At 35.4% G+C, this 113,311-nt stretch overlaps 10 protein-coding genes, 1 non-coding gene and 1 pseudogene across 35 annotated transcripts; 2 read left to right on the forward strand and 10 right to left on the reverse strand.

Moving 5' to 3' along the window:
• Window positions 1–20,790: 20,790 nt before the first annotated feature.
• LOC112728531 (putative disease resistance RPP13-like protein 1) lies at window positions 20,791–26,044 on the reverse strand. Of its 7 annotated transcripts, none has more exons than XR_003166274.3 (4): window positions 22,182–26,044; window positions 22,007–22,053; window positions 21,305–21,368; window positions 20,791–21,211 (listed from the first exon to the last, which is right to left on the reverse strand). XR_003166274.3 is itself a non-coding variant. In XM_029290896.2 (3 exons), exon 1 carries the CDS (start codon window positions 25,547–25,549, stop codon window positions 22,187–22,189), a length of 3,363 nt encoding a protein of 1,120 aa, XP_029146729.1. In that variant the 5' UTR covers window positions 25,550–26,031; the 3' UTR covers window positions 20,791–21,211; window positions 22,007–22,043; window positions 22,182–22,186. The 7 variants fall into 7 exon arrangements, 2 of the variants coding, with proteins under 2 accessions (XP_029146729.1, XP_072066295.1); XR_003812786.2 differs by having other exon boundaries at window positions 22,007–22,043; window positions 22,182–26,031; XR_003812785.2 differs by having other exon boundaries at window positions 22,007–22,084; window positions 22,182–26,031.
• A 17,302-nt stretch (window positions 26,045–43,346) lies between these two features.
• LOC140177208 (putative disease resistance RPP13-like protein 1) lies at window positions 43,347–45,604 on the reverse strand. Its single transcript, XM_072210195.1, has one exon. The coding sequence runs from the start codon at window positions 45,265–45,267 to the stop codon at window positions 43,846–43,848; it is 1,422 nt and encodes a 473-aa protein (XP_072066296.1). The 5' UTR covers window positions 45,268–45,604; the 3' UTR covers window positions 43,347–43,845.
• A 1,692-nt stretch (window positions 45,605–47,296) lies between these two features.
• On the reverse strand, window positions 47,297–47,925 carry LOC112730652 (putative disease resistance RPP13-like protein 1). Its single transcript, XM_072208457.1, has 2 exons — window positions 47,356–47,925; window positions 47,297–47,314 (listed from the first exon to the last, which is right to left on the reverse strand). The coding sequence occupies exons 1-2, from the start codon at window positions 47,923–47,925 to the stop codon at window positions 47,297–47,299; spliced, it is 588 nt and encodes a 195-aa protein (XP_072064558.1).
• Window positions 47,926–49,656: 1,731 nt separating this feature from the next.
• On the reverse strand, window positions 49,657–54,570 carry LOC112728526 (putative disease resistance RPP13-like protein 1). Of its 2 annotated transcripts, XR_003166273.3 has the most exons (3): window positions 50,846–54,570; window positions 50,182–50,250; window positions 49,657–50,059 (listed from the first exon to the last, which is right to left on the reverse strand). XR_003166273.3 is itself a non-coding variant. In XM_025778692.3 (2 exons), the coding sequence occupies exon 1, from the start codon at window positions 54,208–54,210 to the stop codon at window positions 50,851–50,853; it is 3,360 nt and encodes a 1,119-aa protein (XP_025634477.1). In that variant the 5' UTR covers window positions 54,211–54,465; the 3' UTR covers window positions 49,657–50,059; window positions 50,846–50,850. The 2 variants fall into 2 exon arrangements, 1 of the variants encoding a protein (XP_025634477.1); XM_025778692.3 differs by lacking the exon at window positions 50,182–50,250 and having other exon boundaries at window positions 50,846–54,465.
• A 3,147-nt stretch (window positions 54,571–57,717) lies between these two features.
• LOC112730653 (uncharacterized) lies at window positions 57,718–59,004 on the forward strand (annotated as a pseudogene).
• A 197-nt stretch (window positions 59,005–59,201) lies between these two features.
• Window positions 59,202–59,286, forward strand: TRNAM-CAU (transfer RNA methionine (anticodon CAU)). Its single transcript is given in 2 exon segments — window positions 59,202–59,239; window positions 59,251–59,286. It is a non-coding gene; the product is annotated as a tRNA-Met (tRNA).
• A 365-nt stretch (window positions 59,287–59,651) lies between these two features.
• Window positions 59,652–63,946, reverse strand: LOC112728527 (putative disease resistance RPP13-like protein 1). Of its 2 annotated transcripts, XR_011869026.1 has the most exons (3): window positions 60,454–63,946; window positions 60,184–60,328; window positions 59,652–60,049 (listed from the first exon to the last, which is right to left on the reverse strand). XR_011869026.1 is itself a non-coding variant. In XM_025778694.3 (2 exons), the coding sequence occupies exon 1, from the start codon at window positions 63,813–63,815 to the stop codon at window positions 60,459–60,461; it is 3,357 nt and encodes a 1,118-aa protein (XP_025634479.1). In that variant the 5' UTR covers window positions 63,816–63,946; the 3' UTR covers window positions 59,652–60,049; window positions 60,454–60,458. The 2 variants fall into 2 exon arrangements, 1 of the variants encoding a protein (XP_025634479.1); XM_025778694.3 differs by lacking the exon at window positions 60,184–60,328.
• Window positions 63,947–67,584: 3,638 nt separating this feature from the next.
• Window positions 67,585–72,493, reverse strand: LOC112728525 (putative disease resistance RPP13-like protein 1). Of its 2 annotated transcripts, none has more exons than XR_003166272.3 (3): window positions 68,964–72,493; window positions 68,804–68,867; window positions 67,585–68,002 (listed from the first exon to the last, which is right to left on the reverse strand). XR_003166272.3 is itself a non-coding variant. In XM_025778691.3 (3 exons), exon 1 carries the CDS (start codon window positions 72,328–72,330, stop codon window positions 68,968–68,970), a length of 3,363 nt encoding a protein of 1,120 aa, XP_025634476.1. In that variant the 5' UTR covers window positions 72,331–72,461; the 3' UTR covers window positions 67,585–68,002; window positions 68,804–68,840; window positions 68,964–68,967. The 2 variants fall into 2 exon arrangements, 1 of the variants encoding a protein (XP_025634476.1); XM_025778691.3 differs by having other exon boundaries at window positions 68,804–68,840; window positions 68,964–72,461.
• A 579-nt stretch (window positions 72,494–73,072) lies between these two features.
• On the reverse strand, window positions 73,073–77,455 carry LOC112728532 (uncharacterized). 2 transcript variants are annotated; one of them, XM_072210206.1, is made up of 5 exons: window positions 76,261–77,455; window positions 76,004–76,078; window positions 75,760–75,847; window positions 75,429–75,519; window positions 73,073–75,084 (listed from the first exon to the last, which is right to left on the reverse strand). In XM_072210206.1, exon 5 carries the CDS (start codon window positions 74,401–74,403, stop codon window positions 73,378–73,380), a length of 1,026 nt encoding a protein of 341 aa, XP_072066307.1. In that variant the 5' UTR covers window positions 74,404–75,084; window positions 75,429–75,519; window positions 75,760–75,847; window positions 76,004–76,078; window positions 76,261–77,455; the 3' UTR covers window positions 73,073–73,377. The 2 variants fall into 2 exon arrangements, with proteins under 2 accessions (XP_072066307.1, XP_072066306.1); XM_072210205.1 differs by having other exon boundaries at window positions 76,004–76,059; window positions 76,261–76,396.
• A 13-nt stretch (window positions 77,456–77,468) lies between these two features.
• On the reverse strand, window positions 77,469–84,641 carry LOC112728529 (putative disease resistance protein At3g14460). 11 transcript variants are annotated; one of them, XM_072210203.1, is made up of 9 exons: window positions 84,203–84,641; window positions 81,283–82,827; window positions 80,909–80,973; window positions 80,605–80,698; window positions 80,187–80,257; window positions 79,320–80,047; window positions 78,981–79,090; window positions 78,707–78,830; window positions 77,469–78,542 (listed from the first exon to the last, which is right to left on the reverse strand). In XM_072210203.1, the coding sequence occupies exons 1-2, from the start codon at window positions 84,501–84,503 to the stop codon at window positions 81,842–81,844; spliced, it is 1,287 nt and encodes a 428-aa protein (XP_072066304.1). In that variant the 5' UTR covers window positions 84,504–84,641; the 3' UTR covers window positions 77,469–78,542; window positions 78,707–78,830; window positions 78,981–79,090; window positions 79,320–80,047; window positions 80,187–80,257; window positions 80,605–80,698; window positions 80,909–80,973; window positions 81,283–81,841. The 11 variants fall into 11 exon arrangements, with proteins under 11 accessions (XP_072066304.1, XP_072066300.1, XP_072066299.1 ...); XM_072210199.1 differs by having other exon boundaries at window positions 77,469–78,135; window positions 78,441–78,538; window positions 79,378–80,047; window positions 81,283–84,639; XM_072210198.1 differs by having other exon boundaries at window positions 77,469–78,129; window positions 78,441–78,538; window positions 81,283–84,639.
• Window positions 84,642–85,476: 835 nt separating this feature from the next.
• Window positions 85,477–91,067, reverse strand: LOC112728528 (putative disease resistance RPP13-like protein 1). Of its 2 annotated transcripts, none has more exons than XM_025778695.3 (3): window positions 87,317–91,067; window positions 86,566–86,632; window positions 85,477–85,892 (listed from the first exon to the last, which is right to left on the reverse strand). In XM_025778695.3, exon 1 carries the CDS (start codon window positions 90,673–90,675, stop codon window positions 87,322–87,324), a length of 3,354 nt encoding a protein of 1,117 aa, XP_025634480.1. In that variant the 5' UTR covers window positions 90,676–91,067; the 3' UTR covers window positions 85,477–85,892; window positions 86,566–86,632; window positions 87,317–87,321. The 2 variants fall into 2 exon arrangements, with proteins under 2 accessions (XP_025634480.1, XP_072066308.1); XM_072210207.1 differs by having other exon boundaries at window positions 85,477–86,391.
• A 3,072-nt stretch (window positions 91,068–94,139) lies between these two features.
• LOC112728533 (putative disease resistance RPP13-like protein 1) lies at window positions 94,140–99,150 on the reverse strand. Of its 4 annotated transcripts, none has more exons than XR_011869028.1 (3): window positions 95,478–99,144; window positions 94,929–95,030; window positions 94,140–94,789 (listed from the first exon to the last, which is right to left on the reverse strand). XR_011869028.1 is itself a non-coding variant. In XM_072210208.1 (3 exons), exon 2 carries the CDS (start codon window positions 98,738–98,740, stop codon window positions 95,483–95,485), a length of 3,258 nt encoding a protein of 1,085 aa, XP_072066309.1. In that variant the 5' UTR covers window positions 98,741–98,765; window positions 98,951–99,146; the 3' UTR covers window positions 94,140–94,789; window positions 95,478–95,482. The 4 variants fall into 4 exon arrangements, 2 of the variants coding, with proteins under 2 accessions (XP_072066309.1, XP_025634490.1); XM_072210208.1 differs by lacking the exon at window positions 94,929–95,030 and having other exon boundaries at window positions 95,478–98,765; window positions 98,951–99,146; XR_011869027.1 differs by having other exon boundaries at window positions 94,929–99,144.
• Between the last annotated feature and the right edge of the window lie 14,161 nt (window positions 99,151–113,311).

Here is a 113,311-nt window from a genome sequence, read left to right on the forward strand (position 1 = left end):
AATTTTTGAAATTATACATTCTTAGTTGTTGTTGAATAAAGCAATCTTGATCACTCTGAAACAATCGTGCTGTTCAATTTTTTAAATATTAATAGAATCTTGCTCTTATATAAAAGCTAGATTTGATTTTGAACTGGGGATCTTCTATAAGCTAATTTTGATTTTTAACTTCAAAAATATTATGCTAATTGCTATGCAGTTACTATTATAATCCATGGTAGCAGATATTTATAACAGAGACCAAACCCTTAGAGTTTTTTATCTATCATGCAATTTCACTAATATGTGATTTTATCTTGTTAATTGAGTTGATTTGATTAATTTAAACCGATGTCTATATATATATATATATATATATATATATATATATATATATATATATATATTTAAGGTTAACATTTTTAATTACTGTTATTTGTTGAATTACTTTTAATTAATCAATTTTATATATTGACATTAGTTAATTATATGCTGACTTTTTGAAGGTCACAACTCCTCTCTTGAATATGCTTGGTCGATGGAGTGAAGAATTATGGAGTGAAGACTTTGAAAACTAGACAAATATTTCTATTGCACTTTTGTATTGAGCTTCTAATGTTAAGATTTTATTGTGTTTTGGTTTTAGCTTTTTTCAAAGATTATTCACTAGGCTTTTGTATTTAACTTCTAATATTTCTATTGCACTTTTATATTTTCATTAGACAAGGTTATTCACTATTACTATGTTTGGATTTTGATGAGTTTAGTTTTTAATGTATTTGGTGTCTAATATGTTTGCATTATTTTTGTTGATGTGACATGTTTATTGTGTTTGTTGAATTTTTAACATAAAAATTTGCCAATTTATTTTTTTTATGAATTTCAAATTCATCGGGTACCCGCTACCCGAACTGAACCAACCCACTCTTAATCGGTTTGGTTTGGTTCGGGTACAAGCATAAAAAAATGCAAATTCGAACCAAACCAAACAAATTACTTTTTGATCGATTCGGTTCTAATTTTACCTTGAATCCGAACCAAACCGACTCGTGCTCACCCCTAGAATTTGGACCGCAGCAACTTCAATTCAAACAGCAGCAACGACTACATCGCGGATGTAATCTTGACAACACCAGTAGCATCGCTACCACTTCTAGCCCGTAATGAACAATAGCAAAAGCAAATTAATCAAGCAAAAGGGCGCAAAAATGGAGTGAGACAGTAAAGTAGATAAAAGCGGAACAGGAATTGAAAGATAAGTAAAGACAGTAAAGTAGATAAAAGCGGAACAAGAATTGAAAGAGATGTCATGTACAAGAAGAACGGGGTTTGTTTTACCAATGTAAAGGTATAGCAGTGGTGGCTCTTGGTGGCAACAATTCCGACGACTCCGGCGGCAACATTCATGGCCCTAGAGACTCTGACAATGAATGGAAGACTAAAAGCAGAAGTAGAGCAGGACAATCCCGTCTCTAGTATGACCTCTTCCACCTACAACGCAGGCAATCACAATGAAAGTGGAAGAACAGAAGGCCGGCTCTGTGTCGCGGTGGTAGAATGCAATAGCATTTCTGTGACGAGCTCCAGTAGAGCTGCCCTTTCTTTCTCCCGTTCGCGCCCTCCTTCTCTGCTCTGTTTGGTGACGACGATGACCTCAAGCGGGATGGCGACGGTCTCGATCAACGGCAGCGGCGGCGACAACACCTACCACCATCACCTCCCTTCCCACCGATGAGATCTGTTGCGTTCTCCTGCCCCTTTCTCGAAGTCTCTCTCTGGGCTCCTTGGTGACAGCGATGACGGCGACGACTCGATGGCGGCAGAGGCAACTCTTCCTCCCCCTTTTCTGTTGTGGTCTCCCTCTCTGTCTTAAGCTCTCTCTCTCTCTCTCTCTCTCTCTCTCACTCTCTCTCTCTCTCATGCGCATCACTCTCTTTCATCATGCCTCTCTGCGACTTCCAGTTGCGACTTCCAACTGCGACGGCAGCGTGGCCCTCACCGGCGTCATCCTCCATCCCCCTCTTCTTGCTTTCTTCTCCCTCTCCGTTTTCCCTCTCTTTTTCTTTCTTTCATCCTCAACCATGTGTGTGTGTTAGGAGAGGGCAGCTGTGTGTGTTTGTTATGAAAGGGTTTGTATGGATAAAATTACGGTTAGGTTTAGGAAAAGGGAATAAAGGGTAATGTAGGAATTTTGATATAGTTAGAGAGTAGGATAGTAATAAAATAAATCAAATGTAAAATGTTTCAAAGAGAAATTTGGGACGTTACATTCCACCCCTCTTACAAAAATTTTCGCCCTCGAAAATTTATATATATATATATATATATTGCGAAAAGGTTACATGGTTCTAGCCCTTTATTAAACATGAGAAAGAAGTATAATGGGGGGTGCAAAAGTTACAAGATAGGGTTGTATTAAAAAGATGTTAACATTGACGCACACTCTTGTTCTTTTGATAAGACAAACACATATAATGCTTTTCACTTCGTTCGTCAATCTCCTCAAAATACACTCTTACTTCGTAATCTCCTTGGTTCTGTTGTTCATATCTATGATAGCAACCGATCTCATGTCAAGCCTTATAATTACAATTTTCTAAACTTCAGCATCGATAAGTTATGTCCAAAAAAAAACTAACGGATCGCTTGCTATTTCTAAGAGTCGCACATAACATTGAAATAAGCTCGAGTTTACTCAAAAGGATATAAAACTTAGGAAGAGAAGAGCAAACATCACAGATGGTGTTCGCAAGAACATGAAAGGTTACTTAAGATCACAATTAACCAATGATGCACAGAAACAATCAAGTGTTCCAGAAAGGGTGTCAAATCACATTTTAAGAAAGGAAAACTAAATCAAGGAATCTTCAAAAGGAACAATCAAAGAAAAGATGGTGTATTAGGTCAAAACAAGTTTCAAACTGGATCAAAGAAGTACAAGGTGGCAACTAATGTCAATAGCAATGTTCACCAGGATTTAAGAGGAAGATTAGGAATATATTCAAATAGGACATCCATCAACAATGGATGAAAGTAAGAGAGAAACATTCCACCTTCTCAAAGAAAAGATATGAGACAAACATTTCAAAAGGAATGACAATTGCATAAATGCTATCTCGTCAAAGAAATTCAAGTAAAAAAAAAATGCAAGGTCATGAAGTTAAGATTAATAGGGATTAGGGGCAAAATTTTTTTTTTAAAGAACTAGGTGCACAATCAAGCAAGGATATGCATAAGTGAAAAGACGAGCAATAACAGAGAAAACAAAGCAGAACATATATTAAAAATTATGACAATACATACTGGAATAGACAACTTAACAGTCATAAAAATCGAGACCAGTAACTGCCACAAAAATCAATATGTTTCCATAAGTGCCTTTGGTCTTATTATCGTAACCTCGGACATTAAATAATTATGCAAATATAAAATTTGATATCCCCCGACTCTAATAGTAGATAAGTTATGTACTTATGTGAAATATGGCAAAAATGTAATTAATTTTCTTGTTGTCCTTTATGCCAAAATTTACATATACATATACATTTAGGTATTTAACTCATTATGGTCACTATTGAAAAATACAATCAAATGATTTCCTATCATCATGCAGCTAGACTTAGACTTAGTATGAAGTTATAAATAAATTCACATATAAAATAATGATAATAATAAAATTAAAATTTAAAGTTCTAGCAATTAACACATTAAGATCAGTTATAATAACTACTTTTTTTTTTTTTGCTTTTAATATAATCCAAGCACGTAGCAAAAAAATTTAAGAATTTCAAAAACTTGGTATGGGATCATATTGTTTGTAAAAATAAAATACCAAAAAAAGAATTCACCTTCATAAATAGTTAACTGAAAGGAGAATAGAATCATTAGCAAAAATGAAACACATATCATTTTATGATTGCCACAATATGTTGACCAATAAGATAATCATTTTAACTTTAAATCTATAAACATGAGAAGTAGCCGTATATTTGACTATTCTTTTTTTTTCCCCCAAAACAAGAACAAAACTTCGCAAACGTCAGATGAAAAAAAAGAAACACTAAAAGAGATATGAGCCTTTTAAAAACCATGTTGAAAATAGAGAAGACAATAGCTGCGGTAAACTTTCTTTATATGTGAGTCAGTAGTTACAATATACCAAAGATTATCTTATATGACAAGGAAGGAAAATTCTAATGCCAAAAACCAATATTATTACTATAGGCAAACATAAATTAACACAGTAAATTTTCTTATAGTGAGATTCTCTATACTTTTGGCAGAACAAATTGTTTGCAAAAAAAACAAGAATCAACAATCTTTACAAGACAAATAATAAGGTTCATCAAGCCAAATAATTTGCATCACAGAGTACATCTTTCTAGTTGTCATCAGCATTTTATTTTCCTTAACTCCGTGCTAGTATAAGAAGTTTTAAGATGTCAAATCCAATTATCTTACTTCTTATTCTAGAATCATCTAGCACAAATAAAAATTTTCTAGCTAAAGAAAATTGACTTCACAAGTTCAATTAGATGATTTCACATTACTTGCTTTGGAATACTTTTGTTATAATTTATTGTGTACGATGCTAAAAAAATTCCTTCACATGTCATGTAGTATTTGTTTAATGCATATTTTTCATAATGCTCCAACATAAATAACTACCAAATTTATTTATTTATTTATTTTTTGAATCTGACATTATCAATAATACACTTTCATATTTTATTCCATAATATTTGCAAGTTCAAATCAATCACTTTGTAAATTTTTCAACATCAATGCAAGTTCTAGATTCACATCAGATTTTACATATCATATTATTAAATCAAAAAGCACAACCAAATTTTTGGATTGGAAAAGACCTTCTATATATCCAGCTAACTGATCACCAAATAGTTCACTATACTTAAGTAGCAAAAATCACCAATCCAACAAACAATAATAACACTCCATTCATAGGTTTCATCACATAGTCTTTCTCCTTAAGCAACTAAATAACATTTTTTTAAGATTTTTAAATTAAAAGAAAGAATCAAAAGTAAATCAAAATTATGTTATAACTTCGAAGATTATCAACATAAGAAGAAAAACTCCAATATAACTTATCAAATTCAAAACAAAGCATTTCAATCAGTAACTCAGCAAATTCATGCAATTCATAAATTCAAATACCGTTCTATAAGGAAATTAGATAGCAATTTATCGCAAATATCGACGAATCTTCTAAATAATGCATGATATCTTGACATCAGAAATCATTGAAAACACGAAGACGAAAAGATTAAGGCTACATCCGCAAAATCGGGTAAAATTAGAACTAGCTACAACAGAAATCACGAACCAGAACCAAAGCTGAAACCATTGCAAAAACACGTTCGAAAAAGTTTATCAAAGGATAAGTCGAGATTGGATACAAAAGGACAGGAGTAGTAAGAAACGGCAGAAGACGCATGATCACAATAATCAGAAGACAATAATGACATAGAGGATAAAGAGAAAATTCCTATAGGCCTTTGATAGTGCCACAATTTGTACAAATAGGCGCGCTTCTATTTATAGAATTGTGATCCTACCATAGGACACTTGCTCCATATTACACAGATTAAACCTAAACTCTGATACCACTTTGTCACGGCCCAAAATGAGCCATAACTAGCGCTTAGGAAAATAATCCCCTAGCAAGCCTAACAAACTCAAATATAAGTTGATTAAGAAAATTACAAATATTTTATAAGTTCTAAAATAAATAGTTATAGATATTTAACAAAAATTAAAATAATTGAGAATGGTTGGATCTTGCCTGTGATATATGGAGCATATACATCTAGGAATTCACAAAAAAAAAAGGTACTCATTGCAGATCGTGACTCTTGATTAGAAAGTCTCACATAGTCAAGCATTTATTCCTGAAAAATATTTTTAGAAAAAGGAATGAGTTTTGCAACTTAGTGACTAAACAATACATCTATAATCCACATGAGACCATATAAACATTATTATCAAAGTAATTTTAATTAGAAAATGATAGTTGATAATAATAATAAATGAATCAATAAGGGAATTCTCATACAGAAATCAAATCAAAAGTCCACACTAGCGCGGCTCTACCTCTAAGGGTAGCCCTTTCCTCTCGTGTGTGCTAACAGAATAACAGATCTAGCGTGTGGCCTATACGTTAGGCTAGCAACACCCCTGCTAGCTGGGGTCTGAGTTAAGATGCATCTAAGTTAACGTCATAACCGCCGTGAACTACGGTTTTCTAATACGAGCCTCCCAAACCAATTTAAAACATATAATTGCAAATACAACAAATCCTTGATCTTTCAAATATATAAGGTATCGAATCAGATCAAATCATATTATACTTTCTCATCAGAAATCTTTCCCATCATACTTTTTTAATCATAAGAAATTTCAAACATATTTCACAATCTTTAAAGTAAGTGAGTACTAACAAATACTTCAATGCTTCAAAAACAGATTTTCAAGTAAAATCAAACATTTTAGAACAATACAAAACTTCCTCAAAAATATATATAGTCTCATATATAGTTCCAAAAGTATAAACTTCATAAGAACGAATTATTTAAATAAATCAATTATACTAATCAATTTAAAATCATTCAAGGTAAATATAGCGAGTATAATTCAAAGATCATACTAGTTATAGGTCAAAATAATTATTGATGCACAATAAAACAATTATAAATGTAAAGTCTACTCACAACTTGGTCCTAAGGACCCGAAGAGACCAAATCCGGAGTGCCGAATTAAAATGTGAGAAATGTTGGAACAAAATGGAACAAAAGGACGCAGAATTTGGACCGCAACAACTTCAATTCAAACAACAGTAACGACTACATCGCGGATGTAATCTCGACAACACCAGCAGCATCACTACCACTTCTAGCCCTTAACGAACAACAGCAAAAGCAAATTAATCAAGCAAAAGGGCACAAAAATGGAGCGAGACAATAAAGTAGATAAAAGTGGAACAGGAATAGAAAGAGATGTCAAGTACAAGAAGAATGGGGTTTGTTTTACCAATGTAAAGGTATAGCAGTGGTGGCTCTTGGCGGCAACAATTTCGACGACTCCGGCGGCAACATTCATGGCCCTAGAGACTCTGACAACCAATAGAAGACTAAAAGCAGAAGCAGAGCAGGACAATCCCGTCTCTGGTATGACCTCTTCCACCTAAAACGCAGGCAATTACAATGAAAGTGGAAGAACAGAAGGCCGGCTCTGTGTCGCGGTGGTGGAATGCAACAGCATTTCTGTGACGAGCTCCAGTAGAGCTGCCCTTTCTCTCTCCCATTCGTGCCCTCCTTCTTTGCCCTGTTTGGCGACGACGATGACCTCAAGCGGGATGGCAACGGTCTCGATCAATGGCAGCGGCGGCGACAACACCTACCACCATCACCTCCCTTCCCACCGATGAGATCTGTTGCGTTCTCCTGCCCCTTTCTCGAAGTCTCTCTCTGGGCTCCTTGGTGACAGTGACGACGGCGATGACTCGATGGCGACAGAGGCAACTCTTCCTCCCCCTTTTCTGTTGTGGTCTCCCTCTCTGTCTTAAGCCGTCGCTCTCTCTCTCTCTCTCTCTCTCTCTCTCTCTCGTGCGCATCACTCTCTTTCCTCGTGCCTCTCTGCGACTTCCAGCTGCGACGGCAGCGTAGCCCTCACAGGCGTCATCCTCCTTCCCCCTCTTCTTCCTTTCTTCTCCCTCTCTGTTTTTCCTCTCTTTTTCTTTCTTTCATCCTCAGCCATGTGTGTGTGTTAGGAGAGGGCAGCTGTATGTGTTTGTTATGAAAGGGTTTGTAAGGATAAAATTAGGGTTAGGTTTGGAAAAAAGGAATAAAGGGTAATGTAGGAATTTTGATATAGTTTTTTTTTTAACCAAAGATAGGAGACTCGAACCCGCAACCTCTTAATTGAGTATGGGGAGACTATGCCATTTGAGCTATTACTCATTGGCAAAATTTGGAAAGATAGGAGACTCGAACCCGCAACCTCTTAATTGAGTATGGGGAGTCTATGCCATTTGAGCTATTACTCATTGGCTAAGAGAAGGGAGGGGGGGTTGAATCTTAGCCCCCTTTTTTGCTTTGTAACACTTGCTGGCCTTTGAAATAACTTCTAGGAGACTTCTGAATTTTTGTCTCGTCCCAAGCCACGAGACTTTTATTTTTATCTCGTCAGTTGGCACGAGACTTTTCTTTTTGTCTCGTCACTTGGCATTAGATAATTTTCAGTTTTAGCCCCTGTGCAGTAGAAACAGAAATGGAGTAGAGAAGAGAGAAAATTACACCCAGATATATCCTGGTTCGGCTGCTAAGTGCAGTGCAGCCTACATTCAGTCTCCATCACAACCATGATGGAATTTCACTATAATCTTCCTGATTACAGACTGTAAAGTGCTAACCCAACTTACAAGGGGATTCCCACAGAATCATGAAACACAACATAGATGAACAAAGGAACTCTAAGGACATCTATGGCTTTTTCTTTTAATTTTGCACTCTCTGCCTTTTTCCACTCTATGGCTTTTTCATACAAACCTCACTGTTTGCCTTTTTCCATGAGACTCAAGACATGAAAAAATTAAGAAAAATACTAAACAGAATACATTGAAGGAGAAGAAAATCTGTAAGCTTAGGTAGCTCTGAGAATCCTGTGTCTTGCACTCTCACTGCTTACTTCTAACACCTTGCTCCAAACAGTGGCTGTTCTCCCATTTTATAGAAGAGAGAAGCCTCCACACTTGAAGCCAAAATCCAAGCCAACTTCTTCTTCTTCAAGAAACAGAACCAGTTCGGCCACATAGAGAGAGAAGAGATAACCATGCAAAACCCAACATGCAATTACCTCTAGTCCTTTCTTGGTCACCACTCTTCATCAATCCGAGCTCTCCATCCTTGGCTTGCTCTCCAAGATGGATTTCTGGCCCTTGATGCTTCATGATGATGATGACTTCATCTGCTTCAATCTCTGCCTCTACCATCACTTCGCCACTCTAACTACTTCCTATGGTGGTTGAGCAGAATCAAAGACAAGTCACACCTCCAATAGTCTCTTCCTTGCTGGCCGAATCTTCTTCTTCCTTTTTGAGCATGAAGAGCTCGAGACTACCTCACCAAATCTAACCATATTTGGTGAAAATCTCAGCCACAGCACACTTTTGTTTTGTTATGTTTTCTTGCCATCATTGTGATGGTCTTTAGACTTGCTCTTCCTTCACTTCGGTAGCTCCATGTAGCTTCCATGGCATCCATTGTTTCCTATGTAATAACCGAAGAAGAGAAGCAAATAGAGAGAGAAGAGAGAAGTTTAAAAAGTATTGAATTAGGAAAGAGAATGAGATTAAATGAAATGATTCTTTCCTTACTGAGTAGCGTGTAGCCATAAGTGCTACAATCAAATCAAGTGTCTTGTTTTCTCTCTCATAGTTCCCATGCAATAAATGACAATGTAATGAATTTTGGAATCCATCACATGGTGAAATGCTTGGATCCGTTGAAAGCAATTTTGCTTTCCTTTTTCCATTGGTTCCGGATCATGCATGAGGAACTTTTATCAAATGTAAAATTGGGCTTAGTTGCAACAACATTTAATTTCTGGCCCAGAAATAACATTTGCTTTCCTGATGAATTTTTGGATCATGCATTGAGCAAATAGGAAAGCATTCATTTGGGCTTGTAGTAATAATAATAACTCAATCTGGCCCAATTAGCACAATAAACAATTCAGCCATACTCATTATATATTCTAGCATCAAACCAAAGCTTAATTTTTTATTTAATTGGGCTTGTATCAGAATTTTATTTTCGGCCCAATTAGAAACCTGCATCACAAAATTATTAATTAACATATGTTAAATGAAAATCAAATTAATAATTTTGTAATTAATTATTTCAATAATGTTTGTTCATCATCAAAATTAAATTAGAGTTTTCCAAACTCATCAATCTCCCCCTTGATGACAAACATTATTAAAATTGAAATGGAAAGAAATTCTAAAGATTGGAGTATAGAGTACTCCCTTTGAATATTTGAATTTCTCCCCCTTTCTAATTGTCACATGGCTCCCCCTTAATATATGCTGTTTTTACCAAGGGAAGCACTAACCTGTAACAATTTTAATCAAGCTTCAAGTAACAATGTTATTCAACATATTAATTTTGAAAATGTTGAATGCTTGATTTATGAGCAGAATTGGATGATAATCAAAACTCATTTGTTATCAATAAATTGATTTTCTGCTCAAACAACACCATAATCAACCAAAATCTGTTTTTGGCAAAAGACTTGCTGTTCAAAAATATTTTTCAATAAATCAGAGCAGTCTTTGTAGAAAAAATATTTTTCAATCATGATTTAATCTTTTCAAACACAGCAATTTTCATCATTAAGAACTAAAGGAACTGCCAAAAATAAATCAAACATAAATCATTTTATCACAGTAAACACATTTTACCAAGATAAACATCAAACAATGGCAGTAATCAATATGAATCAAATGCATTATCATTTATCAAAAATAGTATACCAAATGCATTATCAACCAACATAAACCAAATGCATAAACCGAATGCATTATCAATCAATCATTAACATAGGTGATCATGAATTCTTTTCTCAAAGAATTTCATCCCCTGTTCCAGTTTCAATTTTTGGGATTATTTTCCTCCCCCTTTTGGCATCAAGGGGCACCTGCAAGAAATATTGAACATGGAAACATAATATGCAAAATATAACCCAGAACATAATCCAAAAGTGTTTAACAAAGTGTCACACGGTTATACGACTATCAGTTTGCAACCTAACAAAATAACAAATTGAGCCAAAGTGTGCCAATAGCAAATAGTAACCAGAAAGTTAATCATCAGAAAGATTAAAGTCAGATCCCTCAGCTCCTGCATCACTACCAACTTCATCATCAAGGCTTTCAAGCATTAGACCGACCCTTTCTTGGCATTTCTTCCAAGCCGACTCATTTTCATATGCAAGTTTGCGAGCAGACTTGTGAAATTGAACCATGAGTTTGGACATGTTGGAGAATTCTGTGAGGATTTCTCTGAGGGAACCGGTCGTCTTTGAGGATTTTGGGCGGCTCTCAAAGTCGTCATCAGAAGCCATTGATTTCTTTCCCTTTTTAACAGCCCGCCTCCTTTGATCATAGAGACCTTGTTCTCTACATCCTCATTGGTTAAATCTATCTTAAAGTACTCAAAAATGCACGTGAGAAACATTCTATAAGGTAGATTAGCCTTTTTTGTACTCTTCAGAGACTCCCACATGTGTCTAATCATAATATAACTAAATGAAATGGAAGATGAAGTAACAAGAGCAAATATTATGAGACAGTTAGATACGGTTATCCTGTTGTGAGAACCACTTTGAGGAGTGAGAATGTGAGTTATGATGCGGTGCAGCAGGGAGTTAGTTGGACTCAAAGCCTTGTGAGTAGGAACATTTCCATCCAGGCCAGACAAATTTTCACAAATTTGATGAAGAACCTGCTTGTATGTAACCCCTACATGTGAATCCCATTTATCACTCATGTAAACCTTTGGCCCTTCATCAATGTATCCAAGGGCAGAAGCAATGGTTTCAGAATTCAGGGTGATATGAACCCGTTTCACGTAAGAATGAAGGCTGCCATCAATAAACCTTAGATTCGCATAAAACTGTCTCACCAACCCTGGGTACACCATTTTATGAATAAGGAGCAATGGTGACCATTTGAGACTATCAAACAGGGGCTGGACCGCTGGAGATTGATTCCTTTGGAGGCCAGAGACTCGAGATTCACTAAGTAAGAGGGGCACAGATGCCGTTTTTCCAAAACTTCTTTGTGAAATTCATAGAAAGCGCACGTAGAGAACCTTGAAGGATCAAAATGTGAGTGAGGTTTGTGAAACTTGTTCTTGAAATCCATTGAACCAAGGTTCGTGGGTTCTCTGGTCTCATGAAGCACGAAACCCTTGGCCTTTTGAGAGCTCTTTCCGGATGCATGGGGAGTTGATCTTTTCGGTGGTGATGGTGGGGGGGAGGAATAGGTGATGTATGAGACTCTTCTTCTTCTTCCACGGGAGCCATTCCTTTCTTCCTTCTTGAGGAGGTTTTTGTGGCAATGACATTTCTTCTCATTGTGTCTGTTTGTTTTGAGGGAGGTGAGGGTGACGATGATGATGTAGAGTGAATGTGAATGTGAGTGTGTGATTGTGGAGTGGACTATTTTTGAGAGAATAAGAGCCTTTCACTTTTCCTGGGAGCAGTTTTCTTTTTCATGGTTAGGAGAGAAGAGAAGTTGAATATGAAAGGGTGAGGAAGGCCGAAACGGAGTGAGGGAGGAGGGAGGTTAGTGGTGCAATAAATGTGGAGTGGAGAGAGATAATGGAGGGAGGTATTAACCATTAATGGCGCGGTTATTAACCAAGGGGGGTTTCAAAAACTGAAAAGGAGTTTCCTTGAATCAAGGGATTAGTTGGAAGAAAAGATTTGATTTGACAACATGCTTCTTCCAACAAGATTTGATAAGACAACTAAGGAATTGTGATTTTATTTTTCAAAAAAATTAGAAACTAACTAAACTGTCATGGTGGGGTCAAAAGCTATTAGGTGGGGCCCATAAAAATTGAATTTTGCATTGCCTCCCCCTTAATTATAGCTCTTCCATCATGTCCTCATTTTTATCTCGTCCAAACCTACGAGACAAAACTGAACAGAATCAAATATTCACAAGTTATCAATAGAACTTAAATCAAACATTCCCAAACATTTTCTCAAGGTACAGAATCTGTCTTCACAGAGGGGTTTTGTAAAAATATCAGCAATTTGGTCTTCAGATTTTACAAATTGAATATCAATAGTACCCTTTTGCACATGCTCTCTAATAAAATGATATTTTATCTCAATGTGCTTGGTTCTTGAATGTAGAACAAGATTTTTTGAAATGTTTATAGCACTCATGTTATCACAAAATAAGGGAATACTATTGATTTTTAATTTGTAATCTTCCAATTGTGTTTTTAACCAAATTAATTGAGAGTAACATGCAGATGCAGAAATGTATTCAGCTTCAGCTGTGAATAAAGCCACTGTGGCTTGCTTCTTGCTTGACCACATGTTGAGTGAGCTTCCAAGGAAGCAACACATGCCCGATGTGCTCCGTCTATCCACTCTATCTCCCGCATAATCTGCATCACAAAACCCTACTGCACAAAATTCATCAGATTTAGGATACCACAAGCCATAATCACAAGTTCCCTTAATGTATCTAATGATGCGTTTAACAGCCGTAAGATGGGATTCTTTTGGGTGAGATTGAAACCTTGAGCATACACCCACACTTTGAACAATATCCGGTCTAGAGGAGGTAAGATACATGAGTGAACCTATCATTCCTCTATACCTTGTTTCATCCACATCTTGGCCATCATCATCCTTTTCAAGTTTTGTATTAGGATGCATTGGTGTACCCATTGGTTTGGAATTTTCTAGGCCAAACTTTTTGATAAGTTCTTTTGCATACTTTCCTTGGTGAATAAAAGTACCACTAGGAGTTTGTTTGATTTGGAGGCCAAGAAAGAAGGTTAGCTCTCCCATTAAACTCATTTCAAACTCACTAGTCATGAGTTTTCCAAACTCTTCACACAAGGATACATTGGCCGATCCAAATACAATGTCATCAACATAAACTTAAACAAGGAGTATATCATCATTAGATACCCCTTTGAAATTGATTTTCCAACAAGAAGGCACTAAGCCTTTCATACCAAGCCCTTGGAGCTTATCTAAGACCATAAAGAGCCTTAGTTAGTTTGAAAACATGATTTGGAAACTCTTTATCCTCAAAACCCGGGGGTTGAGCCACATACACTTCTCTATCAATAAAGCCATTAAGGAAAGCACATTTAACATCCATTTGAAACATTTTGAATCCCTTATGGGCAGCATAGGCAAGAAGCAGCCTAATTGCTTCCATTCTAGCTACCAGAGCAAAAGACTCATCAAAATCTATACCTTCTTCTTGATCGTAACCTTGGGCCACTAATCTAGCCTTGTTACGAACAACTTGTCCATCCTCACCAAGTTTATTTTTAAAAACCCACTTAGTACCCGTTACCTTCTTACCATCCGGATGAGGTACTAGTGTCCAAACCTCATTCTTGTCAAATTGAGCAAGCTCCTCTTGCATGGCCTTGACCCAAGATGGATCTTCAAGAGCTTGTTTGACATTGTTGGGCTCCATTTGTGACAAGAGAGCAAAGTTGCTAGGTTCGGTTTGCCTTTTGGTGGAGGATCTTGTTGTTACACCTTGAGAGGGGTCACCAATGATGAAGTCATGAGGATAACCCCTCATAGACTTTCATTCTCTAGGATTTCGGACAGGTGTTGAGCTTTGATGAACTTCTGGTTGTCTCACTGTTTCAGTTTCTCGTGCCTGCTCAGGAGACAAAACGGAAATGTCTCCTCCAATCTGATGAGACAAAACTGGGCTGACAGATTCCTCATGTTGAACAGATTTGGGATTTTCTTTACTTGTTCCAGCTTCTTCACCATCTGAATCATTATCTATCATAGTACTGGGAATTAAGTTAGAATCACAAAAAGTAACATGTATGGATTCCTCTATGGTTCTATGCTCTTTGAGATAAACTCTATAGGCCTTGCTTGTGGTGGAATATCCAACAAACATTCCTTCATAAGATTTTGGATCAAACTTTTCAAGGTTTTCTTTATTGTTAAGTACAAAGCATTTGCATCCAAAAACATGAAAGTACTTAAGATTTGGAGGGGTTCCTTTCCATAACTCATAAGGGGTTTTCTTTAACCCTTTTCTAATGATTGTCCTATTCAAAATATAACAAGCTGTATTCACAGCTTCAGCCCATAAAAATTTAGGAATCTCATTCTCACAAAGCATAGCCCTAGTCATTTCTTGAAGGCTTCTATTCCTTCTTTCAACCACCCCATTTTGTTGGGGGGTTCTAGGGCATGAAAAGTTATGAGAAATTCCTAAGTCATCGTAGAATTTTTCAAAATCTTGGTTTTCAAATTCTCTTCCATGATCACTTCTTAAATGAGAAATTTTTAAATTCTTTTCATTTTGAATTTTCTTGCAAAGAGTGGAAAAGGCATGGAAAGCATCATTTTTATGAGCAAGGAAAAGTACCCAGCCAAATCTAGAGTAATCATCTACCACTACAAGACCATAGTGTTTACCTCCTAAACTTTGAGTTCTTGTTGGTCCAAAAAGATCAATATGTAACATCTCTAATGGCCTTTTGGTTGAGATTCCATCTTTAGGTTTAAAAGAGGATTTTACTTGTTTGCCCAATTGGCAAGCATCACAAGTAAGATCCTTATCAAATTTGATGTTTGGAATTCCTCTAACCAGATTTTTCTTAACTAGCTTAGAAATTTGGTACATGCTTGCATGACCCAACTTTCTATGCCATAGCCACTTTTTAGATTCAAGAGATGTAAAGCATGTTACATTTTGTTCTTTTAGGTCCTCAAGAGTCAATCCATACATATTATTGCATCTTTTAGCTTCAAATAAAATATCCCCTGTTTTCTCACAAACAACTAAACAAACAAACTTCCTAAAAATAACCTCAAAACCTAAATCACACAGTTGACTAACACTAAGTAAATTATGTTTCAAGCCATTCACAAGAAGAACATCATTTATACAAGAAGAAAAGTTTTTACCAACTTTCCCAATAGCCACTATTTTTCCTTTCGCATCATTACCAAAGTGACAAGTCCTCCATCATATTCATCAAGCTTTATGAAGGTTCTCTTTCTGGTCATATGCCTAGAGTATCCGCTGTCCATATACCACATATTTCCTTTCCGTTTGGATGCTAGGCACACCTACAAAATAAGCTTAAGTGACCTTAGGTATCCAAATTTTCTTGGATCCTTTCACGTTAAACCATCTCTTATGTCCTAAGCCATGTAATCAAAAACAACTTTACAAACTTTATCACCAATCATTCTTTCACCAAAGAAGCATTGAATAGGAAAGTGTCCATTTCGATTGCATAGCCTACAAAATCTTGGAGTTGCTGTTTTGTTAAAGTAGGTGGGGTCTTGATACCTTATATCATTTGAAGATAAAGCAATGTTTTCAAAATGAGATTTTTCAGATTTATAAAACCCCAACCCAGCCTTGTCATAAAGAGGTTTTTGACTAGCCAAGATTTGATTCAGATTTTCAGAACTTTGGGTGAACTTGGCTAAGTCTTCCTTAAGCCTTTTAACCTCTTTAAACAACTCTTCATTTTGCTTAAAACAATCTACATATGCAAGAACGGAATGATTACTTTCACAGCTCTTAATTTGGGCTCTTAACTGCTTATTTTCCTCAACAAGATCACAAGCAGTTTCGGCCTCTCTCACTTTCTCTTTAAGAAAACTATTTTCAGCTTTAAGAATGGTGATTTGTTGTTCAAGTTCTTGATTTTCCAGCAGAAAACATCTTATTTTTTTAGAAAGGTGGTCTATCATAAGATGAAGATCTTCAGTGTTAGGGTTATGAAAGACTACCTGATCTATGTGATCTGCCATGAGACAAGGTTGTGACTTGGTCTTGGATTTCTCATCATCATCATCCGAGTCATTTTCCAAATCTTCCCATGAAGCCATCAGTCCCTTCTTCTTTCCTCTTTTTGGCTTCTCTTCCTTCTTTAACTTGGGACAATCAGATTTGAAATGCCCCCATTTCCTTGTAGTTGTAACAAGTTACTTTGCTAAGGTCTTTCTTCATTTTCCTTGAGCTGCTGCCTTTGCCTTTGAGCTTCATCATTTTCCTGAATTTTTTGCAAACAACACAAATTCATTTTCAGATGAGTTATCACTGGATTCATCATCCAGAGGGTTAGTGACAGAAGAAAAAGCTATTCCTTTCTTTTTTGAATCTTTTTTTAAGTAGGTGTTTTTAAAAGCAAGTAAATTTCCTCTCAAATCATCATAGGTCATAGAGTCAAGACCACTACTCTCAGAGATAATTAAAGCTTTTGTTTTCCACTCTTTTGTGAGACATCTCAACACTCTTCTCACTAGCACAGATTCAGGATACTTGATTCCCATAGCATCCAAGCCAACAATAATGGTGTTGAAGCGTTCAAACATCTCATCAAGGGATTCTCCTTCCTTCATTGCAAACATTTCGTATTCTCTGTTTAACATATCAATCCTGGTCTTTTTCACAATGGTTGTTCCTTCATGAGTGACTAGGAGTTTATCCCAGATTTCCTTTGCTGTTGTGCAACGTGATACCCGTCGGTACTCCTCAAAGCTGATAGCACAGTTGAGCAGATTGATGGCCTTGGCGTTGAGCTCCACCTTTTTTCTATCTTCATCCGTCCAACTTGCTTCAGGTTTAAGAGAAACAACTCCTTCGGCACTTGTAACAGTTGGATATTGAGGCTCTTCCAGGATGATCTTCCAAAGTCTGTAATCCACTGCTTGTACGAATATCTTCATCCTCTCCTTCCAATAGGTATAATTTTTCCCATTGAACAGAGGAGGTCTATTGCTTGATTGTCCTTCGGTCAAATTATAGGACACCACATTTGAGCCACTATTTTCTGCCATGAGGATCTTTGCTCCAAGCTGCAAAGCTTGATCTCTTTGAGACCAAGCTCTGATACCAATTGATGGTTTCAGTGGCTAAGAGAAGGGGGGTTGAATCTTAGCCCCCTTTTTTGCTTTGTAACACTTGCTGGCCTTTGAAATAACTTCTAGGAGACTTCTGGATTTTTGTCTCGTCCCAAGCCACGAGACTTTTATTTTTATCTCGTCAGTTGGCACGAGACTTTTCTTTTTGTCTCGTCACTTGGCATTAGATAATTTTCAGTTTTAGCCCCTGTGCAGTAGAAACAGAAATGGAGTAGAGAAGAGAGAAAATTACACCCAGATATATCCTGGTTCGGCTGCTAAGTGCAGTGCAGCCTACATTCAGTCTCCATCACAACCATGATGGAATTTCACTATAATCTTCCTGATTACAGACTGTAAAGTGCTAACCCAACTTACAAGGGGATTCCCACAGAATCATGAAACACAACATAGATGAACAAAGGAACTCTAAGGACATCTATGACTTTTTCTTTTAATTTTGCACTCTCTGACTTTTTCCGCTCTATGGCTTTTTCATACAAACCTCACTGTTTGCCTTTTTCCATGAGACTCAAGACATGATAAAATTAAACAGAAAAATACTAAACAGAATACATTGAAGGAGAAGAAAATCTGTAAGCTTAGGTAGCTCTGAGAATCCTATGCCTTGCACTCTCACTGCTTACTTCTAACTCCTTGCTCCAAACAGTGGCTATTCTCCCTTTTTATAGAAGAAAGAAGCCTCCACACTTGAAGCCAAAACCTAAGCCAACTTCTTATTCTTCAAGAAACAAAACCGGTTCGGCCACATAGAGAGAGAAGAGATAACCATGCAAAACCCAACATGCAATTACCTCTAGTCCTTTCTTGGTCACCACTCTTCATCAATCCGAGCTCTCCATCCTTGGCTTGCTCTCCAAGATGGATTTCTGGCCCTTGATGCTTCATGATGATGATGACTTCATCTGCTTCAATCTCTGCCTCTACCATCACTTCGCCACTCTAGCTACTTCCTGTGGTGGTTGAGCAGAATCAAAGACAAGTCACACGTCCAAGAGTTTCCTCCTTGCTGGCCGAATCTTCTTCTTCCTTTTTGAGCATGAAGAGCTCGAGACTACCTCACCAAATCTAACCATATTTGGTGAAAATCTCAGCCACAACACACTTTTGTTTTGTTATGTTTTCTTGCCATCATTGTGATGGTCTTTAGACTTGCTCTTCCTTCACTTCGGTAGCTTCATGTAGCTTCCATGGCATCCATTGTTTCCTGTGTAATAACCGAAGAAGAGAAGCAAATAGAGAGAGAAGAGAGAAGTTTGAAAAGTATTGAATTAGGAAAGAGAATGAGATTAAATGAAATGATTCTTTCCTTGCTGAGTAGCGTGTAGCCATAAGTGCTACAATCAAATCAAGTGTCTTGTTTTCTCTCTCATAGTTCCCATGCAATAAATGACAATGTAATGAATTTTGGAATCCATCACATGGTGAAATGCTTGGATCCGTTGAAAGCAATTTTGCTTTCCTTTTTCCATTGGTTCCGGATCATGCATGAGGAACTTTTATCAAATGTAAAATTGGGCTTAGTTGCAACAACATTTAATTTCTGGCCCAGAAATAACATTTGCTTTCCTGATGAATTTTTGGATCATGCATTGAGCAAATAGGAAAGTATTCATTTGGGCTTGTAGTAATAATAATAACTCAATCTGGCCCAATTAGCACAATAAATAATTCAGCCATACTCATCATATATTCTAGCATCAAACCAAAGCTTAATTTTTTATTTAATTGGGCTTGTATCAGAATTTTATTTTCGGCCCAATTAGAAACCTGCATCACAAAATTATTAATTAACATATGTTAAATGAAAATCAAATTAATAATTTTGTAATTAATTATTTCAATAATATTTGTTCATCATCAAAATTAAATTAGAGTTTTCCAAACTCATCAATTTTAGTTGATGGACTTAGTCTTCTTATGTAGCGCTCGTCTTCCTTTTTTTTTATTGGTTGTTGTTAGAGTTGTTACTTTCTTCTTTCTGTAGTAGATTCTTGTGAAGGCATGTTCTTTATGAATTGTTGAGTTGGATGCACTTTCTATTGTGTTGTTTGTTCCATCTTTGCATGTATGTTCTTCTTCTGAAGAAATGTCTTGAATTTGTATGGTTTTATTTCTTCTTAATCTCTTGATGGAGTGGTACTTCAATGCCATTACTTTTCCAGAGTGTCATTAGATTTGAAGCAATTGTGCCCAATAATTTTTTTTTTGCTTCGCCATCAAATAGTACAAAAATTATTGTAGCACTTTAATCTGAAACCTTTAATTGAATTCTGAATCTAAAATAAATATTGGATTAGTAACTAATAATTTGATAGATAGAATTATGAAAAGTATATAGAGTTACCTTATTGTTGGATATTGTGGTGTTTGATTACATGTGCCACAAATGTAGTTGTTTTTTATATAGAGTTACACTTTTCACATTCAACATAGTTTCATACAAATTTGTCATCAATTTTGTTAATAGTTGCTAAAATTGTGAAGATCTTTTCCTATTCTAATATTCAATTTATGTATTCATTAGATATACGGTATTTGAGTAAGTATGAATGTATGATGCATGTTGTGAGTTTTTTTTTGTCATACCTGATCATCAGATTCTCGTTGCATGGCTATTAGATCTTTGATAGTTATTCGATTTCTAATCATTTTGCCTTGAAAGAATGATGCTCCATTGAATAAGTTTGAGATGTCTAATTCAGAAATAATTTTTTTGTGTTAAATTTGATGTTATTTGAAAGAATAGTGGTAAGAGACTTATATAAGTAGTTCAAATAGTATAGAATTTGAATACTTGTAACGTAAAATTTATTATAATTAATAATATTATTATGACATTTGTTATTTATAAAAATTAATAAATTAATTGTTGGGATTATAATTGTTTATAACGGTAAAATATAATAAATATAGGAATATGGATTCAATGTATTTGTACGTTACAAATTTATTGTATTGTATTTTTTAGTTTTCTTTTTTTGTATATTTTATTTTTTGTTGATTTGGAAATAATAGTTGATTTGGCAAGATTTGAGTGGTTGATTCTAACATTTTGCCAAGTAAGCAATGTTGCTGACATGGCGTTAGTAGAAGAAGAGAAATAGCTTCAAAGTAATGTGGGTAAACTTATGTATCTACTTTTATATATTAAGAATAGATGAGTTAATAATGAAGTTTATAACATAAAATTTTCCTATTAACATCCAAAATAACAGACATAAAGCCTAGTGTTGTGGTTGAATCCCTTCGGCATTGCCATCAAGATTCGTCAAACCAACACTTTACATCACAAAAACTCAAAAAAAAACTATACATCCCAGCAACTACTCAAGCATGCAATTCCCCTGTTCCAAACTTCTGCAACAATATCCCCAATTATAGAAATGCTTCTTCTCTGCCTCTCAAGAACCAATTGTACCATTTTGCTGAGAGTTTGGGATATCTCTATAATTGGCCATAGCTTACATTTGAATCATCCAATAAGTCAAATAAATCTTAGAATGGCCCCTTTATGTTTGATCCGTTCCTGAAATAGAAAATTAGGAAACAGAAGAAGTATATATTTATGTGTCTCAAGTATCAACAGAAATTTCATAGCTGAAGGTATCAAGTGTGGCACCTATACATGCATGCAAGTATTTCACCCTTGACACATCTTGTAATGATGCATTGCTTGGTTTGACCTGACCACATGATAATGTGAATCAAATCTTTATCAGCAACTATATAGCACCATAAAATACATGCATTTCGAGATAAATTTATTACATCATGCACTAGAATTAAATTATCCTGGTTCAATGAAACTTAAGATTCTCACTTATTGGAAGGAAATATACTGCATAGCTACACAGTAATCAAATTGGAAAAAATGAAAAAAAGAAAAAATTAATTACCCCTTCATTTGAAAACGGACTCTCTGCATCAGCCAAAACATAGATGGTGGTAGTTATACATAAATGAGTAGTAGCCATAGTTGAGGACATTAATGAAAACTATGAAATGCTAAGAAACCTGAGTGTTGAACTGCTAGTTGGAAATTTCATGTTATTTTTGTAACTAACAATAAAAATTTAAAAACACAGAATGTGAATCATAATGAATAGATAGTGGTTAGTCCATTACTCCCTTGTTATTCTTTTGGCCTTTTGGGAGTAACATGTTTAAAGAGGTTTTAGCTTGATGCACTGTTTTGCTTTATTATAATATAGAACTGAATGAATGTGATGGGGGTTGTCAACTTGTCATTGTGAGAAAGCATGTTGAATGAGGATTTGTAAGGTTTAGAATGAAATATAGATGACAAAAAACAATGCTTTACCTGCTTTAAGATGTTGAGTCCTCATGGAAACTGTCTCCTGCCATCAACTTGAATGGTGAATAAGCTATTAGTTTAAAACTGGAAAATAAAAGTAAGATTATGTAGGAGAGAATGAATATGATGTTGGAGAAGATGAAGTGAAGAGGCTTCGGGATAGAGAGAGCAAAAGAGTTACCTGTTTTAAGATGTTGAGTCATTGCGAATCCATTTCCCATCAAGTTGAATGCGGGGGATGTGGGAAATGGATGGCCAAATGTGGGGGTCCTTCCTCTCTATGCCTTCACCCAACAACGGACATTCTCTGATTCTGAGTTCCCATAAAGAGGCAGGCAGCCTTATTATGTTCTCCAGCTTAGGGCATTCTTCAATCCATAATCCTCGGAGGGACTGTGACTGTGACACCTCCAGAGATGTCAAATTTTCACATCTTTCAATTGTCAGAGACCAGAGATTTGGGAACGCTGGCAATGCGAAGGATGTAAGTGAATCACAGCTGTTGTCTATTTTTAATTCCATTAGCGAGTGATGTTGTTGGTGTTGCATTGGGAATTCTACATTCTTGCAGTTATTGATCCGCAAATGTTTCAACAAAGGGGGCAAAGCATCCCCTGGCAATGACACCGCTGATGAGCAATTTGAGATCTCTAAATAACGGAGAGAGGTTGGTTGGGTGTGGGTCATGGCCTCAAACACATCCTCCACAAGCTGCTTTCCTCCGATTCCTAGTACTTGCAGTGAAAGTGGTAGGTCCCGCATTCTTGCTTTCTGTTTGCCTAATATAAATAATTCGCGTAAGATGGGAGCTCTTGGAAGATAACAACCAAGCTCCTCACATCCTCGAATGCGGAGTTGCTTCAAAGACGGAAGGAAAGTGGGCAAATCTCTTCTTAACTTAGGACAGTCCTCTATCCAAAGTTCTTCAAGTTTCGGAAATGGTGCATGATCATCATCATCACATTCATATGACTCCCATTCCTCCCAGCAAGGCATTCTTTGAATCATGAGAAATTTAAGGGATCGGAAGGGTGTCTCCTGATGCTGATGAGTTCCATCACCCTTATAGAATGACCCACCAATCTTCTTCACCTTCTCGAACTCTTCAATGATCAGCCTCTCCAGAGAGGGTAACTGTCCAAGTGAAGGAACCATCCAACAATTCCTGCATCCACTCAGCATCAACACAGTCATGTTGTGGTACGAAGACTGCCCTACCCAATCCGGAAACATGGTACCTCTGTAACGCCAGATGAATAGCATCTTCAAGTCTTTGTGAGGACATAATTTGTCAAGAATAGCTTTTTCAGTTTGGGAATCACAAACCTCACTTTCTTCAAATGATGTCCAACTCAAATCTAAAGCATTCAGGTGTATTTTTTCATACATTCTTGCACTCGATGCTTCACCACTATTCTTAACATTCTCTAATTTCTCAATACTCAATGATCCATGAAGATGTGCTAACTCTCCCAATTCTCCAATCCCATTCTCTTCATGTTTGCCCGCAACATAGGAACTTAAAAATTGCAAATCTTTTAATTCACTCATCTTTTTTGGCATCTCTTCCAAATCATCAGTGCCGGAAATATCAAGATGACGCAAATTCACAAGATTTTGCATCTTGCTAGGAAGCTTTTTAAGTTTATTACACTCTCTCAACTTCAAGGTTTGTAAATTGTACAAGCAACTTAAAGACTCGGGCAAAGTCACGATGGATGTGAATGAAAGATCCAAAAAACGCAAATGGATCAATTTGCCAATTGAACTATGCATCAAGTTTTCATCATCTGAAGAAAAATTAAACGACAAAACTCGTAAGCACTTCAATTGTTCTAGTAAGTCACAAGGAACGGTTACTCCATCTCCCTCTGGGATTACGCCGCCTTTATGCAAATTGATTTGCATCAATGTCCTCACATGTTTTAACCTATTGCATGCTTCCATGATCTTCATAAGCGAATCATCATCATTCTTGCGGCGAGCACATGACAAGTGGCGAGTTTTCATATCATGCTTTGCTGCAGTCTTGTGTTCAAGCATACTAGAAAAGAACTTTCCACCATAAAATGTTGTTAAATCATGCATGAGGTCGTGCATCACAAATGTATTATCATCAGAGTTGGAACGTTGAAAAAATGATCTTGAAACCAAATCATCAAAATATTCATAACCAACATTTTTTAAAATGTTTCCACCCTTTGGTTGTAGCAAAAGACCTTCTGCCATCCACAATAATGTCAATTCATCTCTATAAAATTCATAGTCCTTCGGATACAAACAACAATAAACAAAGCAGCGTTTTAAATACGAAGGAAGGTGGTAATAACTGATTCTCAATGCAGGAAGAATCCCACTATCCTCCTCAGAGAGTTCCCAGAATTCACTATTCAAAACATCAATCCAGTCTTTTTCATTATCTTTCCCTCTCAATAACCCTCCAAGGGCCTGAGCTGCCAAAGGTAACCCTTTACATTTTTTAACAATTTTTCTACCAATTTCTTCTAAAGTTGAACAATCTCGAGATTCAGAAGGATCCCATGCACGATTTGCAAACACTGACCAGCATTGTTCTTCATTCAACAAACTCAAATTGTGAGCTTCATTATGTTTAGTTTTCACCACAGAAGCCACTGTATCAAGACGTGTAGTTACAAGAATCTTGCCTCCCTCACTTCCACATTCAAAAGGTGTTAGAAAACTTTCCCAACGCTCACGATTACTGCTCCAGACATCATCCAGAATAACCAAGAAGTTCTTCCCCGTTAGCCCATTCTTCAAATGATTTTGAGCTGTATCTAAATCATTTGAGTAACAAGCACTGCAAGTTTTCTCTATCACCGCCTTTGTGACCTTCAGAACATCAAATTCCTCCTCACCAACACAAACCCATGCCTTCACATGAAACTTTTGTTGCACTGTGTCATCATTATAAACCAATTTAGCCAAAGTAGTTTTTCCTATCCCACCCATGCCCACGATGGGAATCACGGACAGTTCACCATTGTAAGCATCATCTAAAAGCAAATTCACTATGGCATCCCTTTCTTTGTCCCTTCCAACAAATATATCAGATTTTTTAACCAGCGAGGTTGATGGAATCCTCCCAGACATGTTCTTGGCTGCAATCTTTTCTAGCCGAAGGATATCTTTGTGTTTTGCAATATCTTCTAGTCTAGCAATGATTTCTTCAATCCTACTAACCATCTCCCTATCTTGCGAATTGAGAAAGCGAGACAGGAAGTTACCTGGTGGATCCTTCTGAGTGGCAGCTTTGGTGGCGACTTCATCCAACAAGTCATCAGCATCATACACAGCATCTTGGAGATCTTCGAGCCATCTCTTGACAGCAGGGTCAGTGATCTGTTTCTTCTCAGCATCATTCAGCACAGCTTCAACCACATTCAGAATGGTCTTCAACCTTTGAAGCAGCTTCTGGTCAACCTTCTTTCCTCTCATCATGTTGATGAAATCAGGATCAGACAGCCTGTCGAAAAGGACATTGAGAAAAGAAGAGAGGAAAGCTCCTCCAACAAGTTCAGCAGCCATGTTCACAAGATCAAGAAAGTATGAAAGGGTAAGGGAAGTGGTTTGTGGTATGCACTCAAAACTCAGAATTGACAAAAACAGAAGGGTAATAGTGAAGTTGTAGTTTGCAGTGTAAGATAGCCAAGTATATGGTGTGGTGGTGATATTTTCTTGAAATGCTTACTGTTATTGGTACTGGGGACAAGTTCACATATGCTTCTTTGTTTCTTCCTCCAAGGCAGTGACATGTTTCAGTGCTTTCAAAAAGTTTATGACCCACTACAGCATCCAATACCCAATATGGTGATCTTTGCTTCAATTATTGAGTTGAACTGTTGAAGCAGAAATTCTTTTTTGTTTTTGCATCACATTCTTTCACTCTTTTCTTACTTTTTTTTTTTCTCGATAAGATACTTTTATTTTCTAAATGGAATCCAAATGTATTGAAATGATAAGTTTGATGTTTAACGTCATGGGACCATCCTCCACCAACTGATGAGAAAACCAAATGTGAATGGTCCTTAATTGTATTATTAGCTATACATACAGTAAACTGCTTTATACTTGTTTAACCAAATATTTGTTGTTTTCCCTCAATTTACCAAAATCACGCAATTATACAATGATTTAGTATTAGATTACAGAATATGACTATTTTGATTATAAATTAAATTATTGCATGGGATAATGAAGATGCCCTTATATTTGAATTTGTTACCACACTCTCATAGTGTCCAAAATGTATCTTACAATGTCCAAATTTTTACAGGGAAAACAATAATCTAAATAAGAATATTGTTGGATGATTTTACCAAAGTAAGACCATTTCATTTTTTTATTATATTATTATTATTATTTTTACATCAAGCTACTTTTACACATTATAGTTCTAGAATTTTTACTTTTCTTAATGGAATTTCAAATGAAATTCTTATTTGTTAATTTTTTTTAGCATGTGATTTAAATTTATTGAACTGAAAGTGAAAGAGTACAACAATGTTAATTTTGCTGTTTGCAATCTACATCATTGCCATTGAGGTTTGTTATCTTATAGGTGCAAGGCTCTGCCTCGGGTGTCTATGTTGATAGCAGCATCACTTCTAATTGAAATCTGCAATAACAGCAGGTAGGATTTTCAATGTATTTGTCTAAGGCATATAAAATGCTATCTGCATTAACTCTATAAACTGCAGAAGAATCACATTAACAAAGACCTCAGCGAATAAGGGAAGCAGGAAATTTGACAAACACAAGCTGAAGAAACGAAGCTTTTTTTGTAAAAAACCATACTCGATTGTGCAGCTTGTTTGTACTTCTTTCTTATAATTTGGATTGATCAAGTGATAAATTTTATATCTTTTGTTTGCCATTGGCTTTCTTATGTAATCTTGTACATATTTGTTTACAAAAAATAACACCTATTAGTAACAACTAGAGTGAGACCCGCGTAATGCGCCGAAAGGTAGATTATTTATAGTTTTATACTATATAGTATATTTTAATAAATGTTATATTAAAAATATTTTAGAGAACATATTATAAATAGATTTTGAATTTATTTATTTTTAAAAAAGACATAGGTTATTTATATTAAAGTTATACAAAATTGCATTTTTTTTTCATTTTTCAATTTGCATTAATGGCTACACTTTGGCTTTTCTTGCGGTTTTTTTGTTTGTAAATAATGAAAAAAATAAATGAATGAGAATGAAAAACATATAAAAATGTTATATTAAATTTAAGGAATTTTTGACAATTAGTATAAGAGATTAAGAAATGAAGAGTAGTAAGAGTCTTAATATGTATAAGTTGTAGAATTTGAATATTTGTAACTGAAATTTTTTATAATTATTATTATTATGACACTTTTAATGTATGTTTATTGCATTTAATTAGTACTTGATGTTTCAATTGAATAATAATAGATAAGAGTTTTTTGTTTTAATTTTTTTAAAATATTTTACTAAATAGTGATTGGTTGATTTTCATCAAGCAATTTTGGGTATTAACTCTTCCGGTCTGTCATTACCACTGCAAATCATTGTACAACAAAGAGAATAAGACATAGTCAAAGAATGATAATCCATTCTAAGTAAATTGTGGAAGCAATAATAATAATTTATAATTTGATGATGAAATATTGCAATTGATAGTATATAGGGAGCAATAATTTTAAATGCACATTAATTTTGGTTGTGAGTGTTGGACAGAACCGTTTACAAAAGAGGAATACATAAACTTGTGCTACTTGTAATGAGTTCACAATTAAAATGTTATTATTTATAACAAATAAATAGGGCTATTGAAAATGATATTGAACAATGAGAAGAGTAAACGATAAAGTTGAAAATCTTTAGGAAGATACCTGAGACAAATTTCCTACGTTGGCGGCGCCGAATGGTGACGTTGGTCTGAGACCCAGAATCGAGCTCTGGCAAGAAATCCGCAAGAGGAGGAATGGAGTTTGCTATGGTTTCTGCAATTTATACAATGCGGCTCCGCCGGAGATGGACATCGCGATGTATAATTTGTTTTGAGGAAAAAACAATGGCTCATGGACCAGAAGAGGATGGAGGAAATAGAATGGGACCGGAAGAGGATGGAGGAAATAGGATCTCGGTACGGAGAGGTACTAAGAGGGTGAGGGTTTGTGAAAGGTAATAAGCTCTTTGGTTTTGAGAGCTTTTTGTTGGGGTAAATGTTAATTTGTGTTTTTGTTGTTTTAGAAATAAGGATTGATTTAGAAAAAGTTAATTTGTTGGTTTTTATTGTGTTTTTTAGTTGTTTTTTGTGTTTTTTTTTTATGTGAAAATAAAAGTTAATTTGGCAAGATTTGAGTGGTGGATTCTAAAATTTTGCCAAGTAAGCGTTGGTGCTGACATGGCGTTAGTAGAAGAAGAGAAATAACTTAGAAGCAATGTGGGTAAACCTATGTACCTACTTTTATATATTAAGAATAGATTTATTATATTGACATGTTCACAAGATGTGGCTGTAGTTGCACTCAACTAAAGTTTTCATCAATTGGTAAGGAAAAGGTGGTAGTTATCTGCTGGATTGCATGGCCAAATTTACATCCAGAGAAAGATACAATGCACTAGATCGAACGATTTAACTTTAAGTGTAAACTTATTTCTATTATTATTTAATTAAATTCATTCTTGTCACCTTTTGAATGTCTTTTCAAGTAATGGGTGCAAAACATAATCACTTTTGTTACTAAATATCTTCTGGTGTCTGATTAAATATCTGCGTCAACTGATTTACAAGTGCACATAAATTAAATCCAACTTTTTTGTGATATTCTGCTGATTTATATAAAAATTTATGTGAAAAGTTCCATTTTCTAATTTTTCATATTCTGATAAAAGTACATAAAATGATAAATTTAGTAATTTACTTGACCAATAATGACAACCATAAATATTATCTTTTGGAGCATTATGTGATGCATTGTAGAAAATGAAAAATTATTCTATACTCAATTTTCTTCTACTGCATTCTGTAATACATTCCCACTTTAATCTCTGATGCAAAACAGAGTTAAAAAAAACCTACTCATCAAATAGGAGTCCGACAGAAATATGAGATGTTCTTTACAAGTTCAATAGCTCCTCCAACTATAGAAGTGCGCTTTTTCTACCTCTGAAGAACCAATTAAGTTCTGGTGTAAATAAAATTAAAGAACCTACTCATCAAATATGTCCAAAGGAAAATATGAGATGGATCCTTTACAAGCTCAATAGCTCCAACTATGGAAGTGCTTCTTCTACTTCTCTAGAACCAAGTGTACAATTTTGCAGTGGCTTTTTGATAACTATTAACTGCAGGGACCATTTTGAAGTTCGAGTACAATTTCAGGGACCAATTTAAAGTTTAACTCGAGAATTAACCAATCATCTTTAAGAAAAAAATTTAAAAAAAAAATCTTATTCAACAGAAGCATAAATTACTAATTAAATACAATAAATATATACAAACAAAGTGTCATTAATAATCATAATTATAAGAAGTTCCGGTTATAAATATTCAAATTCCGCATTATTTGGCTTACTTATACATATTGTATAAGACTCTTACTACTACACTATTTGGTTTATTTACAAATCATGTTGCATACAACTCTTATTACTATTACTTCATTTCTTAATCTCTCATACAAAATTGTTAAAAACTGCTCCAAGTAAATTTAAATTTAGCACAACATCTCCTTACTAGGTACAATGGGGGAATGACACTAAAGTTAATTCATAATTTCATATTATATTTTTGGTGTTTCCATTCGAATTCATTTTTCCTAACTTTTTTGTTTTGTACAACTCTAATATAAAAAATTTATAGTTTTTTTAAATAAATGAATTCAAAATCCTAAAAATAATAATCTATAATCCAATTTGTATTATATTTTTGTTGAATAATTATATATAAATTATCAAAAAAATATTTTTAATATAAAATACTTCAAATTTAACAGTAGTATGCATATTATCTAATCAATCTCTAAACAATATTTGATGGTTTCAGTGGCTAAGAGAAGGGGGGTTGAATCTTAGCCCCCTTTTTCAATTGATAACCCTTGTTGAACTTACAGGAGACTTTTCTGGTTTTTGCTCATCACTTTACACGAGACTTTTTCTTTTGTCTCGTCCCTAGCCACGAGACTTTTCTTTTTGTCTCGTCACTTGGCACGAGATAATTTTGGTTTTTGCTCCTGTGCAGTAGAAACAGAAATGTAGAAGAGAAGAGTAGAAGATTACACCCAGATATATCCTGGTTCAGCTGCTAAGTGCAGTGCAGCCTACATCCAGTCTCCATCACAAACATGATGAAATTTCACTATAATCAATCTGATTACAAACTGTAAAGTGCTAACCCAACTTACAAGGAGATTCCCACAGAATCATGAAACACAACATAGATGAACAAAGGAACTCTAAGACATCTATGGCTTTTTCTTTTAATTTTGCACTCTCTGCCTTTTTCCGCTCTATGGCTTTTTCATACAAACTTCACTGTTTGCCTTTTTCCATGAGACTCAAGACATGACAAAATTAAACATAATACATTGAAGGAGAAGAGAAAACTGTTAGCTCAGGTAGCTCTGAGAACACTGTGCCTTGCACTCTCAAATTTTCTCCTTGCTCCAAACAGTGGCTGTTCTCTCTTTTTAAAGAAGAGGGAAGCCTCCACACTTGAAGTCAACACCCAAACCAACTTCTTCCTCCTTCAACAAAACAGAACCGGTTCGGCCACATAGAGAGAGAAGAGATAACCATGCAAAACCCAACATGCAATTACCTCTAGTCCTTTCTTGATCATCACCCTTCATCAATCCGAGCTCTCCATCATTGGCTTGCTCTCCAAGATGGATTTCTGGCCCTTGATGCTTCATGATGATAATGACTTCATCTGCTTCAATCTCTGCCTCAACCATCACTTCGCCACTCTAGCTACTTCCTGTGGTGGTTGAGCAGAATCAAAGACAAGCCATGCTTCAAGAATCTCCCTTGCCGGCCGAATCTTCATCTTCCCTTTTTGAGCTTGAAGAGCTCAAGATTACTTCACCAAATCTAACCATATTTGGTGAATATCTCAGCCACAGCTCATTTTTATTTTAGTATATTTTCTTGCCATCATTAGCTTGATGGTCTTGATGCATGCAACTTCATTTCGGTAGCTCCATGTAGCTTCCATGGCTTCCTTTATTTTCTGGATATTGACCGAAAAAGAAGAAAGAGATGAGAGAGAATAAACAACTTGAAAGAAAAGTAATTCAAATGTAATAAACCAATTAGTCGGTAAAAGTTGCTTTTACTTCCCTAGCTTAGAGTGGCGTGTAGCACTATGGCCATCAATCAATTCAGCTGCAACTTTCTCTCTCATAGTTCCCATGCATTAAATGACAACGTAATGAATTTTGGAATCCATCTCATGGTGAAGTGCTTGGATCCGTTGAAAGCATTTTTGCTTTCTCTTCTTCTTGGTTTCGGACCAAGTTTGGAAACATTTACCAACAATAAGATTGAGCTTTGTAACATTGAGTTTTATTCTGACCCAATTAGTAACATTTGCTTTCCTGATGTATATTTTTCGGATCAAGCATAGAAAACTTTCATCAAAATTAAATATGGGCTTGGTTGCAATAACATTGAGCTTGACCCATTAATATAACAAATCAGCCACATAAAAGAAAACATGTAGCAAGGCTGATTATTTTGCACAATTGGGCTTAGACCAGAATTTCATTTTCGGCCTAACACAGAATCTGCACAACAAAATTATTAATTAAGCAAATATGAATTAAGATCAAATTAATAATTTTGTAATTCAATATTTCAATAATGTTTGTTCATCATCAAAATTAAATAGGAGTTTTCCAAACTCATCAATCTCCCCCTTGATGACAAACATTATTAAAATTGAAATAGAAAGAAATTTAAGGATTGAGTAAAGAATACTCCCTTTGAATTTGAATTTCTCCCCCTTGCTAAATGTCACATAGCTCCCCCTTGATGTATGCTTATTTTACCAAGGGAAGCACTAACCTGTAACATTTTAATCAAGCTTCACAAATAATGTTATTTAGCATATTATGTGATGCTAAATGCTTGATTTATGAGCAGTTTTAAATTGATAATCAAAAACTTATTTGATATCATAAACTGATTTACTGCTCAAACTTTTACACACACCAATCAACAACACACCAATCAACAAGAAAGTTTATTCAAATATTTTTCTAAACAAGACATCAGGGCATTATTATGGTAAGAAAAATGTTTGAGGCACATATGGTCAAAATATGGCAGTTTTTATGTTTTCCATAGTTTAAAGGAACTGCCAAAAAAATTAAGCATATTAACCAAGATGAAACTGAGTTTTAATCATGCATATATATTCATCATGGTTAATTATCAACTAGTCTTCAAAAGCATTGTCAAATCATTATTAAACAATATCAGCAAACACAATGCAGTTTCAATATTATCATCAAGCTATCATCAAGTACCAAATATAACAAGGGTGATCATGAATTTTCAACAGAAAATTTCATCCCCTGTTTTCTATTTTCTCCTCCCCTGTTTTTCATATTTCAATTTTCAGCTTTTCTCCCCCTTTTGTCATCAAAGGGGCATTATGTACCTGCAGCAAGAAAGCATTGGCAATATAACAAAATACTCATAAGATGCCAAATAAGTCAAAGTGTCAAGAAGCAGTGAGTATCAAGTCATGCTACTACAAAAGAAAGATTGAGCCTAATCATGCCAATATCAAATAACATAAAACAACAGTCATCAATCATCTGATAGATGAAAAGCAGAGTCCTCAGCGCCTTCTTCACTATTATCGCCCAGATCCTCCTTAAGAGTTGCTAACATCAGGCCGACCCTTTCTTTGCAATTTCTCCAAGCTTTCTCGCTCTCAGAGGCTTCCTTGCGAGCCTCTTTGTGAGATTGAATCATCATGTCTGCCATGTTTGAGAATTCACCCAAAATTTTTTTGATGGATTTGACTGTTTTGGAAGACTCTGGCTGAGTCTCATGGTCACTGTCTGATGCCACAGATTTGCCCCCTTTGGTTCCCTTAGTCGCTCCTCCTCCTCGGATTGAGGAAACTTTGTTCTCTACTGCCTCATTCAACAGATCAACTTTAAAGTATTCAAAAATTCTTGTTAAAAATATACCATAAGGCAGGTTAGCCTTTTTGGTGCTTCTAACAGAATCCCACATATGCCTGATCATAATATAGCCAAAAGATATAGGAGTAGAGGTAACCAAAGCAAATAATATGAGACAGTCAGAAAATGTTACTCGGTTATGTGAGCCGCTTTGGGGAGTCAAAATATGGGTGATGATTCGGTGAAGCAGAGAGTTGACTGGTCCTAGAGCCTTGTGGGTTGGAATCGTTCCATGCAAGCCAGAAAGATTCTCGTAGATGTGCTGAAGAACTGCTTTGTATGAAACGCCGACTTGTGTATCCCATTTGTCTACCATATACGCTCGCGGTCCTTCATCCTTGAAGCCCAGGGCCGCTCCAATGGTCTCAGAATCAAGGGCTATTTGAACCCTTTTAACTTTTGAAATCTAAAACTGAAAAGTTGTTGCCTTAAATCAAGGGATTAGATGGAGAGAAGGATTTTGATTTGACAATAACCACTTCCAAGAAGATTTGATGACACAAGAAGAAGATTCTTATTTGTAGAGAGATAACTACCATAACTGTTAAGGTGGGGTCAAGGAATTTTGGTGGGGCCCATAAAATTTGAACTCAGCATTGCCTCCCCCTTGATCATAGCTCCTCTATCAAGCTTGCATTTTTATCTCGTCCAAACCTACGAGACAAAACTGGACAGAGTTAAAAAATTTACAAATTTTCAATGAAACTTAAATCAAACATTCCCAAACTTTTTCTTAAGGTACAGAATCTGTCTTCACAGAGGGGTTTTGTAAAAATATAAGCAATTTGGTCTTCAGATTTTACAAATTGAATATCAATAGTACCATTTTGCACATGTTCCCTAATAAAATGATATTTTATCTCTATGTGCTTGGTTCTTGAGTGCAGAATAGGATTTTTTGAAATGTTTATAGCACTCATATTATCACAAAATAAAGGTATACCATTGATTTTTAATTTGTAATCTTCCAATTGTGTTTTTAACCAAATTAATTGTGAGCAACATGCAGATGCGAAAATATATTCAGCTTCGGCTGTGGATAGAGCCACTGTGGCTTGTTTCTTGCTTGACCACATGTTAAGTGAGCTTCCAAGGAAGCAACACATGCCGGAGGTGCTTCTTCTATCCACTCTATCTCCTGCATAATCTGCATCACAAAACCCTACTGCACAAAAGTCATCAGATTTAGGATACCATAACCCATAATCACAAGTTCCCTTAATGTATCTAATGATGCGTTTAACAGCCGTGAGATGGGATTCTTTTGGGTGAGATTGGAACCTTGAACATACACCCACACTTTGGACTATATCCGGTCTAGAGGAGGTAAGATACATGAGTGATCCTATCATTCCTCTATACCTTGTTTCATCCACATCTTGGCCATCATTATCCTTTTCAAGTTTTGTATTAGGATGTATCGGAGTACCCATTGATTTGGAATTTCTAGGCCAAACTTTTTGATAAGTTCTTTTGCATACTTTCCTTGGTAAATAAAAGTACCACTAGGAGTTTGTTTAATTTGGAGGCCAAGAAAGAAAGTAAGCTCTCCCATTAAACTCATTTCAAACTCACTAGTCATGAGTTTTCCAAACTCTTCACACAAGGAAATGTTGGCCGATCCAAATACAATGTCATCAACATAAACTTGAACAAGGAGTATATCATTATTAGATGCTTTAATAAATAAAGTAGTGTCGGTGGTACCCCTTTGAAATTGATTTTCCAACAAGAAGGCACTAAACCTTTCATACCAAGCTCTTGGAGCTTGTCTAAGACCATAAAGAGCCTTAGTTAGTTTGAAAACATGATTTGGAAACTCTTTATGTTCAAAACCAGGGGGTTGTGCCACATACACTTCTCTATCAATAAAGCCATTAAGGAAAGCACATTTAACATCCATTTGGAACATTTTGAAACCTTTATGGGCGGCATAGGCAAGAAGCAACCGAATTGCTTCCATTCTAGCTACCGGAGCAAAAGACTCATCAAAATCTATACCCTCTTCTTGATCATAACCTTGGGCCACTAATCTAGCCTTGTTACGAACAACTTGTCCATCCTCACCAAGTTTGTTTTTAAATACCCACTTAGTACCCGTTACCTTTTTACCATCCGGATAAGGTACTAATGTCCAAACCTCATTCTTGTCAAATTGAGCTAGCTCCTCTTGCATGGCCTTGACCCATGATGGATCTTCAAGAGCTTGTTTGACATTGTTGGGCTCCATTTGTGACAAGAAAGCAAAGTTGCTAGGTTTGGTTTGCCTTTTGGTGGAGGATCTTGTTGTTACACCATGAGAGGGATCACCAACGATGAAGTCATGAGGATAACCCCTCATAGACTTCCATTTTCTAGGCTTTCGGATAAGTGTAGAGCTTTGATGGACTTCTGGTGGTCTCACTGTTTCAGTTGCTTGTGCCTGCTCAGGAGACAAAATGGAAATGTCTCCTCCAAACTGACGAGACAAAACCGGGTTGACAGATTCTTCATTTTCCACAGATTTGGGATTTTCTTTATTTGTTCCAACCTCTTCACAATCTGAATCATTATCCTTCACAATACTGGGAATTAAGTTAGAATCACAAAAAGTAACATGTATGGATTCCTCTATTGTCCTATGCTCCTTGAGATAAACTCTATAGGCCTTACTTGTGGTGGAATATCCAACGAACATTCCTTCATAAGATTTTGGATCAAATTTTCCAAGGTTTTTCTTATTGTTGAGCATAAAACATTTGCATCCAAAAATATGAAAATACTTAAGATTTGGAGGGGTTCCTTTCCATAGCTCATAAGGTGTTTTCTTTAACCCTTTTCTAATGATTGTTCTATTCAAAATATAACATGCTGTGTTCACAGCTTCAGCCCATAAGAATTTAGGAATTTCACTCTCACATAACATAGCCCTAGTCATTTCTTGAAGGATTCTATTCCTTCTTTCAACCACCCCATTTTGTTGGGGGGTTCTAGGGCATGAAAAGTTATGAGAAATCCCTAAGTCATCACAGAATTTTTCAAAATCTTGATTTTCAAATTCTCTTCCATGATCACTTCTCAAATGGGCAATTTTCAAATCCTTTTCATTTTGAATTTTCTTACAAAGGGTGGAAAAAGCATGAAAGGCATCATTCTTATGAGCAAGGAAAAGTACCCAACCAAATCTAGAGTAATCATCTACCACCACAAGACCATAATGTTTACCTCCTAAACTTTGAGTTCTAGTAGGACCAAAAAGATCAATATGTAACATTTCCAATGGCCTTTTGGTTGAGATTCCATCTTTTGTTTTAAAAGAGGATTTTACTTGTTTGCCCAATTGACAAGCGTCACAAGTAAGATCCTTGTCAAACTTGATGTTTGGAATTCCTCTAACTAAATTTCTTTTGACTAGCTTAGAAATTTGATACATGCTAGCATGTCCCAACTTTCTATGCCAAAGCCATTTTTCAGATTCAAAAGACGTAAAGCATGTTACATTTTGTTCCTTTAAATCCTCAAGAGTTAATCCTTACACATTGTTGCATCTTTTAGCTTCAAGAAGAACATTCCCAGTTTTCTCACAAACAACTAAACAAACAAACTTCTTAAAAATAACTTCAAAACCCAAATCACATAGTTGACTAACACTAAGTAAATTATGTTTCAAGCCGTGTACAAGGAGAACATCATTTATACAAGATGAGAAATTTTTACCCACTTTCCCAACAGCCACAATTTTTTCTTTTGTATCATCACCGAAAGTGACAAGCCCTCCATCATATTCATCAAGCTTTATGAAGAAGGTTGTCTTTCCGGTCATATGCCTAGAGCATCTGCTGTCCATATACTACATATTTTCCTTCCTTTTGGATGCTAGGCACACCTGATCTATGTGATCTGCCATGAGACATGTTTGTGACTTGGTCTCGGTTTCTTCATCATTATCATCGGAGTCATTTTCCAAGTCTTCCCATGAGGCCATCAGTCCTTTCTTCTTTCCTCTTTTCGGCTTTTCCTCCTTCTTTAACTTGGGACAATCAGATTTGAAATGTCCCATTTCCTTGCAGTTGTAACAAGTTACTTTGCTAAGGCCTTTCTTCACTCTCCTTGAGCTGCTGCCTTTGCCTTTAAGCTTCATCATTTTCCTAAATTTTTTTGCAAACAACACAAATTCATGTTCAGAGGAGTTATCACTGGATTCTTCATCCAGAGGGTTAGTCATAGAAGAAAAAGCAATTCCTTTCTTTTTTGAATCTTTTTTCAAATAGGTGTTTTCAAAAGCAAGAAGATTTCCTCTCAAATCATCAACTGTCATGGAATCTCTCAGAAATAATTAAAGCTTTAGTTTCCCACTCTTTTGTGAGACATCTCAACACTCTTCTCACCAGCACAGATTCAGAGTGTGTGATTCCCAGAGCATCTAAGCCAACAATGATGGCATTGAACCGTTCGAACAGTTCATCAATGGACTCTCCTTCCTTCATTGCAAATATTTCATACTCTCTATTCAACATGTCTGTCCGAGTCTTCTTTACAATGGTGGTTCCTTCATGGGTGATTTGCAATTTGTCCCAGATTTCCTTTGCCGTTGTGCATCTTGATACCCGTTGGTACTCCTCGAAGCTGATAGCACAATTGAGTAGGTTTACTGCCTTGGCATTTAACTCCACCTTCTTCCTATCTTCCTCGGTCCAGCTTGCTTCAGGTTTGAGAGAAACAACTCCTTCGGCACTTGTAACAGTTGGATATTGAGGTCCTTCCAAGATAATTTTCCACAGTCTGTAATCCACTGCTTGCACAAATATCTTCATCCTCTCCTTCCAATAGGTATAATTTTTCCCATTGAAAAGAGGGGGGTCTATTGCTTGATTGACCTTCAGTCAGATTATAGGACACCACATTTGCGCCACTGTTTTCCGCCATAAGGATCTTTACACCAAGCTGCAAAGCTTGATCTCTTTGAGACCAAGCTCTGATACCAATTGATGGTTTCAGTGGCTAAGAGAAGGGGGGGTTGAATCTTAGCCCCCTTTTTCAATTGATAACCCTTGCTGAACTTAGAGGAGACTTTTCTGGTTTTTGCTCATCACTTTACACGAGACTTTTTCTTTTGTCTCGTCCCTAGCCACGAGACTTTTCTTTTTGTCTCGTCACTTGGCACGAGATAATTTTGGTTTTTGCTCCTGTGCAGTAGAAACAGAAATGTAGAAGAGAAGAGTAGAAGATTACACCCAGATATATCCTAGTTCAGCTGCTAAGTGCAGTGCAACCTACATCCAGTCTCCATCACAAACATGATGGAATTTCACTATAATCAATCTGATTACAAACTATAAAGTGCTAACCCAACTTACAAGGGGATTCCCACAGAATCATGAAACACAACATAGATGAACAAAGGAACTCTAAGACATCTATGGCTTTTTCTTTTAATTTTGCACTCTCTGCCTTTTTCTGCTCTATGGCTTTTTCATACAAACCTCACTGTTTGCCTTTTTCCATGAGACTCAAGACATGACAAAATTAAACAGAATACGTTGAAGGAGAAGAGAAAACTGTTAGCTCAGGTAGCTCTGAGAATACTGTGCCTTGCACTCTCAAATTTTCTCCTTGCTCCAAACAGTGGCTGTTCTCTCTTTTTAAAGAAGAGGGAAGCCTCCACACTTGAAGCCAACACCCAAACCAACTTCTTCCTCCTTCAACAAAACAGAACCGGTTCGGCCACATAGAGAGAGAAGAGATAACCATGCAAAACCCAACATGCAATTACCTCTAGTCCTTTCTTGATCATCACCCTTCATCAATCCGAGCTCTCCATCCTTGGCTTGCTCTCCAAGATGGATTTCTGGCCCTTGATGCTTCATGATGATAATGACTTCATCTGCTTCAATCTCTGCCTCAACCATCACTTCGCCACTCTAGCTACTTCCTGTGGTGGTTGAGCAGAATCAAAGACAAGCCATGCTTCAAGAATCTCCCTTGCTGGCCGAATCTTCATCTTCCCTTTTTGAGCTTGAAGAGCTCAAGATTACTTCACCAAATCTAACCATATTTGGTGAATATCTCAGCCACAGCTCATTTTTATTTTAGTATGTTTTCTTGCCATCATTAGCTTGATGGTCTTGATGCATGCAGCTTCATTTCGGTAGCTCCATGTAGCTTCCATGGCTTCCTTTATTTTCTGGATATTGACCGAAAAAGAAGAAAGAGATGAGAGAGAATAAACAACTTGAAAGAAAAGCAATTCAAATGTAATAAACCAATTAGTTGGTAAAAGTTGCTTTTACTTCCCTAGCTTAGAGTGGCGTGTAGCACTATAGCCATCAATCAATTCAGCTGTAACTTTCTCTCTCATAGTTCCCATGCATTAAATGACAATGTAATGAATTTTGGAATCCATCTCATGGTGAAGTGCTTGGATCCGTTGAAAGCATTTTTGCTTTCTCTTCTTCTTGGTTTCGGACCAAGTTTGGAAACATTCACCAACAATAAGATTGGGCTTTGTAACATTGAGTTTTATTCTGGCCTAATTAGTAACATTTGCTTTCCTGATGTATATTTTTCGGATCAAGCATAGAAAACTTTCATCAAAATTAAATATGGGCTTGGTTGCAATAACATTGAGCTTGGCCCATTAATATAACAAATCAGCCACATAAAAGAAAACATGTAGCAAGGATGATTATTTTGCACAATTGGGCTTAGACCAGAATTTCATTTTCGGCCCAACACAGATCTGCACAACAAAATTATTAATTAAGCAAATATGAATTAAGATCAAATTAATAATTTTGTAATTCAATATTTCAATAATGTTTGTTCATCATTAAAATTAAATAGGAGTTTTCCAAACTCATCAATATTAGAATATATTATATAGTATAATTAATTTACTCTCTCTGCGCATAGCATGGGTCTCATTCTGATATGATTCTAAATCAAATGGCATAAAGTATCACCAATGGATTCATATAAGCTGTCAATACTTTTATCAACAAATGTGAATGCACAAGTTGTAGGTATTCATGAAGTTCTTTTTCAGTTGAGAATGAGAAAAAGGGCTTCTCACTGCTTACACACATATTTCCTTCCAAGTTCCATCCATCCATGTAAAATCTGGATAACATCTTCACTCAATCACCATTTTTCACATAGCCTCTCGGATCAAATCCAGATCTTTCCACCCATATATTCTAGCCCTGATGAAGAGGAAAAAAAACAGGGAAAATGATTATGAATATTAAGAATTGTCATGTAATGTGAATTTGTGATATCAAAATCTAAATGAGGGTCTTTACCCCCAAGACCAAAAAAAAAAAAAAAAAACACTAAATGAGAGTTTGAAGCTCTCACAATACCTTTATTTCCCATGAAATTTGAAGCCATAATCTATTGTTGGCGCTTTTCATTGTGAAAAAATCATGTCACCAATGTTTCATCACCAAGGACATAGTCTGCAATAACATTAGATGAATCTTCAATTGACATCAAATAACTTGCTCAACATAAATTCTAAAATGTTCTGTATTAATAAAATCTAAACCTTTAGGAGAATTCCCATTTGAAATCACATCTATTCTTAATATATAAAAGTAGATACATAAGCATGCACCACATTACTTTTGAGACATTTCTTTTCTCCTACTAATGCCATGTCAGCAATATTGCTTACTTGGCACAACTTTAGAATCAACCACTCAATTCTTGCCAAATCAACTATTATTTCCAAATCAGCAAAAAAATAAAATATACAAATAAAAAACTAAAAAATAGAATCCAATAACTTTGTAACCTCCAAATACATTGAATTCATATTCCTATATTTATTATATCTTACCGTTATAAACAATACAATAAATTTATAACCGCAACAATTAATTTATAAATTAAAAGTTTAAAAAATGAAAATTATATTTTATTATTATAATTATATTTATTATAATCATTTTAATTTTTGCCAATGAGTTATACCTCAAATAGCATAGTCTTCCATATTGGTCGCGAGTTCGAGTCTCTGTATCTTTGGTTAAAAAAAAATAATCATTTTAATTTTTAGAAGTAACACTAGGTACAAAGAACTATTATTGTAGTTTTTACTTATTATTAAAAATAAATTCTATTTTATTTTACCAATATAAATTTTGAAAAGAATATTTGAAACTAAAAAAAAAAAACAAATTTATTAAAAGAATATCAAAACGAAACCAAAAAATATGATATTAGACATACATTTTCATATTAGATACAAATAAAAAACTAAAAACTAGAATCCAATAAATTTGTAACTTCCAAATACATTAAATTCATATTCCTATATTTATTATATCTTACCGTTATAAATAATACAATAAATTTATAACCGCAACAATTAATTTATAAATTAAAAGTTTAAAAAATGAAAATTATATTTTATTATTATAATTATATTTATTATAATCATTTTAATTTTTGCCAATGAGTTATACCTCAAATAGCATAGTCTCCCATATTGGTCGCGAGTTCGAGTCTCTGTATCTTTGGTTAAAAAAAATAATTATTTTAATTTTTAGAAGTAACACTAGGTACAAAGAACTATTATTGTAGTTTTTACTTATTATTAAAAACAAATTCTATTTTATTTTACCAATATAAAATTTGAAAAGAATATTTGAAAACTAAAAAAAAAAAAACAAATTTATTAAAAGAGTATCAAAACGAAACCAAAAAATATGATATTAGACATACATTTTCATATTAGATACAAATAAAAAACTAAAAAATAGAATCCAATAAATTTGTAACTTCCAAATACATTAAATTCATATTCCTATATTTATTATATCTTACCGTTATAAACAATACAATAAATTTATAACTGCAACAATTAATTTATTAATTTTTATAAATAATTCACTAAAGGTAATAAACATCCATATTACAAATGTTATAATAATATTATTAATCATAATAATTTTACGTTATAAGTATTTAAATTTCATACCATTTAAACTACATATATAAGTCTCTTATCACTATTCCTTCACATAACATCAAATTTAGCACAAAAAAATTTATTTCCGAACTGCAATGAGAATCTGATGATCAGGTATGACAAAAAAAATCACAACATGCATCATACATTCATACTTACTCAAATACCATATACCTAATAATAACATAAATTGAATATTAGAATAGGAAAAGATCTTCACAATTTTAGCAACTATAAACGAAATTGATGACAAATTAGGATGGAACTATGTTAAATGTAAAAAGTATTAGAAGAAAGTATATAAAAAAAAAGAAACAACTACATTTGTGGCACATGTAATCAAACACTACAATATCCAACAATAAAGTAACTATATACTTTTCATAATCTCATCTATCAAATTATTAGTTGCTAGCCCAATACTTATTTTAGGTTCAAAATTCAATTAAAGGTTTTAGATCAAAGTGTTATAACAACTTTTGTACTATTTGATGGCGACGCAAAAAATTTATTGGGTACAACTGTTTTAACAGAAAAATAATCACATTGAAGCACCACCCCATCAAGAGATTAAGGAGAAAGAAAATCACACAAATTTAAGACACATCTTCGAAAGAAGAATATGCATACAAAGATGGAACCAAATAACACAATAGAAAGTGCATCAAACTCAACAATTCATAAAGAACATGTCTTCGCAAGAACCTACGACAAAAAGAAGAAAGCATCAACTCTAACAACTAACAAAATAAAAGAGGATGAGCGACACATAAGATGACTAAGTCCATCAACTAAAACAAATACAAAAATCAAACCACCAAATAAAAATGTCACTTTGTACAACTCCAACATCTAAATCTTTTGTACCACAAATTATTTAAAATAAAACACCTTTTAAATTTAGCTTCAATTTACACATATTTAATTTATTTCTACAAAATATAACAATTTTTAATATTTATTATATACTATCATTAATTTACCGTCCCGCGCATCGCGCGGGTCTCATTCTAGTTAGGAAATAAGGTAAGGCATGTAAATTGATGAAAGCAAGCTGAAGAAACAAAGTGTGAAAAAACAAAAACAAGGCATTGAATTTATGCAACTTGTGATTTTGCAAGGTTCTTATATTTCGGTTTGAAACTGGTAAATCTACAAGGTGTTTATAATTTTTTTGAGAATTTGAATTTGAATACTTTCTAAAGTCTCATAAGGATTCCACTGACAAACTGAAAGTAAAGTGCATACACACATGTACCTTGTATTGTAAGTAATATACAAGGTTTACAGAATGATGATTCCTAACGTTAAGAATGAAATATAGGTGACAAAAAATGATCCTCTACCTGTTTTAAGATGCTGAGTCATCATGAAATCTGAATCCATCAACTTCGATGTGGGGGATGTGGGAAATGGTTGACCAAATGTGGGGATCCTTCCTTTCTATGCCTTCAACCAACAACCGACACTCACTAATTCTGAGTTCTCTTAAAAGAGGCAGGCAGCCTTATTTTCTCTATCTTAGGGCAGCCTAAAATTGATAATTCTTGAAGGGATTGTGATTGTGACACGTCCCCAAGCGATGTCAAATTTTTAAGTCTTGTGATTTTCAGATTCTTGAGATTTGGGAACACTAGTAATGCAAAGGATGTAAGTGAATCACAGCTGTTGTCTATGTGCAGGTACTCAAGTGAGAAATATTGTTGGTGTTGCATTGGGAATTCTAAGTTCTTGCAATTCTTGATAGATAACCATCGCAATGAAGGGGGCAAAGAATTCCCTGAAAATGATATGACTGATGAGCAGTTTGAGATATATAACAAGCATCTCAAGTTGAGGAAATGGTGCAGCATCATCATCATCACATTCATATGACTCCCATTCCTCCCAACAAGGCATTGAAGAAAATGAGAGATATTTAAGGGATGGGAAGGGTGTCTCCTGATGATGATCAGTTCCATCACCTTTACAGAATTCACCACCAATCATCTTCACCATATCAAATCCTCCAAGCTCCAATTCCATGAGAGAGGGTAACTGTCCAAGTGAAGGAAGCACCCAACAATTCCTGCATCCGCACAGCTCCAATTTAGTCATGTTGTGGTACGAAGACTGCCCTACCCAATCTGGAAACATTGTACCCCAGTAACCAATGACTCTTAGCACTTTCAAGTTTTTGTGACGATGTAATTGGTCAAGTACATCTTTTTCAGTTTGGGAATCAACATCTTCACCTGATGACCACTCCAAACACAAAACACTGATGTATTTCTTATCAACCATCCTTGCCTCCCGTGCTTCACCATTGTTGATTACATTCTCTAGTTTCTTAACATGAAATGACCCATGAAGATTCAGAAGCTCTCCCAGTTCTCCAATCCTGTTCTCTTCATGCTTGCCCACGACGTAGCAACTTAAAAATTGCAAATCTTTTAATTTGCTCATCTTCTTTGGCATCTCTTCCAAATAAGTGCCGTAGATATCAAGATGACGCAAATTCACAAGATCTTGTATGTTGGAGGGAAGCTTTTTAAGTTTTTCACAGAATCTCAACTTCAACGTTTGTAAATTATACAAGTTACTCAATGACTTGGGCAATGTCATGACAGGTGTTTCAGAGAGATCTAAATAACGCAAATGAATCAACTCGCCAATTGAATCATGCAACAAGCGTTCCTCACCAGAAGAGAAATGAAATGACAAAACTCGTAAGCACTTCAATTGTTCTAGTAAGGGACAAGGACTGGTTATTCCCTTTGAAAATTTACCATGTCTATTCAAATTGATTTGCAACAATGTTCTTGCATGTTTTAACCTACCACATGCTTCCACGATCTTCAGAACCGAATCATCATCGTTGCGAGCACATGACAAATGACGAGTTTTGGTATCATGCTTGGCTGCATTCTTGAGTTCGAACGTTCTAGAAAAGAACTTTCCTCCATAGAATGTGGCTAAATCATGCATAAGATCGTGCATCAGAAATAAATTCTCATCAGAGTTGGAATGTTGAAAAAATGATCTAGAAACCAAATCATCAAAATATTCATGACCAACTTCTTCTAAAATGTTTCCACTCTTTGGTTGTTGTAAGAGACCTTCTGCCATCCACAATAACGTCAGTTCATCTCTATCAAATTCATAGTCTTTCGGATATAAAGAACAATAAGTAAAACAACATTTCAAATATGAAGAAAGGTGGAAATAACTAATTCTCAATGCAGGGAGAAGTCCGCTTTCTTCCTCAGAATATTCCCAAATCTCACTATTCAAAACATCATTCCAGTCCTTTTCATTATCTTTCCCTCTTAATAACCCTCCAAGTGTTTGAGCTGCCAAAGGTAATCCTTTACATTTTTCTATAATTTTTCTACCAATTTTTTCTAAAGCTGAATGACCTCGGGATTCAGCAAGATCCCATGCACGACTTGCAAACACTGACCAACATTGTGTTAGGATTTGGTTGAATTAGTCCCACATTGCTTAGGATAGCAAATGGAGTGGGTGGCCTAGGCTATAAATATGAGGCTAAGTTCTCCATTTGTTTTTGCACCAGTCAGAAACACTTTAAGCTTGTATCTGATTTTTCTTTTCCTCTGTACTCTTTGATTAGAGAGTGTTGTGAGGTGTAGTTAGATATTTGCTTTGAAAGAGTGTGGGTGTACTGGGGTGCCGGTGAGAGAAAGAAGTCTATGTGTTGTAACAATTTTCACATAGTGATATTCTCTGGTTGTCATTTGACAACGGCCGTGGTTTTTTCTCCGGTAATTGGAGTTTCCACGTTAAATTCTTGTGTTGTGATTGTGTCTATTTTATTTCTCTGTCAAAGGTGTTTTCTCAAGGGGGAATGGTGTCTTATTCCCAACAAGTGGTATCAGAGCTTCGGTTCGGTGGGATTTATTCTTAGTATGCTCTGTGGTTGCAGCCTAGTCTGATCTTCCACATCAAAAAAGAATTTTGTCCTGTAGCTTGAGGTTGATCTTTGGTTGCTGTTGTTGTTGCTGGAAGGCAGTGTGACTCTGTGAGAGTGCAGTTTGGAAAAGGTTCTGGCTAAGGAAAGACTTGGTATTTAAGTGTGTCCATTGTGACTCACCTCTCTTTCCTGGGGACCCTTCCTAGTGCACGGTCTACAGTTGAGTTATACTATTCCAGTATACGGTTGCAACAATGTCAGGATATTCAAGTGCTGTGAAGCTTGAAATAGAGAAATTTGATGGAAGAATCAATTTTGGCTTGTGGCAAGTACAAGTCAAGGATGTGTTGATACAATCAGGTTTGCACAAGGCGTTGAAGGAGAAGATCTCTGGTTGCTCTCTCTATGAGAGAAGATGATGTTCTCTAGAAGACAAGAAGTATCCTCATGGTATTACCGCACTGCCATGGATAAGGATGAGTTGTGGCAATCAGGTCCACAATTGCACACGGGCATTGGTTGGCGTTGAGATGCAAGGTGTGTGGCGGAGTTAGGTCGATGGCTGAAGAACTTCCAGGAAAAGCCAATTTGGAAGTTGCACCATGAATTTTCAGCAAGGTTTCGATCTGTACCAAGGCGAAATGCTTGGAGTGGTCTAATTCCAAGTGAGTATACTTTCATGGTGGAGTATGATAGTTCTCTGAACTATGATTGTCGGTATAGACAATGGCAGCAAAGAATTGTCGGTGTTGACAATGGAAGCTGAAGATGTGTGACTATTTCAATCAAGGTGGAGATTGTTAGGATTTGGTTGAATTAGTCCCACATTGCTTAGGATAGCAAATGGAGTGGGTGGCCTAGGCTATAAATATGAGGCTAAGTTCTCCATTTGTTTTTGCACCAGTCAGAAACACTTTAAGCTTGTATCTGATTTTTCTTTTCCTCTGTACTCTTTGATTAGAGAGTGTTGTGAGGTGTAGTTAGATATTTGCTTTGAAAGAGTGTGGGTGTACTGGGGTGCCGGTGAGAGAAAGAAGTCTATGTGTTGTAACAATTTTCACATAGTGATATTCTCTGGTTGTCATTTGACAACGGCCGTGGTTTTTTCTCCGGTAATTGGAGTTTCCACGTTAAATTCTTGTGTTGTGATTGTGTCTATTTTATTTCTCTGTCAAAGGTGTTTTCTCAAGGGGGAATGGTGTCTTATTCCCAACACATTGTTCATCATCCAACAAACTCAAACTGTAAGCTTTGTTATATTTAGTTTTCACCATAAAAGCTACTGTATCAAGACGGGTTGTTACAAGAATCTTGCCATCCTCACTTCCACATTCAAAAGGAGATAGAAAACTTTCCCAAGCCTCACGATTACTGCTCCATACATCATCCAGAACAACCAAAAAATTCTTCCTGGCTAGCGCATTCTTCAAATGATTTTGAGTTGTATCTAAATCATTTGAGTAACAAGGACTGCAAGTTTTCTCTATCACAGCTTTTGTCACCATAAGAACATCAAATTCCTCCCCAACAGAAACCCATGCCTTGACATGAAACTTTTGCTGCACTCTGTCATCATTATAAACCAATTTAGCCAAAGCAGTTTTTCCTATCCCACCCATACCAACTATGGGAATCACAGACAGATCACCATCGTTAGCATCATCCAACAACAATTTCACTATGGTATCCCTCTCTTTGTCTCTGCCAACAGATATATCATATTTTTTAACTAGTGAGGTTGATGGAATCCTCCTAGACAGGTTATTGGCTGCAATCTTTTTTAGACCAATGATATCTTTGTGATTTGCAATATCTTGTAGTCTAGCAATGATTTCTTCAATCCTATTAACCATCTCCCTATCTTGCAAATTGAGAAAGCGAGATAGGAAGTTACCTGGATCCTTCTAGGTGGCAGCTTTGGTGACGAATTCATACAACAAGTCATCAGCATCATAGACAACATCTTGGAGATTTTCAAGCCACCTCTTGACAGAAGGGTCAGTGATCTGTTTCTTCTCAGCATCATTCAGCACAGCTTCAACCACATTCAGAATGGTCTCGAGCTTTTGAAGCAGCTTCCGGTCAACCTTCTTTCCTCGCATCATGTTGATGATCATAGGATCGGACCGAAGATTAAAAAGAACACTGATAAAAGAAGAGAGAAAAGCTCCTCCAACAAGTGAAGCAGCCATGTTCACTAGAGCAAGAAAGTAAGAAAGGGAAGGAACGGGAAGCAGTTTCTGTTTGCACTCCTAACTCAGAATTCTCTCACAAACACACAGAGTAAGGAAGTGGTAATAGTTCAGCGAAGAATGTTGACTTCATATGTCTTTTGCCTTTGACTTTCATCTTTCCATTTTTTAAATGCTCCCTACAACGGATCTTTAGCTGCAAAATGCTTAACAATATCCACTTGTACATTTATTTACTAACCCACCAACCATTCACGCTTCTCTATAACATAAAAAATTGTTCACCTTTCTCTTTTTAATATAGTGTGAATCCAATAGTATTTTATCACATATGCATGCATCTGCTACCTTTTTAAAAAATAATTTCAACATAAAACTGCCTTTAACATTATATTTTTGTTTATTTTACATACAATTAACTCAACTAATAATTTTATCTTTGCTAAACCGCAAGACAAAATACTGTGGGATTTTCACTAATCTGTCACTCGGACTAACATCCTAATACTCAAGGGAAAAGAAAAGAAAAAAGGAAAAGAGAGAGACAGAGAGAATACATCAGACACCAAACACTCATTTTGAATACTAACTCATTTTGCTGCCTTGTGTTTGATTGCTTTCCTTGTTTTAGTCTATGTATCACAGTAGTTTTGCTTTTGCACTCCTTGATCCAAATTTTCTTTTTGCTGAAACACAATACACATATTAAAACAGCTCTCAACAATTTAACTCAGCCCAAAGTAATTTGCTGAAACACCCACTAATTACAAGGGCATGGTAAATATTTCAGCATTTCTCAAGGGATGATCTTATTTTTAATTAACAAAAAATACAACCTTCAAATTTGCACCTAATTTGTTTTTAAAAAATATATAGAAAATAAGCATGTCCATGCTGTTTGTACTTAAATAGTAACATTATGTAATTATATCAAGAAAGGTATCTGTTAGCTGACCTTCGTAACAGCAGATGACTATTGGATCAATTATCCAGAAATACTTATTTCCTTACATCAATGTAGAAAGTGAGTCTCTCAAAGTGCTTTAATCTGGATAATATCTTCATTCAGTTTGTCAATCATCATTTTTCCCACAGCCTCTCTGATCGCATCAAGAATTGTCATGATTTTGACATGTATCGTGAATATTAAGAATTGTCATGTATGGTGATTTTGACAGAATCACAGACAGCATCTTGGAGATCTTCAAGCCACCTCTTGACAGCAAGGTCAGTGATCTGTTTCCTCTCAGCATCGTTCAATACCCATTTTTTTCTTTATCTACAATATTCTTTTAGATTACGGAGCATATAAACCAGCAGGATCACAATGGAGCAACCTCGTTAAAACTATACTAGAAAAAAGTCAAAAACTCACTTGGCAAAACCCAAACAAAGAAAAAGAGTACCATGATATTATGATTTAAGCAGTTCATAATACAAGTTTATAAAATAAAATTTCCCTATTAACACCCAAAATAAGAGACATAAATCGTAGTGGTGTGGTCGAATGTCATCAAGACCCGTCAAACCAACAGCTTAAACAACACAAAATTAGAAAAACTATACATCCCAGCAACTACTTAAGCATGCAATTCCCCTGTTCCAAACTTCTGCAACAATATCCCCAATTGTAGAAGTGCTTCCTCTCTGCCTCTCAAGAACCAATTGTACCATTTTGCTGAGAGTTTTGGATATCTCTATCATTGGACATAGCTTACTTTGTAATCATCCAGTAACTGAAATAAATCTAAGAATGACCATGCAAAATAAATTACCCTTTATATTTGATCCATTCCTGAAAAGAAAAAGAAAAAGAAAAAGGAAATGAAAGAGAAAATTAGGAAACACAAGAAGTATATATTATGTGTCTCCACGTATCAACAAAAATTTCATAGCTGAAGGTATCAAGTGTGGCACCTATACATGCATGCAAGTATTTCACCCCTGACACATCTTGTAATAATTCATTGCTTGGTATTCTTTGACCTAACCACGTGATAATGCAAACCAAATCTTAATCAGTAACTATATAGCACAATAAAATGCATGTATTTCAAGATAAATTTATTACATAATGAATTAAAATTAAATTATCTTGGTTCATCATGAAACTTAAGATGCTCACTTGTTGGAAAGGAAATATACTATATAGCTATACAGTAATCAAATTGGAAAAAATGAAAAAAGAAAAAAATTAATTATCCCTTCATTTGAAAATGGACCCTCTGCATCTGCCAAAACAAAGAAGATGGTAGTGCTCACAGTTGAGGACATTAATGAAAACTATGAAATGTTGAGAGAACTAAGTTCAATTACTAGTAGGAAATTTCATGTCATTTTTGTAACTACAACAACAACAACAACAACAACAAAGCCTTGTCCCACTAGGTGGGGTTGGTTACAGGAATCAAATGACGCCAATAATAAAAATTTAAAAACACAGAATGTCAATCATAATGAATAGATGGTGGTTAGTCCATTACTCCATTAGCTTAAAATTGGAAAATAAAAGTAAGAATGAATATGATGTTGGAGAAGATGAAGTGAAGTGGGTTTAGGATAGAGATAGCAAAAGAGTCACCTGTTTTAAGATGTTGAGTCATTGCGAATCCGTTTGTCATCAACATAAATATAGGAGATGTGGGAAATGGATGGCCAAATGTGGGGGTCCTTCTTCTCTATGCCTTCACCCAACAACCCACATTCTCTGATTCTTAGTACCCTTAAACAGGCAGGCAGCCTTATTATGTTCTCCAGCTTAGGGCAGCCTGAAATTGATAAGTCTTGGAGGGACTGTGACTGTGACACCTCCAGAGATGTCAAATTTTCAAGTTCTTGGATTCTAAGATAATAGAGATTTGAGAATGCTGATAATGCGAAGGATGTGAGTGAATCACAGCTGTTCTTTATTGTAAGATACGTTAGTGACTCATGTTGTTGGTGTTGCATTGGGAATTCTACATTCTTGCAATCGTATATGCGCAAATCTTCCAACGAAGGGGGCAAAGCATCCCCTGGAAATGATACGACTGATGAGCAATTTGAGATTCTTAAATAACTGAGAGAGGTTGGTTGGGTGTGGGTCATGGCCTCAAACAGAGAATCCACAAGTTGGTTTCCTTCGATTCTTAGATTTTGCAGTGAAAGTGGTAGGTCCCGCATTCTTGCTTCCTGTTTGCCATATATTTCTAATTGGCGTATGATGGGAGCTCTTGGCAGATCACAACCAAGCTCCTCGCATCCTGAAATGACAAGTTCTTTCAAAGCAGGAAGGAAAGAGGGCAAAACTCCTCTTAACTTAGGACAGTTCGCTATCAATAGATGCTCAAGTTGAGGAAATGGTGCATCATCTTCATCACATTCATATGACTCCCATTCCTCCCAGCAACTCATATAATAAAATGACAGATATTTCAGGGATGGGAAGGGTGTTTGCTGATGATGATGAGTTCCATCACCCTTATAGAATGTTCCACCAATCATCTTCACCATATCACAATCTGAAATCTTCAATGTCATTAGAGAGGGTAACTGTCCAAGTGAAGGAAGCACCCAACAATTCCTGCATCCACTCAGCTCCAACTCAGTCATCTTGTGGTACCAAGACTGCCCTATCCAATCCGGAAACATGGTACCTCTGTAATCCCAGATGAATAGCTCCTTCAAGTCTTTGTGAGGACGTAATTTGTCAAGTACATCTTTTTCACTTTGGGAATCACAAACCTCACTTTCTTCAAATGATGAACATGACCACCTCAAATATAAAGCATTCAGGTGTATTTTTTCATCCATCCTTGCATTCCATGCTTCACCACTATTCTTAACATTCTCCAATTTCTCAATACAAAATGACCCATGAAGATGTGCTAGCTCTCCCAATTCTCCAATCCCATTCTCTTCATGTTTGCCCGCAATATAGAAACTTAAAAATTGCAAATCTTTTAATTTGCTCATCTTTTTTGGCATCTCTTCCAAATCAGTGCCGCCAATATCAAGATGATGTAATTTCACAAGATTTTGCATGTTTCTGGGAAGCTTTTTAAGATTTCTACAAAGTTTCAACTTCAGGGTTTGTAAGTTGTACAACAAACTTAACGACTCGGGCAATGTCACGATGGATGTGTATGAAAGATCCAAATAACGCAAATGGATCAATTCACCAATTGAACGATGCAACAAGTTTTCATCATCTGAAAAAAAATTAAATGACAAAACTCGTAAGCACTTCAATTGTTCTAGTAAGTCACAAGGAACGGCTACTCTATCTCCCTCTCGGGTTCCATGACCTTTATGCAAATTGAGTTGCAACAATGTCCTCACATGTTTTAACCTATTGCATGCTTCCATGATCTTCATAAGCGAATCATCGTCATTCTTGCGAGCCCATGACAAGTGGCGAGTTTTGGTATCATGCTTTGCTGCATTCTTGAGATCAAGGATACTAGAAAAGAACTTTCCACCATAGAACTTTGCTAAATCATGCATGAGATCGTGCATTACAAATGAATTTTTAGCAGAGTTAGAATGTTGAAAAAATGATCTCGAAACCAAATCATCAAAATATTCATAACCAATTTCTTCCAAATTGTTTCCACTCTTTGGTTGTAGCAAAAGACCTTCTGCCATCCACAATAATGTCAATTCATCTCTGTCAAATTCAAAGTCCTTCGGAAACAAAGAACAATAAACAAAGCAGCGTTTCAAATATGATGGGAGGTGATAATAACTGATTCTCAATGCAGGAAGAATCCCACTATCCTCTTCAGAGAGTTCCCAGAATTCACTATTCAAAACATCATTCCAATCTTTTTCATTATCTTTCCCTCTCAATAACCCTCCAACTGTTTGAGCTGCCAAAGGTAATCCTTTACATTTTATAACAATTATTCTACCAATTTCTTCTAAAGCTGAATGATCTCGGGATTCTGTAGGACCCCATGCTCGATTTGCAAACACCGACCAGCATTGTTCTTCATCCAACAAACTTAAATTGTGAGCTTCATTATGTTTAGTTTTCACCACAGAAGCAACTGTATCAAGACGTGTTGTTACAAGAATCTTGCCTCCCTCACTTCCACATTCAAAAGGTGTTAGAAAACTTTCCCAAAGCTCACGATTACTGCTCCATACATCATCCAGAACAACCAAGAAGTTCTTCCCCGCTAGCCCATTCTTCAAATGATTTTGAGCTGAATCTAAATCATTTGAGTAACAAGGACTGCAAGTTTTCTCTATCACAGCCTTTGTGACCTTCAGAACATCAAATTCCTCCTCACCAACACAAACCCATGCCTTCACATTAAACTTCTGCTGCACTTTGTCATCATTATAAACCAATTTAGCCAAAGTAGTTTTTCCTATCGCACCCATGCCCATGATGGGAATCACGGACAGTTCACCATTGTAAGCATCATCTAAAAGCAAATTCACTATGGCATCCCTTTCTTTGTCCCTTCCAACAAATATATCAGATTTTTTAACCAGCGAGGTTGATGGAATCCTCCCAGACATGTTCTTGGCTGCAATCTTTTCTAGTCGAAGGATATCTTTGTGTTTTGCAATATCTTCTAGTCTAGCAATGATGTCTTCAATCCTAGTAACCATCTCCCTATCTTGCGAATTGAGAAAGTGAGACAGGAAGTTACCTGGTGGATCCTTCTGAGTGGCAGCTTTGGTAGCAACTTCATCCAACAAGTCATCAGCTTCATAGACAGCATCTTGGAGATCTTCGAGCCACCTCTTGACAGCAGGGTCAGTGATCTGTTTCTTCTCAGCATCATTCAGCACAGCTTCAACCACATTCAGAATGGTCTTCAGCCTTTGAAGCAGCTTCTGGTCAACCTTCTTTCCTCTCATCATGTTGATGAAATCAGGATCAGACAGCCTGTCGAAAAGGACATTGAGAAAAGAAGAGAGAAAAGCTCCTCCAACAAGTTCAGCAGCCATGTTCACAAGATCAAAGTATGAAAGAGTGAGGGAAGTGGTTTGAGGTATGCACTCAAAACTCAGAATTGACGAAAACAGAAGGGTAATAGTGAAGTGGTAGTTTGCATTGTAGCATAGCCAAGTATATGGTGTGGTGGTGATATTTTCTTGAAATGCTTACTGTTATTGGTACTGGGGACAAGTTCACATATGCTTCTTTGTTTCTTCCTCCAAGGCAGTGACATGTTTCAGTGCTTTCAAAAAGTTTATGGCCCACTTCATTTATTGAGTAGTGCACATATATTCTTTTTTGTTTTTGCATCACATTTCATTCACTCATTTCTTACTTTTTTTTTGGATAAGATACTTCTATTTTCTAAATGGAATGCAAATGTATTGAAATGATGAGTTTGATGTTTAACGTCATGGGGACCATCCTCCACCAACTGGAGAGGAAACCAAATGTGAATGGTCCTTAATTTTATTATTAGCTATACATACAGTAAAGTAGTAAACTGCTTTATACAAACAATAAAAAGGGTTTTGTTTAAGCAAATATTTGTTGTTTTCCCCCGTTTAACCAAAATCACGCAATCATACGATGATTTAGTATTAGATTACAGAATATGACTATTTTGATTATAAATTAAATTATTGCATGAGATAATGAAGATGCCCTTATATTTGAATTTGTTGCCACACTCTCAGTGTGTCCAAATGTATCTTACAATGTCCAAATTTTTACAGGGAAAATTGTAGGATGATTTTATCAAAGTTGGATGATTTCATTTTTTTTATTATTATTTTTAATGTATTTGTCTAAGGCATGTAAAATACTCTGCATTAAATATATAAACTGCAGAAGAATAACATTAACTGTAATCTCAGCAAATAAGCGAAGCCAGGAAATTTGACAAACACAAGCTGAACAAACATAAAAATTTTGTAAAAAACCATACTCAATTATGCAGCCTGTTTGTACTGCTTGCTTATAATTTAGATTGATCAAGTGATAAATTTTATAGCTTCTATTTGCCATTGGGTTTTCTTAAGTAATCTTGTCCATAGTTTTTACAAAAAAAACATAACGTATTATTAATAACCTGAAGCAAAGGTGAATACACAATTTATAGGTTATTCATAAAGTTCTTTTTGAGTTTGTACTCAAACTCAGGCTTTTCACAAACACAAAGGGTAAGGAAAAGGTAGTAGTTATCTGCTAGATTGCTTGGCCAAATTTACCTTCAGATAAAGATACAAAGCACTAGATGGAAATGTACAAAAACATGTTTTTAACTCTATTACAGAAGTAGATTTTCTTATCTAAAGTAAGTGTAAATTTATTTGCATTATTATTTAATTAAATTCATCCTTGTCATCTTTTGAATGTCTTTTCAAGTAATGGGTGTAAATATAATCACTTCTATTAATAGAACAACACATGATTAAATATCTGTGTCAACTTACATGTGGACATAAATTAAATCCAACTTTTTTGTGATATTTTGCTATTAACTAAGAAAAGAGAAGGATCATACATGCTACTTAGTAATTTATTAACATATATATTAATAAATTGCATAAAAATTTATGTGAAAAGTCCATACTCATAAAAGTACATATAATGATAAATTTTTTACTTGACCAATGTCAGCCTTAGACATTATCTTTTCCCTTTAATTAGTTTTTAACAACAGAAAATGAAAAATTATTCCATACTCATTTTTTCTTCTACTGCAATACATTCCCACTTTAATCTCTGATGCAAAAAAAGTTATAAAACCGACTTATCAAATAGGTGTCCAACAGAAATATGAGATGGATCTTTACAAGATCAATAGCTCCAACTATATGGTGCTTTTTCTACCTCTCAGGAATCAATTAAACAATTTTGTATATAGTTTTGGAACTCTTTAGTTCAGGGTCATTTCTGTCAACATAGTATAGGCCATAGCTTAATAAGATTACTTTATCTAATAACTCAAATAAATCTAAGGAGGACCAAGCAAAGTACCCCTTTAAATATATTTGATCCATTTTTTTTGTCTGTGTGGGTTTTTTTGGGGGGATGAAATGGGAAATTAGAAAACACAAGATGCTTATACTTGGTCTTATTAATAGTTTACCAAATTTGATTTATTTTATATCGAAAAAAATCTGAAAAGGAGAAAAAAAGGGAGGGGGAAGGAGGGTTATGTTATTAATTCATCCAAATGCAAAATATCTTTTAGCTTATGTTGTGTATGAAATATATTTTAAATTTCCATAAATCAGAACTGAAAAAAAAAATCTGAGTATATTAAGAGCACAAAACTAGAAGAATCTAGATGCCCTTTCCATTCCTCAAGATATCAACTGTGGAACCAAACATGAAAAATTAACAAAATTATTCTCCCTTACTTCACACAGAAAACTGTGACATGTCATTTTGGTAACTAATAATAAAATCACAAAGCAAAACAGAAAACTTGATTCTAAATCAAATGGCATAATGTATCTCACTAATTGACTCAGCTAAGCAATCCAAATTATTTGTTCTATCAACAAATCTGAATGCACACTTTGTAGGTTACTCATTCAGTTCATTTTTCAGTTGAGAAAGAGTAAGGGCTGGTGCCCGTTGGTGTCAATTAGGTGGTCTGTGGACTTTTGTTGCTCTCCACGGCGCTTTCGCATTAATAGGTTTCATGTTACGTCAATTTGAACTTGCTCGATCTGTTCAATTGCGAGTGGTTGCTGGTTACACACCTATTTCCTTCCATCCATGTAGAATCTTGATAATATCTTCACTCAATTCATCAATCATCATTTTTTCCCAAAGCATCTATGCATATTTGTCAGAATCGAACCGGTAATCGAACCAATCAAATTACTGGTTTATTAGTTTATTGGTTCAACCGATAAATTACTGGTTGAACCAGTAAAACCGATGTCATGTAAATAAAAAATATAAAATAGTTAAAAGCTTAAAATTAAAATTTGAAATACATATCTTCACTAACATTTTATGAAAGAATTAAGTCTCAAATTCTAAAAATAATCAATATAAAAAAAAGGGGTTAAGTATTTTTTTCGTCTCTAAGATCTGAGGCCAAAATCAAAATCGTCTCCGACCTTTTTCATTATTAAAATCATCCACAACGTTACAAAACATTATAAAATCGTCCTTTTGTCCAAAAACAATATTTTTTGGGCAATTTTATAACGTTTTGTAACGTTGAGGATGATTTTAATAACGAAAAAAGGTAGGGAACGATTTTGATTTTGGCCTCAAATTTTAGAGACTAAAAAAATACTTAACCCTTATTCTTATAATAATCATACTTGAAGGCTTAAAATCAAATGGTGGTTTCATGTAATTGTATTACTTCTTGGGCTAAAGACTTTCTTACTAGCATTATAAATGTGGACGAAAATCACAATTTCAATGGCAGTATATGTAAAATGATGGTGTTGTGCAAACCAAGCAAAGTGGTGGCTCATCTCTCACAGCTAGTCCAAGTCAACCTTGAGTTTCTCATATCTTATGGTCTTAGTTGGAAATAGAAAAAGATGAAGATGAAATGGGAGAGTGCAACGGTGACACTGGTGATGATTAACATGGTTAACATAATGGATAACGCAGACTCGTCTCTGCTTCCAGCGGTGTACAAAGAAGTTGGTAAAACTTTTCAAGAAGATCCCGCTGCTCTGAGCTTATTTGCTTATTGCAACATATCACACCAAGATCACCATTTAATTTTAATTATTACTAGGTGGCAATTTCAAGAGCTTTAAATGGGATAGGAGTTGCCATTTTTTTTCCGGCAACTAAATCTCTGGTTGCTGACTGCACAAATGACAGTAACCGTGGCATGGCTTTTGGGTGGCTTTCATTAACCGGAAACATTGGAAGCATTCTTGGCGGACCCTTGGCTGTAATTCTAGCATCAACTTCATTTACTGGCATACCACCTTGTTGCCCTTATCAGTGTCATAGCAGGTGTATTAGTACACCTCTTTGCTAATGATCCACACTATCCAGAATGAAAGATATGCTGAAAGAAGTAAAATCAGTTATGAGAATCCCATCTTTTCGGGTAATTGTGGCACAGGGTGTATCTGGGTCAATTCCATGGTCAGCATTGTTCTCATTTGCCACACTTTGGTTAGAACTCATTGGATTTTCACACAAGACAACAGCGTTGCTTTGGACCATGTTCATCATTGCTATTTCAGTAGCAGCTCTGTTTGGGGGTAAAATAATAATGGCACAGATAAGCGTTGGTTCAGCTGCTCCTCTTGCTGTTGGTATTGCCTTATGATCCATCCACTCCCTTCTTGCACGCCCTTGCTCTCTTCATCATGGGTTTCTTCATGAGCTGGAATGGTTCAGCAACAAACAAGTACGTACCCATATGACTCTTACCATACATACAAAAAATGTTTAGTTAACATTATCAACAGTCCAATACTTGCAGAGATAATCCCAGAGAAGTCTCGTTCAACTATATTGGCGTCAATCGCTCCTCCTATTGTTGACATTATGGATATAAACAAATCAGAAATGGAGATTCGTCCTCCGTTAAAGCGGATAGAGGAAATGCTGCAGCATTGGCAAAAGCACTTTATTGGACGTATCCAAGGGACAGAGAGCAAGCAGGAATGATAGCCCAAATGGAATCAGAATTGCAGCCACTGGAGAGTATTGACCTCGATGATAATGATGAGCAAGTGTTGCTGCCGCGCTAGTTCAAGAGGATAAAAATGTTCACGAGAAAGGAAAATTAAACTTATGCCCCTCAAAATAGCAAAATAAATTTACTTTAAATAAACCTGTCATTATGTTAGGATTAGGAAAGTAGAAATGTTTTTTATTTTTAATAAAAGGGCAAAATCTTATTTGTTATGTATGTCTCTCTATCTCTTGCACCCATATTTACAAAGGAATTATGGTTTTAAATTTTTAATGTTCTACTACAGATCACCAAGCTCAATTCATCAAATATATATCACATTGAAAGATATATCCTGGGGTGGTGGCGCAGTTGGCTAGCGCGTAGGTCTCATAGCTTCTGAGTTATCCTGAGGTCGAGAGTTCGAGCCTCTCTCACCCCAATATGCCATTTTTATCCCTCTTTAAGAAATCTTAAAAAGAAAAAGTAACTTGTGAAGCACATCTCTTTCAATTTGGCAATCAACCACATCACTATCTTCATCTCATAGCCACTATAGTTATATGATTTTGCTACAGAAAAATTAATTATATAGACATATAAACTATTTTTTACCATAACGAGCCCACATATTGAAAAGAGATAAGACAAGGTCAACCACGACTAATAAACCTATCAGAACATTCACACAATTTTCAACAGGAAAATTTTCAAAACAATCTGAAAAGTATTAGTATGACAGGTTATAACAGTTTTATGAGAACTCATGAAATGCAGTAAATAAACATGCTAATGAAGAGATGAAAGTTAGAACAGATGGTGGGATTTTCACTAAATGAATTCAGAATACAAATTGTCAAGATTACAAGTCACTCAGACTCTCTTAAGGCTTTTGCTAGATGCTCTCACTCACATACAAACACTCATGCCTTTTTTCTTTTACAGAAAAGTGAACACCATACACAGTAAACACATTCTGATTTTACTATTTGGATGATGATATTCTTCCCTCTCACTTTCTAATTTTCTTGCTACTTCCAAACCTTCAACTGTATAGTTTCCAAATTTGAATGCTGCTTGAGGTACAATTCTACCTCTTCTTAGAAGGCTCTAATGTTACATTGTTGCTGTATCCTCATCACTGGGAGACTCCTTGCTGCATTCTAATTGGCCCATGTGTCTCCTTGATCCAAAATTTCTTTTTGCTGAAACACAAATACACACACATCAAAAGCAGAAGTCAACAATTTAACTCGGTGCAAATTCAATCCGGTGTTTGTCATCACATGATAATTAGTTTCAAAATTCAACAGACATTAAAGAATGAAAAGCCGCTTACAATTCCCAATTGGAGCCGAAAAATCTGTTACTTCACAAGAGTATGAACGTGAGTAGAAATGAGTTGAGGGTAGAAGTTGAGGAATGAGTTTCTTGGGACAGGAATACTTTGGTTACAATAGTAGGGATGTGGGTTGATGAATAACCTATCAATTTAAAATTGGAAATAGAAGTAAAATTTTTGTTAAGGGAGAATGAATATGATGATGTTGGTGCACATATGCAGAAGATGAAGTGGGTCTGGGATATAGAGAGAGAGAAAAAGAGTTACCTGTTTTAAGATGTTGAGTCATTGAGAATCAGTTTCCTATCAAGTCGAATGCGGGGGATGTGGGAAATGGATGGCCAAATGCGGGGGTCCTTCCTCTCTATGCCTTCACCCAACAACCCACATTCTCTGATTATGAGAGTCTCTAAAGAGGCAGGCAGCCTCATTATGTTCTCCAGCTTAGGGCATTCTTCAATCCATAATAGTTCGAGGGACTGTGACTGTGACACCTCCAGAGATGTCAAATTTTCACATCTTTCAATTGTGAGATACTTGAGATTTGGGAAGGCTGGGAATGCGAAGGATGTAAGCGAATCACAGCTGTTGTGTATTTCTAATCTCCGTAGCGAGTGATGTTGTTGGTGTTGCATTGGGAATTCTACATCCTTGCAATCGTGGATGTACAGGTCTTGCAATGAAGGGGGCAAAGAATCCCCTGGAAATGATATGGCTGTTGAGCAGTTTGAGATCTGTAAATAACTGAGAGAGGTTGGTTGGATGTGGGTCATGGCCTCAAACACATACTCCACCTGCTGCTCTCCATTAATTACTAGTTTCTCCAACATGGAAAGTGGTAGCTCCCGCATTCTTGCTTCCTGTTTGCCATCTATTCTTAATTCGCGTATCATGGGAGCTCTTGGCAGATAACAACCAAGCTCCTCGCATGCTTCAATCCAAAGCTCCTCCAAAGACGGAAGGAAAGTGGGCAAATCTCCTCTTAACTTAGGACAGTTATAAATACGGAGCTCCTCAAGTTGAGGAAATGGTGCATCATCATCATCATCATATTCATATGACTCCCATTCCTCCCAGCAACCCATATTATAAAATTCCAGAGATTTAAGGGATCGGAAGGGTGTCTCCTGATGCTGATGAGTTCCATCACCCTTATAGAATTCACCACCAATCTTCTTCACCATATCAAATCCTGAAATCTCCAATCTCGTTAGAGCGGGTAACTGTCCAAGTGAAGGAAGCATCCAACAATTCCTGCATCTCCTCAGCTCCAACTTAGTAATCTTGTGGTACGAAGGCTGCCCTACCCAATCCGGAAACATGGTACCTCTGTAACGCCTGATGGATAGCTCCTTCAAGTCTTTGTGAGGACGTAATTTCTCAAGTATATCTTTTTCAGTGTGGGAATCACAAACCTCACTTTCTTCAAATGATGTCCAACTCAAATATAAAGCATTCAGGTGTATTTTTTCATCCATCCTTGCATTCGATGCTTCACCACTATTCTTAACATTCTCTAGTTTCTCAATCCGCAATGACCCATGAAGATGTGTTAGCTCTCCCAATTCTCCAATCCCATTCTCTTCATGTTTGCCTGCAATATAGTTACTTAAAAATTGCAAATCTTTTAATTTGCTCATCTTTTTTGGCATCTCTTCCACCAACAAAGAGCCGGAAATATCAAGATGACGCAAATTCACAAGATTTTGCATGTTGGACGGAAGCTTTTTTAGTTGATCACAGTTTCTCAACTTCAAGGTTTGTAAATTGTAAAAGCAACTTAACGATTCGGGCAACGTCGCGATGGATGTGTATGAAAGATCCAAATAACGTAAATGGATCAATTCACCAATTGAACGATGCAACAAGTTTTCATCAGCTAAAAAATATTGAAGTGACAAAACTCGTAAGCACTTCAATTGTTCTAGTAAGTGACAGGGAACAGTTACTCTCGTAAACGATCTACCATATTTAGCCGAATTAATTTGCAACAATGTCCTCGCATGTTTTAACCTTTGGCATACTTCTGCGATCTTCATAAGCGAATCATTATAAATGTTGAGAGCATATGACAAGTGGTGAGATTTGGTATCATGCTTTTCTGTGTTCTTGAGTTCAAAGATTCTAGAAAAGAACTTTCCACCATAAAATGTTGCTAAATCATGCATGAGGTCGTGCATCACAAATGTATTATCATCAGAGTTGGAATGTTGAAAAAATGATCTCGAAACCAAATCATCAAAATATTCACAACCAATTTCTTCCAAAGTGTTTCCACTCTTTGGTTGTATCAAAAGACCTTCTGCCATCCACAATAATGTCAATTCATCTCTATTAAATTCAAAGTCTTTCGGATACAAAGAACAATAAACAAAGCAACGTTTTAAATACGAAGGAAGGTGGAAATAACTGATTCCCAATGCAGGAAGAATCACGCTATCCTCCTCAGAGAGTTCCCAGAATTCACTATTCAAAACATCATTCCAATCCTTTTCATTATCTTTCCCTCTCAATAACCCTCCAAGTGTTTTAGCTGCCAAAGGTAATCCTTTACATTTTTCAACAATTTTTCTACCAATTTCTTCTAAAGCTGAATGATCTCGGGATTCTGCAGGATCCCATGCTCGATTTGCAAACACTGACCAGCATTGTTCTTCATCCAACAAACTCAAATTGTGAGCTTCAGTATGTTTAGATTTCACCACAGAAGCAACTGTATCAAGACGTGTTGTTACAAGAATTTTGCCTACCTCACTTCCACATTCAAAAGGATTTAGAAAACTTTGCCAATGCTCACGATTACTGCTCCATACATCATCCAGAACAACCAAGAAGTTCTTCCCTGCTAGCCCATTCTTCAAATGATTTTGAGCTGTATCTAAATCATTTGAGTAACAAGGGCTGCAAGTTTTCTCTATCAGAGCCTTTGTCACCTTAAGAACATCAAATTCCTCCTCACCAACACAAACCCATGCCTTCACATTAAATCTTTGCTGCACCATGTCATCATTGTAAACCAATTTAGCCAAAGTAGTTTTTCCTATCCCACCCATGCCAACTATGGGAATGACAGACAGTTCCCCATTGTTAACATCATCTAACAACAATTTCACTATGGTATCTCGCTCTCTGTCCCTTCCAACAAATATATCAGATTTTTTAACCAAGGAGGTTGAAGGAATCCTCCCAGACATGTTCTTGGCTGCAATCTTTTCCAGACGAAGGATATCTTTGTGTTTTGCAATATCTTCTAGTCTAGCAATGATTTCTTCAATCCTACTAACCATCTCCCTATCTTGCAAATTGAGAAAGCGAGACAAGAAGTTACCTGGTGGATCCTTCTGAGTAGCAGCTTTGGTAGCGACTTCATCCAACAAGTCATCAGCATCATAGACAGCATTTTGGAGATCTTCGAGCCACCTCTTGACAGCAGAGTCAGTGATCTGCTTCTTCTCAGCATCATTCAGCACAGCTTCAACCACATTTAGAATGGTCTTCAGCCTTTGAAGCAGCTTCTGGTCAACCTTCTTTCCTCTCATCATGTTGATGATCTCAGGATCAGACAGCCGGTCAAAAAGAACATTGAGAAAAGAAGAGAGAAAAGCTCCTCCAACAAGTTCAGCAGCCATGTTCACAAGAGCAAGAAAGTAAGAAAGAGAAGGAAAAGGAAGCGGTTTCTGTTTGCACTCCAAACTCAGAATTCACTCACAAACACAGAGGTTATGGAAGGGGTAGCAGTTCAGTGTAAGTATTACTGTAATGTGGTGCATGCTGAGATTATTATAATTAACCAATAATAATATATGTTGACTTCATATGCTTTTTGCCTTTGGTCTTCATGACAAAGTTCACGTGAAGCTTCTTGTTTTCTTTCTCCAAAGCTACTGTGAGATGCCTTTGGTCTTCATTTTTCCATTTTTAAAATGCTCCCTACAACGGATCTTTAGCTGCAAAATGTTTAACAATATCCACTTGTACATTTATTTATTAACCCACCTACCATTCACGCTTCTCTATACCATAAAAAATTTTTGCTTCACAGTTAATTAGTTCTGGTAGTTTAAATTTAAAGAAGAGAAAAAATTACTTTTAATTCAAATTTTATCGATTATTAAAATATTAAAATAATTTGAGTTTGATAATTACTTATATTTTTTATTTTTTTATCATATTTTTAGTTATGAGTATTAATAAATTCGAAAATATAGAACTTAAGATTTTTGTATAGTTAAGTTCTATTATATATTTATATCAATTGATGTCAATATTAACTTATTAGAGCTATTATTATATGTGTGATATTAAATTTTAAAAAAAAATTATTTTACAGTAAAAAAATTTTTCTTAGATCTTAGTCTGTAAATAAATTTTATATTTATAATTAAATTTTAGTATTGTATAATTTTTATAATTATTAAAAAATAAATTTAATTTCCTATCTTATTTATTAGCATGATATCTATATTAGTTATTTTATAAAAGAAATTTCACATGAAACATAATATTTTGTGTTGAAACTAATTGAGTTTAACATGTGAGAGATTTAATCACAATTAAATATTTTCTTGGTATTTATATTTTCGATATAATTTAGTATTGAATTTGGACAAATTATCATATGGATTAATATTTGATTGATAATGTATTTATTGATTTGTTTGACAACCATTAACTTGGCTATATTTTGTATGTCAAAATATTTTAGAACTTTAGAAGGTCCTATGATAGAAACTGTCGTTAGACTTTAGAGACACTACATGCTATACTTGGTGGACCTTGTAAGTATATAATTGTATTTTTAAGATCATATCATGAGATAGAAAATGGTACTTATTTATTTTGTGTCTACAAAATCAGTGGAATATGACTATTTCAGAATTCACAAAAAAAAAGAGAAAAAATCTAAATATATTTTTGTTTGTTTTCATGACTTTTTTAAATTAGATAACTTTTTACTTATATTTTTTATAGAATAAAAAAAATTTGAACGTTTAATATCTATTAATTATTAATGTGTTTGAATATATTGCTATCACTATTATTAGATTATTTTGTAAGAAAAAAATTATCGCATTATTTATTTGTCATTAATTAATTCTATTTATTAAAATATTATTCTATTCTTATATACTTTGTATTATAGATCAAATAATTTATATATTATATTTTCATTATAAATTTTTTAATTTTTAAGATAAAATCATAAGATGTGAAGTTAATTGATATTCAATGATATTAAGAGAAGTTGTTGCAAAAATACTTGAATTTATCAAAACCAATAGGGGAAAAATTAACTTTTTTTTAATACTTGAACAAATACTTGAATATATATATATACACACACACAAACATTATAGATTGATAGAACTAGATTTTATTATACTACCCGAATTTATTATAATACAATTCTTTATTTTAAGAGTTAAAAATACTACTTAAACAATTAATTCAATATATATAAAAAGTATAGATTGATCGTATTAGTTTTTATGATATTATTATCAGTATAATATACTATAAAATTTATAATATTTATTTTAAGAACTATATATGTTGTTTTATAACTAATTATAAAACTCAAAGTTCCTCTATTATCATTTTAATTATCTAAAAAATGTGCACAAAAGATTTATAGTATTAGTTTTTCGCACATTAGGGGTCTAAATTTAGTTTACATCATTGCCATTGAGGTTTGTTTTCTTATATATGCAAGGCTCTGCCTCTGGTGCTTATGTTGATAGCAGCATCACTTCTAATTGATATCTGCAATAACAGCAACCTTGGTATGATTTTAATGTATTTGTCTAAGGCATATGAAATATTCTCTGCATTAATTAACTATATAAACTGCAAAAGAATAACATTTACAATGACATCAGCAAATAAGCTGTAAGGCCCACATCGTTTGGGGAGGGGAACGAAGCATGCCTTATAAGAATTTGGATACCTCTCTCTAGCATGACGTGTTTTGATGAGTGAGTGTGGGGGGCTTTGGCTAGCATCCCTATCGTCAAAAGCAAAACCGTGAGGCCCCAAAGCGGACAATACCATACTCAAGTATATTTGTCTTAGCTTCTTGGTAAGAGATCCATTATTCTAAACCTTCTGTTAAGTCAAACAATATGGCTAAAAGTTAAAGCCTCAACTGTTGCAGTGTCCATTATTCGGATACTCAAGTTCATTTGTAATTGGTAAACTTCATCTTTGTTTGACAATAAGGTTTGAGTTTAAGCAAATTTTTTATTGATTTCCCCATTAACCAAAAATCATGCTGATGATCTATAATTTTTTGGGGGAACTACTATGGGTTTCCTTCTACTTCTACTATTAGTCTATTAATCATGGTGATTTGTTCCACTATTAGTCTATTAGACTTTCAAATTGAACCAAATATTGGTGATAGTTTGTACTCAACTAAAGTTTCTATCAACTGGTAAGGAAAAGGTAGTAGCTATCTGCTGGATTGCTTGGCCAAATTTACATCCTGAGAAAGATACAAAACACTTGATGGAAATGTACAAAACCACAATTTGACTTTATTACAAAAGTAGATTTTCTTATCTAAATTTTTTAGGAGTTTAATTTTGATGCATTTAAGTGTAGTTTAATTCTGGTGCATTTTAGTGTTGTTTGAGTTTGAATTTCTGTGTAGATTATATCACAGAGATAGGCATGAAACTTGACCCTTTTGGAGTTTGTATTAGTTGTGCCAAAGAGGCTCATAATGTAGCATGGATCTTAAATGCTGCCTACATTAATGGCTCTCAAGGGGATGGAATGTGTGATTATATGTGACACCTTTTAATCATTTTGGCTCCTGTGTTAGTGTTGCAGCTATCCAGCTAGGGAATGGAATGCAATTTGCACCCAAAGCATATGATTTTATTTTCAACTTTGTTGCCATCTACTGTAAATTTTACTATTTAAATTTTGCACTATAACAATGCTGTGCAGCCAAAACATGTGTGAGAATGAGGTGCCAAAATTATTGTTTAAAAGAGTGAAAGTTGTGAATCCTTGTATGTTGTTTGCAAACAAGTTATAGTGTTTTGTCAGATTGCATGCATCTGCTACCTTTAAAATAAATAATTTCAACATAAAACTACTTTTTAATTTTTATCTTTCATTTTTGTTTGTTTATATTACAGTTAATAATTTTTATGTTTTAATCCAAAAGTAGTGAACTGATAAGTTGATGCTTAACAGATCATGGGGTCCATCTTCCACCAACTATGAGAAAACCAAGTGTGAATGGTCCTTGATTATATTAATCTGATCTATACAAAGAATAAAAAGGTTTGTAATTTACACAAATATTTGTTGCTTTACCCATTTAAAATATATACATCTAATAAAAAGAAATCAATTATCAAAAACTCACTTGGCAAAACCCGAACAAAGAAAAAGAGTACCATGCTGTTAAGATTTAGGAGTTCATAATACAAGTTTATAAATTATAACATAAAACTTTTCGATTAAGACCCAAAATAAAAGACATAAAGACTAGTGTGTGGTCGAATCCCTTAGGCATTGCCATCAAGATTCGTCAAACTAACAGCTAACATCACACAAACTTAGAAACTATACATCCCAGCAACTACTTAAGCATGCAATTCCCCTGTTCCAAACTTCTGCAACAATAGCCCCAATCGTAGAAATGTTTCTTCTCTGCCTCTCAAGAACCAATTGTACCATTTTGCTGAGAGTTTGGGATATCTCTATCATTGGCCATAGCTTACTTTGTAATCCTCCGTTAACTCAAATAAATCTAAGAATGACCATGCAAAATAAATACCCCTTCATATTTGATCCATTCCTGAAAAGAAAAAAAAAAGGAATGAAACAGAAAATTAGGAAACACAAGAAGTATATACCATGTGTCTCAAGTATCAACAAAAATTTCATAGCTGAAGGTATCAAATGTGGCACGTATACATGCATGCATGCAAGTATTTCACCCTTGACACATCTTGTAATGAGTCATTGCTTGGTATTCTTTGACATGACCACATGATAATGGAAACCAAATCTTAATCAGTAACTATATAGCACCAAATCTTAATGCACTAAAATTAAATTATCTTGGTTCATCAAGAAACTTAAGATGCTCACTTATTGGAAAGGAAATATACTACATAGCTACACAGTAATAAAATTGAAAAAAAGAAAAAAAGAAAAAATTGATTACCCTTTCATTTGAAAATGGACTCTCTGCATTTGCCAAAACATAGATAGTGGTGGTTATACATAAATGAGTAGTACACACAATTGAGGACATTCATGAAAACTATAAAATGCTGGAGACCTGAAAGTTCAACTGCTAGTTGGAAATGAAATTTCGTGTAATTTTTGTAACTAATAATAAAAATTTAAAAACACAGAATGTGAATCATAATGAATAGATAGTGGTTAGTCCATTACTCCCTTGTTATTCTTTTGGCCTTTTGGGAGTAACATGTTTAAAGAGGTTTTAGCTTGATGCACTGTTTTGCTTTATTATAATATAGAACTGAATGAATGTGATGGGGGTTGTCAACTTGTCATTGTGAGAAAGCATGTTGAATGAGGATTTGTAAGGTTTAGAATGAAATATAGATGAGAAAAAACAATGCTTTACCTGCTTTAAGATGTTGAGTCCTCATGGAAACTGTCTCCTGCCATCAACTTGAATGGTGAATAAGCTATTCATTTAAAATTGAAAAATAGAAGTAAGAATGAATATGATGTTGGAGAAGATGAAGTGGCTTTGCGATACAGAGAAAGAGCAAAAGAGTTACCTGTTTAAGATGTTGAGTCATACCGAATCCATGTCCCATTAACATTAATGTAGGGGATGTGGGAAATGGATGGCCAAATGTGGGGGTCCTTCCTCTCTATGCCTTCACCCAACAACTGACAGTCATCGATTCTGAGTTCCCTTAAAGAGGCAGGCAGCCTTATTATGTTCTCCAGCTTAAGGCACTCTGAAATTGATAAGTGTTGGAGGGACTGTGACTGTGACAGCTCCAGAGATGTCAAATTTTCACATCTTTCAATTGTCAGAAACAAGAGATTTGGGAACGCTGGCAATGCGAAGAATGTAAGTGAATCGCAGCTGTTGTCTATTGTAAGACTCCTTAGTGGCTCATGTTGTTGGTGTTGCATTGGGAATTCTACATTCTTGCAATCTGTGATGTACAGCTCTTGCAATGAAGGGGGCAAAGAATCCCCTGGAAATGATATGGCTGATGAGCACTCTGAGATGTCTAGCTGTATGAGAGAGGTTGGTTGGGTGTGGGTCATGGCCTCAAACACATACTCCACCTGCTGCTCTCCATTAATTACTAGTTTCTCCAACATAGAAAGTGGTAGCTCCCGCATTCTTGCTTCCTGTTTGCATTCTATTCTTAATTCGCGTATCATGGGAGCTCTTGGCAGATAACAACCAAGCTGCTTGCATCCAGTAATGAAAAGTTCTTTCAAAGCCGGAAGAAAATTGGGCAAATCCCCTCTTAACTTAGGACAATCCCATATCCTAAGTGTCTCAAGTTGAGGAAATGGTGCATCATCATCATCATCATCACATTCATATAACTCCCATTCCTCCCAGCAACACATATTAGAGAAGAAGAGATATTTAAGGGATCGGAAGGGTGTCTCCTGACGGTGATGAGTTCCATCACCCTTATAGAATGACCCACCAATCATCTTCACCATATCACAATGTGAAATCTCCAAACTCGTTAGAGCAGGTAACTGTCCAAGTGAAGGAAGCATCCAACAATTCCTGCATCTCCTCAGCTCCAACTTAGTAATCTTGAAGTTCGAAGACTGCCCTACCCAATCCGGAAACATCGTACCTCTGTAACCCCTGATGGATAGCTCCTCCAAGTCCTTGTGAGGACGTAATTTGTCAAGTACATCTTTTTCAGTTTGGGAATCACAAACCTCACTTTCTTCAAATGATGACCACCACAACTCCAAAGCATTCAGGTGTATTTTTTCATCCATCCTGGCATTCGATGCTTCACTACTATTCTTGACATTCTCTAATTTCTCAAGACAAAATGATCCATGAAGATTTGCTAGCTCTCCCAATTCTCCAATCCCATTTTCTTCATTTTTGCCCGCAATATAGCAACTTAAAAATTGCAAATCTTTTAACTCGCTCATCTTTTTTGGCATCTCTTCCAAACCAGTGTCAAAAACATCAAGATGACGCAAATTCACAAGATTTTGCATCTTGCTAGGAAGCTTTTTAAGTTTTCTACAGTTTCTCAACTTCAAGGTTTGTAAATTGTACAAGCAACTTAAAGACTCGGGCAAAGTCACGATGGATGTGTATGAAAGATCCAAGTAACGCAAATGGATCAATTTTCCAATTGAACCATGCATCAAGTTTTCATCATCTGAACGAAAACTAAACGACAAAACTCGTAAGCACTTCAATTGTTCTAGTAAGTCACAAGGAACGGTTACTCCACCTCCCACTGGGATTCCAAAAACTTTATGCAAATTGAATTGCAACAATGTCCTCACATGTTTTAACCTATTGCATGCTTCTCTGATCTTCATACGCGAATCCTTATCATTCTTACGAGCACATGACAAGTGGCGAGTTTTGGTATCATGCTTTGCTGCATTCTTGAGTTCAAGGATACGAGAAAAGAGCTTTCCACCATAGAATGATGCTAAATCGTGCATGAGATCGTGCATTACAAATGAATTTTTAGCAGAGTTAGAATGTTGAAAAAATGATCTCGAAACCAAATCATCAAAATATTCATAACCAATTTCTTCCAAAGTGTTTCCACTCTTTGGTTGTAGCAAAAGACCTTCTGCCATCCACAATAATGTCAATTCATCTCTATCAAATTCAAAGTCCTTCGGATACAAACAACAATAAACAAAGCAGCGTTTTAAATATGATGGGAGGTGGTAATAACTGATTCTCAATGCAGGAAGAATCCCACTATCCTCCTCAGAGAGTTCCCAGAATTCACTATTCAAAACATCATTCCAATCCTTTTCATTATCTTTCCCTCTCAATAACCCTCCAAGTGTTTGAGCTGCCAAAGGTAATCCTTTACATTTTTCAACAATTTTTCTACCAATTTCTTCGAAAGCTGAATGATCTCGGGATTCTGCAGGATCCCATGCTCGATTTGCAAACACTGACCAGCATTGTTCTTCATCCAACAAACTCAAATTGTGAGCTTCAGTATGTTTAGTTTTCACCACAGAAGCAACTGTATCAAGACGTGTTGTTACAAGAATTTTGCCTACCTCACTTCCACATTCAAAAGGATTTAGAAAACTTTCCCAATGCTCACGATTACTGCTCCATACATCATCCAGAACAACCAAGAAGTTCTTCCCTGCTAGCCCATTCTTCAAATGATTTTGAGCTGTATCTAAATCATTTGAGTAACAACGACTGCAAGTTTTCTCTATCAGAGCCTTTGTCACCTTAAGAACATCAAATTCCTCCTCACCAACACAAACCCATGCCTTCACATTAAATGTTTGCTGCACCATGTCATCGTTGTAAACCAATTTAGCCAAAGTAGTTTTTCCTATCCCACCCATGCCAACAATGGGAATGACAGATAGTTCACCATTGTTAACATCATCTAACAACAATTTCACTATGGTATCTCGCTCTCTGTCCCTTCCAACAAATATATCAGAATTTTTAACCAAGGAGGTTGAAGGAATCCTCCCAGACATGTTCTTGGCTGCAATCTTTTCCAGACGAAGGATATCTTTGTGTTTTGCAATATCTTCTAGTCTAGCAATGATTTCTTCAATCCTACTAACCATCTCCCTATCTTGCAAATTGAGAAAGCGAGACAAGAAGTTACCTGGTGGATCCTTCTGAGTAGCAGCTTTGGTAGCGACTTCATCCAACAAGTCATCAGCATCATAGACAGCATTTTGGAGATCTTCGAGCCACCTTTTGACAGCAGAGTCAGTGATCTGCTTCTTCTCAGCATCATTCAGCACAACTTCAACCACATTTAGAATGGTCTTCAGCCTTTGAAGCAGCTTCTGGTCAACCTTCTTTCCTCTCATCATGTTGATGATCTCAGGATCAGACAGCCGGTCAAAAAGAACATTGAGAAAAGAAGAGAGAAAAGCTCCTCCAACAAGTTCAGCAGCCATGTTCACAAGAGCAAGAAAGTAAGAAAGAGAAGGAAAAGGAAGCGGTTTCTGTTTGCACTCCAAACTCAGAATTCACTCACAAACACAGAGGTTATGGAAGGGGTAGCAGTTCAGTGTAAGTATTACTGTAATGTGGTGCATGCTGAGATTATTATAATTAACCAATAATAATATATGTTGACTTCATATGCTTTTTGCCTTTGGTCTTCATGACAAAGTTCACGTGAAGCTTCTTGTTTTCTTTCTCCAAAGCTACTGTGAGATGCCTTTGGTCTTCATTTTTCCATTTTTAAAATGCTCCCTACAACGGATCTTTAGCTGCAAAATGTTTAACAATATCCACTTGTACATTTATTTATTAACCCACCTACCATTCACGCTTCTCTATACCATAAAAAATTTTTCACCTTTCTGTTTTTGTTAACAGACAAGATGTAATGTGAATCCACTAGAAGTGAGGCATCTGGTTCAATGATTTCGATTAAATTAGTCTTCATCATTTTCAACTTTACCAAGTTAGCACATTTTGCTTCACAGTTAATTAGTACAGGCACGTTTCAATATCATCTTACAGTTTTAGTAGATAGTTTAATATGTTTTATTAAATTGTCTGGTTTATGATATTTCTTTTTAGGATTTAGAACGTTGGTGAAGGTACAAGAAAACATGGTATGTATAAAAGAGGTTCCATTTCTAATAATTTGTAAATTATAAGATAAAGAACAATGATAAACTTATCTGACCAATGACAACTTTAAATATTATCCTTCTGATTTTATCATTATATATATATATATATATTGTGACAGCTTTAATGAGTATTTAACAACATTTGTGATATAATGTAGAAATGAAAAATTCCTAATTCCTAATTCCTTTCATGAAACTTCCACCTGGATTTGAGGCTGAACTAGGGAGGAATAAAGTGTGCAAACTAAAGAAATCTCTCTATGGATTGAAACAATCCCCAAGAGCCTGGTTTGAACGACTTGGAATGGTGGTGAAGGGACTTGGTTATACTCAAAGCTAAGCTGACCATACACTTTTCTATAAACATTCAGCAGCTAATAAAACTGCCATCTTAATTGTATATGTGGATGACATTATTCTAACATATAATGATTTTTTAGCCTCATGAGCAACTGGGGTAGAGCGTATTTTGGGACCAGGTTTGCTGCCTTTAAGATGTGCTGGTTTTCCATGAATCTTCCAGCAGGTTTCTCGGGTGTGACGAGGTTTATTGCAGTGGTCACACCAAAGATTGGAGTGGTGCTTCTGATTTGATGAACTTTTAAGTGCAGCAGGTGCCACTAAGAGTGCATTACACTCCAAAGAAGTCTGTTCAGTCTTGCTTTTCCCCATCATCACAGCTCTACGAGTTTCCTCTCTTCTAACTTCAGCAAATACTTCTCCAATTGAAGGTAGGATTGCTCTTCCAATAATTCTGCCACGAACTTCATCTAGCTCCACGTTGAGGCCTGCAAGAAACTGGAATATCCTCCCTTCTTCCACTGTTTGTTGGTGGTGTTTGGCATCAGCAGCTGAATTCCACTTGTAGTTATTGAAGTGGTCAAGATCTTGCCACACCCGCTTCAATGTGTGGAAATATTTGGTGACATTGTCACTCCTTTGTTGAATTTCTCTAGCTTTTAGAGTAAGTTCATAAATCTGGGATTTATTCCCAAGATCAAAGTACATCTCCTTGACACTATCCCACAATTCTTTGGCAGTGGTATAGTACATGCAGTTACTGCTGATATCCTCCTCCATTGAGTTCACCAGCCATGTCATCACCATAGAATTTTCGGTATCCCACACATTATATTGCGGGTCAGTGATGTTAGGCTGGCTTCGCTTACCGGTGAGATATCCAATCTTCCCTCTTCCACGGATATACATCTGAACTGATTGAGACCACCTAAGATAGTTTGACCCATTGAGTCGAAATGTGGTGATCTGAACTGAATGGGAGTCACCACTAACTAGAACCCGTTGCTCAGATTTGAAATCTGATGGAGTAGGAGTGGTGTTCTCCTTCTGTTCAGGATTAATGACTGAGGAACTGTCAGCCATAGCTATAAATCAGAGGCACAGTGCAGAGATCCTGCTCTGATACCAAGTTGAAGTGTTTGAATAAGTTATATTATCAAATGTACAGAGAATCAACCTCTTTATAGAGGAATTACAGAAATAGAAATAACTAGAAAATAGGAAAGAAGGGAAAATACTAGCCTAAAATAAAAGAAAGATTTCTAACCATAAAATCCCTAAAATTAAGTTAAACTAAAAAAGAAAAAGATTTATAATTAATTCTATTCATGAAAGGAATTAGGAATTTGATTTTGATTTGATCTAGCTAACATATATATATTTTTTGTGACAGCTTTAATGAGTATTTGACAACATTTGTGATAGAATGTAGAAATGAAAAATTATGCTAAAGGTTTCTACTTCTACAATACATTCCCACATTAAGCTCCAGTGCTAAAAAATTAAACAACCTATACTCATCAAATAAGTGTCAAATAGAAATATGCGATGGATCCTTTACAAGCTTCATAGCTCCAACTATAGAAGTGCTTCTTCTACCTCTCAAGAACAAATTAAACCATTTTGCAGAGAGTTTTGGATATCTCTTCAATTCTGGATCATTTCTATCAACGTAATATAAGCCATAGCTTACTTTGTAACCATCCAATAACTCAAAAATCTAAAAAAGACCAGGCAAAAAATCCCTTTATATTTGATCCATTTCTGCGGGAAAAAAAAATGCAGTGAAATAGAAAATTAGGGAACACAAGAAGTGTATACATGGTTTTATTAATAGATTCCAAGTTGAAGGGTAAAGTTTTTGACACTAATTTTATTTGATATACATTGAATTAATAAAACATCTAAAAAAAGAAAAAGGGGGAGGGGGGGGGGGGGGGCTTACTTTATAAAGCCCTCTGAATACGGAAGAGCTTTTACTTTAGTATTTTATAAAGCCATCCGAATGCAAAATATTTTTTAATTTCCATGAATCAGTTCTGAAAAAAATGTTAACTCTAGTATTTCAAAAGCACAAAAATAGAAGAATCTAGATGCACTTTCCATACCTCAAGGCATCAAGTGTGGCACCAATATATCCATGCAAGTATTTGACCCTTGACTCATCTTGTAATGATGCATTGCTTGGTGTTCTTTGACCTATCCACATGATAATGCAAAGTTGCAAACCGAAACTTTATCAGTAACTATACAGTATTATAAAATGCATGCATTTCAATAGAACTTAAGATGCTCACTTATCAGGATGATGAAACATAACGTATTTGTTGATCCTTGAGTAGGTATGTGAGTAACCTTCTATGTGCACCTAATGGTCATCTATGATTTCTAGTTCGAAAATACAGAACTATCAGAAATGCCAAAGTGAAAGGGATTTACCATTTTCATATATGAATATAGGAGGATTGCCATAAAGGAGCGTGAATTTATTCAATTCTTGCTGTAAATCCCATAGTGCGACAGGGTACTGATTCAGTCAAAGCATTCAAAGCCACGTTAGTTGTACAGTAAGGTGATGTAACTGGTCAAAGAAAAAGAAGAAGATTATGATATTAAGGATTGTCATGTATTGTGAATTTGTGAAAACAAAAAACTAAATGAGAGTTTGAAGCTTTCACTATACTTCTCAAGATTCATCCCCTTCATCCTCTGGACCAATAAGCTGTGTTCAACGTTGCCCTGAAATTTGAAACCATATCTATTTCACCATCAGTATCCAATGCACAATGCTGAAAAAAGTGTTTCCATGATTCTACAATGCCTTCCTATCTCCATTGTCTTAAGCTAGACATTAGTATGTAAAATAAGATATAAGGCTTACAGAATGATGATTCCTAAGGTTAAGAATGAAATACAGATGATAAAAGGTTCATCCTTCACCTGTTTTAAGATTTCGAATCATCTTGAAATCTGTCTCCTAGCAACATAAATGGTGGAGATGTGGGAAATAGTAGGCTTAATGTGGCGATTCCTCCGTCTACATTCACCGAACAATGGACATTCACCAATTCTAAGATCGCTTAAAGAGGCAGGTAGCCTTATGTTCTCCAACTTAAGACATCTCTTAATTGATAATTGCCAGAGGAACTGTAACTCTGACACCATCTCAAGAGATCTCAAATTTTCACATCTTTTGATTGTCAGAAGTCTGAGATTTGGAAACGCTGGGAACATGAAGAATGTAAGTGAATCACAACTCACAACTGTTGTTTATTTCTGGAAACATTGTACCTCAGTAGCCCTTGATTCTTAGCTCCTTCAAGTCTTTGTGAGGATGTAACTTGTCAAGCACATCTCTTTCAATTTGGGAATCAACCACATCAATATCTCGGAATATGATTTTGTTACAGAAAAAAAATTAATTATATAAACATATAAACTATTTTTTACCATAACAAGCCCACCTATTCAAAAGAGATGACACAAGGTCAACCACTAACCAAGATTAATAAACCTATCAGAACATTCACACAATTTTCAACAGGAAAATTTTCAAAACAATCTCAAAAGTACTAGTATGACAGGTTATAACAATTTTATGAGAACTCATGAAATGCAGTAAATAAACATGCTAATAAAGAGATGAAAGTTAGAAGAGAGTTACTCAGTGATATATCCTGGTTCGAATCCAATAATGTAGAATCTAGATCCAGTTCCCACCATAGAAAATGGTGGGATTTTCACTAAACGGATTCAGAATTCAAATTGTCAAGATTACAAGTCACTCAGACTCTCTTAAGGCTTTTGCTAGATGCTCTCACTCACATACAAACACTCATGCCTTTTTTCTTTTACAGAAAAGTGAACACCATACACAGTAAACACATTCTGATTTTACTATTTGATGATGACATTCTTCCCTCTCATTTTCAAATTTAATTATGTCAATAAATTAATAACACTAATGCTTATATACTAACCTGCAGCACTATACTGTTAGACATAGAAAATGGAATAGGGATGCAGATTTGAATGATTAAAAGGTGATTTTATAAAATGATCGCATGATTTGCAGAAAACATATGCAGATGACAGTTATAACAATATTGTGAATGAAAATTGTAATAGAGAAGATGAACAACACGATGTATCCTGGTTTAATCCCAAAGTGGGATCTACATCTAGTCTCCACCATAATAAATGGTAGAATTTTTCACTATAAACAAATTCATGTTACAAATACCAATTCAAGCCAATACAAAAAACAAATTTCTCAAACGGCACTATAGCTTTTTCTAGATATTCTCACATCCTGGCTCTCTTGCCTTTTTCATAACAGAAATTGATTCTCACTTTCTAAGCTCTCTCTTTCGTATAAACAGTATAACTCATATCAGCTCTCCTAAAATAGAATGAAACGATGAAGGCATGAAAACTCTTAAGAAAAAAAAAGATAATTGTTCAGTGTAAATAAAAATATAAAACTAAGTTTGTCCTTCCTTTTTTACTTTGAAAAGTTTGTAAGCTTTCTGCCTATTTTTGACAGGTTGCTCCAACTGTATCCATATCATTGAAGGTATTCTTGTTGCATTTTGATTGGTCTATCTGTCCTTGAAAAATTATGTTTTTCATCATCCATTTCTTCTTTTAATTTTGTACGAGGATGATGTCTTCCATGAATTCTTCCTTTGCATTGATGCAGAGACTGCACCTCATCTGATTTGTTTGGGATTCGATTTTCCTCCATCATTCTTGCCCAGATTCCTTTGGTCTCCTAATTAGGCTTAATCCAACTTTGCTTCGATTCATCTGTTGCTACACCAAAACAAACACATTGGAACAACTCATACAGTTTTTGCTTAGTGCATAGTCATCACAAGGTTAATTAATTTCTTAATTCAACAGAAGTTAATACTAAGATAGTAAACAGCATATCAAACCAACGAGGGCCACGAGCGAGCAAGCAAGCAAGAGCAACACCAATAAATGTAATGAAAGGACTTAGATTTGGGTGAGTCAAGGGGTGGTGCAAAAGTAGCTTACAGAAATAACAATAAAAAGAAGTAAAACCGTTAATGACAAAGGCAAAAGTTGAAAGGGGAAGATAATAAATGGCATACTGAAACCAGCAAGGGCCACGAGCAAGCAAGCAAGAGCAACACCAGGAAAGGTAATGAAAGGCCTTAGATTTGGGTATGAGTCAAGGCATAGTGCAAACCTAGCTTACAGAAATAAGAATAAAAGAAGAAAAACATTAATGACAAAGGCAAGAATGGAAAGGGAAAGAATTCATCATTCTCAAGGCCACTTGCTCAATACTGTGTCATGCATACTTATGAGCTAAACAATAATGGCCATCTAATACTAGTCAAAACTAAAAACTTACTCAAAAGACATGCCTCAGAATTCATTTCTTCCTTGAGTTGAGCAACATTATTTTGAGATCACCATATCAGCTACTCAGCCTAGCTTTCAGCATTACTTGCTCCAAATAACCAACTTTAACCATGCTATATTGGAATTGGAAAAGGAAGCAACAATCTCAGAATTTTGTGGAAAATTGGAAAAAGGCACAAGATAAATTTAATGCTTGTGCTTACTTGTTTATGATCCCATTAAAATGTTATGAATCATAAGAGTAACGCAGTGTAGGAGAATACCTCTAAGAGTGGCCCAGCTTGAAGTTCCTGTCTGAGACAAGAATGTGTAGCTCCTTGTCCATGTACTCAACCAGAAAAGAATTGCCACGTACAAAACTTTTAGGATCTTTCTGCATTAAGAAAAGTGAAACAAATAACTCAATTATTCTACAAGATCTTTCTTTAAGCATGCCCAAAGATTTCCTATATTTGTTTGTTGCAGACTTCAAACATGAGACTTTTGAAGAGTATAGAATTATAAATTCGAGCATTTTTAATGTTAAACTTGTACAGCAATGCCAATTAATCCTCCAGGAACCCTTGAAGTTTCAACAGAAGAAAGCAAAGTATAGGACAAACCTAAGGTTAAATCCAAATTCCAAATAGAGAGCTTAGAGAGAGAGACAAGCATCCTTACAAGCACCCAAATGCAATAAATTGACAAGTCCCAGAGGAATCAGTAGATGTCCCTATACATGAAGAAAATGCAATAAATCTTGGTTGGAAGATGATGATGATGATGATGATGGATTTTTTGAGAGATCAAGAATGGTGGTGTTGAGTTCTACTATGGTGTCATCAAAGAGTTTGAGACAATCATCTAAGGCTCTTTTCTCAATGGTGTTGAGAGTGTTTTGGAGATTCTTGATTATGTTGGTGCAGTTGTTGGATGAAGATTTGACTTCATGGACTGTGTGGTTGACAACTTTGGAGATTATTTGTGGCATTGTTTTTGTTTCACGGTTTGGGAATGTGGATAAGGCTGAGACACAGAGATTAGGGTAGAGTGTTCCTTTGCATTTTGAATGTGCTACTAATTGGATATGGTTTTGGAAATGGAGATGTTTTTTCCCTTCTTGTGGTCTTGTTGATTTGAAATTTGAGGTTTCAATGAAATAATTGAGATGTGTTGGTAAAAAGATCAGTGCAAAAATCATGGATAAGATTGGTATAAAGGGAAAACATGGATGATGTCTTCCATTTCTTCTTTTGATTTTATACAAGGATGATGTCTTCCATGAATTCTTGACCAGGTTAGCTTGCTCTCCAAATTGTGTTTACTCCAACTTGCTCCAATTTGTTTCTTGCTGCACCAAAACAAACACATTAGAACAACTCATACAATTTGTGCTTAGCCCATATTAACTCAACCATAAATGTTTGCCATCTCAAAGTTATTAGTTTCTTAGTTCAACAGAAGTTAATAATAAGATAATAAACATATACCAAATCCAACAAAGGCCACTGGCAAGCAAGCAAGAGCGAGACCAAGAAAGGTAATGAAAGGCCTCAGATAGCTGATTGAAATAGGAAAAAAAAGAATACCGTTACTGACAAAGGCAAAAAAATGGAAGGGAAAGATTTCATCATTCTCAAGGGATGATCCTTGAATTAACAAAACTATAACCTTCTAATAAACATTGTGTTTGCACTTAGAAGTAGAACAAAGCATGTTTATGCTATATGTAGTTTATATATAACATTATCCCCAAAATCCCTATTCTCTCTCTGAACCACCCCCCCCCCCCCCACCTTTTTCCCGAAAAGGAAAAATATATGGCCATTTGTTTCTGCTTATAAGCCATGCCATTGCCCACTTGCTCAACACTGCTCATGAATACTTATGGGGTAAACAGAAACTTACTCAAAGACATGCCTCGGAATTCATATCTTCCTTGAGTTGAGCAACATTGTTTTGAGATCATCATATCAGCCACTCGGCCCAGCTTTCAACATTACTGGCCCCAAATAATCAAATTTAACCATGCTATCAGAGAGAGGGGAAAAAAAATCAACAATCTAAAATTTTAAACTTGTACTGCAATGTCAATTACTTCTCTCAGAACCCTTTCAGTTTTAACAGAGAAAAAAAAAAAGAAAAGCAAAATATAGGAGAAACGTAACATTAAATCCAAATAGAGATGTTAGGGACAGAGAAGCATCCTTACAAGAATGGAGGTGCACAATCGAATTGCATTAAATTGACAAGTTCCAGAAGAATCATTAAATGTCCCTATACACGAAGAACAAAGAAGAAGAAATTAGGAAAAAAAAATACCAAAATTGACATTGTATACCCATACTATAAGTCCCAAAAATAAAAAACTATATGTTCCCAAAAGTAGGCATTGACTAGAGTGGTGATTAACAGCGTGAAAAGAGAGGATTCAGTTTTGTGTTTTCCGCAAAAGAGTAGGAGACACAGAATTTGAATGAGGTATAGAAATTTGGAAATAAAAATAAGATTAAGTAGGAGAGAATGAATATGATGTTGGAGAAGATGAAGTGGGTTTGGGATACAGAGAGATAGCAAAAGAGTTACCTCTTTTAAGATGTTGACTCATTGCGAATCCATTTCCCATCGAGTTCAATGCGGGGGATGTGGGAAATGGATGGCCAAATTATGAGTTCACTTAAACAGGCAGGCAGCCTTATTATCTTCTCCAGCTTAGGGCATTCTTCAACCCCTAAATATCGGAGGGACTGTGACTGTGACAGCTCCAGAGATGTCAAATTTTCACATCTTTCAATTCTCAGATCATTGAGATTCGGGAACGCTGGCAATGCGAAGGATGTAAGCGAATCACAGCTGTTGTGTATTTCTAATCTCTGTAGCGAGTGATGTTGTTGGTATTGCATTGGGAATTCTACATTCTTGCAATCGTATATGCGCGACTCTTTCAACGAAGGGGGCAAAGCATCCCCTGGAAATGATACCACTGATGAGCACTCTGAGATGTCTAGCTTTATGAGAGAGGTTGGTTGGGTGTGGGTCATGGCCTCAAACACATACTCCACCTGCTGCTCTCCATTAACCCATAGTCTCTCCAACATGGAAAGTGGTAGCTCCCGCATTCTTGCTTCCTGTTTGCCATCTATTCTTAATGAGCGTAGGATGGGAGCTCTTGGCACATAACATCCAATCTCCTCGCATGTAGTGATTTCAAAGACGGAAGGAAAGTGGGCAAATCTCCTCTTAACTTAGGACAATCCCATATCACAAGTGTCTCAAGTTTCGGAAATGGTGCATCATCATCATCATCACATTCATATGACTCCCATTCCTCCCAGCAAGGCATTCTTCGAATAATGAGAATTTTAAGGGATCGGAAGGGTGTCTCCTGATGCTGATGAGTTCCATTATAGAATGACCCACCAATCTTCTTCACCTTGTCGAACTCTTCAATGATCAGCCTCTCCAGAGAGGGTAACTGTCCAAGTGAAGGAAGCACCCAACAATTCCTGCATCCACTCAGCCTCAACACAGTCATGTTGTGGTACGAAGACTGCCCTACCCAATCCGGAAACATCGTACCTCTGTAACCCAAGACCCATAGCTTCTTCAAGTCTTCATGAGGACGCAATTTGTCAAGTACATCTTTTTCACTTTGGGAATCAAAAACCTCACTATCTTCACCTGATGACCATGTCAAATATAAAGCATTCAGGTGTATTTTTTCATCCATCCTTGCATTCGATGCTTCACCACTATTCTTAACATTCTCTAATTCCTGAATGCACAATGAACCATGAAGATGTGCTAGCTCTCCCAATTCTCCAATCCCATTCTCTTCATGTTTGCCCGCAATATAGTCACTTAAAAATTGCAAATCTTTTAATTCGCTCATCTTTTTTGGCATCTCTTCCAAATCATCAGTGCCGGAAATATCAAGATGACGCAAATTCACAAGATTTTGCATCTTGCTAGGAAGCTTTTTAAGTTTTTCACAGTATCTCAACTTCAAGGTTTGTAAATTGTAAAAGCAACTTAAAGACTCAGGCAAAGTCACGATGGATGTGCATGAAAGATCCAAATAACGCAAATGGATCAATTTGGCAATAGAACCATGCATCAAGTTTTCATCATCTGAAAAAAAATTAAATGACAAAACTCGTAAACACTTTAATTGTTCTAGTAAGTCACAAGATACGGCTACTCTATCTCCCGCTGAGAATACACCATATTTATTAAAAATTTGCAACAATGTCCTCGCATGTTTTAACTTGTCGCATGCTTCTGTGATCTTCATAAGCAAATCATCATCATTCTTTTGAGCACATGACAAGTGGCGAGTTTTTGTATCATGCTTGACGGTATTCTTGAGTTCAAAGATTCTAGAAAAGAACTTCCCACCGTAAAATGTTGCTAAATCATGCATGAGGTCGTGCATCACAAATGTATTATCATCAGAGTTGGAATGTTGAAAAAATGATCTCGAAACCAAATCATCAAAATATTCATAACCAATTTCTTCCAAAGTCCTTTGGATACAAACAACAGTAAACAAAGCAGCGTTTTAAATACGAAGGAAGGTGGAAATAACTGATTCTCAATGCAGGAAGAATCACGCTATCCTCCTCAGAGAGTTCCCAGAATTCACTATTCAAAACATCATTCCAATCCTTTTCATTATCTTTCCCTCTCAATAATCCTCCAAGTGTTTGAGCTGCCAAAGGTAATCCTTTACATTTTTTAACAATTTTTCTACCAATTTCTTTTAAGGTTGAATGATCTCGGGATTCGGCAGGATCCCATGCACGATTTGCAAACACTGACCAGCATTGTTCTTCATCCAACAAACTCAAATTGTGATCTTCATTATGTTTAGTTTTCACCATAGAAGCAACCGTATCAAGACGTGTTGTTACAAGAATCTTGCCTCCCTCACTTCCACATTCAAAAGGAGTTAGAAAAATTTCCCAACCCTCACGATTGCTGCTCCATACATCATCCAGAACAACTAAGAATTTCTTCCTCGCTAGCGCATTCTTCAAATGATTTTGAGCTGTATCTAAATCATTTGAGTAACAAGGACTGCAAGTTTTTTCTATCACAGCCTTTGTGACCTTAAGAACATCAAATTCCTCCTCACCCACACAAACCCATGCCTTCACGTTAAATTTTTGCAGCACCATGTCTTCATTGTAAACCAATTTAGCCAAAGTAGTTTTTCCTATCCCACCCATGCCCACGATGGGAATCACAGACAGTTCACCATTGTTAACATCATCTAATAACAATTTCATTATGGTATCTCGCTCTTTGTCCCTTCCAACAAATATATCCGATTTTTTAACCAGTGAGGTTGATGGAATCCTCCCAGACATGTTCTTGGCTGCAATCTTTTCTAGACGAAGAATATCTTTGTGTTTTGCGATATCTTCTAGTCTAGCAATGATGTCTTCAATCCTAGTAACCATCTCCCTATCTTGCAAATTGAGAAAGCGAGACAGTAAGTTACCTGGTGGATCCTTCTGTTTGGCAGCTTTGGTGGCAAGTTCATCCAACAAGTCATCAGCATCGTAGACAGCATCTTGGAGATTTTCAAGCCACCTCTTGACAGCAGGGTCAGTGATCTGTTTCTTCTCTGCATCATTCAGCACAGCTTCAACCACGTTCAGAATGTTCTCCAGCTTTTGAAGCAGCTTCTGGTCAACCTTCTTTCCTCGCATCATCTTGATGATGGCAGGATCGGACAGCCGATTAAAAAGAATACCGATAAAAGAAGAGAGAAAAGCTCCTCCAACAAGTGAAGCAGCCATGTTCACAGGAGCAAGACTAAGAAAGGGAAGGAAAGGGAAGCGGTTTCTGTTTGCACTCCGAACTCAGAATTCTCTCACAAACACAGAGAGTATGGAAGTGGTAGCAGGTCAGCGAAATATTATTGTAATGTGGTCCATGCTGAGAGTGTTATAGTTGACCAATAATAATATATGTTATCCCTTTGGTCTTCATGATAAAGTTCATGTGAAGCTTCTTATTGTCTTTCTCCGAAGCTGTGAGATGCTTTCAGTGCCTTTGGTCTTCATCATTCCATTTTTTAAATGATCCCTTCAACGAATCATTAGGTGGAAAATGTTTAACAATATCCACTTGTATTTATTTACTAACCCACCTACCATTCAATCTTCTCTATACCATAAAAAATTATTCACCTTTGTGTTTTCATTACCAGACATTATAAGGTGTGATGTGAATCCACATGTATTTTGTTATCAGACAAGTTGTAGTGTTTTGTTTCATACTACAATGAATACATCTACTACCTTTTAAATAAATAACTTCAACATAAAACTACTTTTAAATTTTATCTATTATTTTTGTTTGTTTATATTACAGTAAACTGAATAATTTTATCTTTGCTAAAGAGCAAGATAAGAAAAGAAACAGAACAAAAAGAGAACAGACCTAGGAATCCAAATCACGCTGCACCACCACTATAAGTGGGGCATCATCTGCTTCAATGATTTCAATTAATTTGGTCTTCAATGTTTTCATCTTTGCCAAGTTAGCCCGTTTTGCTTCACAGTTTATCAATACAGGCACGTTTCAACGTTATCTTACTGTTTTTGTAGAGAGTTTAATATGTTCTATGAAATGGTTTGATTTATGATTTTTCAGCTTATGGATTTAGAACGATTGTGAAGGTACAAACAAACACGGTATGTATATCAGAGGTTCCATTTCTAATAATGTGTCATATGTATAAGATAAAGAACAAAATAGAGTGATAAATTTATGTGACCAATGACAACTTTAAATATTATCCTTCCACTTTTATCATTATATTTTTCTGTAGTTGACAACAACATTTGGAATACAATGTAGAAATGAAAAACTATTATGCTAAAAGTTTCTTCTTCTACAATACACTCCCACACTTAGCTCTAATGCAAAAAAATTAAACAAATAAGTGTCAAATAGAAATATAAGATGGATCCTTTACAAGCTTCATAACAGCAACTATAGAAGTGCTTCTTCTACCTCTCAAGAACCAATTAAACCATTTTGCAGAGAGTTTTGGATATCTCTTCAATTCTGGATTATTTCTGTCGACAAAATATAGGCCATGGCTTACTTTGTAACCATCCAATAACTCAAATAAATCTAGAAAGGACCATGCAAAATACCCCTTTATATTTGATCCATTCCTGCCAGGAAAAAAAAAGTAGATAAAATGGAAAATTAGGAAATTCAAGAAAATTTACAAAACAATCTCAAAAGTACTAGTACGACCGTTTATAACAGTTTATGAGAACTCATGAAATGCAGCAAATAAAAATTTTAATTAAGAGACTAAGGTAGAAGAGTTACCCAGGCAATATATCCTAGTTCAATATGAATCTATATCCAGTCCCCAACACAAAAAATGGTGGGATTGGATTTTCACTAATCAAGTTTAGATTACAAATTTGTCAAGATAGATTACAAGTCACTCATGCCTCTCCTTTTTTTTCAACAGAAAAGTGAACACCTCACACCAAACACTCATTTTGATTTCTACCTCATAGTATCCCATAGACTAAGGTGTTTCGAAGAAAAAGAGACTGACTCATTAGAACCATCATTCACTCAATTTCTCAACTATCATTTTATTTTCCCATAACTTTTCCTATCACATAAGTATCCTGCTTCCCATATATTAGAGCCCTGTTAAGAAAAATAAAAAATAAAAGGAAAATGAAAAAAGAACACGAATATAAGAGATTAAGAGTTCTCATGAATTTATATTGTGAAAGAGAAAATTAGGAAACACAAGAAGTATATATTATGTGTCTCAAATATCAACAAAAATTTCATAGCTGAAGGTATCAAGTGTGGCACCTATACTGCATACAAGTATTTCATCCTTGACACATCTTGTAATGTGCATTGCTTGGTATTCTTTGACCTGACCACATGATAATTCAAGCCAAATCTTTATCAGTAACTACATAGCACCATAAAATGCATGCATTTGAAGATAAATTTATTATATCGTTCGCTAAAATTATATTATCTTGGTTCTTCATGCAATTTAAGATGCTCACTTATTGGAAAGGAAATAGGCTACATAGCTATACAGTAAAATAATCTAATTGAAAAATAAAATACACAAGAAAAAACACCCCTTCATTTGAAAATGGACTCTCTGCATCAGCCAAAACATAGATGGTGGTAGTTATACATAAATGAGTAGTACCCATAGTTGAGGACATTAATGAAAACTATGAAATGCTAAGAAACCTGAATCTTGAACTGCTAGTTGGAAATTTCATGTCATTTTGTAACTAATAATAAAAATTTAAAAACACAGAATGTCAATCATAATGAATAGATAGTGGTTAGTCCATTGCTATTTTTTTTTGCCTTTTGGGAGTAATATGTTGAAAGAGGTTTTACCTTGATGCCCTGTTTTGCATTATTATAACATAGAACTAAATGAATGTGTTGGGGCCTGGGGGTTGTCATTGTGAGAAAGCATGTCACTAATCTTTTTCCCAAATGACATAATGAACAGTGAAAAATAAGGCTCATAGAATGAGGATTTGTAAGGTTTAGAATGAAATATAGATGACAAAAAACAATGCTTTACCTGTTTTAAGATGTTGAGTCATTGTGAATCTGTTTCCCATCAACATAAATACCGGGGATGTGGGAAATGGATGGCCAAATGTGGGGGTCCTTCCTCTCTATGCCTTCACCCAACAACTGACATTTGCTGATGGAGAGTTCCCTTAAAGAGGCAGGCAGCCTTATTATGTTCTCCAGCTTAGGGCATTCTTCAACCCTTAATTCTCGAAGGGACTGTGATTGTGACAGCTCCTCTAGAGATGTCAAATTTTCTCGTCTGGCGATTATGAGGGACTTGAGATTTGGGAACGCTGACAATGGGAAGGATGTAAGTGAATCACAGCTGTTGTCTATTTCAAGACTGGTTAGTGACTCATGTTGTTGGTGTTGCATTGGGAATTCTACATTCTTGCAGTTATTGATCCGCAACTGTTTCAATGAAGGGGGCAAAGAATCCCCTGGAAATGATATTGCTGACGAGCACTTTGAGATTCTTAAATAACTGAGAGAGGTTGGTTGGGTGTGGGTCATGGCCTCAAACACATCCTCCACAAGCTGCTTTCCTTCGATTCTTAGATGTTGCAGTGAAAGTGGTAGGTCCCGCATTCTTGCTTCCTGTTTGCCATGTATTCTTAATTCGCATAGGATGGGAGCTCTTGGCAGATAACAATCAAGCTCCTCGCATCCTGAAATGTAAAATTGTTTCAAAGACGGAAGGAAAGTGGGCAAATCTCCTCTTAACTTAGGGCAGTTCTCTATAATAAGCGTCTCAAGTTGAGGAAATGGTGCATCATCATCATCATCACATGCATACGACTCCCATTCCTCCAAGCAACGCATATGACGAAAGTCCAGAGATCTAAGGGATCGGAAGGGTGTCTCCTGATGCTGATGAGTTCCATCACCCTTATAGAATGACCCACCAATCTTCTTCAGCTTATCACAACCTGAAATCAGCAATCTCGTTAGAGCAGGTAACTGTCCGAGTGAAGGAAGCACCCAACAATTCCTGCATCCACTCAGCTCCAACGAAGTCATGTTGTGGTACGAAGACTGCCCTACCCAATCCGGAAACATCGTACCTCTGTAACACCCGATGGATAGCTCCTTCAAGTCTTTGTGAGGACGTAATTTCTCAAGTATATCTTTTTCAGTTTGGGAATCACAAACCTCACTTTCTTCAAATGATGTCCAACTCAAATCTAAAGCATTCAGGTGCATTTTTTCATCCATTCTTGCACTCCATGCTTCCCCACTAATCTTAACATTCTCTAATTTCTGAATCCACAATGATCCATGAAGATTTGCTAGCTCTCCCAATTCTCCAATCCCATTCTCTTCATGTTTGCCCGCAATATAGCAACTTAAAATTTGCAAATCTTTTAATTCGCTCATCTTTTTTGGCATCTCTTCCAAACCAGTTTCAAAAACATCAAGATGACGCAAATTCACAAGATTTTGCATCTTGCTAGGAAGCTTTTTAAGTTTTCTACAGTTTCTCAACTTCAAGGTTTGTAAATTGTACAAGCAACTTAAAGACTCGGGCAAAGTCACGATGGATGTGTATGAAAGATCCAAATAACGCAAATGGATCAATTTGCCAATTGAACCATGCATCAAGTTTTCATCATCTGAAAGAAAATTAAATGACAAAACTCGTAAACACTTTAATTGTTCTAGTAAGTCACAAGAAACGGCTACTCTATCTCCCACTGAGAATAGACCATATTCATTATAAATTTGCAACAATGTCCTCGCATGTTTTAACCTATGGCATGCTTCCGTGATCTTCATAAGCAAATCCTCATCATTCTTGCGGCGAGCACATGACAAGTGGCGAGTTCTGGTATCATGCTTTGCTGCATTCTTGAGTTGAAGGATACTAGAAAAGAACTTTCCACCATAGAACTTTGCTAAATCATGCATGAGATCGTGGATCACAAATGAATTCACATAAGTGTTAGAATGTTGAAAAAATGATCTCGAAACCAAATCATCAAAATATTCATAACCAATTTCTTCCAAAGTGTTTCCACTCTTTGGTTCTAGCAAAAGACCTTCCGCCATCCACAATAATGTCAATTCATCTCTATCAAATTCAAAGTCCTTCGGATACAAAGAACAATAAACAAAGCAGCGTTTTAAATAGGATGGGAGGTGGTAATAACTGATTCTCAATGCAGGAAGAATCCCACTATCCTCCTCAGAGAGTTCCCAGAATTCACTATTCAAAACATCATTCCAATCCTTTTCATTATCTTTCCCTCTCAATAACCCTCCAACTGTTTGAGCTGCCAAAGGTAATCCTTTACATTTTTTAACAATTTTTCTACCAATTTCTTCTAAAGCTGAATGATCTCGGGATTCTGCAGGATCCCATGCTCGATTTGCAAACACTGACCAGCATTGTTCTTCATCCAACAAACTCATATTGTGAGCTTCATTATGTCTAGTTTTCACCACAGAAGCAACTGTATCAAGACGTGTTGTTACAAGAATCTTGCAGACCTGACTTCCACATTCAAAAGGAGTTAGAAAATTTTCCCAACGCTCACGATTACTGCTCCATACATCATCCAGAACAACTAAGAAGTTCTTCCCCGCTAGCCCATTCTTCAAATGATTTTGAGCTGTATCTAAATCATTTGAGTAACAAGGACTGCAAGTTTTCTCTATCACCGCCTTTGTGACCTTCAGAACATCAAATTCCACCTCACCAACACAAACCCATGCCTTCACATTAAACTTCTGCTGCACTTTGTCATCATTATAAACCAATTTAGCCAAAGTAGTTTTTCCTATCCCACCCATGCCCATGATGGGAATCACAGACAGCTCACCATCGTCATCTAACAACAATTTCACTATGGTATCTCTGTCTTTGTCCCTTCCAACAAATATATCAGATTTTTTAACCAGTGAGGTTGATGGAATCCTCCCAGACATGTTCTTGGCTGCAATCTTTTCTAGACGAAGGATATCTTTGTGTTTTGCAATATCTTCTAGTCTAGCAGTGATTTCTTCAATCCTAGTAACCATCTCCCTATCTTGCAAATTGAGAAAGCGAGACAGGAAGTTACCTGGTGGATCTTTCTGAGTGGCAGCTTTGGTGGCGACTTCATCCAACAAGTCATCAGCATCATACACAGCATCTTGGAGATCTTCGAGCCACCTCTTGACAGCAGGGTCAGTAATCTGTTTCTTCTCAGCATCATTCAGCACAGCTTCAACCACATTCAGAATGGTCTTCAGCCTTTGAAGCAGCTTTTGGTCAACCTTCTTTCCTCGCATCATGTTGATGATCTCAGGATCAGACAGCCTGTCGAAAAGAACACTGAGAAAAGAAGAGAGGAAAGCTCCTCCAACGAGTGATGCAGCCATGCTCACAAGATCAAGAAAGTAAGAAAGGGAAGTGGTTTCTGTTTGCACTCCAAACTCAGAATTCTCTCACAAACACAGTATGGAAGTGGTAGCAGGTCAGAGAAGTATTATTGTAATGTGGTGCATGTGGAGATTATTATAATTAACCAATAATAATGTATGTTGACTTCATTTGTTTTATCCCTTTGGTCTTCATGACAAAGTCCATGTGAAGCTTCTATTGTCTTTCTCCAAAGCTGTGAGATGCTTTTGGTTTCTTTGGTCTTCATCATTCCATTTTTTAAATGATCTCTACAACGAATCATTAGGTGGAAAATGTTTAACAATATCCACTTGTATTTATTTACTAACCCACCTACCATTCAAGCTTCTCTATACCAATAAAAAATTATTCACCCTTCTGTTTTTATTACCAGACAAGATGAGGTTTGAATCCACTTGTATTTTGTTAGCAGACAAGTTGTAGGGTTTTATTACATTGCATGCATCTGCTACCTTTAAAATAAATAATTTCAACATAAAACTTCTTTTTAATTTTTATCTTTCATTTTTGTTTGTTTATATTACAGTTAATAATTTTTATCTTTTAATCCAAATGTAGTGAACTGATAAGTATGATGCTTAACAGATCATGGGGACCATCTTCCACCAACTATGAGAAAACCAAGGTGAATGGTCCTTGATTATATACAAAGAATAAAAAGGTTGGTATTTACACAAATATTTGTTGATTTAGTATTAGACTATAGAAATATCAAATATGACGCTTTTGATTATAAATTAAATTACAGCATGGGATAATGAAGATGCCTATATACTTGAATTTGTTGCCACACTCTGATAGTGCCCAAGTAAAAGAAAGGAAGATATCTATATGACAGGTCACATTACATAGCGCAAATTGAGTCACTAACTATGTCCATTCCTCTTCCCTTCTTGCTGTTTACAATCTACATCATCGTCATGAGCTTTGTTTTCTTATAGGTTCAAGGCTCCATGCACTAGATCAAATATGATGCATAAAGAAAAGAAAATTCTTGTGATGTCACATTAAATCAATGAGAAAATACACCAGAAAACCATGTATTCAGCCTTTATCTATTTCTGGCTTCTACGCTTCATTAAGAGGGAAATATGATTCCTAAAAGCTTCTTTTTTCCCCTCAGTAGGTGATTCTAAAAGCTAAACACATAAATTGAAGACATGTATCCCAACAACCTCAACAACATTTTCATGCAGTCTTCAATAATGGTCCAATCAGATTTTGCTATTAAAAAAAATTATTTTATATAAACTATTTTTACCATAACAATCCCACATATTAAAAAGAGATGGCACAAGGTCAACCACTCACCAAGACTAGTAAACTTATCAGAACGTTCACACAATTTTCTACAAGCAAATTTAAAAAACAATCTCAAAAAAGTACTAGTATATGACAGTTTTTTAAGTTGTAATGATGCATTGCTTGGTGTTTGACCAAACCACACAATAATGCAAACCAAATCTTTATCAGTTAGACAGTAACTATATAGCACTATAAAATGTATGCATTTTGAGATAAATTTAGTATATCATATGGACTGAAATTATTCAAAAATATATAAATTTGAGCATAACTTTATTGCAATAATTTCTACTGAATTTAACCATAAAATTATGTTGGTCCATCATGCAACTTAAGATGCTCACTTATTGGAAAGGAAATATGCTACATAGCTAGAAGTTTTAGCAAAATATTAGGATGATGTGGCATATCACATATTCATTGGGATTACTCATTGGAAAATACAGGATTATCAGAATAAGCCATAGAGAAAGAGATATACCATTTTAAAAATGTATATAGAAGAGTTGCCAAAAAGGAAATTTAATTTATTCGATTATTGCTTTAAACCCGATGGTGTAACAGAGTATTGAATCAATCAAAGCCACTTACTCATACAGAAAATTAATCTATTTGGTAACAAAAAAAAAAACATGATTCTAAATCAAACAGCATAAAGTATCTCAGTAGTGGACTCAGCTAAGCTATCAAAATTATCAGTTTTATCAACAAATCTGAATGCACAATTTGTAGGTTATTCACAAAATTCTTTTTCAGTTGAGAAAGAGAAAGGGCTTCTCTGTGGTTACACATCTATTTCCTTCCATCCATGTGGAATCTGGATAATATCTGCACTCGATTTGTCAATCATCATTTTTTCCCTCAGCATCTTTGATCATATCATGATCTTTCCACCCATATATTCTAGCCCTGCTGAAAAATAAAACAAAATAAAATTAAAAGATTATGAATAATAGGAATTGTGAATCTATGACATTAAAAACTAAATGAGAATTTGAAGCTCTCAAAATACCTCTCCATCATCTTTGGGCCAATAAGCTGTGCTCAATGTTGCCTAATATTCAATGCCAGGAAAAGGTCCTTCCATGATTCTACCTCTCAAGAACCAATTGTACCATTTTGCTGAGAGTTTTGGATATCTTTATAATTGGCCATAGCTTACTTTGTAGTCATCCAATAAATCAAATAAATGTAATAATGGCCATGCAAAATAACCCTTTATGTTTGATCCATTCTTGAAATAATAATAAATAAATAAATAAATAGAAAATTAAGAAACACAAGAAATATATATTGCGTCTCAAGTATCAACAAGAATTTCATAGCTGAAGTATAAAGTGTGGCACCTGTAGCGCATGGAGGTTGCCATTGTGAGAAAGCATGCCACTAATATTTTCAAGAAATGATTAATAGCCAAGGGCATGGAATGTGTGATTATGTGTGACACCTTTTAATCTTTTGGCTCCTGTGAAGTGTTGAAACTATGCAGCAAGGGAATGGAATGAACTTTCCACCCAAAGCATATGATTTGATTTTCAACTTTGTTGCCATCTATTGTAACTTTTACTATTTAAATTTTGCACTACAACAATGCTACACAACCAAAACTATTGTCAGAGTGAGGTACTAAAATTATACTTTAAGAGAATAAAAGTAAGAAAAAAAATCAGAAAATGGAGAAAGAAAGCAGAGTTGAAGGAATTGAAAGTAGAAAATGAGAAAACTAATTTGTATATTTACTAAATGAGAATGAATTACAATTACAATTCTATGTCAATAAATTAATACACTAATGCTTATATATCAACCTGTAGTACTATGCTGTTACACACAAAATAGAAGAAGAATGCTATAACAACTAACCTATAATGGCTGTAACAAAATTACCTAGCTCAGTCTAATCCTTGCTTATTGCTAACATACAAAAGAAGCTGCTACTACAATCTTTGCCATAAGCACTTCATATTTGTAACATAATGACATTCTGAATGCATCTTGATTTGTTAAGAAAAAAAACTTGCTAGCGTTTACGATTTCACAAGATTTGCAGAAAGATATGCAGATGACAATTTTAATGATATTTTGGATGAAAGCTGTAATAGAAAAGATCGAGATATATCCTGGTTCAATCCCAAAAGTGGGATCTACATCCAATCTCCACCACAAAAAATGGTAGAATTTTCCACTATAAACAAATTCAAGTTACAAATATCAATTCAAGCCAAATACAAAAACAAATTTCTCAAACACCACTTACAGCTTTTTCTACATATTCTCACATCCTAGCTCTCTTGCCTTTCTCATGACAGAAATTGATACTCACTTTTTAAGCTCTCTCTTTCTTATAAATAGAATAATTCATATCAGCTATCCTAAAATAGAATGAAATGATGAAGAATGAAAACTCTTACTAAGAGAAAAAAGATAATTGGACAATGTCAGTCAAAATATATAATTAAGTTTTTCCTTCCTTTTTTCTTTGAACATTGCAAAGTTTGTACACTTTATGCCTATTTTTGACAGGCTGCTCCAACTGTATCCTTATCATTGAAGGTGCTCTTGTTGCATTTTGATTGATCTATCGGTCTTAGCGAAATTCTGTTCTGCATCATCTATTTCTTCTTTTGATTTTCTATGAGGATGGTGTTTTCCATGAATTCAGCTTTCTTATTGATGCAGAGACCACACCTCATGAAATCATTCTTGACCAGGTTCCCCTGCTCTCCAAATTGAGCTTACTCCAACTTCGCTTCAATTTGTTTGTTGCTGCACCGAAACAAACACATTATAATAACTCATACAATTTTCGCTTAGTGCACATTAACTCAACCATAAATGTTTGCCATCACAAAGTTTATTAGTTTCTTAATTCAACAGAATTAATAATAAGATAATAAACTTATACCAAATCCAACAAAGGGCACGGGCAAGAAAGCAGGAGCAACACCAAGAAAGGTAACGAAAGGCCTTACATTTAGGTGTAAGACAAGGCATGGTGCAAAAGTAGCTGATTGAAATAAGAAAGAAAGAAGAAAAACAATTAATAGAAAAGGTAAAAAATGGAAGGGAAAGATTTCATCATTCTCAAGGTATGATCCTTGAATTAACAAAACAAGCTTCAATAGAGAGATGTTAGAAACAAAGAAGCATCCTTAAAAGAATGGAGGTGCACAACCGAACTGCATTAAATTGGTAAGTCCCAGAAGAATAGTTAAATGTCCTTATACATGAAGAACAAAGAAGAAGATTAGGGGGAAAAAAAGACCAAAATTGACATTGTATACCCATACTATAAGTTCCCAAAAGTAGGCATTGACTAGAGTGGTGATTAACAGTGTGAAAAGAGTAGGAGACACAGAATTTGAATGAGGTATAGAAATTTGGAAATAAAAATAAGATTATGTTGGAGAAGATGAAGTGGGTTTGGGATATAGAGAAAGAGCAAAAGAGTTACCTGTTTTAAGATGTTGGGTGATATTGAATCAGTTTCTCATCAACAAATATTACGGGGATGTGGGAAATGGATGGCCAAATGTGGGTGTCCTTCCTCTCTATGCCTTTACCCAACAACCCACATTCTCTGATTTTGAGTTCCCATAAACAGGCAGGCAGCCTTATTATGTTCTCCAGCTTAGGGCACTCTGCAATCCATAATTCTCGGAGGGACTGTGACACCTCCAGAGATGTCAACTTTTCACGTCTTGCGATTCTGAGATCCTTGAGATTTGGGAACGCTGGCAATGCGAAGGATGTAAGCGAATCACAGCTGTTGACTAATTCTAATCTCTCTAGCGAGTGATGTTGTTGGTGGTGCATTGGGAATTCTACATTCTTGCAATTGAAGATGCCTAGATATTCCAATGAAGGGGGCAAAGAATCCTCTGGAAATGATACGGCTGATGAGCACTCTGAGATCTGTAGCTCTATGAGAGAGGTTGGTTGGGTGTGGGTCATGGCCTCAAACAGAGAATCCACAAGCTGCTCTCCATTAATTACTAGTGTCTCCAACATGGAAAGTGGTAGCTCCCGCATTCTTGCTTCCTGTTTGTCCCTTATTATTAATTTGCGTAGGATGGGAGCTCTTGGCAGATAACAACCAAGCTCCTTGCATTCATAAATGAATAGTGATTTCAAAGACGGAAGGAAAGTGGGCAAATCTCCTCTTAACTTAGGACACTGCAATATATGAAGTTCGTCAAGTTGAGGAAATGGTGCATCCTCATCATCATCACATTCATATGACTCCCATTCCTCCCAGCAAGGCATTCTTTGAATAATGAGAAATTTAAGGGATCGGAAGGGTGTCTCCTGATGCTGAGTTCCATCACCCTTATAGAATGACCCACCAATCTTCTTCACCTTGTCGAGCCCTGAAATGAGCAGCCTCTTCAGAGAGGGTAACTGTCCAAGTGAAGGAAGCACCCAACAATTCCTGCATCCCCTCAGCTCCAACCAAGTCATGTTGTGGTACGAAGACTGCCCTACCCAATCCGGAAACATGGTACCTCTGTAACAACTGATGGATAGCTTCTTCAAGTCTTTGTGAGGACGTAATTTGTCAAGTACATCTTTTTCACTTTCGGAATCACAAACCTCACTTTCTTCAAACGTTGACCACCACAAATATAAAGTATTCAGGTGTATTTTTTCATCCATCCTTGCATTCGATGCTTCACCACTATTCTTAACATTCTCCAATTTCTCAATCCATAATGACCCATGAAGATGTGCTAGTCCTCCCAATTCCCCAACTCCATTCTCTTCATGCTTGCCCACGATGTAGAAACTTAAAAATTGCAGATCTTTTAATTCGCTCATCTTTTTTGGCATCTCTTCCAAACCAGTTTCAGAAACATCAAGATGACGCAAATTCACAAGATTTTGCATCTTGCTAGGAAGCTTTTTAAGCTTTTTACAGTATCTCAACTTCAAGGTTTGTAAATTGTACAAGCAACTTAACGACTCAGGTAAAGTCACGATGGATGTGTCTGAAAGATCCAAATAACGCAAATGGATCAATTCCCCAATCGAATGATGCAACAAGTTTTCATCATCTGGAAAAAATTTAAATGACAAAACTCGTAAGCACTTCAATTGTTCTAGTAAGTCAGAAGGAACGGCTACACTATCTCCCTCTCGGATTCCACCATCTTTACGAAAATTGAGTTGCAACAATGTCCTCACATGTTTTAACCTTTTGCATGCTTCCATGATCTTCATAAACGAATCATCATCATTCTTGCGAGCACATGACAAGTGGCGAGTTTTGACATCATGCTTTGCTGCATTCTTGACTTCAAAGGTTCTAGAAAAGAACTTTCCACCATAGAACGTTGCTAAATCATGCATGAGATCGTGCATTACAAATGAAGTATTATAAGCATTATTGGAAGGTTGAAAAAATGATCTTGATGCTAAATCACTAAAATACTCATAGCCAACTTCTTCTAAAGTGCTTCCCCCCCTCGGCCGTTGCAAAAGACCCTCGGCCATCCACAATAACACCAATTCATCTCTATCAAATTCATAGTCTTTGGGATACAAAGAACAATAAACAAAACAACGTTTTAAGTAAGAAGGAAGGTGGTAATAACTGATCCTCAAAGCAGGAATAATTTCAATTTCCTCTTCAGAAAATTCCCAAATTTCACTGTTCAAAACATTATTCCAATCCTTTTCATTATCTTTGGACCTTAATAAGCTCCCAAGTGCTTGAGCAGCTAGAGGTAATCCCTTGCACTTTTTAACAATTTCTCTGGCAACTTTTTCAAAAGCTAGACGCTCTCCAGAAAGAAATGCATGATTTGCAAACACTACCCAACAATCTTCATCATTCAACGCACTCAAATTGTAGGCTTGATAATGAAAACCTTTCACCATGTTTGCAATCTTTTCGCTACGAGTTGTCACAAGGATCTTACTCCCCTCACTTCCACATCTAAAAGGAATCAGAAAATTTGCCCAAGCTGTGTAATTGTTACTCCAAAAGTCATCCAAAACAACCAAGAATTTCATCCCTGTTAGCTTACTCCTTAAATGTTGTTGAGCTGAGTTTAAGCTATTCATATCACAGCGACTAGAAGTTATTTCCTCTATTACAGTCTTTGTCACTTTAAGAACATCAAATTCTTCCCCAACACAAACCCATGCATTGATATTAAATTTTCGCTGCACTCTATCATCATTAAAAACCAACTTAGCCAAAGTAGTTTTTCCGATCCCACCCATACCCCAGATGGGGATGACAGATAGTTCACCATCATTAGTATCATCTAATAACAATTTGACTATATCCTCCCTGTCTTGATCCCTACCAACAAATAAATCAGACTTTTGAACAAGAGATGTTGATTCAATTCTCCCTGACATGTTCTTGACTGCAATCTTTTCTAGACGAAGGATATCTTTGTGTTTTGCAATATCTTCTAGTCTAGCAATGATTTCTTCAATCCTAGTAACCATCTCCCTATCTTGCAAACTGAGAAAGCGAGACAGGAAGTTACCTGGTGGATCCTTCTGAGTGGCAGCTTTGGTGGCGACTTCATCCAACAAGTCATCAGCATCATAGACAGCATCTTGGAGATCTTCGAGCCACCTCTTGACAGCAGGGTCAGTGATCTGTTTCTTCTCAGCATCATTCAGCACAGCTTCAACCACGTTCAGAATGTTCTCCAGCCTTTGAAGCAGCTTCTGGTCAACCTTCTTTCCTCTCATCATGTTGATGATCTCAGGATCAGACAGCCTGTCAAAAAGAACATTGAGAAATGAAGAGAGAAAAGCTCCTCCAACAAGTTCAGCAGCCATGTTCACAACAGCAAGAAAGTAAGAAAGGTAAGGAAAGGGAAGCGGTTTCTGTTTGCACTCCAAACTCAGAATTCTCTCACAAAGACAGAGTTTTGAAGCGGTAGCAGTTAAGTGAAGTATTACTGTAATGTGTTGCAGGCGGAGATTATTATAATTAACCAATAATAATGTATGTTGACTTCATTTGCTTAATCCCTTTTGTCTTCATGACAAATTTCATTTGAAGCTTCTTATTTTCTTTCTCCGAAGCTGTGAGATGCTTTCGTTTCCTTTGGTCTTCATCATTCCATTTTTTAAATGATCTCTACAATGAATCATTAGGTGGAAAATGTTTAACAATATCCACTTGTATTTATTTACTAACCCACCTACCATTCAAGCTTCTCTATACCAATAAAAAATTATTCACCCTTCTGTTTTTATTACCAGACTAGATGAGGTGTGAATCCACTTGTATTTTGTTACATTGCATGCGTCTGCTACCTTTAAAATAAATAATTTTCAACATAAAACTACTTTTTAATTTTTATCTTTCATTTTTGTTTGTTTATATTATAGTTAATAATTTATATCTTTTAATCCAAATGTAATGAACTGATAAGTATGATGCTTAACAGATCATGGGGACCATCTTCCACCAACTATGAGAAAACCAAGGTGAATGGTCCTTGATTATATACAAAGAATAAAAAGGTTGGTATTTACACAAATATTTGTTGCTTTACCCATTTAACCAAACACTCGATCCTATGATGATTTAGTATTAGACTATAGAATATCAAATATGACGCTTCTATTCTTAATATATAAAAGTAGATACATGAGTTTACCCACGTTACTTTGAAGCTATTCCTCTTCTTCTACGAACGCCATGTCAGCAACATTGCTTACTTGGCAAAATGTTAGAATTAACCAATCAAATCTTGCCAAATCAACTTTTATTTTCAAACAAAAAAAATACAAAATAAAACTAAAAAACACAATAAAAATCAACAACTTAAATTTTTTCAAATCAATCCTTATTTCTAAAACAACAAAAACACAAATTAACATTTACCTAAAAAAAAATCCCTTACCTTTCTCATACTTCTAGACCCTCTTCCTCTTCGCACCTCTCCGTACCATCCCATGAGCTATTGTTTTTTCCTACCTACATTCTCTTCCGGTCCCATGAGCCATTGTTTTTTCCTCGAAACAAATTGTCCATCGCGATGTCCATATTCGATGGAGCCGCATTGAGCCATTATTTTTTCCTACCTACATCCTCTTCCGGTCCCATGAGCCATTGTTTTTTTCTCGAAACAAATTGTCCATCGCGATGTCCATCTTCGATGGATCCGCATTGCGTAAATTGCAGAAACCAGGTCAAACTCCATTCCTCCTGTTGCGGTTTCCCTCCCGGAGCTCGATTCTAGATCTCAGGTCAACGTCACCATTCTTCCCAGGTATTTTCCTAAAGATTTTCAAATTTGTCGCTTACTTATTGTTATACATAATATTTTAATTGTGAAATCATTGCAAGTAACACAGTTTATGTATTCCTCTTTTTTTAACGGGTTCTGTCCAACAGTCACAACCAAAATTAATGTGCATTTAAAATTATTCCACAATTTAGTTCCTCTTTTTCAAATTGTTATTTCTCTTTTGATGCCTATTTTAAAAATGTAGAAACACAATTATTTGAAACACTTAGATCTATCCAATTTAGACAAGCAAGAATAAGAAGAAAGCAACATCTCCGGTCGAAGAGGAATGCCAATTTAGCTTCCAATTCAGGTTAGTACAAAAAAGTCTTATAACATATTCTGTTTTATTTTTTGTATTGATTTTTGGTATGAATAGAAAAAAATTCTTTTGTAATTGTTTACGAATCATTAAGTATGATTTAAATAAAATATTTTGTATTATATTTAAAATAATAAAATCGGTGAAAAAAGGATAATTTTTGGGTCAAAAAATCACATGAATAGTAATTTTGCAATTTGTAGAAAAATATGGATATCTTTCCAATTTTATTGTGTAATAAGATTGTCCAATCCATTAGTTAAATCAAATTATTGAGAAAGAAATTGAGAAGCCTATTTGTATTTTTAATACTTCATGGGATAATTTTTTTAAAAAAGAATTACTTCAATAATAATTTTACAACCCTTGAAGAGAAAGCTATGTCTTAGATTAAGAAATATTGCCAATTCAGCTTTCACTTTAGGTGAGTACAAATTATTTTATAACATGTATTATTCTAATTGTTGCTACTCATAACTAATTAATAGAAAAAAATGTGTATAATTTGTTGTAATTGTTTGCTATGTAGGATGAAAATGAAATCTTTTACATCTATCTATCTATCTTCTATCTATCTATCTATTTAAAAGCTGATACCAACTCTCTCCACAATGAGTTTAAGTCATCTTTTCTTTGTTAATGATGTCACATCAACAATTCTAATGACTTGGTAAAAGATGAAAATCAACCAATCACTATTTAGTAAAATGTTTTAAAAAAATTAAAACAAAAAACTCTTATCTATTATTATTCAATTGAAACATCAAGTATTAATTAAATGCAATAAACATGCATACATTAAAAGTGTCATAATAATAATAATTATAAAAAATTTTAGTTACAAATATTCAAATTCTACAACTTATACATATTAACATTCTTACTACTCTTCATTTCTTAATCTCTCATACTAATTGTCAAAAATTCCTTAAATTTAATATAATATTTTTATATGTTTTTCATTCTCATTCATTTATTTTTTTAACTATTTACAAACAAAAAAACTACAAAAAAAGACAAAGTGTAGCCATTAATGTAAATCGAAAAATGAAAAAAAAAATAAAAATGCAGTTTTGTATAACTCTAATATAAATAACCTATGTCTTTTTTAAAAATAAATAAATTCAAAATCTATTTATAATATGTTCTCTAAAATGTTTTTAATATAACATTTATTAAAATATACTATATAGTATAAATAATCTACTTCTCTGCGCATTGCGCGGATCTCACTCTAATTTAATTTAATTCTACAAAACATAGCAATTTTTAATATTTATTTTATACTATTATTAATTTACAGTCTGCGCATTGCGCGGATCTCATTCTAGTTTGATTATAAATTAAATTACAGCATGGGATAATGAAGATGCCTATATACTTGAATTTGTTGCCACACTCTGATAGTGCCCAAGTAAAAGAAAGGAAGATATCTGTCACGGTCCAAAATGAGCCATGATCGGCGCTCAGGAAAATAATCCCCATGCAAGCCTAACCGACTCAAATATAAGTTGAATAAGAAAATTACAAATATTTTAAATAAATTTACAATGTCTAAAATGAATAATTACATATTTTTAACAAACAAAAAAATAAAATAAAATAAATATGGGTGGATCCTGCCTGTGACATATGGAGCAGATGACATCTAAGAACTCAACAACAAATAGATACCCATTGCAGATCATTACTCTTGGATAGAAAGGCTCACATAATCAAATATTTATTCCTGAAAAATATTTTTAGAAAAACGGAGTGAGTTTTGCAACCCAGTGACTAGACAGTACATCTATAATTCACATGAAACTATATAAACATAATTTTAGTTAGAAGATAATAATTTATATAAATAAGTGAATCAATAAGGGGGTTCTCATACAGAAATCAAATCAAAAGTCCACACTTGGGCGGCTCCACCTCTATGGGTAGCCCTTTCCTCTTGTGTGTCCTAACGGAATATCAGATCTAACGTGTGGCCTACACGTTAGGCTAGCAACACCCCTGCTAGCTGGAGTCTGAGTTAGATGTATCTAAGTTAACGTCATAACTGCCGTTAACTACGGTTTTCTAATACGAGCCTCCCAAACAATTCAAAACATATAATTTCAAATACAACAAATCTTTGATCTTTCAAATATATAAGGTATCGAATCAAATCAAATCAAATCAAATCAGATAATACTTTTTCATCAGAAACATTTTCTCAACTCATAACTTCTTCAATCATAAATAATTTCAAATACATTTCACAATTTCAAAGTCAATAAGTACTAACAAATACTTCAATGTTTCAAAAGTATATTTTCAAGTAAAATCAAATGTTCTAAAATAATATAAAACTTCATCAAATATATATAGTCTCATGTAAAATTTCTAAGATATAAACTTCATAAAAATATTTTTTAATTATAATAAATTAATTATTCTAATCAAATCAAAGTTCTTCAACAATAGTTTTGTAAATATAATTAAAAACTCAGAATAGCATAAACCAAAAAATGTAACGGTTATAAATGTAAAGCCTACTCACAAATTGGTCCCAAGGGACCGAGGAAACCAAACCAGAGTGCCAAGATAAAAGGTGAGGAAGGTTGAAGTAGAATAGAATGAAAGAGCACGAAATTCGGACCGAGGTAGTAGCAACAACTTCGATTTCTCACTGCAGCAACCTCAACAACAGCCCTAGTATAACATAGAACAACCACGATAATAATGGCAGCGAATTTAATAGCCTACGGTGGTTTAAAAACTGAGCAAAAACAGAAATAAACATCAAGTAGGATAGGACAAAGTCAATAATAGAGCTTTATGGCAAGACAAGGCCAAAACAAGATTAGTCTTACCAAAGAAAAAGAAAATAAGGGATGGAGCATCAGCAGCTCCGGTGACCACCCGACGTCGACGGTGAAGGACACAATGGAACAGCGGTGGCGGCAGTTCCTCTCCTCTAACAGCGACTCCCACAGCAACACCACAAGCTCTGATGAACAGGGAGAGGCAGGGCTCAGCCCCCGGCGGAGCAGAGCAAGGGCAGAACGCGAAGCAGGCAGGCTCAACGGCGAGCTCCGACGGTGGCAGTTGCTCGACGACGCCGTAACAGCTCCTCCCTCCTCCACATACCTATTTCTCCTTGGTCGACCCTCACGCTTGCCGCCGCAGCGACGACAATGACGGCAACAGTGTGAGTCGACGGCAAAGGTTCCAATTGGCTCCAGAGGCAGGACGGTGCATGACGGTAATGACGGTGCATGACGGTAATCTCCATTCTTCTCCGTCGCAATCTCGTGTGCGGGCTCATCTCTCTTTCTCCCCTGTGACAATGACGCGACAGCGATGCGGCGGCATGACCAAGCCTTGCCGTGCGGTCTCTCTTCTCCCTCCTCTCTTCTCTTCTTCCGTCTCCCTCTCCCTCTGTTTCTTTCTATCTCTTTTCTTTCCTTCTTTGTGGTTCCAGAGAGTGAGAAGCGTTGGTGTTAGCGTGTGTGTGTGTTAGGAGAGGGTTAGGGTTTAGAAAAAATGGGTAAAGGGTAGTTTAGGTATTTTCATAAAATTAGGGGGTATATGTACAATGTTTCAAAAAAAAAAAAACTTGAGATGTTACATTCTACCCCCCTTAAAAAAATTTTCGCCCTCGAAAATTGATACAGTATGAAAAATGTTATATGGTTTTACCCTTTTTACCAAACATGAGAAAGAAGTATTATCGGGTGCAAAAATTACAACATAGGTGTGTGTTAAAAAGATGCGGTTGACATTTAACACTCTTGTTCTCTTGATAAGTCAAACACACATGGTGCTTTTCTCTTTGTCCATCACTCCCAAAGTAAATCCGAAAGTCAAATATCAAGACTAACTTTTCAACTTGTACCAAAATCTCCTTAACTTCCTCCTCAAAATACTCTTACTTCATAATCTTCTTGACATCGTCATGTCCTAAAACTAACGTATTGCTCGCTGTATCTAGAGACTACACGTTAACCAATAGAATCTCGAGTTTACTCAAAGGAATACAAAACTTAGGAAGAGAAGAACAAGCATCTCAGATGATGTTCGCAAGAATTCGAAAGGATGTGTAAGATCGCAATTAAACATGGATGTTCAGAAACAACGAAGTGTGCTAGAAAGAGAGTCTAATCACGTCTTAACAATGAAATCTGAATCCAGAAATTTCGATAGAAACGATAAAAGAAAGATAGAGTATTACGTCGAAACAAATTCAAGTTGAATAGGAGTGCATAGCTCACAAGAGATGACCACTAAAGTCGATGGTAATGTTCACAAAGATTTAAGAGAATGATTAAGAACACAATCAGGTAGGATATCCATCTACAACAGATACAACTAAGAGAAAATCATTTCACAATCTCGAAGAAAAGATATGAGACGAATATTTCAAAAGAAATTATAAAAGCATCAATACTATCACGTCAAACAAATTCAAGTTGAAACAAAAAGATGAAAGGTCTATGAATTGAAGATTAATAGGGGTCATATGCAAATATTTTCCCTCAAAAACCCTAGAGGATACTTAGGTGTACCATCAAGCAAGGATATGCATAAACAAAAAGACAAAATCAACAACAGAGAAAGCAAAGCAAAACACAAATTAAAAATACAACAACACATTCTAGAATAGGCAACTTAACCGTCATAAAAAATCGAAAACGGTAACTATCCCAAAAATTAGTATGCTTCTTTTCCCCCTTTTTTTTTTATAGAAACCTTCAACTAAATACCTTTGAGATTATTATCATGACTTTGGACATTAAATAATTATGTCAATACAAATTTGATATCTCCTAACTCAAAATAGTAAATAGATTATGTAAAACAAGACAAGAAATGCAATTGATCTCCTCGTTGTCCTTTAAGACAAAATTTACATATACATTTAGGTATTTAACTCATTATGGTCACTGTTGGTAAAATACAATAATGTGATTTCCTATAATCATGCAATTAGACTTAGTATTAAGTTACAAATAAATTCACATATAAAATAATGATAATAATAAAACTAAAATTTAAAGTATTGGCAATTAACACACTAAGATCAGTTACCATAACTTTTTTTTTTTTTGGTTTTTTTTTTTTTTTTGCTTTTGACATAACCCAAGCACATAGCAAAAGAATTTCAGAAAATTGGTATGGGATCATATTTCATGTAAAGATAAAATACCAAAAAGAGAATTCACCTTCATAAATAGTTCACTGAATTAAAGACAAACTTAAATATATATATATATATATATTGGATCTAAATATAAAAAAAATATATCTCCAAAATTCTTGTCGTATCTTGAAAAATATATCATAAAGAAAGAACCCCTTTTTTTTTATACAGTGTCTTTGACAAAATTACAACCCGACTAAGAAACACAAAAATAATCACTACATACAAATAAAAAAAACTCATAAGTCCAATCAATCACAAAAGAAATTGACTTCTTACTTAAAAAATCCCAATGATCTCTATTAATATTAGTCATATAATCACATTTTGAGTGCAATCATAGTAGAAATTCACTCATCACTCTTCTCTTTATATACATTGTACTGAGTTCTCATATATACGAATTGTAGGCTTGTAGCTTTTAAAAAAACATTTAGCTCATGCTGAATTTTATTATCTTGTTATCAAAATATAAAAAAATCAGTCAAAATGGCAAAATTAACATTAAGAATACTGTAATAAAATTGAGGTAAAAGTATCACTTAGATTATCAAAATCAAGGTACAAAACCTGGCAAAACAAATTGGGAAGGATGTAATTTCAATGTATTAGAAAGTATAACAGATTTATTGGTGAATTTCTATTTTAAGTCAAAAGTTCTTGTCTTCTCTATGCCAAAAAAATTCACAAGAATAGCATTTAAGTATATACACAAAATACAAAAACCAAAAAGCAACTGTATCACATGAATGGCATGAGACATGATAAGTGTGGTTCGTGTCAATATTTTTGTTGTAAGAATTAATAACAAGAAAAGAAAAAAAGTTTTTTTTTTTACCAATTAATTCATGGCGATAAAAAAAAAAACATAAATAGTAGTATTATCCAATGCACCCCCATTAACATAACACTTAACAGTAGAACTCCCAACATATGCAACAATTCAAGGTTCAAATCAGAACATGGTTAACTTGTACAAGGTAAAGTAACTTCAAACAAAATATATATTTTTTTTTTGAATCGTAAATTTGGAACAAGGAAACAACCGAAAATCAGTAAACAAATTAGGAACTTGTGAGTAAAGGGTCTTCAGTGAAAATCCAAGAAAGCAAAGCATTGTAGAAGCACAAGGGTAAAACTTGCATTGATTAAAACAAAGGTCTATAAAGGAAAGAAGCTTGAACATTCAAAGCACTTTTCCATAAAATAAATAATATTACAGTATTCAAAAATCAAACAAATAAAATGCATAAAAAGAGAGAACTAACTAACAAGTATAAGTTCAAAACTTTTGAAAGGTATTCAAAACAATGCTCAACTCGGGTGTTGAAAAACAACAAAAAAATCTTAGATTTCAGAACATGATTGAAAAACAAATGAAAGAGGAAAAAAAAAAGAACTTTTTCAGAATTCAATACAATATTCAGTACACAATAAACTAAACTGGTTTGAGTTATTTTTCACAGCAAGGTAAGAGTATTAATCCAAAGCAGCATCAACCAGTAGGAAAACGAAAAAGGAAAAGAAAAAAGAAAGCACGGGTTTTGAAGAAGTGACTACTACACAGAAATTTTTATGCACAAAATTCATGCCCCATAATTTGCATGCTATTTTGAGTTTTCTTACCATGAAAAATATGAAGCGCTGTCAGTACAGAGCATAAGCAAAATGAGTCAATGTTGAAATCCAAAAAATTTAGAATTAAAGGAATCATAAGATTGAAAAGGGAAGAACTTGAAGGTTCCCAGAAGAAATAGTGCCCTTGAAAGAAAAGCCACGTTCAACAAAGAAAACCATAGCAGAACAAATTATCAAACAAAAAGCTCAATCAAACTTTCAGATCGGAAAAGATCTTCAAATCAGCTAACACTTCATAAAAAATTTGCCACACCTAAACAGAGAAAATTATAATTCCAATCTAGCAAACAAGAATAACACTCCATGCATTTGTCACGTAGTTCTTCTACCTGAGCAACCGAATAACAGTTTTTTTTTTTATTGATTCGAAAGAAAAAAATCACGAGTGGTTCAAAATTATGTTAACTTCAAAGATCATCAACATAAGAAGAACAAACTTGTTTTATCAAAATCCAGAACAAAGCGTCTCAATCAGTAGCTAAGTAAATCCATAATCCACAAATCTAAATACAATTCTATAACAGGAATAAGATAATAATTCACAGCAAAAACATATCGAATCTTCTAGATAATGGATAAAATCTTGAAATCAGAAACCATAGAAAACAACATGAATATGAAGAAGATTAAAGCAAATATTCACAAAAACGAGGAAGATTAGAACTAGCTACAAGGCAGGAATCGTGAACCAAAACCGAAACTAAAGTCATTGCAAAAGCAAGTTCAAGAAAAACTACCAAATAATAACTCAAGGTTGCGTACAAAGAAGAGGAAAGAGGTGTCAAGAATCAACAGATGACTCGTGATGACAAGAACCAGAAGACAAGGATGACATTCCTATAGGCCTCTGATAGTGCCACAATTTGTACAAATAGGCGCGCTTCTATTTATACAATTGTGATCCTACCATAGGACACTTGCTCCATATTACACAGATTAAACCTAAGCTCTGATACCACTTTGTCACGGCCCAAAATGAGCCATGATCGGCGCTCAGGAAAATAATCCCCATGCAAGCCTAACCGACTCAAATATAAGTTGAATAAGAAAATTACAAATATTTTAAATAAATTTACAATGTCTAAAATGAATAATTACATATTTTTAACAAACAAAAAAAAATAAAATAAATATGGGTGGATCCTGCCTGTGACATATGGAGCAGATGACGTCTAAGAACTCAACAACAAATAGATACCCATTGCAGATCATTACTCTTGGATAGAAAGGCTCACATAATCAAATATTTATTCCTGAAAAATATTTTTAGAAAAACGGAGTGAGTTTTGCAACCCAGTGACTAGACAGTACATCTATAATTCACATGAGACTATATAAACATAATTTTAGTTAGAAGATAATAATTTATATAAATAAGTGAATCAATAAGGGAGTTCTCATACAGAAATCAAATCAAAAGTCCACACTTGGGCGGCTCCACCTCTATGGGTAGCCCTTTCCTCTTGTGTGTCCTAACGGAATATCAGATCTAACGTGTGGCCTACACGTTAGGCTAGCAACACCCCTGCTAGCTGGAGTCTGAGTTAGATGCATCTAAGTTAACGTCATAACCGCCGTTAACTACGGTTTTCTAATACGAGCCTCCCAAACAATTCAAAACATATAATTTCAAATACAACAAATCTTTTATCTTTCAAATATATAAGGTATCGAATCAAATCAAATCAAATCAGATAATACTTTTTCATCAGAAACATTTTCTCAACTCATAACTTCTTCAATCATAAATAATTTCAAACACATTTCACAATTTCAAAGTCAATAAGTACTAACAAATACTTCAATGTTTCAAAAGTATATTTTCAAGTAAAATCAAATGTTCTAAAATAATATAAAACTTCATCAAATATATATAGTCTCATGTAAAATTTCTAAGATATAAACTTCATAAAAATATTTTTTTAATTATAATAAATTAATTATTCTAATCAAATCAAAGTTATTCAACAATAGTTTTGTAAATATAATTAAAAACTCAGAATAGCATAAACCAAAAAATGTAACGGTTATAAATGTAAAGCCTACTCACAAATTGGTCCCAAGGGACCGAGGAAACCAAACCAGAGTGCCAAGATAAAAGGTGAGGAAGGTTGAAGTAGAATAGAATGAAAGAGCACGAAATTCGGACCGAGGTAGTAGCAACAACTTCGATTTCTCACTGCAGCAACCTCAACAACAGCCCTAGTATAACATAGAACAACCACGATAACAATGGCAGCGAATTTAATAGCCTACGGTGGTTTAAAAACTGAGCAAAAACAGAAATAAACATCAAGCAGGATAGGACAGAGTCAATAATAGAGCTTTATGGCAAGACAAGGCCAAAACAAGATTAGTCTTACCAAAGAAAAAGAAAATAAGGGATGGAGCATCAGCAGCTCCGGTGACCACCCGACGTCGACGGTGAAGGACACAATGGAACAGCGGTGGCGGCAGTTCCTCTCCTCTAACAGCGACTCCCACAGCAACACCACAAGCTCTGATGAACAGGGAGAGGCAGGGCTCAGCCCCCGGCGGAGTAGAGCAAGGGCAGAACGCGAAGCAGGCAGGCTCAACGGCGAGCTCCGACGGTGGCAGTTGCTCGACGACGCCGTAACAGCTCCTCCCTCCTCCACATACCTATTTCTCCTTGGTCGACCCTCACGCTTGCTGCCGCAGCGACGACAATGACGGCAACGGTGTGAGTCGACGGCAAAGGTTCCAATTGGCTCCAGAGGCAGGACGGTGCATGACGGTAATGACGGTGCATGACGGTAATCTCCATTCTTCTCCGTCGCAATCTCGTGTGCGGGCTCATCTCTCTTTCTCCCCTGTGACAATGACGCGACAGCGATGCGGCGGCATGACCAAGCCTTGCCGTGCGGTCTCTCTTCTCTTCTTCCGTCTCCCTCTCCCTCTGTTTCTTTCTATCTCTTTTCTTTCCTTCTTTGTGGTTCCAGAGAGTGAGAAGCGTTGGTGTTAACGTGTGTGTGTGTGTTAGGAGAGGGTTAGGGTTTAGAAAAAATGGGTAAAGGGTAGTTTAGGTATTTTCATAAAATTAGGGGGTATATGTACAATGTTTCAAAAAAAAAAAAAAAACTTGAGATGTTACAATATCTATATGACAGGTCACATTACATATCGCAAATTGAGTCACTAACTATGTCCATTCCTCTTCCCTTCTTGCTGTTTACAATCTACATCATCGTCATGAGCTTTGTTTTCTTATAGGTTCAAGGCTCCATGCACTAGATCAAACATGATGCGTAAAAAAAAAAAAGAAAATTTATGTGATGTCATATTAAATCAATGAGAAAATATACCAGAAAACCATGTTGTCAATGGCTCAAAATGAGCCATGACCGGCGCTCAGGAAAATAGTTCCCTAGCAAACCTAATCGACTCAAATATAAGTTGAATAAGAAAGTTATAAATATTATACAGGTTCTAAAATAAATAATTATACATTTTTAACAAAATTAAGATAATTAAGAATGTTTGAATCCTGTCTATGACATATGGAGCATATACATCTAGGAACTCGACAAAGACTGGGTACTCATTGCAGATCGTTACTCTTGAATAGAAAGTCTCACATAATTAAGTATTTGTTCCTGAAAAATGTTCTTAGAAAAAAAGGTAAGTTTTACAACTCTAAACAATACACCTATAATCGACATGAGACCATATAAACATTATTATTAAAGTAACTTTAATTAGAAAATAGTAATTGATAATCATAAGTGAATCAATAAGGGAGTTCTCATACAGAAATCAAATCAAAAGTCCACATTTGGGCGGCTCCACCTCTATGGATAGCCCTTTTCTCTATAGCTCTTTTCTCTAGTATGTCCGTACGGAATAACAGATCCAACGTGCGGCCTACACGTTAGGCTAGCAACGCCCCTGCTAGTTGAGATCTGAGCCAGATGCATCTAAGTTAACGTCATAACCACCGTTAACTACAGTTTTCTAATACGAGCCTCCCAAACCAATTCAAAACATATAATTTTAAATATAATAAATCTTTGATCTTTTAAATATATAAGGTATCGAATCAAATCAAATCAGATAATATTTTCTTATCCGAACTCTTTTTCAATTATAAGAAATTTCAAACATATTTCACAATCTTTAAAGTAATTGAGTACCAACAAATACTTCAATACTTCAAAAACAGATATTCAAGTAAAATCAAACATTTTGGAATAATGCAAAATTTCATAATAAATATATATGGTCTCATGTATAGTTTCGAAAGTATAAACTTCATAAAAGCAAATTATTTAATTCTAATTAATCAATTATTCTAATCAATTTAAAATCGTTTAAGGCAAATATAATTAATATAATTCAAACATCATAATAGATATATGTCAAAATAATTATAAATGCACAATTAAATAATTATAAATGTAAAGTTTACTCACAACTTGGTCTAAGAAACCGAAGATACCGAACCAAAGTGCCAAAATCCAAGGTGAGGATGGAAGTAGAATGGAACGAATGAGCGCAGAATTTGGATTGGGACACTGACAAAGTGGAGCTGGCGATAGTTTGGGTTATTGACAGGAACTATTTAGCTCCGGTGGCACCAACAGCTCCAGTAGCAACCAAGGTTCACCTGAATGGCTACGCAACAGCGGTGACGGAACAGCCCTCTATTCACGGCGGCTCCTCTCGCCCATCCTGTTTCTCTCTCTCTCTCTCTGAGCTCTCTCTTCTCTCTCAACAGTGGCGACGACGACTTGGCATGGCGGCGGTTGAAGCTCAGCGGCGACAGAGACAAGGCACGGCGGCTGTAGCAGTTCGACAGCGGCGAGGCAGAACGGTGGCAGTCCTTCTTCCGCGTCTCCTCTCTCGCGCTCGTCCCCTCTCTTGGACGCATCTCACGCGATGGCGTAGAGCTGGACGCGGCTGGCGGCGACGCGACGGGACACGAACGGCGAGCTCCAGACCGGCGGTGACGAGACGCGGCTCTCACTCTCTCTCCTCGCGTGGTGGCTCGGCGTGGACAGCTCCCTCCTTCCTCCTCCCTTCTCTTCTCGCGGTCTCCCCTCTTTTCTCTTCCCCTTTTCTTTCTTTTTTTTTTATCTTTCCGTCGAGTCTGTGTGTGTGCGTGAGTGAGAGTGTGTGGGGCGACGAGAGGTGAGTGAGTGAGTGAGTGTGTGGCTAGGTCAACCATAACCCAGCCCACGTATTAAAAAACAATCTCAAAAAAGTACTAGTATATATGAGTTTTTTAAGATGTAATGATGCATTGCTTGGTGTATGACCAAACCCCACAATAATGCAAACCAAATCTTTATCAGTAAGACAGTAACTATATAGCACTCTAAAATGTATGCATTTTGAGATAAATTTAGTATACCATATGGACCGAAATTATTCCATCTATCTATTCTTAATATATAAAAGTAGATCGATAAGTTATTCACATTATTTGTAAGACATTTCTTTTTTTTTATTAATATCATGTCAGCAATATCGCTTACTTGGCAAAACTTTAGAATCAATCACTTAATTCTTGCCAAATCAATTATTATTTTTAAATCAACAAAAGAATAAAATATACAAATAAAAAACTCAAAAATACAATACATTAAATTTATAACCTACAAATACATTGAATTCACAATTTCTATATTTATTATATCTTACCGTTATAAACAATGCAATAAATTTATAACTCCAACAATTAATTTATTAATTTTTATAAATAACTCACTAAAGTTAATAAACATCTATATTACAAATGTCATAATAATATTATTAATCATAACAAATTTTACGTTACAAGTATTCAAATTCCATCTATTCTTAATATATAAAAGTAAATGGATAAGTTGACCTACATTACTTGTAAGACATTTCTTTCCTTCTATTAA

This window comes from Arachis hypogaea, chromosome 12 (genome assembly GCF_003086295.3).
Source record: "Arachis hypogaea cultivar Tifrunner chromosome 12, arahy.Tifrunner.gnm2.J5K5, whole genome shotgun sequence".
Classification (NCBI taxonomy): Eukaryota; Viridiplantae; Streptophyta; class Magnoliopsida; order Fabales; family Fabaceae; genus Arachis; species Arachis hypogaea.

What these genes read in the sequence shown, in the direction of transcription:
- LOC112728532 (XM_072210206.1), bottom strand. Translation starts at nt 74,403, where the DNA reads ATGGCTGACAGTTCCTCAGTCATTAATCCTGAACAGAAGGAGAACACC.
- LOC140177208 (XM_072210195.1), bottom strand. Translation starts at nt 45,267, where the DNA reads ATGGCAGAAGGTCTCTTACAACAACCAAAGAGTGGAAACATTTTAGAA.
- LOC112728526 (XM_025778692.3), bottom strand. Translation starts at nt 54,210, where the DNA reads ATGGCTGCTGAACTTGTTGGAGGAGCTTTTCTCTCTTCTTTTCTCAAT.
- LOC112728529 (XM_072210197.1), bottom strand. Translation starts at nt 83,131, where the DNA reads ATGCACGACCTCATGCATGATTTAGCAACATTTTACGGTGGGAAGTTC.
- LOC112728527 (XM_025778694.3), bottom strand. Translation starts at nt 63,815, where the DNA reads ATGGCTGCTGAACTTGTTGGAGGAGCTTTTCTCTCTTCTTTTCTCAAT.
- LOC112728531 (XM_029290896.2), bottom strand. Translation starts at nt 25,549, where the DNA reads ATGGCTGCTGAACTTGTTGGAGGAGCTTTCCTCTCTTCTTTTCTCAAT.
- LOC112728533 (XM_025778705.3), bottom strand. Translation starts at nt 98,827, where the DNA reads ATGGCTGCTGAACTTGTTGGAGGAGCTTTTCTCTCTTCATTTCTCAAT.
- LOC112730652 (XM_072208457.1), bottom strand. Translation starts at nt 47,925, where the DNA reads ATGGTTAATAGGATTGAAGAAATCATTGCTAGACTACAAGATATTGCA.
- LOC112728525 (XM_025778691.3), bottom strand. Translation starts at nt 72,330, where the DNA reads ATGGCTGCTGAACTTGTTGGAGGAGCTTTTCTCTCTTCTTTTCTCAAT.
- LOC112728528 (XM_025778695.3), bottom strand. Translation starts at nt 90,675, where the DNA reads ATGGCTGCATCACTCGTTGGAGGAGCTTTCCTCTCTTCTTTTCTCAGT.